Raw genomic sequence first — 144,179 nt, forward strand, 5'->3', positions numbered from 1 at the left:
GGGCTTTAAAAAAGGTATTTTAACTGCGACACAGCTACATACTATCAGCTGGTTGGGGTTACCAGATTACAGTCGGAAGTTTGTTTTGCAAGAAAATAAAACCAAGGAAGATACAGGATAAAAGGATTAATGTCAAAAACTAAGATCACTTGCTATAACATTTCACAATGGGGATGGTCTTGCCAAAGGAAACACAAACGTTTCAAGTTGGCTTTCTGGGGTTCCCCCTTCTCCTGGAAGGGTCCTTAGGGCACTGTCATTGTTAGTCTCCTCCCTGACACTCCCTCATTCCCCAGGATCTGTCCCATTTAGGGGTTCTTCCATCTCTAGTATGTCTGTCCCCAGATTCACAATGTGTTTTATCTCAGAGGCAGCCTCATTTCTGCTTTTCTCACTTCTTGGAAAGCACCAGTGGAGATTGGCAGTAGGCTTGCTAGGGTCCTAAAACTTCACAAATATTTATTGAGCACCTACTATATATATCAGGCACTGTTGTGGGTGCTTAAAATATATCAGGGAAAAAACAAACCAAGGATCCAATCTCCAGGGAGCTGAAGTAAAGGGGATTGTTTCGAGACTTTCCTACCATTTGGTTGTCAGGTACAGTGAATAACTGATTGCAGTGGGAAGAGCTAAACACATGCCCTACTTTTTCTGGTCTGTGGTAGAGCAGAGGATAGAATCCTCTATCTAGTCCATTATATTCCTTTGAATCTAATAGAGCATCCTCATAGTCCCTTTGTGTTAGTGTCTTGAAGGAAGAAGCTTCTGCCAGGAGTGCTATCTTTGAGTCTTTCCATGGTGGTAGTCGTATTAGAAAGGAGAAAATTTAGATGTCGCAGTTGTTAGTAGGGGTGAACAGAGAATTTAGATGTGAAGATAACTAAACCTAAAGGGAAGGGGTTTTATAGTACAAATGGAAAAGAGCCTCAACCAGTTTGTCTAGAAGTCATAATAGTTTTTGGCAGAAAAGTCTGGGCAGTTACACCAAAACCTGCATCTTCAGGGTGTTTAGTGTGTGTACACATACACACCTGGATTTTTCATTCTTATAGTTCTGAAAAATAAGGGGGTAGTGCTGCCTAGCATATTTCCTTGGACTTTAGCCTGGTCAATGTAATAATTTGGGATTTCACTTTCTTCTGCCTTCTCCAATAGAGTTGCTGGAATTGTGGCCGTAAAGCGAGTGAAACCTGCAGCGGCTGTAACACAGCCCGATACTGTGGCTCGTTTTGCCAGCACAAAGACTGGGAGAAGCACCACCACATCTGTGGACAGACCCTGCAAGCCCAGCAGCAGGGGGATACGCCTGCTGTCAGCTCCTCCGTCACGCCTAACAGCGGGGCCGGGAGCCCGATGGACACACCACCAGCAGCCACCCCGAGGTCGACCACCCCGGGGACCCCTTCCACCATAGAGACAACCCCTCGCTAGATGTGCACTCAGAACTGTCAGAGGAAAGACAACACAACCAACGTGAAACCAATTCCTCATCCTCAGATGCTCAAAGTTGTTTTTTGTTTGTTTGTTTGTTTATAGATGGACTATCCTGGTTCAGTACTTCAGCAAGAGAGAACCTAACTGTATCTTGAGGTGTTAGTAAAACAGAGGGCCAGTAACGGGTCGTAATGACTTACTGTGGATAACAAAGATTTCTTTTCCTTAGAGAACTGAAAAGAGAGCAGAAAATATAACATGAAATGATAGATTTGACCTCCTCCTTGTTATTTTCCAGTAGCTGGGATTTTAAACTAGATGACCTCATTAACCGATGCTTTACCAAACAGCAAACCAAGAGATTGCTAATTGCTGTTGAAAGCAAAAATGCTAACATTAAAAGTCACAATGTTCTTTATATACAATAATGGAAAAAAAGAGGAAAACCCTCAAGGGCATGAGCATTGGCTACAGCAGTAGACATTTTAACAAGAAGATGAATGGCGTCCGTGGGTTGCTAACTGAACTTTGAAGACCCGCCACAAAACGCGCAGATGTGTAGCATATTGGAAGGAGACACAGATGTTCGGTTTTTTTCCTGTTTCTGAAAAGAAATAATATCCAGGTCAACAGAAGGAAAAATGAAAGATGATTTGCAGTGGGATATGTGAATACAGCAGCAAGAAAAAAATGCCATAACATAAAAGGCTCCTTTATATATATAAACACATACACAGAAGTAAGAGACTCAGCCTGCAGTTGTTAGCATCCTGGCAGCTTTGACACCAGCCAGCTGCCCTAAACAGCCCTCAACGTTTCTTCACTTTTTCAAGGTTCCACAGAGCAAGACATTGGGTCTATTCCAGCTCATTCATTTTATATTGAAAAATAATTTTTAAAAATGATGGCTCCAGCTCCAGCCCCTTTCTAAATTTTTTCAACCCTACCCTGTTTGGATTTTTAATTAAAAACTAGTAGTTCTCTTGGTGTTAAAACACTTCTGTCCTGTGAGGTTTCCCAATGGTGTTTTTCTTGTAAACGTGCTGGACGACTGTGAAGACGCGTTGTAGTTTAACCACGTGCCCACATTTAGTCTCTTTATTCCTAGTTGGTGAGAAACCTGTATCTTTCTATGCTGCTTTTATATCTGTATGTATTAGTGGTATTTCTCTAGTAGTTCAAAAAAAAAAAAAAGAAAAAAGGAAAAAAAAGACTTTTTTTGGTTGTCCTCAAGAAAAGAAAGAAAAAGGCTATCTTTCGGAGCTGCTATTTCATTCTCTTATAGAATTTTTTTTTTTCCTGAAAACCAGCATGCTTCACGGAATGCTAACATATTGGTGTTTTTGTAAGAGGGATGTACATAAATGTATTTTGCACTGTCACAATGACTCCCTAGGCATGCTTTTTTTTTTTTTTTTGAGCAAACTCTTTTTAAATATGCTAGAGCCATTTCACCAAGTTTAGCTGTAGCATAGAGTAGTAGTGGAATTTTTCTTTTTTCTTTTTTTCATTGAAAAATCATTATTAGGGACTTTAAAAAATAACAAGATATCCTACTTTAAAAAAAAAAGACAGTGCATGCGTATTGCTGTAAGGTTGTTTAAGTATTTCTAATTTTACAAAAAAAAAAAAAAAAAAGATAAATCATTAGAGCTCCAAATGCTGAGGTGTAGACTGACAGCTTTAACACTGCTGAATGCCAGGTTATACAGTATTCTTAAAAAAAGGGAAGTCAGCCAAAGACTGATCTGATGGACCAAAATTGGAATTTTGAAAAGCACCAGTACTACTTTCCAAAATGATCAGCAGGTTAAACATGTTCAGCAAGGTATAGTGTGAATCCATTAACCCTTCGTCGTCCAGGGTCCAGACCAGAACTACTTGTTAGTTTTGAAAACAGTAGCCCAGAATGTGGTTATGTGCTTTAGGGAAAGTCAGCAGTGCTGCAGGCTGTGTAGACAACCAAAGTTTTCAAGGCTGGGAAGACACTTCTCCACATACATACACATACCAGGCATTGATTTAAAAATCTGAAATGGTCCATTAGCTTTGGTTTTGTTTTGTTTTTAAATATAGCCTTGGATACAGTTTTAAATGGCTTTTAAGTATCTGCATATAGGTAATCTTAAATCTCTTAAACCTAACATTTTTTTGCATTTTCCCCTGTATTTTCACATACAAGTTGACTTTAATTTTGTTTGGGTGGTATGTTTATTTTTAAATGGCTTTTTAGTTTAGAAACTTCTGATGAGCAAATACATCTATCTGCATGTTGGAAGTCCATCTGCCAGCACACCTGCTTAAAGTGAGATGAAAGCACATAACCAGGCTCTGAATGGGTTATATTTTATCATGGTGCTCCCAGAATCCTTTGACCTCACTCTGCTTTCTAGTCTGCTTGTGACACTGGACAGTCCTTTCTTACAGAGCTATTATATGTTCTAGGCTACGAAGGGTTAAATAATCCCAAAAATGAGGTATGTCATACCCACACGTCTTTATCTCTAGAAGCTGTGATGTATGTGAAACAGCACTGTTATTCTTAACACTAGTGTGTAAAATAAGGATTAGTACAGTACGTCTCATTACTTTTAATTCAGGGCACCCTGAGTGAAAACAAATACAAAAAATCCCTAACTCTGAGCTCTATCTCTGATTCCTCTTCCTCCTTCCCCTCTTCCTCCTCCTCTTCCTCTCCTCCTGTTTTGCTACATTCTCCTCAGTGGCAAAAAGTTTCACTCTACCTCTGACAGCATGTATATTGCACCAGTAGCTAACAAAAACTGGTCTAGTCAAACCAAATGGGCACAAAAGAACCAGGATACCAAAAGTTAAGCTCATACAGCTGCAAACCATATCACTTCTTGGTAACAATGCAGACCTCATAAACCTAAAGAAGAGAAAGAAAAGAAAACTTTTGTTACTTTCCTTTTTTGCTTGTCACTTATATACAGGCTATGTGAGAGTATAATTTGTAGGTATAACACATTTAAAAAAAAAAGTTATCTTCATTGGATAGAATTGAATGGTGGTCGCTGATAGGAATAGGGCGTCCTCTATCTCTTATCTCTGTCTCTGACTCTTTTTCTCTTTTTCTCTGTCAGGAGACTGTGTGTGACAGGGCCACCTGTCTTTTTTTTTTTTATCCTTAACTTTTTTTTTTTTTTTTTTTAAATGTGTAGGTGCATGTCTTGGGGATTTAAAAATTTCAAGGCTGGTTTACTTATGCAAAGCATGCCTACGTCTGGAATACTTAGGGAAAGAAAGCGACTCCATGTTGTCCGAATTCCTCAAGGGACAGAAAAAAATTGGAGACTGTTGAAATGCAGATTTGAAGTAATTTTTTAAAATATTATTTTGGGTTCTGCGACATTATTGTGAAAAATTAAAGTTGTTGTGCAATACTTAATTCAGACATGTACCACAAGTTAACGGTAGACTAACACTGGGGGGCGGGGTCTAGGCATCATGCTTTTGTCAGCATACTCTTGAGCTTTTAAGTCTACTATGTCTGAACTGTGGTTTCTTGTTTATCTTTTTTTTCCTTAGTTGGACTGTAATGTATGGTCTGTCAACCTGTGAATCTTTAAAGTATGATTCAGGTATTGTTGTATTCTTTACTGTGTAATAAAAAAGTTTAAAAAAAAATCTGTATTCTCCTGCCTCCCTTATCCTCAGCGTGTACCACGGCTGTCCACACAGTGACCCTGGTCTGGGTGTCCATCCTCATCCTCCATGGTGCTGAAGCACGTCTGTAGAGTTTTTAATTAATTAATTAATTTTTTGACTGCGTCATGTCTTAGCTGTGGCATGTGGGATCTTTCGTTGTGGCACTTGGACTTGGTTGCCCTGCGGCATGTGGGATCTTAGTTCTCCGACCAGGGATCGAACCCGCGTCCCGTGCATTGGAAGGCAGATTCTTAACCACTGGACAACCAAGGAAGTCCCATGTCTGTAGAGTTCATTCAACTACAAAGAATGCCTCTGTAACAGGAATTGGCTCATCCATGATTGATGAATAGGGAATGATGTCAGAAGAGTGCCAAAGTCAAGTTAGTTCAGGGGGCTGTTACCCAGGCAAGAGGAGCCAGGAAAAATAGGAAGAGAGCTACAACCTTACAGAGGAAAGGAGGGCTTGGTTTGCTTAGTTTAGCTGCTGCATAGGTGGGGCAGCAGAGGCCTTTTTGGCTGTATTTTGATAAAATTAGAAATGAGTTTCCTGCTTCTGGGTCGACTGTGCCAGAAAGGTTCATCCCAACCTTGAGCACTGGCTCTTCCAGTGCTCAGCTCACCCAGGCACACCTGAATGGCAGACCCACTGCTGCAGGGCTTGCTTCCATTTGCCTTGTCCACCATCCTCTAAAAGTTGCCAGCATCTCCATTCTTCTTTTTGTATATTGTTAGACATCCCCTGTGACAATCTCCGCCTTTGCTGGGAAGTCGGAAGTATTCCCTCTGACATACATTTTTTCATGCTCTAGTTATAAACTTGATTAAGGTTTGAAGCCCCAACCCTTCTCCCTCTGGCCCATGAATCCTACTAATTTTTATGTGTAATTTTCAAAACAGGATTTTGGTTTGGGTTTTGGTTTTGGTTTTTTTGAAGTAATGTATGTACTGTATTATAGCAGAAATCTCTCTTCCCTCTGAGTGTTCTCAACTTTGTGGGTTGAAGGATAGTTGCAAAGAACAGGAGGACAAAGCATGTACAAGGGCCTGTATCTGGAGAGAGTGAGAGCTGGTTAAGTGGAGGATGGCTTGAGACTGGCTATTCAGCTTCCTCCTTGTATCAGCTGGGTCCTTGTCCCATGGCCTGGCTTCTCTAACTTGTCTTCCTGGGAAGTGTGCCTATTTTCACATTTCTTACTCTAGAAATACACAGAAAAAAAAATACAAAACTTTAAAAAATTAATGGTGGACACCTCCTTACCCCTGCAATTGTGATAGGGTTGGATACTTACCTTAGTAGTTAATGATTTATTTTGGCAAAAGACAGGCCAGCCTGACCTAAGGTGCCTACCCTTTAATGTGTTAATGTATCTTTTTTTTTCCTCTTCAAAGTGGAACAGGCCAGAAGACAGCAGACAAGAATAGAAATGATACCCATTGAAGTAGTTCCCTTATAAGTAATTCTTGAAAACATGTCTGTGATGTTTTCATGGAAGTAGATATATTGGACAAATGGGGAATGCTTTGTAGTTTATATGAAAGACATGAGCAAAATCTGGAGACTTCTAGATGGTAGACACCATATATTTTAGAAGTGTTAATGATGTATTTGATAATATTATAAAAGAATGTGTCTGCCATGAAAGAACATTACAGCCATTTTTATGGAATGGGAGGGGATTGAATGAGCAAAGGGTCTTTGTTCTGTATGTGTGTCTATACCCTTGCTCCAAAGCAAAAAAATAAAGTTGTGTTTGCTCAAACCTGTCCCTGGTCAGTCTGTTCTCAGTCATACTGGGGAAACTGAGTCAGACCAATATAGAAACTGTTTCTTCCCATCTCACTTTTCCATCCATAGAAGAACAGATGTAGGACCAAAGTACTGTGGTCTTTTGCTTTTGGAACTTTCAGATTCAGATAACATTTTTGAAAATTCTTCAAGATTATACATGGGCAGTCTATGAGAACTCCTCAAGATCAAGACAATACAATTGCCTATTTTACTATAATAAAAATAATATTTGAATGTGGAGAAAACTTCTGATGAATAAGAGAAGGATTATCTGCTCGTAGTTCTTAATGTTCTTGTGTTGGAGTTCTGTATTCCACTGTCAAGAAAGGGATAAATTGAGATTGGTTCAAGATGGCGGAGCAGAAGGATGTGCTCTCATTCCCTCTTGCAAGAGCACTGGAATCAACAAACTGCTGAACAATCATTGACAGGAAGACACGAACTCACCAAAAAAGATACCCCACATCCAAAGACAAAGGAGAAGCCACAATGAGATGGTAGGAGGGGCGCAATCACAATACAATCAAATCCCATACCTGCTAGGTGGATGATGCACAAACTGGAGAACACTTATAAAACAGAAGTACAGCCACTGCAGTGAAGGTTCTGAGCCACATGTCAGGCTTCCCAACCTGGGGGTCCAGCAATGGGAGGAGGAATTCCTATAGAATCAGACTTTGAAGGCTAGTCTGATGTGATTGCAGGGCTTTGACAGGACTGGGGAAAACAGAGACTCCAAAAGTAGTGTGCATGTCGGGACTCAGGGGAAGGAGCAGTGACCCCATAGGAGACTGAACCAGACCTACCTACTAGTGTTGGAGGGTCTCCTGCAGAGGCAGGGGGTGGCTGTGTCTCACTGTGAGGACAAGGACACTGGCAGCAGAAGTTCTGGGAAGTACTCCTTGGCATGAGCCCTCCCAGAGTCTGCCATTAGCCCCAACAAAGAGCCCAGGTATGCTCCAGTGTTGGGTCGCATCAGGCCAAACAACCAACAGGGAGGGAACCCAGCCCCACCCATTAGCAGACAAGTGGATTAAAGTTTTACTGAGCTCTGCCCACCAGAGCAACAGCCAGCTAAACCCACCACCAGTCCCTCCCATCAGGAAACTTGCACAAGCCTCATAGATAGCCTCATCCACTAGAAGGAAGACAGCAGAAGTGAGAAGAATCATAATCCTGCAGCCTGTGGAACAAAAACCACATTCACAGAAAGATAGACAAGATGAAAAGGCAGAGGGCTGTGTACCAGATGAAGGAACAAGATAAAAACCCCCAAAACAACTAAATGAAGTGGAGATAGGCAAGCTTCCAGAAAAAGAATTCAGAATAATGATACTGAAGATGATCCAAGACCTCGGAAAAAGAATGGAGGCAAAGAAAAAGAAGATGCAAGAAATGTTTAACAAAGACCTAGAAGAATTAAATAACAAACAAACTGAGATGAACAATATAATAACTGAAGTGAAAAACACGCTAGAAAGAATCAATACCAGAATAACTGTGGCAGAAGAATGGATAAGTGACCTGGAAGACAGAATGGTGGAATTCATGGCTGCAGAACAGAATAAAGAAGAAAGAATGAAAAGAAATAACGATAGCCTAAGAGACCTATGGGACAATATTAAAGGCAACAGCATTCGCATTATAGGGGTCCCAGAAGGAGAAGAGAGAGAGAAAGGACCAGAGAAAATATTTGAAGAGATTATAGTCAAAAACTTCCCTAACATGGGAAAGGAAATAGCTACACAACTCCAGGAAGTGCAAAGAGTCCCATATAGGATAAACCCAAGGAGAAACACACTGAGACACATAGTAATCAAATTGGTAAAAATTAAAGACAAAGAAAAATTATTGAAAGCAGCAAGAGGAAAATGACAAATAACACACAAGGGAAGTCCCATAAGGTTAACAGCTGATTTCTCACCAGAAACTCTACAAGCCAGAAGGGAGTGGCATGCTATATTTAAAGTAACAAAAGGGAAGAACCTACAACAAAGATTACTCTACCCGGCAAGGATCTCATTCAGATTCGATGGAGAAATCAAAAGCTTTATGGAGAAGCAAAAGCTAAGAGAATTCAGTACCATCAAACCAACTCTACAGCAAATGCTAAGTGGGAAACACAAAAGAAGAAAAGGACCTACAAAAACAAACCGAAAGCAATTAAGAAAATGGTAGTAGGAACATACATATAGATAATTACCTTAAACGTGAATGGATTAAATGCTCCAAGCAAAAGACACAGGCTTGCTGAATGGATACAAAAACAAGGCCCATCTATATGCTGCCTACAAGAGACCCACTTCAGACCTAGGGACACATACAGACTGAAGGTGAGGAGATGGAAAAAGATATTCCATGCAAATGGAAATCAAAAGAAAACTGGAGTAGCAATACTCATATCAGATAAAATAGACTTTAAAATAATGTTACAACAGACAAGGAAGGACACTACATAATGATCAAGGGATCAATCCAAGAAGAATATATAACAATTATAAATATATATGCACCCAACATAGGAGCACCTCAATACATAAGGCAATTGCTAACAGCTATAAAAGAGGAAATCGACAATAACACAATAATAGTGGGGGACTGTAACACCTCACTTACACCAATGGACAGATCATCCAAACAGAATATTAATAAGGAAACACAAGCTTTAAATGAAACAATAGACCAGATAGATTTAATTGATATTTATAGGACATTCCATCCAAAAACAGCAGATTACACTTCCTTCTCAAGTGTGAATGGAACATTCTCCAGGTTAGATCACATCGTGGGTCACAAATCAAGCCTCAGTAAATTAAGGAAAATTGAAATCGTATCAAGCATCTTTTCTGACCACAACACTATAAGATTAGAAATCAATTACAGGGAAAAAAAAACGTAAAAAACACAAACACATGGAGGCTAAACAATACCTTACTAAATAACCAAGAGATAACTGAAGAAATCAAAGACGAAATCAAAAATACCTAGAGAGGGGCTTCCCTGGTGGCTCAGTGGTTGAGAGTCCGCCTGCCAATGCAGGAGACACAGCTTTGTGCCCCGGTCTGGGATGATCCCACATGCTGCGGAGCGGCTGGGCCCGTGACCCATGGCTGCTAAGCCTGCGCGTCCAGAGCCTGTGCTCCGCAACAGGAAAGGCCACAACAGTGAGAGGCCCACGTACCACAAAAAAACAACAACAAAAAAAAAAACCTAGAGATAAATGACAATGAAAACACGACGATCCAAGACCTATGGGGTGAAGCAAAAGCAGTTCTAAGAGGAAGTTTATAGCAATACAAGCCACATCAAGAAACAAGAAAAATCTCAAATAAAAAATCTAACCTTACACCTTAATGAACTAGAGAAAGAAGAACAAACAAAACCCAATTTTAGCAGAAGGAAAGAAATCATAAAAATCAGAACAGAAATATATGAAATAGAAACAAAGAAAACAATAGCAAAGATCAATAAAACTAAAAGCTGGTGCTTTGAGAAGATAAACAAAATTGATAAACCATTAGCCAGACTCATCAAGAAAAAGAGGGAGAAGACTCAAATCAATAAAATTAGAAATGAAAAAGAAGTTACAACAGACACCACAGAAATACAAAGTATCCTAAAACACTACTACAAGCAACTCTATGCCTATAAAATGGACAACCTGGAAGAAATGGACAAATTCTTAGAAAGGTATAGCCTTCAAAGACTGAGCCAGGAACAAATGGAAAATATGAACAGACAAATTACAAGTAATGACATTGAAACTGTGATTAAAAATCTTCCAACAAACAAAAGTCCAGGACCAGATGGCTTCACAGGTGAATTCTATCAAACATTTAGAGAAGAGCTAACATCCAACCTTCTCAAACTCTTCCAAAAATTTGCATAGGAAGGAACCCTCCCAAAGTGATTCTATGAGGCCACGATCACCCTGATACCAAAGTCAGACAAAGATAATACAAAAAAAGAAAATTACAGACCCATATCACTGAATGTAGATGCAAAAATCCTAAACAAAATACTAGCAAACAGAATCCAACAACACATTAAAAGGATCATACACCATAATCGAGTGGGATTTATCCCAAGGATGCAAGGGTTCTTCAATTATATGCAAATCAATCAATGTGATACACCATATTAACAAATTGAAGAATAAAAACCATATGATCATCTCAATACATGCAGAAAAACCTCTGACAAAATTCAACACCCATTTATGAAAAAAACTCTCCTGAAAGTGGGCATAGTGGGATCCTACCTCAACATAATAAAGGCCATATACGAGAAACCCACAGCAAACCTCATTCTCAATGGTGAAAAACTGACAACCTTTCCTCTAAGATCAGGAACAAGACAAGGATGTCCACTCTCACCACTATTATTCAACATAGTTTTGGAAGTCCTAGCTGTGGCAATCAGAGAATAAAAAGAAGTAAAAGGAAGCCAAATAGGAAAAGAAGAAGTAAAGCTGTCACTCTTTGCAGATGACATGATACTATACATAGAGAATCCTAAAGATGCCAACAGAAATCTACTGGAACTAATCAATGAATTTGGTAACGTTGCAGTATACAAAATTAATGCACAAAAATCTCTCGCATTCCTATATAGGAATATATCCTATATTCCTATATAATGATGAAAAATCTGAAAGAGAAATTAAGGAAGCACTCCCATTTACCATTGCAACAAAAAGAATAAAATGCCTAGGAATAAACTTACCTAGGGAGACGAACTGCATGCAGAACACTATAAGACACTGATGAAAGAAATTAAAGATGATAAAAACAGATGAAGAGATATACCGTGTTCTTGGACTGGAAGAATCAATATTGTGAAAATGACTATATTACCCAAAGCAATCTACAGATTCAATGCAATCCCTATCAAGTTACCAATAGCATTTTTTACAGAACTAGAACAAAATATCTTAAAATTTGTATGGAGATACAAAAGATCCCGAATAGCCAGAACAGTCTTGAGGGAAAAAAATGAAGCTGGAGGAATCAGACTCCCTGACTTCAGACTATACTACAAAGCTACAGTAATCAAGACAATATGGTACTGACACAAAAACAGAAATATAGATCAATGGAACAGGATAGGAAGCCCAGAGATAAACCCACGCACCTATGGTTAACTAATCTATGACAAAGGAGGCAAGGATATACAATGGAGAAAAGACAGTCTCTTCAATAAGTGGTGCTGGGAAAACTGGACAGCTACATGTAAAAGAATGAAATTAGAACACTCCCTAACACCATACACAAAAATAAACTCAAAATTGACTAGAGACCTAAGTGTAAGACCGGACACTATAAAACTCTTAGAGGAAAACATAGGAAGAACACTCTTTGACATAAATCACAGCAAGATCTTTTTTGATCCAACTCCTAGAGGCATGGAAATAAAAAAAATAAATAAACAAGTGGGACCTAATGAAACTTAAAATCTTTTTCAAAACAAAGGAAACTACATACAAGATGAAAAAACAACCCTCAGAATGGGAGAAAATATTTGCAAACGAATCAATGGACAAAGGATTAATTTCCAAAATATATAAACAGCTCATGCATCTCAATATTAAAAAAAAACAAACAACCCAATCCAAAAATGGGCAGAAGACCTAAATAGATATTTCTCCAAAGAAGACATACAGAAGGCCAAGAAGCACATGAAAACCTGCTCAACATCAGTAATTATTAGAGAAATGCAAATCAAAACTACCATGAGATATCACCTCACACCAGTTAGAAGGGGCATCATCAGAAAATCTACAAACAACAAATGCTGAAGAGGGTATGGAGATAAGGGAACCCTCTTGCACTGTTGGTGGGAATGTAAATTGATATAGCCACTATGGAGAACAGTATGGAAGTTCCTTAAAAAACTAAAAATAGAATTACCATATGATCCAGCAATCCCACTACTGGGCATATACCCAGAGAAAACCATATTTCAAAAAGACCCCTGCACCCCATTGTTCATTGCAGCACTATTTACAAATAGCCAGGTCATGGAAGCAACCTAAATGCCCATTGACAGACAAATGGATAAAAATGAAGTGGTACATATATACAATGGAATATTACTCAGCCATAAAAAGGAACGAAATTGGGTCATTTGTAGAGATGTGGATGGATCTAGAGACTCTCATACAGGGTGAAGTAAGTCAGAAGAGGAAAACAAATATCGTATATTAAAGCATGTATGTGGAACCTAGAAAAATGGTACAGATGAACCAGTTTGCAAGGCAGAAATTGAGACACAGATGTAGAGAACAAACGTATGGACATCAAGGAGGGAAAGCAGCTGGGGGTGGTGAGTGGTGGTGTGATGAATTGGGAGATTGGGGTTGACACATACATACTAATATGTATAAAATGGATAACTAATAAGAACCTGCTGTATAAAAATATAAATTAAATTAAAAAAAAAAGAAAGAGATAAATATCACAGTGGGAATTTGAGACTGTGGAGAACATGGCTACTGGAGGCCATGTGGGTCCCCACATAAATCAATGGCAACTGGAGCCCTTTTCAGTTCCTCATGTGGGGCCAAGCACCCAGTTAGCACTCAATAAATATTAATTAAAATACAACTGAGTTTGCAGCTAGAATAATGTGGTGCTAGTTTTCCCAGAAATGAACAAATTGGCCAAAGGAACAGAAAATAAGGGAAATGATTTAACTGGCTGGAGGACTAGTTTGAAGAGGAGAGACTAACCTACATGCAGCTTGATCAGATGGCATTGAAGAGGCAGCATGACCACTGTTGACAAACATCAGAGGGTATAAATGCCAAAGGGGTGAGGAAACTGTTCAGGTCACTATTTGCAGGGTAATTGTTACAGTTCTCTATTAATTTATTCATGTAGAATATCACATGTTTCTAATGTTCTGAAACATTAGAAAATATTTTGGAATTTTAGAGAGCTAACAGCCCACAGTGACAACTGGCATAGCTGGGACCTCATGGTCTCGCTTCTGACCACTTAGGGCTTGTCCAGGTTCTGGATTCCCACATGAGGTCAAGTTAAGCGGGAAGCAGGTTTACAAGGCCTCACGGGCCACAGGAAACATTTTGTTCCTGCACCCCACTGCTGTCTTACAGAATCAGAATCTTATAGCAGGATATGCAGCCGCATTTAGGGGCTACTGATGGTGATAATGAAGCCCTAGTGCTCTTTGTGTTTATCAGAGAACTAAGCCTATCTGACCAAAGGGTTGGGCAGGAAGGTGGTCACCTTGGAGTAAGGGGCAGAGGGAGCAAAGTTCTCCAAACCAGTTCAATTAATAACTCATTTTGGGGGCCCCTGCATTTGCTTCAGGGAATGTTCTCAAGATGAGCTACACAAGAATGAGGACAAAGAGGTGCCACAAAAAAGAGGGTGTGGGGCTTCCCTGATGGCACAGTGGTTGAGAATCCACCTGCCGATGCAGGGGACACGGGTTCGTGCCCGGGTCCGGGAAGATCCCACATGCCGCGGAGCGGCTGGGCCCGTGAGCCATGGCCGCTGAGCCTGCGCGTCCGGAGCCTGTGCTCCGCAACGGGAGAGGCCACAACAGTGAGAGGCCCGCGTACCGCAAAAAAAAAAAAAAAAAAAAAAACGGTGTGATGGTGCTATGATCGGAATGTGTCCCCCCCAAATTCATATGTTGAAACCTAACCTCCAAGGTTAGGAGGTTGGGGAGTGAGTGGGTGAGAGGTGATTAGATCACGAGGGTGAAGCCCTCATGAATGGGTTTAGTGCTCTTATAAAAGAGACCCCACAGAGATCCACCATGTGAGGACACGATGAGAAGTCTGCGCCCCAGAATAGGACCATCCCCCAACCATGGTGGCATCCTGCTCTCAGCCTTCCAGGCTCCAGAGCCATAAGCAATAAATTACTGTTCATAAGCCACCCAGTCTGTGGTGTTTTGTTGCAGCAACCCAAATGAACTAAGACAGAAGGAGAGAACATTCCTGGCAGAGGTGACTCCATGAGTATAAGCACAGATGCCAAAAAAGCAACATCGTGTGCCTGTGAAGAAACAGCCCTGAATTTTGCTGAAACATAAGAAATAAGGCAGTGTTGGGTTTTTGTTTTTGTTTTCAGAGGGAGGGAAAGTTTTATAATGATAGGCTTTCTCAGGAAACTGATGATAGTTTGACTTTCTTGTGTGCAAAAAGTAGATAAATAAATTATCAATTCTTTGCTTACTTGAAAATGAGGTCAATATTTTCTCTGGCCAAGAAAAACATTTTTGTATTCTGAATTAAACTTGTTGCAAACCCTTGTTTTAGATGGTGTATACTGCTATTTAAAACCCATCTTCTAGAAGTGTAATGAAGGTAAACTAGTGGCAGACTTTTACAATTCTGCTTATTACAATTGTGCATTTTGCTGACAAAGTCACAGTAAAATTAAGGCAAGTACAAACCACCCCTTTTGATGGCGAGTAGTACATTGTTTTTGCTCTGTTAGCAAAGACTCTGAAAACTGTTAGCAAGATACTTTTTTCCTACTGTTCTACTATTTAATATGTTCCCCATAAAGTAGGCATAAAGTAATAACTATCACTTTTTGTGGAATTAAATGGATTATAAAGAATACAAACACACATATACACATATACATAAATAAACACACACATGTACACATGTGTACATGCATATACTGTATACATGTGTTCATGTCAGTTGTGATTACTACCTACTTTTATGAAATGTTCTTACAACATTATCATCTAAGTTAATTTCAGTAACCTAGTAATTTATGGTTCTGAAACAAAAATATTAAGTTGAATTCAAATATGCTTATACAAGGTCTGAGATTGATAACCCAAGGCTGGACTAGAAACTACTAATAAAAACGCTGCAGCTTGGTTAACAAATAACTCAGCATTTCTCAAACCACATTCTTTGGAACTGTGGCTCCAGAAGTCAGTAATAGGCGACTCATGGGAAAAATGTAAAATGTGTTCAGTGATCAACACGTGGGTAATGTTATAATTTATATGCCCTAAGGAATCTGAAAAGTCTAGTATTGGAATTATCAGGTAGTTCTGTGTACTCTGATATTTCCCAAATTTACCTGAATGCTTTTATAAGGCACTTACTCATATAAGCTTCTGTAATACATTTTTCCCTCTCATTTATCACATTTATCATAAACAAGACCTCGAATGGATATAAATCTTATCATTCTCTCCCACTGTATTTTGCTTACAAAGGTCAGCTCTTTTTCATCCCTAACTGCACACCTAAATGACCAATCTTTCCCAAACTCAACTTTTAACAGAAACCTTTATTGGCAGTTCAATTGTCTTCAGAATAAAGGCTGAACGCCATGGTCTGGATTCAAGGCCCTTCAATAACTAGTTTTTCTCCCTCCTTCGTACCTCTAGATTGCACTACTATCCTTGACAGATCTCCTTGCCAGCCATATTTATTTATTTATGGATAAATTAGCTATCTTCTTCCTGCCTCTGTGGCTTTGTCCACACCTTCTTACCACGAGAGAGCTGTCAATGGCCCTCTCTAGTGGAAACAGTTCCTGCTGCCTCCCTGATCCCACTTCATTCTCTTCTGTAACACAAACAAAATCACTCCATTTTCATTTGTGGACTCTTCACACTTAGGCCTGTTCTGCTTCTTTCACTACTGTAGTTGGAAATTTAAGAGAGTGGTTAAGAAAAGCATAGGACAGGAACAGATACGTAACCCCAGGTGCACATCTGGCAATGGGGAAGGAGTGTATGGAAAAGAACAGAGTCAGTCCATCCACACATCTGGACCCCCAGCTGGTACCAGTCCCGGTACGGTCACAGAACTCGAAGCTCCAGGATAGACAAGGTAGTGGCTGCACCAGTTTACTTTCCTATAACAGTGCACAAGTGTTCCTTTTTTGCCACAAGTTCCCCAGCACTTGTTATTTCTTGTCTTTTTGATAATAGACATTCTAACAGGTGTGAGGTGATATCTCATCATGGTTTTGACTCGCATTTCCCTGATGGTTAATGATACTGAACATCTTTTCATATGCCTGTTGATAATCTTTGGAAAAAATCTATTCACATCCTCTGCCCATTTTTTAATCATACTGTTTGTTTGTTTGTGTTTTGCTATTGATTTGTATTAGTTCTTTATATATTTTGGATATTAACCCCTTATCAGATATATGATTTGCAAATATTTTCTCCCATTCAGTAGGTTGTCTTTTTATTTTGTTGATGACTTCCGTTGCTGTGCAGAAGGTTTTTAGTTTAATATAGTCCCACTTGCTTATTTTTGCTGTCTGTAGTATTATTAAAATATTTATTTGTACAGTTATCCTTATTCAGAAGAAAATATTGAGGTGCAGGAGGTTTTGTAATTGCCTAAGGTCACACAGCTAATAAATTTAAAGTCAGGGTCTTAATCCAGGTCATCTGACTCCAAAGCCTGTGCTTGTAACTGCTTTTTTTGTGTTGCAAATGTTAAGGATTATTCTAGTTCTAAAATAAGATTCTATGTCATTAACACATTTAAATACTATTCTTTATTTGGGTTTTAAATGTTTAGTGAAAAAAACATGTTATAATTTGGGGGAAACAGCTGTATACTTCATCTTTCTTTTGTAGCATGGATAATGGAGTGCTCTTTATAAGTACAATCATGCTCTTTATTCTCCCCTTGGAAGAACTGAGTAAGTGGCTCTTTGCAAAGCAAAGCAGTAAGAAATGTATTATCCCCCAATTGGGTGAAATGCATGCCATTAGAAGGAATACGATCCATAATCTAAGTCACTCTCTTCATGGTAAAATGTTCTTGGGCCTTAATTAAGGAAGAGAGAACATTAGGGTTCAATAAGAGTCAGCGTCTGTCCTGCTGTTTGGCGTCTGAACTGATCTTCACACCTGATTTCCATCTGCAGATGTAATCAGCAAGAAGGAAGAGGTTTGAGAAGAGAGCTCTTATGGAGTTCAAGGAAGCAGCACTCCAGATATTTTAGCTAGAGCTGAGATTTACAGAGCAAATCAATATTATTTCATCCTTTCTACCAGGAGATTAATCAATATGATCAATCTGACTACTTAAGAAACAATGTTTGGATACAAACATTGGAAAGAGAGAGGGATAGTGAATATTATATGGTAACTAGCTTCTGGACTTAGAGGAAGCAATGTCACAGTCAATGTGATCTATAGCTGCCGTAATCATGATAGGTGTTTTGAGGTCAATCTGTGCATGTGTGGCAATTAAAAATGATATAAAATTGATTCTCTAAAGCAAACCTTCTAGAAATGATACATTCAAGCATGGGTTGTTGAAAATCAAGCTGTCCAATGCATTATTCCCAATTACTAAGTAGTTGCTTGTACATTCTGTTTAATCTAAATAAGTAAAATTCATTTTTTGCTACTACTAGTTGAAAGAATTAGTTCAACAAATATGAGTTTCTAAGCTCTGTGTTAAAGGAGGGGCTATAATTGGCAACAATTTGAATGGGACATGACCCATAATTTCATGGAATTTACAAGATAGTGAGGTGATAAAGCAACCGGTACAGCCAGGATTCCAACCAAGTGTGTGAGCTGTCAAAGCTCAATCGCCTTAAACACCATCTAAGAGTACTTCCTAAATCCCTTAGAAACAGAAGTTTCCCTCTGTTCTTTGAGATTCTAATTTCTTCATGTCAGCATTTTGAAGGCGTACACTGCCTGGCATGTCTGTATCAACTTGCTATTTAAGTGTGCAGAGAGCTTGGTATTATGAAAATACACGGAAACCAATTTGAGCAAGGACAGCCAGGCTTCACCAAAACGTAGACGTCATCCTAGAGCAGCTCTGTCTTTCCTTGGGCTGCTTTTTTTCTGGACCTCTGGTCTGTTCTTTCTGTGAATGAGCTGCTTCTGAAAGGTCTATAGTTTCTATTCCCCTGTAATCTCGGCTTCCATGTGACTTTGGGTTGCCATTTTAGTGGACCTATGGCATGTTTGTGACCACTGAGCACCTTTTGAACAGACTTTTTATGTTTGGGGAATTTGCCACATGATGTGGCCAATCCTACTGACTTAATGTTAAATCAAAACTCATTTTCCAGCCTCCAGCTCAGGAGGAGGCTCTCCCAAATGGAGCCACTCTCCTGAGATAGTCTTATTCAGAAGGGAACATCAGGAAGAAACAGACGGAGCTGTTGCATAGAATCCATATTCTCATGAGAATAGCAGAATGTGGAGGAGAGATATCAGGCATTCCAGAGGCAGTAATGAAGATGTCACAGGGATAGTGGTGATATGCACGACGCAGTGTCCACTGTGTTAACAGCTATGTCTATGCTCAGAAGGGTCTCTACTGGAGAGGCATAGTGTGCAATTTGGAGATTGTTCTTGTACGTGAGTCTTTAAGCCTCCTGAAGCTTTCCATTAGTTTTCTAATAGCTTACAATAAACTATTTTTCTACTTTAACTCAAGGGGGTTATGTTGCTTGTAAGCAAGATCTTTGATGATAGATGTAAACTTCAAAGCGACAGTTTTCGACAGGTTCAGGATTCTGGAATATCAAGTGCAATGAATCATATCAAGCAGTAGGCACGCTCTGAAGTGATAAAATAGACAGGTTAAACTGATTCTATAATTGTCAGGAAAGAGACAGAATGAGTGTGAGAACTGAGTCAGTATATCTTGATGTTTAACAGTGTAGATCTTGCAATCAAAGTTAGATTTGAGTCCTACCTCTATTATTTATTAACTGACTAATCTTGATCCAGTTATTTAATCACCTAGATTTTCATTTTTATGATCTGTACATAGGAACTACAAAATTATATTTTGCTTGGCATATGAAAAGTGCTCAGTCCTTACAATGTCATATGTAGGTATTCACCTTTATTTCTGTGATTTGTTGATAAGGATAATTATTTATTTGTTTATTGTCCAGGAATTTTAATAGAGACAATATGATCAAGACCGTCATTCATACTAGCTGAATTAGTCACAATAGTCTAACTGACACAAGAAACAACCCTATAATTTCAGAGTCTTAACACATTTACAGTTTATTTAATAGTCAATAGTCAACTCATTGTTGGTCACTTCTCATTCAAATGGCAACTCAGGGACCTAGATCATTCTGCCTCTTTTACTTCTTCCCTTCTCTGAGTTCTTGGAGTCCCCCCATTTAGCCAATGGATGGGAAAAGAGAATGGATGGTTGTACACAGGAGAGATCTTTTAAAGGACAGGCGTGGAAATGTCAGGCATCACTGCTGCCCATATTCTATTGAATGGAACTCAGTTTCATATAGCTGTATCTAAGTTCAAGGAAGGCTTGAATATGTCATATAGCTGTATGCCCAGGGAGCAAGAAGATAATAATTTGGTGAACAACTAGCTGGTCTTCACCATGCTATTTCACTCTTTCGGTTTTGACAAATAGAGCAGAGCTCCAAAATTGGGATGGAGCAGCATCCAGCCTTTTGCTTAGAATTTTGCCATCTAAATCTACTGTGATATTCTTTGTGTGTTTCATTTAGAACAATGAGTGTAAATCCCAGCCCAAAGACATATATGAGAAGAGCAACTGGATGATTCATAGTTCCTGCTCATTCTGAAAAATATGATAACTGGATTTGGCTGTTTTCATACACTGAAGATGACCTTGCTTTAAAATAAACTGAAAGGGACCCAGATTCTCTTTATTTATATGTAAAGAATATTAGTTACCAGAAATTTAAATCTGAAAGGTTAAACTTCATTTTTAGATTGGTTGATTGATTAATCTAATAGAAGCAAATGGGTTTAAAAAAGAATCTAACTCAGCTCTCTGAGTTGGGATTATTTTTTGGCTTTGTAATAAATTGTACTTATAAGTGGTTGTAATTTTTATCTCTAACTATACCAACAAGGTCTGAAATGTCAGCATGTAAATCTTTCTTCTAAGGAATAAAAAAAAAATGTTTAAAGAAAATTTTTAATGAGAAGTGAACACCAATACATAGCTACTTAACTTTGAAGGACTAGGTGTGAATTCTCATTAAATCAACATAAATAATACCAGTTATCTCTTGTTACTGAAAGTGCCAAACACGGATAATGTACTCCCCATTCAAAGGTACTCAGATCCAATTTATGATGCCTTGTTGACCACCCATTGCTACTGCTCTGGATTTTGAATTTTGACACATGGGACATCGGTCATTTCCAGGTATAGAAAACACAAAAGGACCAGTTCCAAGATAGCTATGTTGATGATGAAAGTTTATCGTAAGATTGGAAAGGCCTCAGGATGACAAATCTGTGGCATGAAAACTGCCATGCATACATCACTAATGAATGATGGTACTCATTTCTGCTGAATCTATTCTTGACCTCAGAATTCTTATTCCATCTCAAGTAGCATTCTCAGTATATCAGAATTATCACTTGTGATGAAACTCTTTTATGATCCTTGGGCTAAACTTTGGTGGTTTCATAAAAATTATTAAAAGGGATGAGAAGTTAAAAACATTTAAATGTCGAGCTTCATTGTTGAAACTGGGTGGACTTAAGTCTCCAACCCTCAGCAGGGGGTTGACCCCAGGATACTGGATCCTCAGACATTAGGTCAGACTTGGGTGGGGCTGAGCAAACTGAACTGGAGTTCTGAGGCACATGGCAGGTCTGAATCCCTTGCACAGCACAAGTCCCCCTGCACACAAGTATAAATTTAGAGATAGGGAAACAGACCATTAGGGTTTTTAATGTTATTTTTCATGTGGCTAATTTATAATGAATGGAAATCACTATAACACAGTGGTCACTGACAAATGTGATAGGCCCTTTCTGTTGATAACATCAGAGACTGCGGGATAAGGACAGAACCAGAAAGGTTTAGAGAAGGTAAAATACATTGAGATGCTGGTAGCTTTCAAAGCAGGATGGTGAATGACTACTTTATGTTATTAGCATGGTCACCAATCGCCAGGAACTAACATCAACAAAGGGCCCAGATCAGTGTTTGAGTTACAGGTGGGGCAACTCAACTGGAATAGACCACACTATGCACCTGGTAAAGCAAAGAAGCCAAGTTGGCATTGCTTACAGACTGGACGAACCCCAGGATCATTCACTTAACAGGGATTATGTATTTTGTAAGTGTGTTTTGTTTGCTAAGTTACTGAATAACAGTAACTCACACTCTTTACCACGTGAACACAGTAAGTGGAACTTCCTCCTGAACTACATTACATAAGTGGTCTGAGTGATAAATAAATTTTCTCATGTTATGTCACTGATATTTTGGGGTAGTTTGTTACCATGGGGTGACAAAGTTCATCCTAATTACTATGATATTGTGAGTGTTGTTAGGTGTTGGGTGTAAAATGGCACCATGGTCAAATACATTGGGAATATACCAATTTAAAATTTTTTTCTGTAGGACTTTTGGAAGACTTCACTATACTAATATGAACTGTGAATTTTCAAGAATGTAATATAGCAAGTACTGCTTCTCAAACTTATGTGACTCCAGCATTTTTTCGTTTTTCCTACGAAGATTTCCCAATGAAATACTACCTTAGAAAAACTAATATATATGAGATTTAGTTTAAAAAGAATATATAACAAAATCAGCAGATGCACCTTCAAATAAGAAGTGTGTGTGTGCATGTGTGTGTGTGTGTGTGTGTGAGAGAGAGAGAGAGACAGAGAAAGAGAGAGAGGGAGAGAGGAGAACAGAGGAAGTAAGCAAGAGGAAGAAAGAGAGTAAGGAGGAATTCTTTTTGTTTTAGATCTACTTTCTGTTCTGTTTCATTTAAGTGAAGAAGATAGAATTTTAGTTCTAAGTTTAAGAACATTTCTGTTTGCTTTAGTGCAATGAATTGGTTAGTAAGTTTTTACAGTTGTACCTGTTTTATATTATTCATAATAAATAATAGTCATTTTGGACACAATTACACAGCATGACCAAAATTCTATGCTTCTTCTAAGGGTTTATGCTTAGGTTTAGTACAATTAGGTGAAATGTTAGATTCAGAATTTTAAAATGCTTTTTTCTAAATATGAAGATTTATTTTTATCAATAAGATAGAGCATGTTAGAATAAAATTCAAGAGCTCTGTAATGTTGATATTAAAATGTTGATGTTTGGTTACTTCTAAGGTTAACACGGTTTTTTTTTTTTTTTAAGCCTTATGATAAACCAAAGCCCCATGTAGTTTGCAGCTTCTAATGACACTAGACGAATTTGGGAAGACACGTAAGTATCTCAGACTATTTCAGTCTTGTTCAATACATGATTTCCTATATGCATTAGTGAATATGTACAAAAACAAAGATATACTTTGATCAAGTTCTATTGATTCTTCTCTTCATTTTCTCTTGGATTTTTCTCTCTTAATTACACTTCCAAACCAATTACAGTAGGCTATTTACTTCCCAGATCTAAACTAGATGTGATTCTAGAAATTCTTCAATAACATATAGTTACCTAGAATTCTATATCATAGGCTATCTTCAAAGTATCTGTCATACAACTTACAAGATGATCTATAATAAGGTCCACAGGTACTTCTTAAATAATTGGGGGTAATACAAAAGCCAATATAGATATTCCTGAGCAGTTTGAAATATTATTGAGAAGAAAGTACTTTCCTACATAAAACAACTTGATAGTAATAGAAAGCAGTATAGAACCAGGTGCTAAATTTTACTGGGATCTATACAGTAACATAAAAATTCAGAGATGGAAGACAAAATGGGTCACTAGCAAAATGGTCTACTACGTCCTATTTATCAGCAATAATCATTTAGAAAATTTAACAGAAAAAAGAGATTCAATTCATAACAGGAAAAGAAGGAAGGAAGGAAAAAAGAAGTGAGTGAGGGAAGGAAGGAGAGTGGAAGAAATCAGAACACTTATGCCTTGCTAGTGGGAATGTTAAATGGTGCGGTTACTGTGGAAAACAGTTTGGCAGTTCCTCAGTAAGTTAAACATAGAATTACCATATGACCCAGCAATTCCACTACCAAAAGAACTGAAGATAGGTGTTAAAATAAAAACTTGTGTGCAACTGTTAACAGCAGCACTATTCACAGTGGTCAAAAGGTGGAAACAACCTAAATTTTCATCAACTGCTGGATGAATAAACTAAATGTACATCCATATAATGAAACGTTATTCAGCCGTAGGAAGGAATGAGATACTGATATACGACACAACATGGATGAACCTTGAGACCATTATGTTAAGTGAAATAAGCCAGATACAGAGGACAAATATGTGTGATTCCACTTACATGAAATCCATTAGAGACAGAAAGCAGACTTGTGGCTGCCAGGAACTAGGGGGAGGGAGCAAAAAGGAATGACTGCCTAATGGGCACAGGGTTTCCTTCTCAAGTGAGGAAAATGTTTTGGAACTAGATAATGGCGATGGTTGCACAACATTGTGAATGTACTTAATGCCTCTGAATTGCACACTTCAAAATGGTTAAAATGACTAACTTTATATTATGTTTATTTAACCTCAATATTTTAAAAAGCCAAGTAAAAGCTGAGAGGAATAGTAATTATTGGGGAGGGTTTATATCACCAGGTAGCATATTACAAAGTTACAAAAATTAACTGAATATTGTACATGTGCTGGAATAAATGATAGATTAAGGGAGTGGAATATAAATCCTCCAAAATAAGTTCGAAGTGTTTAAATATTTGGAATTTAATAAAGAGTCTTTAAAACTGGAGGAAATTTCGATTATTTTACAAATAATTACATGGTAATTTGTGGATAAAATTAAGTGATTAAAGAATTAAATGTAAAAATAAAATAATGGAACTAGAAAAATATTGATGAATGTATAAATTTGAATAAAGGAAAGCATTTATAAGCTTAACGTTAAAATATAATCATAAATGAAAAAGTTTTGACTATCTAAAATGTTAAAAATGTATGTTTATTTAAAAATTCTATACAATAGAATCAAAAGGTAAAAGACAAATGGGAAAACATTTGCAGCATATGTGACAAGGCTTGTTATCCTCAATAAATGAAGAGATGCTTAAAAAGGGAAAAAAATTAAGCATGTGTGTTACAAAATAAGCCCTTTTTGACATTCCTTTAGAAATTACAACTAAAAAATTGAGTTGGTTTTCAGTTACTCTTAGTTTCCTCTGCACCACACAGTTCTGTCGAAACATTGTCCTTGCTATCTCAACCCCAGAAACCTCTCTCCTCATATGAGAGGTTTGCTTTCATTTTCTGCCTCTTCTCCAGTCTTCCTGGGTATGTCCTTCTTACCTCTCCCTGCTTCCATTTTGCTAGATTTCTCCCTTCCAATATCCTTGGCATGGGTATTGGTCTTTACACAGGAAGAGCAGTCTGCCTTACCAACACTGGGACTAATTCAGGCCACTTTTCCTACAGTGAACACAACCAAGTGGAAACCAAGATAGAGAAAAAAAAATGTAGTAAACATCATGTGGTGACAGCAGCCCAAAGATGACTTTTGAGCACTCTTTTATGATTCCCATAGTTAATTGGAAGGAGGGAGCAAGGGGAGCTTTATTTCCTGAAATGAAGTAGGTAGGCTCAGAGCTATTGCATATATATATATGGTTTTACTAACAATTCCCCCCACCCCACACAAAAAACTGATACACATTTATAAGGTCAACCCACTGATTTCAGACTTGTTCAATGTATTAACAGATTATGAGGAAACAGTGTTTCAACGACTGAAAAAATACTTAACATTGCAAATCAAGAATATAAGTTAAAACTCTAATATTAATTAACTGTAATATAAATTAATATTAATATATTAGAAAAAGTATTTAAATTAATATCAGCTTTAAGCCATACTATTTGGTAAGCTAATGTATGACTAGAGAGCCATCAAATTTGATATTTCTGTTGGTGCGAGTGAATTGAAATTCTATCTTATCACGAACCTTATTATAATCAGTATTTACTTTGTACCTTGTAACTGTACATTTTTGATGAGTAATATATTTTCTTAAATTTAATCTGAGTATGATTATGCTGCCTGTCTAGACTGTGTCTCTAGGGCAAAGAAGTGTTGTAGCATTTTGTTTCTTTTAAAATTAATTAATTAATTAATTAATTTTGGCTGCTCTTTGTCTTCGTTGTGGCGTGCGGGCTTCTCTAGCTGTGGCATGCAGGCTCTAGAGAGTGCAGGCTCAGCTGTTCCAGCATGTGGGCTCTCTAGGTGCAGTGTGCAGGCTCTCTAGTTGCAGCGTGGGGGCTCTAGATTGCACGGGCTCGGTAGTTGCGGTGCACAGGCTTAGTTGCAGTATGTGGGATCTTAGTTCTCCAACCAGGGATCAAACCCTGGCATCCTGCATTGGGAGCACAGAGTCTTAACCACTGGACCACCAGGGAAGTCCCCTGTTGTAGCATTTTGATCAAATCTCTTACAATTAAACCCTCTATTATTCCTTTGGTCTTCAATGTTTCCCTTGGTTGTACCCAACCACATGTAAACAGCTTTGGAAAATTCTACTGGCAAACTAGAGTACTTGTGTTTCTGAAATTCTTGATAAGAAAACTGATCTAGCAGCATGTCAATGACAGGGAAAATCTATTCAGCCTTTGTTTGATTTGTGTGCTATTTGTAGTGATGGTTACTAGATATATCTATGACTCAATCTACAGATTTAATGATTCAATAGGCACATATTAAATGGGTTCCATGAGGCACCATGTTGTTCTAGTAATTTTCCTTTAACAGGGGTGCAAAATATATATATTTCCCCTTCAGGCTTTATATGAATTTAATCTATTCCTTGATGCTCTGTTTTTGTTCTCTTTTATTTTTAAATTTTTTTTCCATCTTATTGACTAGTTTTTTCTGATAGGTGATTTTTCTATGCAGAACGATCTTTAGTTGAATGTGGTTCAAAAGGCACAAAGCCCCTGAAATTACTAACCTCTATTTCCAATTTATCCATGAGATTATCAGCAAGAAAATAATCCATTTAATTCCATTAGGAATTGAGGAAGGAAAATGTGGGGGATCATTTGCAGAAGCTGCAAAAACTATATGCTGTGATCTAAAGAAGAAATTATACTGTTTCACCACTTGTAATAAATGGTTTATGAAAAGGCCAGTTGGTGAAAGATAGAGATATAAGAAACATTGCAGAAGCAAGAGTTATTCCAGGAAGATGGTATTGAATACATCATTTGCCAAAGAGTCCTGAACACGGATTTCAAGTATAAAACAATTCAATGGGAAAATATGACTTAGTTTGCAATTACACTTTCAGGAACAAAACTATTACATAAAGCAACCTGTGGTGAATCTTTATCTTTTCCATTTTTATTGTTGGCAGATTATATCTCTTTTAAATTAAAAATATCCTGAAAGAAACACTTTCACTAGTGAAATGACAAAATTAATTCACCTTCTAAAACTGTCTCATTTTACACCACTTTGTGCTGTAAGCTAACAAACATGGATTAATATGCTTTAAAGCCTCAACTACTCAGAAGACAAAATTAGTGTCTGAAGGTTGAGAATGAATGTGTTGCCTGTTCAATCCTGTGTAGATATGAACTCATCTTCTTTAAGCAAAGTAAAACTTGAACTTGTTAGTTTCAAAAAGTATTTTTTTTTACATATATGCTATATTAAAAAAAAAGACAACACACTTGAATGCAGATCATGATAGACAGTTACATCTGAGATGTAAGAAAAATTCTGGCACTGTGAAGGTGTCAACATAATCAGTAAAAAATTATTTTTGATGACATGAAGAGGAAAAGTGTTAGCAGAATGAGAAGAATTTTTGAACAGCAGACACACAGCAAAGTCCTTTCCCCTTGTCTGCCAAATGCACCCACACTTGTCATCAGTGAATGCAATTAAATTTTTTTTCTTTTACAATACAGAAGAGACTTTTGGCAGTCAATGAAGACTAATTTTTCTTTCATTTGTATACCCCTTTTAGCCTCTGTGAAGATGTGAGCTGAAAGATGTTCATAGGGTTGACTTTGTCCCTCAAGTATGAATTTATGAAGAAATTGAGACAGAAATTAGGAAATTGGAAGACATCAGACACTGTTACATATGAACACAGCCTTGGCCAAAAGGTTAAATCACTTAAGGGCAAAACAGTCCCTTCTGGTATTCTCGTACTTTTTTAAGACAAATAAAATTTTATTTTTCAGACAAAGAAAAAATGACAAAATAACAAAAATCTCTTCATAACCTCCTTAGGCAACAAATAGCATAAAAACTTAATAGTTGCAAGCTATATAGTGTAATCACAGAGAATTACATGGCAAGAATTTATAGCACTTTTCAAAGAATATTCACATTTGTTATCTTCCATGAGCCTCAGATAAACATCCTGATATATTTTAGTTTTGTAAGTGTTAAATGTATCATGGTCTTTGGATTCTATATTCGTCTGTGGTCACTTCAGTGAAGGAAAATGTGTGGCGGAATCAAATTCTCTCAGTCTCATTTGTTCTTAACACTTCACCACACACACACACACACACACACACACACAATATTTCTTCAAGTGATTTGACAGAATGAAAATGAGAATGTTTTCAAACTATAAAGCTCTGAATTAATGAAACTATCTGGTTTTTATAGTCAACTGATTAATCCAGGTAGGAAAAAATTGACATTGGAAGGCTAGGTACAATAGTATATGAGCCTACATTTTTCTGCAACTCTAATAGTTACCAGGTTATACTTTCTAATACTGTTAGTATTGTGGCAAAGTAGAAAATATTTAATTTCTAACTGGAGTTCAAATTTACCATTAAAATTAACCATGCTGTCCCTCCCATCTGCTATCCCTGATTTTTCAAGATAACTTACACAGCAAATATTTTCATCTATTTACCTAAGTTCCTCAAAGTCAATCTTTGTTGAATTAAATTTGTTGAAATCTTAGTTTTGCTAGCATTAGTTAAGTTGCACTCTTGGGACAAAATATACTTCAAAAAAATAATTTGCACCTAACTTCCCATCAACAATTACTACTGCATGTAATCAAGAGAATGGCATTTCTAATTGAAATACTTTATTTAACATCTTCTAATTGGCATAAGGTTATTGCCCACACATCATTAAGATGGGTATGGGTGATCAACAGGCATTTAGAAAGAGAAAGAAAAAACGAGGTCCTCCTCTGTGGATTTCTGATAGTAGAGATGACTTCTTGGCAGGCTAGTCATATTTCATTATTCAAACCCACTTGTTACCTTATGCTCACATTTTCAAAGGCAGCTATGTCCAGATGGGTGAGCATTATAAGACACTATAGAAGTGAAACAAGTCAGACTCATATGGGTAACTGGGCAATATGAGGACTGACTGTACTGAAATTAGGACTTCAATTTCATAAGCACTTTTAGTGGTCTCATCGCTGTGTTGTCCAGACAAGCAAGATTCTATATGAGTGGCCTGATATTGGCAGCCATTTCTTTCCTCCTCATGTTCTTTATGGCACTACTATTTACACTCTCTTTTTTTCTCTTTTGTTACATTTTGTATCAACATTAAGTTATAAGACGGTGGTTTAACGTAAGTTTCCCTCCTCAGCATCTTTAGACAATGGGAAAGGCCTAGTGAAAGCCACAAAATGAGCAGAATATAAAACTAGGAGTCCTTACCAAGTAGGGTCACAAATATCGGTGATTTTTTTCTAACTTCAGTTAGGTTATTTTTTCTTTGTTTTTCCCCCAGCTCTAGCATTAAAACAGAGGCCAAAAATAATTCTGAAGTCTTTATTTTTTTCAATTAAAAAAATTTTATTGGCATATAGTTGATTTACAATATTGTGTTAGTTTCAGGTGTACAGCAAAGTGATTCAGTTATACATATACATGTATCCCTCTTTTTTAGATTCTTTTCCCATATAGGCAATTACAGAGTATTGAGTAGAGTTCCCTGTACTCTACAGTAGATCCTTACTAGTTATTTTATATATAGTAGTGTGTATATGTCAATTCCAATCTCCCAATTTATCCCTCTCCCCACTTTCCCCCATGGTAATCATAAGTTTGTTTTCTACATCTGTGAATTCTGGAGTCTTTAGGAGGTAGAAGAGAAAACTGAAAAAATTCAAAGGGTAGTAGAAAGTAAAGATTGAGGGCCTATGAAAAACAAACATTACCTAGAAAACGGAAGATGTACACCTTGCTGTATTTTGCTAGGTATTAATTACCCTCTACAGTATTGGATCTAATTATCCTGAAATTCCAAGAAAGAACAATTGGAGAAGTGAAAAATACAAATCCCATTGGTTTATTTTGTGTGATGTTTCACTGCACAGTCATTTCTTTAATAGAAACATGATATTTTTAAAGTAAGACAAATAATTGTATCAGAAAGAAAAACACATGGAATTAGGGGGACTCATCTAGATTTTGGTAAAGCTGAGGGAATCTGCTCTTCTTCTTTATCAATGTAGTTGCACCGTATTCTTGAGATAGTATATCTGAAGTTAGGAAACACAACTCTACAGCTAAGTTATTGTAATTTAATTAAAATTACTTGGCAATGTTTTATTTTAATGTTTCACAAGTGTAATTAGCGAATGATGGAGTTAATTATTTAAATTACTTCAGAAAATGTTTGCAAATCTTTAAACCAAGAATTAATATTTTTATTCAGTTAGTGAGTCACATTATTAGATATTGTTTTTTTCTGCCTTATAAATGGAGTAGTTGAGAGTTTCACCATGATTCAATGAATATGTGTACAGTGTTGAGAGACACTTAAACTCCTATAATTATTTCTGCTTTTGAATCAATAATTTCAGGCTCTCACCTGCTGGTTATTATCCCTCACCTCAAATAATTATTTAAAATGTATTAATAGCATATTTTGTATTTGATGCTATACAGGGTATAGGCTTAGATTCGGTCCTTTACTGTATAACTAAAACTCAGCAGATAAATTAGACAAAAATGAGACATACCAGACACTCACAAGTAAGCAGTGATTAGGTTTATGTTAACACTACTTTGCTTTTGCTATTTTATGATGTAATTTTTCCTGATTATAAAAGAATGGCAAAAAAAAGTGGGAATAGAAAGAAATATAAAGAATGGAAGGGCGTATCAAGATGGCAGAGGATTAAGACATGAAGCACACCTTCTCCCACAAAAACGTTAAAAATACATCTACAAGTGGAATGATCCACACAGAACTGCTACTGAATGCTGACAGAAGACCTCAGACTTCTGAAAAGACAAGAAACCTCCATGTAACCAGGTAGGACAAAAGGAAAAAGAAAAAGAACGAATTGGGGTGGGGCCTGTGGCCCAGGGAGGGAGCTGTGAAGGAGGAAAGATTCCTGAACCCAGGGAAGTCTCTCCACTGGTGGGAGATCAGACTGGACAGAGGGGGAGCCTCAAAGCCTAGGAGGAGAGCACAGCAACCAGTTTGTGGAAGACAAATAGAGAGTAACCTGCACAGAAGGTCAGAACTGCCACCCTGCGGTGCCCAGCCTGAGACACTTGTCTGTTGGTGTGGGTGTGGGTTAGGTGCTCAGGCTTCAGAGGTCAGACCCAGGGAGAGGACCAGAGTTGGCTACATGGAAGCAGCCTGAAGAGGCTGAGCTGTGGCAGCTGAGGGTGTACTCAGAAGAAGGCTGGGCCCATCAAAGAGGCAAGGTGCCATTATTTGGGAGCACATGAGGAGAGGGGTGGGACCACCATAAGTGCATCTTTCCCTGTGAGTGCTTCCAGACAACAGGTCATCTCATAGTGGAGGCCTGGGGGCCCAGGAGGGCACGGAGAGCATCAGCCTCTAGGAAATCCACGAGCAGGTGCTGGACCCTGCATCTGCTGTCCTGGGAGGGTGTGGAGAGCACCAGCCCCTAGGAATTCTGCAAGCAGGCACCAGAACCTGCACCTGCTGTCCCAGGAGGGTGCGGATATAATGCCCACCTCTAGGAAATCTGTGAACAGGCATCAGGCCTTGTGACTGCTGTCCCAGGACAGCATGGATAGCACCTGCCTTTGCCATGACCAGGTGCTGGGCCCTGCCCCTACTGTCCCAGGAGGAAGTAGAGAGGAACTGCCCACAGAAGACCCTCAAGTAGGTGCCAGGCCCTGCCCCATTTGCCCCCTGGGAGCGTGCAAGGGCAGCTGTAACTGCACACCTCATATCAGGGGGATAACGGTCAGCACACACTGAGGAAAGAGACAACAAGCATCCAATCTAAAAGTAGCCCTTTGATTCCAGAAAAGAGGGTGGACTAGAAGGACTTGAGCTCACCTCTTCTCACAAAAACACCAAAATCACAACTAACTGCTGAAAATCCATCAATAAAAAAGACTGGAACCCACCAAGAAAGATATTTTGCATTCAAAGACAAAGAAAAAGCCACAATGAGATGGCAGGAGGGGTGCTTTCGTGACATAATCATATCACGTACCTGCTAGGCGGACAACCCAAAACTGGAAAATAATTATATTGCAGAGGTTTTCCCACAAGAGTGAGTCCTGAGCTCATGTCAGTCTCCTCAGCCTGAGGGTCTGGCATCAGGAGGAAGATCCCCAAAGCATTTGGCTTTGAAGGCCAGCAGAACTTGACTGCAGGAGCTCCACAGGACTGGGGGAAACAGAGACTCCATTCCTGGAGGATGCACACAAGATTTCATGTATACTGGGACCCAGCACAAAGCAGTAACTCAATAGGAGCTGGGGCTGAACCTACCTATGAGCTGGAGGGTTTCCTGGGGAGGAGGGCATCACCTGCGGCTCACTGGGGGTGGGCAAGGACACTGGTAGCAGAGGCCCCAGAGAATATTGATCAGCCTGAACTCTCCCAGAGGTCCCCATTTTGGCATCAAGACCTGACCCCACCCAATAACCTACAGGCTCCAGTGCTGGAATGCCTCAGGCCAAACAACCAGCAGGATGGGAACACAGATGCACCCATCAGCAGACAGGGTGCCTAAAGCCATACTAAGCTCACAGCCACCTATAAACACACTCCTAGACACAGCACCACTCACCAGAGGGACAAAACCCAGCTCCACCCACCAGTGGACAGGTACCAGCCCTTCCCACCAGAAAGCCTCCACAAGAAGCCTCAGGACCAACCTCACCCACCAGAGGGCAGACACCAGAAGCAGGAAGAACTATGATCCTCCAGATAGTGGAAAGGAGTCCACAAACACAGAAAGTTAGATAAAATTCGATGGCAGAGAAATATGCATCAGATGAAGGAATAAGATAAAAAACCACAAGAACAACAAAATGAAGAGGAGATAGGCAACCTACATGAAAAAGAATTTAGAGTAATGATAATAAAGATGATCCAAGATCTTGGAAAAAGAATGGAGGCACAGACCAAGATGTTACAATAAATGTTTAACAAAGAGCTAGGAGATTTAAAGAACAAACAAACACAGATGAATAATAAAATAAATGGGGTGAAAAATACACAGAAAGAATCAATACAGAATAGTGAGGCAGAACGATTAAGTGAGCTGGCAGGCAGAATGGTGGAAATCACTGCTATGGAACAGGACAAAGGAAAAGAATATGAAAAGAAATGAGAACAGTCTCTGGGACAACATTAAATTCGCCAATATTCACATTACAGGGGTACCAGAAGGAGAAGAGAGAGAGAAAGGGCCTGAGAGAATATTTGAAGAGATTATATCTGAAAACTTTCCTAACATGAGAAAGGAAACACTCATTCAAGTCCAAGAAGCACAGAGAGTCCGATACAACATAAACCCAAGGAGGAACACACTGAGACACATATTAATCAAGCTGACAAAAATTAAAGGCAAAGAAAAAATGTCAAAAGCAACAAGGGAAAAACAACAAAGAACATACAAGGGAACCCCCCCAATAATGTTATCAGCTGATTTTTCAGCAGAAACTCTGTAGGCCAGAAAGGAGTAGCATGATATATTTAAAATGATGAAAGGGAAAAACCTACAACCAAGAATACTATATCAAGCAAGGCTATCAATCAGATTGGATGGAGAATTCAAAATTTTACAGACAAGCAAAAGCTAAAAGAATTCAGCACCACCAAATCAATGTTACAATAAATCCTATAGGAACTTCTCTAAGCAGAAAAGAAGAGGCCACAACTAAAATCAAGAAAATTACAAACTGGAAAGATCACCGGTAAAGGCAAACATAAAGTAAAAATACAAACTCATCCACACACACAAATATGATATCAAAACCAGAAATCATGAGAAGAGGAGAGTATAAAGGCAGGATATTGGAAATACATTTGAAATTAAGAGATCAACAACTTAAAACAATCTTCTTGGGGCTTCCCTGGTGGCTCAGTGGTTGAGAGTCTGCCTGCTGATGCAGGGGATGCGGGTTCGTGCCCCAGTCAGGGAGGATCCCACATATCGCGGAGCAGCTGGACCTGTGAACCATGGCTGCTGAGCCTGCGCGTCCGGGACCTGTGCTCCGCAACGGGAGAGGCCACAACAGTAAGAGGCCCACGTACCGCAAAAAAAAACACCAAAAATAAACAACAAAAAAACCAATCTTCTTTACCTATAGACTACTATATCAAAACCTCATGGAAACAACAAACCAAAAGTTATAATAGATACACACAAACAAAAGAAAAGCAATCCAAGCACATCACTAAAGACAGACATCAAATCACAAGAGAAGAGAATAAAAGAGGAAAGGAAGAAAAAAGACCTTCAAAAACAAATCCAAAACAATTAACAAAATGGCAATAAGAATATTCATATCAATAATTACCTTAAATGTAAATGGATTAAATGCTCCAACCAAAAGACATAGACTAGCTGAATGTATACAAAAACAAAACCCATATATATATGCTATATACAAGAGACCCACTTCAGACCTAGGGATGCATACAGACTGAAAGTGAAGGGATAGAAAAAGATATTCCATGAAAACGGATATAAAAAGAAAGCTGGAGTAGCAATACTCATATCAGACAAAATAGACTTTAAAATAAGGAATGTTACAAGAGACAAAGAAGGACACTACATAACAATCAAAGGATCAATCCAAGAAGAAAATCAAACAATTGTAAATATATATGTACCCAAAAGAGGAGCACCTCAGTATACAAGCCAAATGCTAACAGCCATAAAAGGAGAAATTGACAGTAATACAGTAACAGTGGGGAACTTTAGTGCCTTACTCTCATCAATGGACAGATCATCCAGACAGAAAATCAGTAAGGAAACACAAGCTTAAATGACACACTAAACCAGACGCACTTAATTAATATTTATAGAACATTACATCTGAAAGCAGTCAAATACACTTTCTTCTCACTCACACACAGATCATTCTCCAGGATAGATCACATCTTTGGCCAAAAATCAAGCCTTGGTAAATTTAAGAAAATTGAAATCATATGAAGCATCTTTTCCAACCACAAAGCTATGGGATTAGAAATAAGTTACAGGAAAAAACCTGTAAAAAACACAAACACATGGAGGCTAAACAATATGTTACTAAACAACAGTGGATCACTGAAGAAATCAAAGAAGATATCAAAAAATATCTAGAGACAAATGACAATGAATAAACGATGGTCCAAAACTTTTGGGACACAGCGAAAGCAGTTCTAAGAGGGAAGTTTATAGCAATACAATCTTGCCTCAGGAAGCAAGAAAAATCTCAAAAAAATAGCCTAACCTTACACTTAAAGCAACTAGAGAAAGAGGAACAAACCAAACCCAAATTTACTAGAGGAAAGAAATCAGAAAGATCACAGAAGAAATAAATGAAATAGAAACAAAGAAAACAATAGCAAAGGTCAATGAAACTAAAAGTTGGTTCTTTGAGAAGATGAACAAAATAGATAAACCTTTAGCCAGACTCAAAAATATGAACAGACAATTCAAAAGTACTGAATTTGAAGCAGTGATTAAAAAGCTTCCAGCTAACAAAAGTCCAGGACCAGATATCTTCACAGGCAAAATCTATCATTTAGAGAAGAGTTAATACCTATCCTTCTAAAACTCTTTCAACAAACTGCAGAAGAAAGATCACTCCCAAGCTCATTCTATGAGGCTACAATCACCCTGATACCAAAACCAGACAAAGATATCACAAAAAAGAAAATTACAGACCAATATCACTGATGAACATACATGCAAAAATACTCAACAAAATACTATCAAACCAAATCCAGCAATAACATTAAAAGGATCATGCACCATAATCAAGTGGGATTTATCCCAGGGATGCAAGGATTCTTCGATATCTACAAATCAATCAGCGTGAGACACCACAATAACAAACTGAAAAATAAAAACCACACAATCATCTCAACAGATGCAGGAAAACCTTTTGCCAAAATCTAACAACATTCATGATGAAAACTCTCCAGAAAGTGGGAATAGAGGGAACTTACATCAACATAATAAAGGCCATATATGAAAAACCCATGGCTAACATCATTCTCAATGGTGAAAAGCTGAAGGATGTCCACTGTCACCACTTTTATTCAACATAGCTTTGGAAGCCCGAGCCATAGCAATCATAGAAGAAAACTAAATAAAAGGAATCCAAATTGGAAACGAAGCAGTAAAATTGTCACTGTTTGCAGATGACATAATACTATACATAGAAAATTCTAAAGATGCTACCAGAAAACTACCAGAGCTCATCAATGAATTTGGAAAGTTTCAGGATAAAAATTTAATACACAGAAATCTCGATGGCAGAGTAGAAGGATGTGCTCTCACCCCCTCTTCTGAGAACACCAGAATCACACATAGTTGCTGGACAATCTTCAGCAGGAAGATGCTGGAACTCACCAAAAAAGATACCCCACATCCAAAGACAAAGGAGAAGCCACAATGAGATGGTAGCAGGGGCACAATCACAGTAAAATCAAATCCCATAACTGCTGGGTGAGTGACTCACAGACAGGAGAACACTTAACCACAGAAGTCCACCCACTGGAGTGAAAGTTCTGAGCCCCATGTCAGGTTCCCAACCTGGGAGTCTGGCAATGAGAGGAGGAATTCCTAGAGAATCAGACTTTGAAGGCTAGTGGAATTTGACTGCAGGACTTTGACAGGACTGGGGGAAACAGAGAATCCACTCCTGGAGGGGACACACAAAGTAGTGTGTGCATCGGGACCCAGGGAAAGGAGCAGTAATGCCAGGGGAGACTGAACCAGACCTACCTGCTAGTGTTGGAGGGTCTCCTGCAGAAGCAGGCGGTGGCTGTGGCCCACCATGGGGACAAGGACACTGGCAGAAGTTCTGGGAAGTACTCCTTGGCATGAGCCCTCCCAGAGTCTGCCATTAGCCCCAGCAAAGAGCCCAGGTAGGCTCCAGTGTTGGGTTGCCTCAGGCCAAACAAACAACAGGGAGGGAGCCCAACCCCACCCATCAGCAGTCAAGCAGATTAAAGTTTTACTGAGCTCTGCCCACGAGAGCAACAGCAAGCTCTACCCACCACCAGTCCCTCCCATCAGGGAACTTGCACAAGCCTCTTAGATAGCCTCATCCACCAGAGGGAAGACAGCAGAAGTGAGAAGAATTATAATCCTGCAGCCTGTGGAACAAAAACCACATTCACAGAAAGATAGACAAGATGAAAAGGCACAGGGCTATGTACTAGATGAAAGGATAAGGTAAAACCCCCCAAAACAACTAAATGAAGTGGAGATAGGCAAGCTTCCAGAAAAAGAATTCAGAATAATGATAGTGAAGGTGATCCAGGACCTCGGAAAAAGAATGGAGGCAAAGATCGAGAAGATGCAAGAAATGATTAACAAAGACCTAGGAGAATTAATAAACGAACAAACAGAGATGAACAATACAATAACTGAAATGAAAACTACACAAGAAGGAATCAATAGCAAAATAACTGAGGGAGAAGAACAGATAAGTCACCTTGAAGACAGAATGGTGGAATTCACTGCTGTGGAACAGAATAAAGAAAAAAGAATGAAAAGAAATGAAGACAGCCTAAGAGACCTCAGGGAGAACATCAAACACAACAACATTCGCATTATAGGGGTCTCAGAAGGAGAAGAGAGAGAGAAAGGACCAGAGAAAATATTTGAAGAGAGTATAGTCGAAAACTTCCCTAACATGGGAAAGGAAATAGCCACCCAACTCCAGGAAGTGCAAAGAGTCCAACTCACGATAAACCCCAGGAGAAACAAGCCGAGACACATAGTATTCAAAATGGCAAAAATTAAAGACAAAGAAAAATTATTGAAAGCAGCAAAAGAAAAATGACAAATAACATACAAGGGAACTACAATAAGGTTAACAGCTGATTTCTGACCAGAAACTCTATAAGCCAAAAGGGAGTGGCATGATATACTCAAAGTGATGAAAGGGAAGAACCTACAACCAAGATTACTCTATCCGGCAGGATATTCAGATTCGATGGAGAAGTCAAAAGCTTTACAGACAAGCAAAAGCTAAGAGAATTCAGCACCACCAAACCAGCACTACAACAAATGCTAAAGGAACTTCTCTAAGTGGGAAACACAAGAAGAAAAGGACCTACAAAAACAAACCCATAACAATTAAAAAAATGGTAGTAGGAACATACATATCGATAATTACCTTAAACATGAATGGATTAAATGCTCCAACCAAAAGACACAGGTTCGCTGAATGGATATAAAAACAAGACCCATCTATAGGCTGTCTACAAGAGAACCACGTCAGACCTAGGGACACATACAGACTGAAAGTGAGGGGATGGAAAAAGATACTCCATGAAAATGGAAATCAAAAGAAAGCTGGAGTAGCAATACTCAAATCAGATAAAATAGACTTTAAAATAAAGAATGTTACAAGAGACATGGAAGGACACTACATAATGATCAAGGGATCAATCCAAGAAGAAGATATAACAAGTATAAATATATATGTACCCATCATAGGAGCTCCTCAATCCATAAGGCAACTGCTAACAGCTCTAAAAGAGGAAATCAACAATAACACAGCAATAGTGGGGGACTTTTACACCTCCCTTACACCAATGTAAGATCATCCAAAATGAAAATAAATAAGGAAAGAGAAGGTTTAAATAACAGAATAGACCAGATATATATAACTGATATTTATAGGACATTCCAGCCAGAAAGAGCAGATTACATTTTCTTCTCAAGTGTGCACGGAATATTCTCGAGGATAGATCACATCTTGGGTCACAAATCAAGCCTCAGTAATATAAAGAAAATTGAAATCATATCGAGCACCCTTTCTGACCACAATGTTATGAGATTAGAAATGAATTACAGGGAAAAAAAGGTAAAAAACACAAACACATGGAGGCTAAACAATACGTTACTAATAACCAAAAGATCCCTGAAGATATCAAAGAGGAAATCAAAAAATACCTAGAGAAAAATGACAATGAAATCACGTCAATCCACAACCTATGGGATGCAGCAAAAGCAGTTGTAAGAGGGAAGTTTATAGCTATACAAGCCTACCTCAAGAAACAAGAGAAATCTCACATAAACAATCTAACCTTACACCTAAAGGAGCTAGAGAAAGAACAAACAAAACCCAAAGTTAGTAGAAGGAAAGAAATAATAAAGATCAGAGCAGAAATAAATGAAATAGAAACAAAGAAAACAATAGCAAGGATCAATAAAACTAAAAGCTGGTTCTTTGAGAAGATAAACAAAATTGATAAACCATTAGCCAAACTCATCAAGAAAAAGAGAGAGAGGACTCAAATCAATAAAATTGGAAATGAAAAAGAAGTTACAACAGACACTGCAGAAATACAAAGCATCCTAAGAGACTACTACAAGCAACTCTATACCAATAAAATGGGCAACTGGGAAGAAATGGACAAATCTTAGAAAGTTAGAAACTTCCAAGACTGAACCATGAAGAAATAGAAAATATGAACAGACCAATCACAAGTAATGAAATGGAAACTGTGATTAAAAATCTTCCAAAAAAGAGAGTCCAGGACCAGATGGCTTCACAGGTGAATTCTATCAAACATTTAGAGAAGAGCTAACACCCATTCTTCTCAAACTCTTCCAAAAATTTGCGGAGGAAGGAACCCTCCCAAAGTGATTCTATGAGGCCACCATCACCCTGATACCAAAAGCTGACAAAGATACTCCAAGGAAAGAAAATTACAGACCAATATCACTGATGAATATAGATGCAAAATCCTCAACAAAATACTGGCAAACAGAATCCAACAACACATTAAAAGGATCACACACCATGATCAAGTGGGATTTATCCCAGAGATGCAAGGATTGTTCAAGATACATAAGCCAATCAATGTGATAAACCATATTAACAAATTGAAGAATAAAAACCATATGATAATCTCAATAGATGCAGAAAAAGCTCTCAACAAAATTCAACATGCATTTATGAAAAAAAACTCTCCAGAAAGTGAACATAGTGGGATCCTACCTCAAAATAATAAAGGCCATATATGAGAAACCCACAGCAAACATCATTCTCAATGGTGAAAAACTGAAAGCATTTCCTCTAAGATCAGGAACAAGACAAGGATGTCCACTCTCACCACTATTATTCAACATAGTTTTGGAAGTTCTAGCCATGCAATCAGAGAAGAAAAAGAAATAAAAGGAATACAAATCAGAAAAGAAGAAATAAAACTGTCACTGTTTGCAGATGACATGATCCTATACATAGAGTATCCTAAAGATGCCACCAGAAAACTAGTAGAGCTAATCAATGAATTTGGAAAAGTTGCAGGATACAAAATTAATGCACAGAAATCTCTTGCATTCCTATACACTAATGATGAAACATCTGAAAGAGAAATTAAGGAAACACTCCCATTTACCACTGCCACAAAAAGAATAAAATACCTAGGAATAAACCTACCTAAGAAGACAAAAGACCTCTATATAGAAAACTATAAGACAGTGATGAAAGAAATTAAAGATGATACCAACAGATGGTGGAGAGATATACCATGTACTTGGATTGGAAGAATCAATATTGTGAAAATGACTATACTACCCAAAGCAACCTACAGATACAATGCAATCCCTATAAAATTACCAATGTCAGGGGCTTCCCTGGTGGCGCTAGTGGTTGAGACTCCGCCTGCCGATTCAGGTGACTCGGGTTCATGCCCCAGTCTGGGAAGATCCCACATGACATGGAGTGGCTGGGCCCGTGAGCCATGGCTGCTGAGCCTGTGCGTCCGGAGCCTGTGCTCCACAATGGGAGAGGCCACAACAGTGAGAGGCCTGTGTACCGCAAAAAAAAAAAAAAAAAAAAAAAAAAAAAAAAAAAAACCAATGGCATATTTTACAGAACTAGAACAAAAAGAATCTTAAAATTTGTACCAAGATACAAAAGACCCTGAATAGCCAAAGCCGTCTTGAGGGAAAAAAACGGAGTTGGAGGAATCAGACTCCCTGACTTCAGACTATACTACAAAGTTACAGTAATCAAGACAATATGGTACTGGCACAAGAACAGAAACATAGATCAATGGAGGAAGATAGGAAGCCCAGAGGTATTTCATGCACCTATGGTCAACTAATCTATGACAAAGGAGGCAAGGATATACAATGGAGAAAAGACAGTCTCTTCAATAAGTGGTGCCTGGACAACTGGACAGCTGCATGTAAAAGAATGAAATTAGAACACTCCCTAACGCCATACACAAAAATAAACTCAAAATGGATTAGAGACCTAAATGTAAGACCAGACACTATAAAACTCTTAGAGGAAAACATAGGAAGAACACTCTTTGACATAAATCACAGCAAGATCTTTTTTGATCCACCTCCTAGAGTAATGGAAATAAAAGCAAAAATAAACAAATGGGACCTAATGAAACTTCAAAGATTTTGCACAACAAAGGAAACCATAAACAAGATGAAAAGACAACCCTCAGAATGAGAGAAAATATTTACAAATGAATCAATGCACAAAGGATTAATCTCCAAAATATCTGAACAGCTCATGTGGCTCAATATTAAAAAAAATGAACAACACAATCTGAAAATGGGCAGAAGACCTAAATAGACATTTCTCCAAAGAAGACATACAGATGGCCAATAAGTATGTGAAAAGCTGTTCAACATCACTAATTATTAGAGACGTGCAAATCAAAACTACAATGAGGTATCACCTCATACCAGTTAGAATGGGCATCATCAGAAATTCTACAAACAACAAATGCTGGAGAGGGTGTGGAGATAAGGGAACCCTCTTGCACTGTTGGTGGGAATGTAAATTGATACAGCCACTATGGAGAACAGTATGGAGGTTCCTTAAAAAACTAAAAATAGAACTACTGTATGACCCAGCAATCTCACTACTGGGCATATATCCAGAGAAAACCATATTTTAAAAAGACACCTGCACCCCAGTGTTCATTGCAGCACTATTTACAGTAGCCAAGTCATGGAAGCAACCTACATGCTCATTGACAGACAAATTGATAAAGAATTATGGTACATATATACAATGGAATATTACTCAGCCATAAAAAGGAAAGAAATTGGGTCATTTGTAGAGACGTGGATGGATCTAGAGACTGTCATGCAGAGTGAAATAAGTTAGAAAGAGATATCTTATATTAACACATATATGTGGAACCTAGGAAAATGGTACAGATGAACCAGTTTGCAGGGCAGAAATTGAGACACAGATGTAGAGAACAAACGTATGAACACCAAGGGGGGAAAGTGGGGTGGGATGGTGTGATGAATTGGGTGATTGGGATTGACATGTATACAGTGACGTGTATAAAATTGATGATTAATAAGGACCTGCTGTATAAAATAATAAATAAAATAAAATTAAAAAAAGAGAAATCCCTTGCATTCCTATACACTAACAACAGAAGATCAGAAAGGAAAATCTGGGAAACAATCCCATTTACCATCACATCAATATTAATAAAATACCTAGGAATAAACCTAACTCAGGAGAAAAAAGAGCCCTACTCTGAAAACTGTAAGACACTGATGAAAGAAATCAAAGACAACACAGACAGGTGGAAAGATATATCATGTTCTTGGATTGGAAGAATCAGTATTGTCAAAATTAATATATTACCCAAGGCAATCTGCGGATTCAGTGCAATCCCTGTAAAGTTACCAATGGCATTTTTCATGAAACTAGAACAAAAAATTCTAAAATTTATATGGAAACACAAAAGACCCTGAATAGCAAAAGCAATCCTCCCTCAATTCAGACCATACTATAAAGCTACAATTATCAAGGCAGTAAGTTACAAAAACAGAAATATAGATCAATGGAACAGAATAGAAAACCCAGAGATAAACCCATGCACCTATGGTAACCTAATCTATGAAAAAGGAGGCAAGACTATACAATGGAGAAAAGACAGTCTCTTCAATAAATGGTGCTAGGAAAACTGGACAGCTACATGTAAAAAGGAATGAAATTAGAACACCCTCTAACACCATACACAAAAATAAAGTCAAAATGAATCAAAGACCTAAATGTAACACCAGGCAGTATAAAACTCTTAGAGGAAAACATAGAACAGTCTTTGACATAAATCACAGCAATATCTTTTATGATGTACCTTCTAGGTTAATGAAAATAAAAACAAAAATAAAAAAATGGGACATAGTTAAACTTAAAAGCCTCTGTACAGCAAATCAAATCATAAATAAAATGAAAAGACAACAGAATGGGAGAAAATATTTGCAAATGATGTGACCAACAAGGAATTAATCTCCAAAATATACAAACAGCTCAAGTAGCTCTATGTCAAAAAAACCCAAACAACTGAATCAAAAATAGGCAAAAGTTCTAAATAGAGGGTTACCAATGGCATTGAGGGTGGGCAGAAAAGGGAACCCTCATATACTGTTGGTGGGAATATAAATTGGTACAACCATTATGGAGAACAATATGGAGGTTCCTTAAAAAACTAAAAATAGAAGTACTGTATGATCCAGCAATTCCACTCCTGGGCATATACCAAGGGAAAAATCTAATTTTAAAAGATACATGCACCCCAATATTCATAGCAGCACTCTTTACAATAGCCAAGACTTGAAAGCAACCTAAATATTCATCAACAGATGAATGGATATAGAAGATGTGATACTTATATTCCGTGGAATATTAGTCATAAACAGAATGAAATAATGCCATTTGCAGCAACATGGATGGACATAGTTATTATTATACTAAGTGAAGCAAGTCAGACAAAGACAAATGTCATATGATATCACTTTTATGTGGAATCTAAAAAAAGTGATAAAAGTGAACTTATTTACAAAACAGAAAAGAGTCACAAATATAGAAAACAAACTTATGGTTACCAGGGAGGGAAGGGGGGGGAGGGATAAATTGGGAGATTGGGATTGACATATATACACTACTATATATAAAATCGATAATTTTTAGTAGATAAATAATAAAGACCTACTTTATAGCACAGGGAACTCTACTGATACTCTGTAATGCCTTATATGGGAAAATAATCTAAACAAGAGTAGATATATATATATATCTATCTATAACTGATTCACTTTGCTGTACACCTGAAACTAACATAACATTATAAATCAACCATACTTCAATAAAAATTAAAAAACAAAACAGTGGAAAAGCAAATTACCCTTAATCACATCACCTAGGAATAACTACTACTGTTAACATTTTGGTGTATTTCTTTGTAGTATTTTTCCTGCATATTTATAAATTTGCAACTATAATATATATACAGGTTTATTATCAGTTATTAATATTTAACTTTTGTATTTTAATTATGTGTGCAATTTTTATGTCCTGATTTAGTATTCACAAATAGAATTTTTTAAATGACCCATAAGTCAAAAGGCTATTTCCATTCTTTTTTTTCTTAATTTTATTTGTTCATTTATTTATTATTTATTATTTATTTTTGGCTGCACTGTGTGTTCACTGCTGCACACAGGCTTTCTCTAGCTGCAATGAGTGGGGCCTATTCCTCATTGTGGTGCCCGGGCTTCTCATTGCGGTGGCTTCTCTTGTTGTGTAGCACAGGCTCTAAGTGTGTGGGCTTCAGTAGTTGTGGTACGCAGGCTCAGTATTTGTGGCTTGCTGGCTCCAGAGTGCAGGCTCAGTTGTCGTGGTGCACAGGCTTAGTTGCTCTGTGGCACGTGAGATCTTCCTGGACCAGCAATCAAACCCATGTCCCCTGCACTGGCAGGCAGATTCTTAACCACTGTGCCACCAGGGAAGTCCCTATTTCCATTTTTAATGCATATTGTCTACCTACCTCCTGGAAAGATTGTATTAATTAGAAATCTTACCACTAACCTGTGAGAGTACTTGCCTTACTACATATTCTTACCAGCAGTTGGTATTATTGGTTTATAAATCTTACCAGTTTGATATGTGGAGAATGGTATTTCAATATTGTTTTAATTTCTTTGATTACTATACTGCTAGATATTTTTAATACTTCCTTAGAGTTGTCTTTTCATTTTCTTTGTCTACTTTCCTATTGGGTATTTTTAATCAATTTTTACAATCTCTTTATATATTAAAGGTGTTAAATCCTAATTAAATTTATTTTTGCAAAATTGTCCAATTTTTACTTTATTTACATATTTTAACACATACAGAAATTTAAACTTTTTATGCAATTAAATTCATTGGTACTTGCCATTTTCATTTTTTTCTTTACTTTTATTCACTGTGCTGAGTTGTCTATTGATTTATATTTACTTCTTTTAAATTATTTTGTTTTGATTTTAAGGGGCGGGATTAAAACAATTGTACATCAAATCTTCTCTGTGCTGTTTCAATTTTAGTATATTTGCTGCTAAAATGAGCACATAATCTTGTTTTCTTATGGTTTAACAATTTTATATTTAACCCTGCTATCCATATGGAATTTATTTTGTTGAGAATCTATATTGAGTTTTTTCCACAAATAGCTGAATTTCCCAACATAATTTGTTAAACAATCCATTTCTTCCTATGGGCTTCTGATCTCTCTTTTATCATATATTAAATTCTTATATACATACATGACATATCTGATTTAGGGCTATCCTATTCTAGTCATCTGTAGATTCTAGTGATAACACAATGTTGTTTTAATCTTCAGAGCTTTTTTTTTTTAAATTTAATTTAATTTATTTTTTTATACAGCAAGTTCTTATTAGTTATCTATTTTATACATACTAGTGTATATATGTCAATCCCAATCTCCCAATTCATCACAGCACCACCACCCCCCTCCACCATTTTCACCCCTTGGTGTCCATACATTTGTTCTTGACATCAGTGACTCAATTTCTGCCCTGCAAACCAGTTCATCTGTACCATTTTTCTAGGTTCCACATATATGTGTTAATATACGATACTTGTTTTTCTCTTTCTGACTTACTTCACTCTGTAAGACAGTCTCTAGATTCATCCACATCTCTACAAATGACCCAGCTTCATTCCTTTTTATGGCTGAGTAATATTCCAGTGTATATATATACCACGTCTTCTTTATCCCTTCATCTGTCAATGGGCATTAAGTTGCTTCCATGACCTAGCAATTGTAAATAGTGCTGCAATGAACATCAGGATGCATGTGTCTGTTTTTTTTTTCTTTTCTTTTTCTTTTCTTTTCTTTTTCTGAATATTATTTTATTTTATATTTTAAATCTTCATTGGAGTATAATTGCTTTGCATGTGTTTTTTTGAATTATGGTTTTCTTTGTGTATATGCCCAGTAGTGGGATTCCTGGGTCATATGGTAATTCTATTATTAGTTTTTTAAGGAACCTCCATACTGTTCTCCATAGTGGCTGTATCAATTTACATTCCCACCAACAGTGCAAGAGGGTTCCCTTTTCTCCACACCCTCTCCAGCATTTGTTTGTAGAATTTCTGATGATGCCCATGCTAACTGGTGTGAGGTGATACCTCATTGTAGTTTTGATTTGCATTTCTCTAATAATTACTGATGTTGAGCAGGTTTTCATGTGCTTCTTGACCACCTGTATGTCTTCTTCGGAGAAATGTCTATTTAGGTGTTCTGCCCATTTTTGGATAGGTTTGTTTGTTTTTTTAACATTGAGCTGCATGAGCTATTTATATATTTTGGAGGTTAATCCTTTGTCCATTGATTCATTTGCAAATATTTTCTCTCATTCTGAGGGTTGTCTTTTCATCTTGTTTGTAGTTTCCTTTGCTTTGCAAAAGCTTTTAAGTTGCATTAGGTCCCATTTGTTTATTTTTGTTTTTATTTCCATTACTCTAGGAAATGGATCAAAAAAGATCTTGCTGTGATATATGTCAAAGAGTGTTCTTCCTATGTTTTCCTCTAAGAGTTTTATAGTGCCTGGTCTTACATTTAGGTCTCTAATCCATTTTGAGTTTATTTTTGTGTATGGCGTTAGGGAGTGTTCTAATTTCATTCTTTTACATGTAGCTGTCCAGTTCTCCCAGCACCACTTATTGAAGAGACTGTCTTTTCTCCGTTGTATATCCTTGCCTCCTTTATCATAGATTAGTTGACCATAGGTGCGTGGGTTTATCTCTGGGCTTTCTATCCTCTTCCATTGATCTATATCTCTGTTTTTGTGCCAGTACCTTATTGTCTTGATTACTGTAGCTTTGTAGTTTAGTCTGAAGTCAAGGAATCTGATTCCCCCAGCTCTGTTTTTTTCCCTCAAGACTGCTTTGGCTATTCGGGGTCTTTTGTTTCTCTCTACAAATTTTAAGATATTTTGTTCTAGTTCTGTAAAAAATGTCATTGGTAATTTAATAAGGATTGCATTGAATCTGTAGATTGCTTTGGGTAATATAGTCATTTTCACAATATCAGTTCTTCCGATCCAAGAATATGGTATATCTCTCCATCTGTTGGTATCATCTTTAATTTCTTTCATCAATGTCTTATGTTGAATAATAGTGGTGAGAGTGGACATCCTTGTCTTGTTCCTGATCTTAGAGGAAATGCTTTCAGTTTTTCACCATTGAGAATGATGTTTTCTGTGGGTTTGTCATACATGGCCTTTATTATGTTGAGGTAGGTTCCCTCTATGCCCACTTTCTGGAGAGTTTTTATCATAAATGGGTGTTGAATTTTGTCAAAAGCTTTTTCTGCATCTATTGAGATGATCATATGGTTTTTATTCTTCAATTTGTTAATATGGTGTATCACATTGATTGATTTGTGTATGTTGAAGAATCCTTGCATCCCTGGGATAAATCCCACTTCATCATGGTGTATGTTCCTTTAAATGTGTCATTGGATTCTGTTTGCTAGTATTTTGTTGAGGATTTTTTGCATCTATATTCATCAGTGATATTGGTCTGTAATTTTCTTTTTTTGTAGTATCTTTGTCTGATTTTGGTATCAGGGTGATGATGGCCTCATAAAATGAGTTTGGGAGTGTTCCTTCCTCTGCAACTTTTTGGAAGAAACTTTAGAGCTTTATAAATATGTTTTAGTATCTGTTAAAAAAAATCTCTTTGATTAATCTCCTTTTTATTGTATATTTTTGATGAATTTTAGAATAATATTATCAAACATAAAGTCATTTTAGATTTTGATTGAAATAATGTTAAACCTATTAAGGTATTTGGTCATCTCACTCAGGATAATTACGTGTCTTTCCTTTTACACATAATTTTTTATATGTCCCTTGGTGGAGTTTAGCAGCTTTCTTCATATGGGTCTCTATAAAGTCCTAGTTCTAAAAACGATAAACAGTTCATTCTTTAATATCTAGTTAAAGCACTTCTTACTCTTCAAACACCTTAAAAATTTCTGTAATTTTGGCCACTGGTATTCTCCATCTTCTACTTACTTAACTCATGGTTACATCCTCATTTATTTTTTTCTGATTATTTCACGTGGCTTAATCTGTTATTCCTTAACAAAATTAATCACTTTTTTTTTTTTTTTTTGCAATACCTGGGCCTCTCACTGTTGTGACCTCTCCCGTTGTGGCCTCTCCTGCTGCGGAGCACAGGCTCCGGATGCTCAGGCACAGCGGCCATGGCTCACGGGCCCAGCCGCTCCGCGGCATGTGGGATCTTCTCGGACCGGGGCACGAACCCGTGTCCCCTGCATTGGCAGGTGGACTCTCAACCACTGTGCCACCAGGGAAGCCCCCTAAATTAATCACTTTTAAAGAATATAGGCAATGCTTTATAGTCTTTTTTGAAGTATATGCAGTAATCGTTCTTTCACTCATTACGTCATCAGCTACTCACTGAGTTCCAACCGTTTGACAGGCCGTGCACTAAGCACGAATATATATCAGCAAACAAGTCCAACACAGAACTTAGCCTTTGCGGAGTTTATATCCTAGTGTGAGAGATAGATTTTAAGGGACTAATTGAAAAACTAAATTTCAAAAGTAATAACTAATAGAATAAAGATTCGCAGGGTGTCATGAGAAAACATAACAGAGACACTTGATTTAAGTCTGGGGTGTCTAAGCAGACTTCCTTTTAGAAGGACCAAAACCTGAGTTTTGGAGGATGACTATGTGTTAATTTGGTGACGAAGGTTTAAGGATGGGACAACAAGAATTCCAGATATAAGGAAAAGAATAACTAAGAGCTTACACTGATTACTTATTACTTATTATGTACCAAAAACTGTGAACTGTGCTAAGCTCCACATATACTATATATATATTTTAACCCTAACAATCTCCAGTTAACTCATGGAGAAACTGAGGCATAGAGACCTTAAGCAACTTACAGCTTGCAGGTAATGTGTACAAATCTAGCGTGACTCCACAGCTCATAGTCTTAACTCCTATGCTATCTGTTCCTTCTATGCAGGCTTTGAAGGGGGAAGAAGCATTTCATGTTTGCATATCTAAAAGAAGGTCCAGAGTATGGAGAGCTGGGAAAAGTGGAGTTACCTGAGACTGTTGGGTCAGGTAAGTGTCAGGTTGAATTTATAGACCATGGTGAGACATTGACTTTTGTCTTAAAAGAACTTAGAGCCCACTGATAGGTATTCATCAGGAAAATGACAAGATCATATTAACACTTAAAAAAAATTTCTCTGGCTATGGTGTGAAGAATAGATTGAAAGAGGTGAAATGAGGGCAGAGAAAACAGTTTGGAAACTATTTCAGTACAGGCACACCTCATTTTATTGTATTCACTTTATTGTGCTTCTCAGATATTGCATTTTTTTTTTTTACAGATTGAGGGTTTGTGGCAATCCTGTGCTGTCAGATGATGGTTAGCATTTTTTAGCAATAAAGTATTTTTGATTAAGTTATGTACATTGTTTTTCTAGACATAATGCTATTTCACACTTAACAGACTATAGTATAGTATAAACATAACTTGAATATGCACTGGGAAACAAGAAAAATTCATGTGACTTACTTTATTGTGATATTCACTTTATTGTGGTGTTCTGGAACTGAACCTGCAATATCTCCAAGGTCTGCTTGTACTACGAGTTAGAGATAATGGTAGCTGAGAGTAGGGTAATAGTGATGAACATAGAAAGAAGAATATATTTGAAATATACAGTGGAGCCATAAAGAAATGGACTTTTGATAAGTTGGGTATAGAAATAAGTGAAAAGGAAATATAAAGCACATTTTAGGCACATGTAACAGAGTGACTAGTGGTGACAATCACTAAAGTGAGAATCACTTATTAGTTCTAGAAAGAAAAAGAACACAGAAAATAATCTGATTTTTCCCCTCTTTAAGAATGCTAAAAAACATTTTTTCTTGTCTTTGATTTTCAGTTTCACTATACTAGCCTTAGGTGAGTTTTTCTCACTGTTTATCAGGCTTCTTAAATCTGTGCCTTGATATCTTTTGTCAAATTTTTGGAAAGTCATTTGTCATTATCCTTCAAATATTGCTTCAGTTTCTCTTCTCTCTCTTCCCTTTCTGGGACTCCAATTATATATATGGTAGAACTCTTAATTTATTCTCTTTTCTGTATTCTCTCCTTTTTCTCTACAGCTTCAATCTAGATATTTTTTTCTGTCCTTTTCCGAATAACAAATGCTCTCTTCACTGAGTTTAATCTGCTGTTAAATCTACTGTGTCAGTAATTACATTATTGCCTCTCAGCTCCAAACCCACCCTTCTGTACTCTGCTTTGGGATGCTGAACTGGGACTCTGCAAACCACATTTCTGCTTTGTCACTAAGATCTACATTAGGTCATCTGGTTCTACCTTAGGATCTGACAAGAGGAAACACTAGAGGGAGAGTGCAAGATTGGAGGAGGAAAAAGGAACATGTTTCTTACTCTGTATCCTGTGAGTTTCCTATGAGATTTCTTTCTCCTACCAGATCCTTTGAGCATTACCTCCATGCTTCTTGAAATGCCTTTCTGTTGCATCAGCTGAATACTGTTTGCAGTTTTTCCATATGAAGCTAGCAGAGATAGCTTCATTGTTCTTCCCTCTGAGGCCACAGAATTTCAGAGATTTAAGTCCCAGACTCAGAAACACCAACACCAGCTGGCTAGGACCTCCTCCTCAGAAGCCCAAGTTTCAGCTTCACAGGACTCTTCCTCTAAGTTTCTAAGTTTTAATAATGTCAATGTCTTCCCTTCGTTTCCCTATTTCTGTTGTAGGTGCGGTATTAACTCCTTGAAGTTGCTACTTTCATGATATATTAGAGTTATTATCCTACTCTTTTAGTTACTTAGTTAATAAATTTATGCCTAGCTAACCATTCTCTATATTAAACTCCTCTGTTCAAATTACTGATAGTGGTTTTCTCTCCTGGGTCCTGTTACTTCCACTTATCGTGTTCTTATTTTCAGTTGTATTTTTCAATTCTGAAATTAGCATTTGTTTTTTTTTTAAGAATTTTTACTTTTCTGATGAAAATTTTCATTTTGTCATCAATATATTGTGCATAAAATCATACATCTTAAGAGTTTGTGTCTGGTACTTCTAATATCTCAATATCTAAATCACCTGTTAGTCTATTTCTACTATCTATTTTGTTTGTATGATTTTTATTGCTTGTTTGTGTTTGATCATTAGGTCTTGTCTCCTGGTATCCCTTGTAACTTAATGATGAACCTTGTATATGAATATTTGTAAAGGCAATTTGAGTCTTTGGATGTATTAGCATCCTCCAGAAGATTTATGCTACTTGTGTCAGGCAATTAAGAGTCAAGAAGATCATCTCAATCAAACAAGGAACTGAGCTGACTTGAAGACAGTTTTCAATATTTCTGGGGCCCAGCTTCTTTTAGTTTGTCTCTATTTCTAGGGTATGACCTTCAGGGGTCTCAGCTAAAAGCTAGGGTATTTACATTGGTGACCCTCTTCCTTAATGCGCCCTGAACTCCATTTTTATGTCTTAGCCTTATAAGACATCCAGAAATTATTTTCAGCTTCTCATTTTCTACTTGAGAATCAGCAGATCCCTTGAGGGGTGCTGATTATTGGACTCCCTTCTCTGTTCTTTTCTCCCCTCTGAGATGTCAAGTTGTCACTGCCTTGTTAGCCCTCCTATGCCTTTATGTATATTTTTGAAAAATATATACATTTTATCTAGCTTTAGGAACATTCTTACTCTATTTAGTAATTGTGTTTTTTTTTTTTTACCTGTTCAAAAGATCCCCATCATACTAACCAGGTCAAAGATATTCTCTCTTTGAACAAAGAGTAAATAAAACATTGCAATATTACTTTACTAAAAGAAAATGTCATTTCTCTTTCTTGCCGTATTCTGATAGACTCATGACTCACAGAAAGGAAAGGCTTCTTTTGTCTTCTTACCATCCTCTCCTAATCTCAACTTTACCACTCAAAGTGCATCCTCAACATATTATTACTTCCAAACAAAGATAAATTTTTTAGGAACTGTGATGTCATTTGTTGGAATAATATTTTTTTTCTTGCCCCCACTGTAAAGTCAATGATAATTACATTTACTGTTTTAAAAATTTAATTTCTTGAGGTTTTAAAATAACATTATATGTCTCATGAGGACGACATTCTATATCTACTTCTGTATACCCTATGATGTGTTCACCACCAAAAATTTAGTTTCCATTCGTCACCATACAGTTGACCCCCTTTACCAGTTTTTGCCCTCTCCCCTGCCCTTTCCCCTCTGGTAACCACTGGTCTATTCTCTGTATCTACGTGTTTGTTTTTATTTGGTTTGGTTTGTTCATTTATTTTGTTTTTGTTTGTTTATTATTTTTTTTTATATTCCACATATGAGTGAAATAATATGATATTTGTTTTTCTTCTTCTGAGTTATTTCAGTTTGTATAATACCCTCCAAGTTCATCCATGTTGCTGCAAATGGCAAAATTTCATTCTTCTTTATGGCTGAGTAGTACTCCACCACATCTTCTTTATCCACTTATCTGTTGATGAACAATTAGAGTTGTTTCCATTTCTTGGCTATTGTAAATGATGCTGCAATGAACATGTGGGTGCAATGAACACGGGGTGCAGATTAGGTTTTGTATTCTTTGGATAAATACCAAGAAGTGTGATAGTTGGATCATATAGTAGTTCTATTCTTAATTTTATGAAGAATGTCCGTACTGTCTTCCCCAGGGGCTGCACCAATTTACATTCCCACCAACATACTGTGAGACTTCCCTTTTATCCACATCCTTGCCAACACTTGTTATTCCTTGTTTTTTTGATAACAGCCATTCTGACAGGTGTGAGGTGATATCTCATCATGGTTTTATAACTGGTGATGTTGAACATCTTTTCATGTACAATATGTACATCTACTTTGGAAAAATATCAGCTCCTTTGTCCATTTTTAAATTAGGTTTGTTGGGGCTTCCCTGGTGGTGCAGTGGTTGAGAGTCCGCCTGCCGATGCAGGGGACACGGGTTCGTGCCCCGGTCCAGGAAGATCCCACATGCCACGGAGCGGCTAGACCCCTGAGCCATGGCCGCTGAGCCTGCGCGTCCAGAGCCTGTGCTCTGCAACAGGAGAGGCCACAACAGTGAGAGCACCGCATACCGCAAAAAAAAAAAAAAAAAAAAAAAAAAAAAAAAAAAATTAGGTTTGTTGTTGAATAGTATAAGTTCTTTATATATTTTGGATGTTAACCCCTTATCAGATATATAATTTGCAAATATCTTCTCCCATTTGATAGGTTGTCTTTTCGCATTATTGATTGTTTCCTTTGCTGCACAGTTTTTTAGTTTGATGTAATCCCATTTGTTTATTTTTGTTTTTGTTTCCCTCACCTGAGGAGACATATCTAGAAAGATACTTCTAAGACTGATGTCGAAGAGTGTACTGCCTATGTTTTCTTCTAGTTTTATTGTCTTAGTTCTTACATTCATGTCTTGAATCCCTTTTGTTATCACATTTACTCTTTTTATAATAACTTTTTATTGGAGTATAGTTGATTTACAACGTTGTGTTACTTTCTGCTGGACAGCAAAGATAATCAGTTATACATATACATATATCCACTCTTTTCTAGATTCTTTTCCCATATGGATCATTACAGAGTACTGAGTAGTTATTAGTTACAGGTTATAGTAGGTCCTTATTAGTTACCTATTTTATATATAATACTGTGTGTATGTCAACCCCAATCCCACAGTTTATCCCTCCCTCCCTCTCCCACCTGGTAACCATAATATTTACTCTTGATCCTGGCTTTGAGTCAGAGGAAAGACCTATAAGAAGTTATTTGCACATGTAAAAGATGATGATTCTCAACCTTTATTTACAATTCATCAATTACTTAGTTCAGCTTTCCCCAGATTTGCCTAAAGGTAAGAAGCATCCTCTCAGTTTCTTGTTAGAAATTCAGACCTCACTTCTGGAAAGCCTGAATTAGTAGGTCTGGACTGTGGTCTAGTGATTCTTCTGACAAGACAAGTTTGGGAAATAGTGATCTGGTTATTACTACATCACAGGAGAGCCAATTAACAATTAAAACAGCCTTACAAATCACTAAATATAGTAGAAAAATGATACTGACCTTGCATATTATTTAAATATTAGACAAATTTTCAGCTCGAATGAAGCTGTGTTGCACATACATATCCAATTGAAGAATTAGGGCAATTATTTTTATAATTTAGGCCACCATCACTCCCTGCCACCCCCCCCCCAATCCATTAACACATAAATATATCCTTAAATGATTTGTTGGTTTTGGAAGATGAAAAGATAGTAGAAAGATGACTGGTGAATAATGAAGAGAACTTCTTTAAATAATTTAACTGAATAATTTTATGTCATCTATGTGCACATGGAGTTTTGGGTTTCTCTGGTTGAACATATATACATTTGAGATATTTGCAGTCAATATTGTTGCATGTTAACTTAAATGAGTTTGCATGTATTTCTAAAGTTCTATGAAATAACTAATATACATCCAACTTTTAGCTACAGTAATAACTAATAAATTACATCTATTTTAAGATGTGAGTCTATTTTAAAGTCTGTTATAGTACTGATAGACATGCTTCCCCAAAATTTTAGAAATGTAAGTTTCAGTATCCATTGCAGGTGGGGTATTATTGTTTTACCTATATGTCAGACATTTTCACTAATATGCAAAATAAGCCATAAATTCAACCAATGTAGTTTTTTCCCCCTCCTTATTTACTAAGTTGTATGCAATGCTACTTAACTATCTGGGTAATACAGGTTTATTTCAACTATTGTCAGAAAGAAGTTAGAGAGTCCCTTTCTCTTATTCAAGTTCGATTTCCTATAGTACTGCAAGTATGTTTATGTAACTTGAACATGGCTAGAAATATTCCTTAGAGAAATTATACTGTTTTTACAGCTTATGGTGTTTCAGTATAGACATTTTAAAAAGCAAGAGAGTTAATTTAGATACTTTGAAATGACTATGTTAATATGAGCTTGAGATTTGTTTTCAAAAACAAATTTATGTCAATAGAAAAACCTTGGATGTTGTAACCAATTGGTCGAAGGAGTGAGAAATGTTAGTCTATGATATCATTTTACTAACATTGAAGCCATACAGGCTTATGATATAGGCAGTATTGAAAAAGATGCAGGAGTTGGTCAAGTTTAAGTTATTTAAAGTTAGATGGAGTGAACTCTTACTAATTTTAGTGACCAAATAAATGAAATACTAAGTCAAGTAACCTAGCAGATATGGGTCAGTGTTCAGGCTTTTTTGAACAGATAAAAGAAGTTGGTGACATAAAAGGGTTGCAGGTCACATGAACACTTCTTTTAAGTCACGGAGTCACTGCCATAGCAATTTTAAATAGAGTTCGGTGTGTTCCTGCAAGGTCATGGCTGAAATTCAATTGGTGCTTGAGTTGAAATGTCTGCTCGTTATGCCACTTTAAGCATCTGAGGTGGTCTCCCCTTCAACTGCTTAGGGTGACAAAGTTGCTTTCCTAGTTTATTATCAACTTCAATCCTGGAAAATTTTAGAATTAAGTGTAGAAGTGTTACAGAGACCTAAACACATTGTTTATTTCTTTGCTTCATTCAGGTTTTTCCTGAAATATTGTCTCATAACAGATTCAGGTTTCCTAAAACAGGAAATCCCATCCATTTCCTTATTGTGCTTTATTTTTTCTATAGCATCTATTACTACCTATTATATATTATACTTTATATAATATATTTATTTAAGTTATTTGGCTCTTTTTTCCATTGGGATGTAAATTCCTCTACGGTGTGGACTTTTATTTTTTTCATTGCTATATCCCCAACACATAGAGTAGTGTACCCTGCTGTTACACAATAAACTGTTGTTAAATGAATGAAAATGACTACTGGAGTCACTGTAAAAAGGAGGTCTTACTTTTCAGGCTTCTAAAGCAATCCAAGGAAGCTAAAAATGAAGAAATAATTCCTTAGCATTACTTTGTCTTTAAAATTACAGAACAGCATTTTTATTTTGAGTAGTATTTCTTCCAGTGACTACCCGTTCTTTTCTTATAGTTCTCCAGTTCTAAAAGGTATGGTAGAGGTGGTAATTATGTATTTTTGTATTTTAGTCATCCATAAAACAAGTTAAGCAAACAAACATATTAAAAGCCTTATAATGTTCCAGGCACCCTACTAGATGCTCTAGATTTGAAGGTAAAGGACATGTCCTTGTCCTTTAAGAGTTTTTCTAGTCTTGTAGAGGAGGCAGCAAGAAAACAAACACTTAGAACATGATGCAATAAGACATCTGCACAGAGTGTGAAGAGAGTCCAGAAGTAAGGCATGTAATCTAGAACAAGAGTGTCAGCAAAGATTTGCTAGAATAGATGCTACTTTAACTCAGCTTTGACTGATAAACATAATGAAAATATTAACAATCATCATTCATTGAGCGCTTATTATATGTCAGGCAATTTACAACCCTGATGTCATTATATCCTTTCAAGAATCTTCATGTGGTAAATATTATTATTCTTATATTACAGAAGAGGAAATTATGTTTAGAAATACTGAATTAGTAATTTGCCCAAGATTACATAGGCAGTTCAGTGTCAAAACAGAAAGCTGGGATGAGATGATGACACCAGCACAAAGGAAACATTTACAAAATACAAAGGTGTAACAGAACATGACAAGGCAGGAACTAACGGGACTGAATCAGGTATTCTTTGGAAGCTGAGGGAAGTAGCAATAATTTGATATAATGTTGCAGATGAAAACAGAGCCAGATCATAATGGACAAGGATCACTCCAAGAATTTTGAAGTTTATACTGGTTTTGACTCAATATTCCGAAGAATTGTTTATTAGGTCTGCACAGAAATTGGTGGAAAAGTTTGAGATATTAAACGTCCCTTATTTAGTAATTTCTTATTCTTTAGACTAGTGAATTTATTGATTTATTGATTTATATTTTTTGAAAAGCACTTGTTAACATTTAATGAATCTTCCACCATGTGGCTTCAAGCTACCAGGACACAAGCCCCACCCACATCCTTAATCTTCTCTTCAGCTCTTCTGCTGAAGAATTTGACCTTCACGATGACAGGTTGCTTTGGAAGCTTCCCCTTCCCCAGAACTTTGTAGTAGCCCAATAGCACCATATAAATGATAGGAGCATCTCCAGTCTTGTTCTTCGCAGCATTTACCCAAGTCTGCTCACTGACCAAGGTCCATAATTTATCAAGGTTGACAGTTGGGCAGAAGTTCTGGTTCCTCTTTAAGTGGTAATGCCTCATACCAATTTTCTCAAGGTAGCCTGGTAGCAGGTGATCCTGTGGCAATGCATGCCACCAGCATTACCCTGGACTTCTGGTTGCTTCCGGTGTTTGCCGATGTGGCCGTGGCCGTGGCTGTGGCTCACTTGGCCCCTAACAGACTAGAGAATTTAAACAAGTGTTTTGTCTATGAGTTTGTGAAAAAGACTGAGAAGGAAGGAGAGGGAGAAGGTTTAAAAGGGTTTGAAAAGCAGTGTTTCTACAGAGAGCTTGCTGCCTCTTAAGCTTTTTGAGATTTAAGGGATGATCCATGAACTAATATTTATTTTCATTCTACCATATATCAGAGAATGGGCTTGGATTTTCACATGTCAACTCAATGATCCTCACAATCATCCTGCAAAGTAGGAATATTACTTCCATTCTGTGGTTGAGGAAACTGAGCATATGAGCTAAGGATCTTGCCAAAGGTCACATGGCCGTCAATAGCAAAGTCAGATTTTAAACCTATTTCAAGACTCAAGCTCTTTCTAGCTTAAGCTGCTTTCATCTCTTGAGACAGTGTTTTCCAACCCTTTAGGTCAAGACTTGAAGGATCATGGAATCAACTTAGTGGTTCTTAAATAGCATTTGAAAGAAATACAAAGATTAGAATAAAATAAAATAAAGGGTATCAGAGTGCACTACACATAGTAAGGGTCAACACTGGTTGAAATTCTTGCTTCAGTCGGACATACACATGTATAAACATAAATATTGGTGTGTCCTGAGTTGTGATGGGAAATATACTCTTACTGAGTTTTCAAAAGTTTGAAAAACTCATCTAGTGAAATAAAGATCAGATCACAGCTACTACGTTAACTCATTTCTTATTTCATCCTATGAAGTTGAATGTTCATAGGTAACCGACAGGACACCACACCTCACAGCAAGGGTAGAATAGAAAAGAGAAGCAGAAAACTTCATGAGGGCTGAAGGAGGACAGCGGACCTTCATTTCAGTCATGGCAAACTACAAGACTTCTTTAGTTTAACCCTTCACCTGCCATGTCAAGGGAAGATAGTAGTAATTACATTTTCAAGGAAAATGTATGTGTGGGTCATTTATTGAGGTGATAAATTGAGGGGGGTTCCCCACCTCCTCCTTCCCACCTCCCTCTGGATTTTTGACCTGTAATGAAAGAGAAAGAGGTATAACATTTGAAATTGAAGTGTATGTGTATGCTAATATTCATACTTATAGAACACATGTGCTTTTGCAGATTTATTATTTATACTGTATAGAATTATATATAAAATCCAACTAAACTCCGTGTGTGGTGTTAAGTTACAATCTGTTTCTCTTTGGAATCCCATTCTCTGTACAAACATTTTTACAAAACATGTGGATTAGTAGTAGGAGTAGATGGTTTAAAAACGTTATGTTAAAGCAACACCTTAAGTCAACATGTTGAAAGAATGAGAAAATCAAAATAGTACTGTAGTTCCCTTACTGGTGGAAATAAGAGGGGAATCCTAGGATGCGGGGAATATATAGATTTCTCTGTAAGTTTACGAATGTCCCAGCAGTTGTTAATTTCTCCTGGAAGAACCTTAGATACACTAAATTTCTCAATAAATATTATTTTACATTTTAGCAAAGAAACTTAACTACTTACCTAGTAAACAAGGTTTTAAATTTGCCATTTTCCTCTTTTCCCTTTTTATATTCAAATATTAGTGCTAGTGTTGTTTTGAAGAGCCTAGATTTTACTCTGTACCATATTTAAATTTTATAAGTCTGAATAAATTATTGTAACCAGCTAGTTGTGTTAATTATATTTGCGTTTCTAAGTAGTCAGATTTTAGAGGATTAAAACACAGAAAATTTAATTGCATAGTGTCAACCATTTCCAAATGCATGATGATACCAAGCAGAGTGGACTTAGGTATAATGAAATAAACAATTCTATGTGTGTGTCACTGACACCATAAGATATTTAAATTTATCTAAACCAACTCTTTCCGTAGTGTTGCCTACTATAAATTAATATAGAAAGCCCTTAGGATGCTTGGCCAGTGATATGGAAATTGACACAGTAAATATTTGTTTCATGTTCTGGGAATTGTGTACACTGCAGATCAGTTGTGTTTAATCATTACCATTTGGCCAATTTTGCTTTTTTCAGAAGAAAGATAATTATGTATTGGATATGGCAGTCTTGGTGCTTGTTAAACACATAGCTCTTTTAGGCTTATACTGCCCACCTCGAGTCCCTTGCTCAGGAGGTGAAAGCTATAATTTGTGCAGAGAAAGGGAATTTGTTGTCTCAAATAACTGAGAAGTAAAAAATAGGGTAAATTCAAGCATGGTTGGATTCAGAAACCTACTTTTTGGATTTAGTAGCCGGTTTCTATCTGTTGCCCAGATTGGCCATGTTTTGGCTCCATTTTCAGGATCAGTGTGGTCACAAGATGGTAGCAGCTGCACCAGCCTCACATCTCCTCAAGTCAAAGCCAAACCGAAGGGGGAAATGTCCTTTCTGTTGAAATATCTCTTTCTGGTTATTCAAGTAAAAGTCCTGAGATTAGCTCTGATTTATTCTGACTAACTTGGCTTGAGTTAAGTGCCTATTCTTGGATCAATCTTTGTAGCCAGGGGAATTCGAAGTTCTGATTAGCTGAACTTGGGCCTTATGTTCCATCCCTGGACCCAGGAATTGAGGTTGGATTCAAAGCACATGGATTGAAAGTTGGGAAGGGGTATTGTTTTTAGAATAAAGAGGAGTGGGCTGCTGGAGAACAAAAAATATTCACAATTCTCAGATCATTTTTATTTTCTTTAAGCTAATTCAATATTTTTAAAATAAGAATGGGAAATATATGTATATTTATCAGTTTCAATCTAGGGAGAATATATATGGAATGGGCCAGTCACTTACTGACTTTATGATCTTGTGCGGATCAAAATATCTTTGATCCTTGTTCTCCTCAGTGGCAAATGGGGATAATATTGTCTTTCTACTACCTCACAGGTGGTTGTGAAGACCTAAACAGATAATGCTTCTAATAAAAATCATAATATCTAATATTTAATGAGCAGTTTGTCCAGAAATTACATTGTTACGTCCCTATAATCATTCTGTACAGTAGATACTACTATAATACTTATTTTTAAATGACCTAAGGCTTACAGAGGTTAAGTAACTTGCCCAGTATCAATCACACAGCAGTTAAATGACTGAGTCAGTACTCATGTCTATCTGGCTACCAAGTTCATCCTAATAGCCACCATGATACAGATATAGGGGACTGTCATTGGATTCTTCAATTCTAAGAGTCACATGTTTTCACATTTCAGCATTTTAAAAAACCAGTATGTGCCTTACAGCTGATGGTAAGAGGACAATCATGATGTAGTAGTTGTTGTCTGCTTATGTGTAAATTGGTTACCGTTAGTCTTATTGTTATTTCAATTGAGTCGGCTACATGTGTTGAGTTTAAATGCTATACAAATATTAAAATATTACATTATCATTTGGCATTGAAATAGAAATTTATCTAATAGAAAGACACAGAAACAGAGTAATAAAGCATAAATGTGATACAGTGAAGTAATATCCATCGCCAGAGGAATAGCCAGTTTCACACTTTCTTATAAGGCAATGACCACATGCTTTATGGGATCTTAGAAAGGAAGATCCCCAAAAGTAGAAGCTACCTTATGTTTTCTCCTGATATATGTGTTAAAGGACTGCCTGTCAAATGACATTTACCAAAGCAATAATGAATTTATTTTGCTTATATTTTGCTTTCTATGTAGGAATATGGTGATAAATATCTATGTCCAAGTAAGTCACAAAAATCTCTTTTTTAAAATATAGAACACAATATTAAGTGACAAGAAGCTTTGTGCCATAGTTTAATTGGCATTGGTCTTCCATTTTAGTGTGTATAAAACATTTGTGTTTCTTACAGTTTATGGAGTCTTAAATTCTATAAAATATGACATTATTGTATTGTAGAAATAAGAGAAAGGTTTTTTTTAAACATCTTTATTGGAGTATAATTGTTTGACAATGTTGTGTTAGTTTCTGCTGTATAACAAAGTGAATCAGCTATACGTATACATATATCCTCATATGCCCTCCCGTTTGAGCCTCCCTCCCAACCTCCCTATCCCATCCAACTAAGTGGTCACAAAGCACCGAGCTGATCTCCCTGCGCTATGCAGCTGCTTCCCACTAGCTATCTATTTTACATTTGGTAGTATATATATGTCAATGCTACTCTCTCACTTCCTCCCAGCTTACCCTTCTCCCTCCCTGTGTCCTCAAGTCCATTCTCTACATCTACATCTTTATTCCTGCCCTGCCCCTAGGTTCATAAGAATCCTTTTTTTTTTTTAGATTCCATACATATATGTTAGCATATGGTATTTGTTTTTCTCTTTGTGACTTACTTCACTCTGTATCAGAGACTCTAGGTCCATCCACCTCACTACAAATAACTCAATTTCATTTCTTTTTATGGCTGAGTAATATTCCATTGTATATATGTGCCACATCTTCTTTATCCATTCATCTGTTGATGGACACTTAGGTTGCTTCCATGTCCTGGCTATTGTAAATAGTGATGCAATGAACATTGTGATACATGTCTCTTTTTGAATTATGGTTCTCTCAGGGTATATGCCCAGTAATGGTATTGCTGGGTTATATGTAGTTCTATTATTAGTTTTTTAAGGAACCTCCATACTGTTCTCCATAGTGGCTATATCAATTTACATTCCCAGCAACAGTGCAAGAGTGTTCCCTTGTCTCCACACTCTCTCCAGCATTTACTGTTTGTAGATTTTTTGATTATGGCCATTCTGACTGGTCTGAGGTGATACTTCACTGTAGTTCTGATTTGCATTTCTCTAATGATTAGTGATGTTGAGCATCCTTTCATGTGTTTGTTGGCAATCTGTATATCTTCTTTGGAGAAATGTCTGTTTAGGTCTCCTGTCCATTTTTGTATTGGGTTTTTTGTTTTCTTGTTATTGAGCTGTATGAACTGCTTGTGTATTTTGGAGATTAATCCTTTGTCAGTTGCTTCATTTGCAAATATTTTCTCTCATTCTGAGGGTTGTCTTTTGGTCTTATTTATGGTTTACTTTGCTGTGCAAAAGCTTTTAAGTTTCATTAGGTTCCATTTGTTTATTTTTGTTTTTATTTCCATTCCTCTAGGAGGTGGATCAAAAGGGATCTTGGTGTGGCTTCCCTGGTGGTACAGTGGTTGAGAGTCTGCCTGCTGATGCAGGGGATGCGGGTTCATGCCCCAGTCCGGGAGGATCCCACATGCCATGGAGCAGCTGGTCCCGTGAGCCATGGCCGCTGAGCCTGCACGTCTGGAGCCTGTGCTCCGCAATGGGAGAGGCCACAACACTGAGAGGCCCGCGTACTGCAAAAAAAAAAAAAAAAAAGGGATCTTGCTGTGATGTATGTCATAGAGTGTTCTGCCTATGTTTTCCTCTAAGAGTTTAATAGTGTCTGGCCTTACAAGTAGTTCTTTAATCCATTTTGTGTTTATTTTTGTATACTGTGTTTGGGAGTGTTCTAATTTCATTCCTTTACATGTAGCTGTCCAGTTTCCCCAGCACCATTTAATAAAGCGCCTGTCTTATCTCCATTGTATATTCTTTCCTCTTTATCAAAGATAAGGTAACCATATACGTGTGGGTTTATCTATGGGCTTTCTATCCTGTTCCATTCACTCTACTTCTATTTTTGTGCCAGTAGCATACTGTCTTGAATACTGCAGCTTTATAGTATAGTCTGAAGTTAGGGAGCCTGATTCTTCCAGCTCCAATTTCCTTTCTCAAGATTGCTTTGACTTTTCAGGGTCTTTTGTGTTTCCATACAAATTGTGACATTTTTTGTTCTATTTCTGTGAAAATGCCATTGGTAGTTTGATAGGGATTACAATGAATCTGTAAATTGCTTTGGGTAGTATAGTCATTTTCACAGTGTTGATTCATGCTATCCAAGAACATGGTATATCTCTCCATCTATTAGTATCATCTTTGATTTCTTTCAACAGTGTCTTATACTTTTCTGCATACAGGTCTTTTGTCTCCTTAGGTAGGTTTATTCCTAGGTATTTTATTCTTTTTATTGTAATGGTAAATGGGAGTGTTTCCTTAAGTTCTCTTACAGAGTTTTCATCATTAGTGTATTGGAATGTAAGAGATTTCTGTGCATTAATTTTGTATCCTGCTACTTTACCAAATTCATTGATTAGCTCTAGTAGTTTTCTGGTAGCATCTTTAGGATTCTCTATGTATAGTATCATGTCATCTGCAAACAGTGACAGTTTTACTTCTTCTTTTCCTATTTGGATTCCTTTTATTTATTTTTCTTCTCTGATTGTTGTGGCTAAACTTCCAAAACTATGTTGCATAATAGTGGTGAGTGTGGGCAACCTTGTCTTGTTCCTGATCTTAGAGGAAATGGTTTCAGTTTTTCACCATTGAGGATGACGTTGGCTGTGGGTTGGTCATATATGGCCTTTATTATGTTGAGGTAGGTTCCCTCTATGACTACGTTCTGGAGAGTTTTTATCATAAATCAGTGTTGAATTTTGTTAAAAGCCTTTTCTGCATCTATTGACATTATCACATTGTTTTTATTCTTCAATTTGTTAATATGGTGTAACACATTGATTGATTTGCATATATCAAAGAATCCTTGCATTCCTGGGTTAAACCCCACTTTATCATGGTGTTTTATCCTTTTAATGTGCTGTTGGATTCTGTTTGCTAGTATTTTGTTGAGGATTTTTGCATCTATGTTCATCAGTGATATTGGCCTATAGTTTTCTTTTTTTGTGACCTCTTTGGCTTTGTATCAGGGGGATGGTGGCCTCATAGAATGAGTTTTGGAGTGTTCCTCCCTCTGTTATATTTTGGAAGAGTTTGCAAAGGATAGGTGTTAGCTCTTCTCTAAATGTTTGATAGAATTCGCCTGTGAAGCCATGTGGTCCTGGGCTTTTGTTTGCTGGAAGATTTTTAATCACAGTTTCAACTTCAGTGCTTGTGGTTCCTCTGCTTATATTTTCTATTTCTTCCTGGTTCAGTCTAAGAAGGTTGTGCTTTTCTAAGAATTTGTCTATTTTTTACAGGTTGTCCAATTTATTGGCATATAGTTGCTTGTAGTAATTTCTCATGATTCATTGTATTTCTGCAGTGTCAGTTGTTACTTCTCGGTTTTCATTTTTAATTCTGTTCATTTCAGTCTTCTCCCTTTTTTTCTTGGTGAGTCTGGGTAATGGTTTATCAATTTTGTTTATCTTCTCAAAGAACTAGCTTTTAGTTTTATTGATATTTACTATTGTTTCCTTCATTTCTCTTTCACTTATTTCTGATCTGATCTTTATGATATCTTTCCTTCTGCTAACTTTGGGGGTTTTTTTGTTCTTCTTTCTCTAGTTGCTTTAGGTGTAAGATTAGGTTGTTTATTTGAGATTTTTCTTGTTTCTTGAGGTAGGATTGTATTGCTATAAACTTCTCTCTTAGAATTGCTTTTGATGCATCAAATAGGTTTTGGGTCATCGTGTTTTCATTGTCATTTGTTGCTAGGTATTTTTTGATTTCCTCTTTGATTTCTTAGTGCTCTCTTGGTTATTTAGTAGTGTACTGATTAGCCTCCATGTGTTTGTATATTTTACAGTTTTTTTTTTCCTGCAATTGATATCTAGTCTCATAGCATTGTGGTTGGAAAAAATGCTTGATATGATTTCAATTTTCTTAAATTTCCCAAGGCTTGATTTGTGACCCAAGGTATGATCTGTCCTGGAGAATGTTCCATGAGCACTTGAGAAGAAAGTGCATTCTGTTGTTTTTGGATGAAATGTCCTATAAATATCAATTAAGTCCATGTTGTTTAATGTGTCATTTAAAGCTTGTGTTTCCTTATTTATTTTCATTTTGGATGATCTTTCTATTGGTGAAAGTGGAGTGTTAAAGTTCCCTACTATTATTGTGTTCCTGTCAATTTCCCCTTTTATGGCTGTTAGTATTTTCCTTATGTATTGAGGTGTTCCTATATTGGGTGCATGAATATTTATAATTGTTATATTTTCTTCTTGGATCGATCCCTTGATCATGAAATAGTGCGTGTCTTTGTCTCTTGTAATAGTCTTTATTTTAAAGTCTATTTTATCTGATATGAGTATTGCTACTCCAGCTTTCTTTTGATTTCCATTTTCATGGAATATCTTTCTCCATCTCCTCACTTTCAATCTGTATGTGTCCCTAGGTCTGAAATTGGTCTCTTGTAGACAGCCTATATAGAGGTCTTGTATTTGTATCCATCCAGCCAGTCAATGTCTTTTCGTTGGAGCATTTAATCCATTTACATTTAATGTAATTATCGATATATATGTTCCTATTACAATTTTCTTCATTGTTTTGGCGGGCTTTTCCTTCTCTTGTGTTTCCTGCCTAAAGAAATTCCTTTAGCATTTGTTGTAAAGCTGGTTTGGTGGTGCTGAATTCTCTTAGCTTTTGCTTGTCTGTAAAGGTTTTCATTTCTCCATGAATCTGAATGAGATCCTTGCTGGGTAAAGTAATCTTGGTTGTAGGTTTTTCCCTTTCATCTCTTTAAATATGTCCTGCAACTCCATTCTGGCTTGCAGAGTTTCTGCTGAAAGATCAGCTGTTAACCTTACGGGGATTCCCTTCTATGTTATTTGTTGCTTTTCCCTTGCTGCTTTTAATATTTTTTGTTTGTTATTTATTTTTGATTGTTTGATTGATATGTGTCTTTGCATATTCCTCCTTGTATTTATCCTGTATAGGACTGTCTGTGCTTCCTGGACTTGATTTACTATTTCCTTTCCCATGTTAGGGAAGTTTTCAACTATAATCTCTTCAAATATTTTCTCAGACCCTCTCTTTTTCTGTTTTTCTTCTGGGACCCCTTTAATTTGAATATTGGTGTGTTTGATGTTGTCCCAGAAGTCTCTGAGACTGTCCTCAAGTCTTTTCATTCGTTTTTCTTTACTCTGATCTGCAGTCATTGTGTCCACTATTTTATCTTTCAGGTCACTTATCCATTCTTCTGCCTCAGTTATTCTGCTATTGATTCCTTCTAGAGAATTTTTAATTTCATTTATTGTGTTGTTCATCATTGTTTGTTTGCTCTTTTGCTCTTCTAGGTCCTTGTTAAACCAATTTTTGTATTTTCTCCATTCTATTTCTATGATTTTGGTCACCTTTACTATCATTATTCTGAATTCTTTTTCCGATGGACTGCTTATTTCAACTTCATTTGTTTAGTCTGGTGAGTTTTTACCATGCTCCTTCATCTACTGCATATTTCTGTCTTGTCACCATGTTTAACTTGCTGTGTTTGGGGTCTCCTTTTTACAATCTGCTGGTTCATGTTTCCTGTTGTTTTTTGTTTCTGCCCCCAGTGGGTGAGGTTGATTCAGTGGCTTATGTAGGCTTCCTGGTGGAGGGGCTCCTGCCTGTGTTCTGGTGGGTGGGACTGGATATTTTCTTTCTAGTGTGCATGACTGTGTCCAGTGGTGTGTTTTGAGGTGTCTGTGAACTTGTTATAATTTTAGGCAGCCTCTCTGCTAATGGGTAGGGTTGTATTCCTGTCTTGCTAGTTGCTTGGCATGGGATGTCCAACACTGGAGCTTGTGGGCCATTGGAGCTGGATCTTAGCATTGAGATGGAGATGTCTGGCAGAATTCTCACTAACTGATATTACTTTGGGCCAGGAGGTCTCTGGTGGTTCAATGCTCTGAACTCGGCTCTCCCACCTCAGAGGCTCAGGCCTGACACCAGGCTGGAACACCAAGACCCTGTCAGCCACACGGCTCAGAATAAAAGGGAAAAATGAAAGAAAAAAAATATTAAAATAAAAACATTAAAAAAAACCAGTAATAATAATATAAAAAGAGAGCAACAAAACGAATAAACAAATCCACCTAAGATAACAAGCGCTAAAAAGTATACTAAGAGAAATATAAAAATCTGAAACAAATCAGTCACAGACAGCAAATCCCAAGTGTACAGTTGCTTGTAAAGCCCACCACCTCTGTTTTGGGATGATTTGTTGTCTATTCAGATATTCCACAGATGCAGGGTACATCACGTTGATTGTAGGAATTTAATCTGCTCCTTCTGAGGCTGCATGGAGAAATTTCCCTTTCTCTTCTTTGTTCGCACAGCTCCTGGGGTTCAGCTTTGGTTTTGGCCTCGCCTCTGCATGTAGGTCACCCTCAGGCATCTGTTTCTGCCCAGACAGGATGGGGCTAAAGCAGGGCTGATTAGGAGGCTCTTGCTCATTCATGCCAGGGTGAGGGAGGGGTATAGTAGTTATAATTGAAATATGGAGTGAGCCTGCTGTGGCAAAGGCCAACATGATGTTGCAACAGCCTGAGGAGCACCGTGTGTTCTCCCAGGGAACTTGTCCCTGGATCACAGGACCCTGGCAGTGTAATTCTGCGCAGGCTCCTGGTGTGTGTGTGTGTGTGTGTGTGTGTGTGTGTGTGTGCGCGCGCATGGATAGTGACCTGTGTTTGCATACAGGATTCTTGGTGTCTGCAGCAGCAGCATTAGCATTTCATGCCCATCTCTGAGGTCTGTGCTGATAGCTGTGGCTCATGCCCATCTCTGGAGCTCATTTAGGCTGCGCTCTGACTTCTGTGGGCAGACAGGGAAGGAATCCCCTCTCCTTGTGCACCCCGAAACAATGGTCTCTTGCCTCTTAGGCAGGTCCAGACTTTTTCCTGGACTCCCTCCCGGCTAGCTGTGGTGCACTGACCCCCTTCAGGCTGTGTTCACGCAGTCAACCCCAGTCTTCTCCCTGGGGTCTGACTTTCAAAGCCCAAGTCTCAGCTCCCAGCCCCCACCCACCCTGGTGGGTGAGCAGACAAGCGTCTCAGGCTGGTGAATGCTGGTTGGCACTGATCCTCTGTGTGGGAATCTCTCTGCTTTGCCCTTTGCAACCCTGTTGCTGCTTTCTCCTCTGTGGTTCTGAAGTTTCACCCTGCCCACTGCCTGTCTCCACCAGTGAAGGGACTTCCTAGTGTGTGGAAACTTTTCCTCCTTCACAGCTCCCTCCCAGAGGTGCAGGTCCCATGCCTATTCTTTTGTCTCTGTTTTTTCCTTTTTCTTTTGCTCTACCCAGTTACATTGGGGGCGGGGGTTATTGCCTTTTGGGAAGTCTGAGGTCTTCTGCCTGCATTCAGTAGGTGTTCTATAAGAGTTGTTCCACATGTAGATGTATTTTTGGTGTATCTGTGGGGAGGAAGGTGATCTCCATGTCTTACTCCTCCACCATCTTGAAGGTCCCCAAGAGAAAGTTTTATATTTTGAGTTTTTCTTACAGATCTGTAGTGGATCAAGCATTTTCAGGATCTTTAATATAAAAATTAAACCATTAATTCTAAAAGCTAAAGCATTGGAGATTCATTAAAAAATTCAGAAAAATTATAAGTACTTAAATTTTCATTTAACAAATTATAAAATTGGCTAAAAAAATAGAAACAGGAACAGATTTCTGGCCAGGTAATTACTCAACCTACTCTTTCTTTAGCACATACTAGACAAATATGGGTATATGGGCCTCAAAGTATTTTGAAACTAATTCTTAGTTTGGGGCTCAAGATTGCTGCTAATCAGCTCTACTTTTATTTTATAAAATAAGGAGTTTAAAAAATATTCTCTGTCATCCATAACTATGATTTCATAGGGAAGAAAGAGGGATCAGTTGAAATCCAGGGGGGCTTATTTCTTACCATTAATGATTCTCCTTCCTCCAAAGAATTGAATCTTAAGGTACTAAACCTTTTCCCACAAAACAATTATTACAGAGAAAGGGTATCCATTCTCAATTTGCTTGAAGCATTTACTTAAAAACCCCATTTTGATCAACTTTTATTAAACTGCAGAACTTCTGCAGTTATTAAACTGCAGAAGTTCACAGGAAGCTCTTATTCAGAGGCTGTGAAGTCACTGAATGAAATAAAATCAAATTTGGCCTGGTATTGCATGGAAATCTCATTAGCAGAGGCTGGGATGTTTTCCTTGGGATTGAACCTACTTAGCACTGTTTATTGATGATCTCCTAGGTCTCAATAGATTCAATAATAACAGAACCTTTTTACACCAAATTATGCTGAAAAATACAATATATTTTCTTTTCTAGGAAAATGTCAATATGAGTAAATTTGATTTGATTTTTATCCCTGGAACTTTACAGATTGCCATTTTAGTTTTGAGTTCCTCAAACCATGCAGTTTTGCAAATAAGTAACAATGAACATGTTCTTAGAAATGATTACTGTTACTACTACCAGTACTACCTAAACTTCGTCTAATACTTTGTAATTTATAGTATCACTTCACATGTATTATCTCACTAAATTCTTACATGTTTATTGTAGAATACCTATAGAATTCAATATGTAAAATATCATATTTTGTCTCATGTACTGGTTTCCATATACTGACCTCAATATTTCCTATTACAAAGGGAGGTGTGTGCTTTACTTGGTAGAAACCTCCAAAGATTATGCAGTGTGTCTATCAGAACAATTTTCCAGTTAGTCATGATGGGTAATCTCCCTAGTATTACTATAGTTTTGATACAATGTTTGAGAGTAAGGGTTGGGGATTTGTGGCACACTGAAAAATGGTGTGAAGTATAAAGTATTGAAAAGGAAGTAGATTAATGCATTGAACGATTAAAAGGAAAACAAGGGGGCTTCCCTGGTGGCGCAGTGGTTGGGAGTCTGCCTACCAATGCAGGGGACGCGGGTTCTCGCCCTGGTCTGGGAGGATCCCACATGCCGCGGAGCAACTGGGGCCGTGAGCCACAATTACTGAGCCTGCGCGTCTGGAGCCTGTGCTCCGCAACAAGAGAGGCCGCGATAGTGAGAGGCCCGCGCACCACAATGAAGAGTGGCCCCCGCTTGCCACAACTAGAGAAAGCCCTCGCACAGAAACGAAGACCCAACACAGCCATAAATAAATAATAATAATAATAATTAATAATAATAATATCATAATAATAATACCACCCTTGATTTAAAAAAAAAAAGAAAAAGGAAAACAAAAAGGAGAAAACGTGCTCTCACAACACTTCAGAAAGTGTCAATTTTGTTAGTTGAAATTATTAGTTATCTAGCTTTTTTTTAAATTTAAATGTTCTGTCATGGAAACACAATCTCACCTTAGTCCATGACTTTCGTGTTGGGACGTTGATTTGGGATTCTGGGATTTTGCTTGTATTTATCAAATAAAAAAGGATTCTCTTAAAAATGCAGTCTTTCAGGAGCTGAGCTTTTTATTTTAAATGGAATTTTCCTTATTTATTTTATTACATGTATATGTTTATGATTTTTATCAAGATGATGAAAAGAAGTATTTAAATTTTAATTCTTAGGATAGACTAGATACAGTACTTCCAATTAAGGCCATGTTCATACAAATAAGTGTCCCTGGCAAGCTTCAGTGAGCCAAGGTCCCTCAGAGTGAGCCAGCAGGAGGAAAAGATAGGTTGAGAGGCAGTGAGAAGAAGCTCATAATTGCACATGTTTAATTTCAATAATTAGGCATAGTGTTAATAGAAACATTCATTTGAAGCAAAGGCTGGTTATTTGCACAAACAGAGGAAATATGTGGTGCTGTAGTTTTGCTATGAAGACTGCAAAATTAAGCAAGAAATACTCAGCTCAATATAAATTTAAAAACATGTTTTCAAAGAGAATTAGAAATAGAATTTGGGAACTAAATCTCAAAATGCCTAATAGATTTTATTTCAGAACAGTGTCCTTAACATAGTTCTATTTTCTTTTAAAAGCTTCATTGAAATATAATTAGTATACTATACAATTCATTCTTTGAGTGTAAAATTCAGCACCTTTCAGTATATTCACAGTTGTGCATCCATCACCACAATCAATTTTAGAACATATTCATTGCCTAAAAAGAAACCCTGGACCCCTTAGCTACCACTCTTTAATCCTCCCATACTCCTAAGAACCGTAGGCAACCTCTGATTGATTTTCTGCTTCTATAGATTTTCCAATTCTGTACATTATATGTAAATGGAATTGTACAATATGTGGTCCTTTAACACTGATTATTTAACTTAGTCTAATGTTTTCAAAGTTCAACCATGTTGTAGCATATATAAATAATTTATTTTTATTGATGAATAATGTTCTGTTGTAGAGATATACTGCATTCATTAGTTGATAGACATTTGGGTTGTTTCCACCTTTTCACTATTACGAAGAATGCTGCTAAGAACACTTGAGTACAAGTTTTTGTGTGCACATATATTTTAATTTATCTTGGGTGTATATATAGGAGTGGAATTGCTGGATCATATAGTAACTCTATGTTTAATCTTTTTAAGGAACAACCAGACTGTTTCCCAAAGTGGCTGCAACATTTTACATTCCCATCAGCAATGCATAAGTGTTCCAATTTCTCTATATCCTCTCTGGTACTTATTATTTTCTCTCTGTTTGTTGTGTGTGTGTATGTGTGTGTGTGTAATGATAGTCGTCCTAGTGGCTGTGAGGTGGTATCTCCTTGTGGTTTTCATCTTTATTTCCATGTTGGTTAATTACACTATCTTAGACATTTGTATATCTTCTTCGGAGAGCTATCTATTCAGATCCTTTGCCTATTTTTAATTGGGTTTACTTTTTATTATTGAGTTTTATAGCTCTTTATGTAGTCTAGATACAAATCCCTTATCAGATTTATGATTTGCAAAAAGTTTCTCCTGTGAGTTGTCTTTTCACTGTTTTTTATTTTATTGCAGTATAATTGCTTTACAATGTTGTGTTAGTTTCTGCTATACAATGAAGTGAATCAGCTATATGTATACATATATCTCCTTCCTCTTAGACCTCCCTCTCCCATCATCCCACCCATCTAGGTCATCAGAGAGCACTGAACTGAGCTCTCTGTGCTATACAGCAGGTTCCCACTAGCTATCTATTTTACACATGGTATTATATTTTTGTCAAACCTAATCTCTCAATTCATCCCATACTCCCCTTTCCCCACTGTGTCCACACGTCCGTTTTCTATGTCTGCATTTCTATTCCTGCCCTAAAAATAGTTTCATCTGTACCATTTTTCTAGATTCCACATATATGCGTTAATATATGATATTTAGACTCTAGGTCCATCTCTACAAATGACCCAATTTCATTTCCTTTTATGATCTCCCTGTGTTACACAACTGCTTCCCACTGGCTATCTATTTTACATTTAGTAGTGTATATATGTCAGTGTTATTCTTTCACTTCGTCCCAGCTTACCCTTCCCTCTCCCTGTGTCCTCAAGTCCATTCTCCACATCTGTTTCTTTATTCCTGTCCTGCCCCTAGGTTCATCAGAAATTTTTTTTTTTTTAGATTCCATATATATTGGTTTGCATACAGTATTTGATTTTCTCTTTGTGACTTACTTCACTCTGTATGACAGACTCTAGGTCTCTCCTCCTCATTACAAATAACTCAATTTCATTTCTTTTTATGGCTGAGTAATATTCCATTGTATATATGTGCCACATCTTCTTTATCCATTCATCCGTCGATGGACACTTAGGTTGCTTCCATGTCCTGGCTATTGTAAGTAGTGCTGCAATGAACATTGTGATATGTGACTCTTTTTGAATTATGGTTTTCTCAGGGTATATGCCCAGTAGTGGTATTGTTGGGTCATATGGTAGTTCTATTTTTAGTATTTTAAGGAACCTTCATACTGTTCGCCATAGTGGCTGTATCAATTTACATTCCCACCAACAGTGCAGGAGGGTTCCCTTTTCTCCACACCCTCTCCAACATTTATTGTTTGTAGATTTTTTGATGAAGGACATTCTGACTGGTGTGAGGTGGTACCTCATTGTAGTTTTGATTTGCATTTCTCTAATGATTAGTGATGTTGAGCATCCTTTCATGTGTTTGTTGGCTACTTGTATGTCTTCTATGGAGAATGTCTGTTTAGCTCTTCCGCACATTTTTGTATTGGGTTGTTTGTTTTTTTTTTTTGTTATTGAGCTGCATGAGCTGCTTGTGTATTTTGGAGATTAATCCTTTGTCAGTTGCTTCATTTGTAAATATTTTCTCCCATTCTGAGGGTTGTCTTTTCATCCTGTTCATGGTTTCCTAGGCTGTGCAAATGCTTTTAAGTTTCATTAGGCCCCATTTGTTTACTTTTATTTTCATTACTTTAGAAGGTGAATTATAAAAGATCTTGCTGTGATTTATGTCAAAGTGTTTTTCCTATGTTTTCCTGTAAGAGTTTTATGGCATCCAGTCTTACATTTAGGTCTTTAATCCATTTTGTGTTTATTTTTGTGTATGGTGTGAGGGAGTGTTCTACTTTCATTCTTTTACATGTAGTTGTCCAGTTTCCCCAGCACCATTTAATAAAGAGTCTGTCTTATCTCCATTGTATATTCTTGCCTCTTTATCAAAGATAAGGTAACCACATGTTCATGGGTTTATCTCTGGGCTTTCTATCCTGTACCATTGATCTATATTTCTGTTTTTGTGCCAGTACCATACTGTCTTGATTTCTGTAGCTTTATATTATTGTTTGAAGTTGGGGAGTCCTGATTCCTACAGATGCATTCTTCTTTCTCAAGATGGCTTTGGCTATTCGGGGTCTTTTGTGTTTCCATAAAAATGGTAAAATTTTTTGTTCTAATTCTGTGAAAAATGCCATTGGTAATTTGATAGGGATTGCACTGAATCTGTAGATTGCTTTGGGTAGTACAGTCATTTTCACAATATTGATTCTTCCAATCCAGCAGCATTGTATATCTTTCCAACTGTTTGTGTCATCTTTGGTTTCTTTCATCAGTGTTTTATAGTTTTCTGAGTACAGGTCTTTTGCCTCCTAAGGTAGGTTTATTCCTAGGTATTTTATTCTTTTTGTTGCAATGGTAAATGAGATTGTTACCTTAATTTCTTTTTCTGATTTTTTGTTGTTAGTGTATAGCAATGCAAGAGATTTCTGTGCATTAATTTTGTAACCTGCAACCTTACCAAATTCATTGATTAATTCTAGTAGTTTTCTGGTAGCATCTTTAGGGTTTTCTATGTATGGTATCATGTCATCTGCAAACAGTGACAGTTTTAATTCTTCTTTTCCAATTGGATTCTTTTTATTTCTTTTTATTTTCTGATTGCCATGGCTAGGACTTCCAATACTATGTTAAATAATAGTGGTGAGAATGGACATCCTTGTTTTGTTCCTGATCTAGAGGAAATGCTTTCAGTTTTTCACCATTGAGAATGATGTTGGCTGTGGGTTTGTCATTACTGGCCTTTATTATGTTGAGGTAGGTTCCCTCTATGCCCACTTCTGGAGAGTTTTTATCATAAATGGTTGTTGAATTTTGTCAAAAGCTTTTTTTGCCTCTATTGAGATGATCATATAGTTTTTATTCTTTAATTTGTTAATATGGTGTAGCACATTGATTGATTTCCATATATTGAAGAATCCTTGCATAACTGGGATAAATCCTACTTGATAATGGTGTATGATCTTTTTAATGTGTTGTTGGATTCTGTTTGCTAGTATTTTGTTGAGAATTTTATGTCTATGTTCATCAGTGATATTGGTCCATAATTTTCTTTTCTTGTGATATCTTTGTCAGGTTTTGGTATTAGGGTGATGGTGGCCTCACAGAATGAGTTTGAGAGTATTCCTCCATCTGCAATTTTTTGGAAGATTTTGAGAAGGAGAGGTGTTAGCTCTTCTTTAAATGTTTGTCAGAATTTGCTGGTGAAGCCAACTGGTCCTGGACTTTTGTTTGTTTGAAGAATTTAAATACACTGTAAATTTCATTACTTGTGATCTGTTTATATTTTCTAATTCTTCCTGGTTCAGTCTTGGAAAGTTGTTCCTTTCCAAGAATTTGTCCATTTCTTTCAGACTGTCCATATTTTTGGCATATAGTTGCTTGTAGTAGTCTCTTATGAGCCTTTGTATTTCCTCAGCGGTCATGGCTCACGGGCCTAGCTGGTCCACGGCATGTGGGATCTTCCCAGGCCGGGGCATGAACCCGTGTCCCCTGCATCAGCAGGTGGACTCTCAACCACTGTGCCACCAGGGAAACCCCAACTTTTAGTTTTATTGATCTTTCCTATTGTTTTCTACATTTCTAATTCATTTATTTCTGCTCTGATCTTTATGATTTATTTCCATATACTAACTTTGGCATTTCTTTGTTCTTCTTTTTGTAGGTGAGTTAGGTGTAAAGTTAGGTTGTTTATTTGAGATTTTTCTTGTTTTTTGAGGTGATATTGAATTGTTATGAACTTCCCTCTTAGAACTGCTTTTGCTGCATCCCATAGACTTTGGATTGTTTTGTTGTCATTTGTTTCTAGGTGTTTTTTTATTTCTTTGATTTCTTCAGTGACCTCTTGGTTATTTAGCAGCACACTGTTTAGCTTTCATGTGTTTGTGTTTTTCACATATTTCCCCTGTAATTTATTTCTAATCTCATAGCCTTGTGGTTGGAAAAGATGCTTGATATGATTTCAATTTTCTTAAATTTTCCAAGTCTTGTTTTGTGACCCAAAATGAGATCTATTGTGGAGAATGTTCCATGTGCACTTGAGAATAAAGTGTATTCTTTTTCCTTCCAGTGGAATATCCTACAAATATCAATTAAGTCAATCTGGTCTACTGTGTCATTTAAAGCTTGTGTTTCCTTATTTATTTTCTATCTGGATGATCTATCCATTGGTGTAAGTTGGGTGTTAAAGTCCCCCACTATTATTGTGTTACTGTTGATTTCCCCTTTTATGGCTGTTAGCATTTGCCTTATGTATTGAGGTGTTCCTATGTTGGGTGCATAATTATTTATAACTGTTATGCTTTCTTCTTGGATTATTCCCATGATCATTATGTAGAGTCATTCCTTATATCTCTCCTTTTTAAATAAATTTATTTTATTTTATTTATTTTAATTTTTGTCTGAGTTGGTCTTTGTTGCTGTGCGCAGGCTTTCTCTAGTTGCGGCGAGTGGGGGTTACTCTTCGTTGCTGTGCGGGGGCTTCTTTTGTTGTGGAGCATGGGCTGTAGGCACGTGCTCTAGAGCACAGGCTCAGTAGTTGTGGCACACAGGCTTAGTTGCTCCATGGCGTGTGAGATCTTCCCAGACCAGGGATTGAACACGTGTTCCCTGCATTAGCAGGCGGATTCCTAACCACTGCACCACCAAGGAAGTCCCTTTCCTTATCTCTTGTAACAGTCTTTATTTTAAAGTGTATTTTATCTGATATGAATATTGCTACTCCAGCTTTCTTTTGATTTCCATTTGCATGGAATATCTTTTTCCAGCCCTTCACTTTCAGCCTGTATGTGTCCCTAGGTCTGATGTGGGTCTCTTGTAGACAACATATGTATGGGTCTTGTTTTTGTATCCATTGAGCCAGTCTGTGTATTTTTGTTGGAGCATTTAATCCATTTACATTCAAGATAATTATTGATATGTATGTTCCTATTACCATTTTCTTAATTGATTTGTGTTTGTTTTTGTGGGTCCTTTTCTTCTCTTGTGTTTCCTGCCTTGAGAATTTCCTGTAACATTTGTTGTAAAGCTGGTTTTGTTGTGCTGAATTCTCTTAGCTTTTGCTTGACTGTAAAGCTTTTGATTTTTCCATTGAATCTGAATGAGATCCTCACTGGGTAGAGTAAGCTTGGTTGTAGGTTTTTCCCTTTCATCACTTTAAATATATCCTGCTACTCCCTTCTGGCCTGCAGAATTTCTGCTGAAAAATCAGCTGATAACCTTATGGGAATTCCACTGTATGTTATTTGTTGCTTTTCCCTTGCTGCTTTTAATATTTTTTCATTGAACTAAATTTTGTTAGTTTGATTAATATGTGTCTTGGTGTATTTTTCCTAGGTTTATCCTGTATGGGACTCTCTGCACTTCCTGTACGTGGGTGGTTATTTCTTTTCCCATGTTAGGGAAGTTTTTGAATATAATATTTAAAATTTTTTTTCAAATATTTTCTCAGGCCCTTTTTTTTTCTCTTCTTCTTCTGGGACCCCTATAATTCAAATGTTGGTGCATTTAATGTCTCAGAGGTCTCCAAGACTGTCCTCAATTCTTTGCATTCTTTTTTATTTATTCTCCTCCTCAGCAATTATTTCCACCATTCTATCTTCCAGCTCACTTATTTGCTGTTCTGCCTCAGTTATTCTACTATTGATTCCTTCTAGTGTATTCTTCATTTCAGTTATTGTGTTGTTCATCACCGTTTGTTTGTTCTTTAGTTCTTGTAGGTGTTTGTTAAACTTCTCTTGTATTTTCTCAATCCGTGCCTCCATTTTATTGCCAAGATTTTGGATCATGTTTACTATCTTTACTCTGAATTCTTTTTCTGCTAGGTTGCCTATTTTCTCTTTGTTTATTTGGTCTTGTAGGTTTTACTTTGCTCCTTTGTCTGTAACATATTTATTTTTACTTGGGTGGTGCTGTGTTCCTGTCTTACTGGTTGTTTGGCCTGAGTTGTCCAACACTGGAGTTTGCAGGCAGTTGGGTAGAGCTGGGCCTTGGTGCTGAGTTGAGAAACTCCAGAAGACCTCACTCTGTTTAATATTCCCTGGGGTCTGAGTTTCTCTGTTAGTGCAGTGGTTTGGACTTGGCACTCCCACCACAGGAGCTCAGGCCTGACCCCTGGCCTGGGAAATAAGATTCCACAAGCCATGCAGTGTGACAAAAGAAAAAAAAAAGGAGAGTACAATAACAAAGAATAAAACATGAAATAAAAATAGAAAATATCTTAGGAAAAATAAAAATATAGGTGAAACAACTACAACAAGGTAAAATAGAACCACAACAGAAAAAGAAAAAAAAGAAAAAAAAAAAAGGGGAGAACAAGCCAAAAGGAGGAGAACAATAATAAAATATAAATAAAATAAAGTTAGAAAAATATGAATTTATTAGAAAAAATAAAGATGTAAATGAGTCAACAACAACAAAGTAAAACAGAACCAAATAGGGAGGGTGGGAGGGAGGGAGACGCAAGAGGGAAGAGATATGGGAACATATGTATATATATAACTGATTCATTTTGTTGTAAAACAGAAACTAACACACCATTGTAAAGCAATTATACTCCAATAAAGATATTAAAAAAAAAAAAAAACCTAAAAAAACCCAGAAAGATCAGAAATGCTTTGGCTGTGGGGCCAGGACTTAGGCGGTGGCAGGGCTTAGGTGGGATGGGGTTTAAGGTGGAGGCGGGGCCTAGGCTCAGGACCCACGTGGCCAGAAAAGGCCTTGGGAGCAGGGCCTAAGCAGGGGCAACATTAAACATGGTGCAGCTGGGAAAGGCAGTAAGGCTGGAGGGGGACCTGGAGTGTGGAGTTTGGAGGTAAGCACCTGGGTTGGGCTGTGGAGGCAGGGCTTCGGCTCAGCGCATCAGGAGGGAGCATTGGAGGGCAGAGGATTAGGCCTGGGATCTCAGTAGGCTCCCTGGGCCCCAAGTGGGTAGGGGAAAAGATCGCTTCATTCCCTTCCAATTCTCCCCTCTCCCAAGGGCCTACCCCATCCCTGTTGATCCCCTAACTGTGGGTGGGCCCCTCAGGGCATGGGAACCCCTTACCTCCCTCAGCTGCCCCTCAGAGGCACCAGTCCCATCTTGCCAGCCTTTACTTTTCCTCCCCCACTACTCCCTCAGGACTCACGTGGCTGGAGGGGGCCTCAATGGGCAGAGAATCAGGTCCAGGACCTCAGCAGGCTCCCTTGGGCCCAAGTGGGCAGGGGCACCCTGGCCTCATTCCCTTCTGATCCTCCACCCTCCCAAGGGACCCTCCGTCCCCATTGACACGTTGATCCCCTAACCGTGGGTGGGTCCCTCCAGGTGTGGGAACCCCTCTCTTCCCCCAGCAACCCCTCAGCAGTGCTGGTCCTGTCCTGCCTCTACTTCTCATCCCCTATCTCCAGCCACATCCTACCCAGTTGTTTGGGGGTGTCTTCCATCCCCTCAGGTGTCCATGGTCCCCCACTAGTGCCTGGTAGGTGCCCTAGTTGTGCGGAGAAGGGAACTCTGCCTCCTCCTAGTCCACCATCTTGACTCTGCCTCCTTTTTTCACTTTCTTAATAGTGTCCTTTGAAGCACAGAAGTTTTTAATTATGATGATTTCCAGTTTATTTTTTTCTTGTTGTTTGTGCTCTTGGCGTGACATCTAAGAAACCATTGCTTAATCCAAGTTTACAAAGATTTATACCTAAGTTTCATTCTAATATTTTTATAACTTTTACCTCTTAGGCTTAGTTCTTCAATCCAGATTGAGTTAATTTTTATATATGGTATAAGGTAAGGGTTCAACTTCATTGTTCTTCATGTGAATATCTAGCAGTCCTAGCACCATTTGTTGAAAAAACTATTGTCATATTTGTCAGAAAGCAGTTGGCTGTAAATGTGAAGGTGTACTTCTGGACTCTCAATTATATTCCATTGTTCTATATGTCTATTCTTAAGCTAGTACTTTTTTTTTTTTTTTTTTTTTTTTGCTTACCATAGCTTTCTAGTAAGTTTTGAAATCGGGAAACATAAACCCTCTAACACTGTTCTTCCTTTTCAAGATTTTTTGTCTATTCTGCTTCCTTTGCATTTACACATAAATTTTAGGATAAATTTGCTAGTTTATCAATTTGTGGAGTATTGCCATCTTAACAATATTAAGCTTTCTAATCCATGAACATAGTATGTCTTTCTATTGATTTAAATCTTTAATTTCTTTCCATATTTGTAGTTTTCAGTGTATAACTTCTTCACTTCTTTGGTTGAATTTATTCCTAAGTATTTCATTAGTTTGCTGAATTGGTTTATTAGTAGTTAGTTCTATTTTTACAATAAGCTTTCAATGGCATATTTAAGACTTAAGGTTGGATCACATTCTCAATACTTTTTGACAAGATTAGAGACTTTCTGAGTTACAGCAAAGCATGGTCTGAAACACAAAAACTTTATCATTTCTTTTTTAGGTAAATTAATACTATGGTGGAATAGCAAGCAATACAATTCATTTTGTGGCATTAGATTTCCATTATTTTGTATACTAGGTTTAAAATCTAGATCTGAACTTAAGAAAATCATAAGTTAGCTGCATGAAAAATTTTAAATCATTCTTTGTCAAAATGAAGTCTCCAGACCAGCAGAATGTACTAGCATCACTTGGAAAATTGTTAGACACTCTTGAGTCCCATTCAGACTTACTGAATCAAAATCTCTGGAGTTAGGGCCCAGCAATCTGTGTTTCAACAGGCCCTGATGCATATTAAAGTTTGCAAACCACTGCACAAGTCACCCGTTCTCTAGTCTGTACATAAAAATCATCTATAAAACTTAAAAAAAAATTCCTTGTTTCCATTTCAGATATAATGAATCATAATTTTTGGGGCTGGGGCCTAAGAATCTGTATTTTTAAAATGCACCCTAAGTAAATCTGATGTGCATGTTTGTGATCCACTGCTTCAAATAATGGTATACCCTCATATTTAGAGGGGTTTCCTGGAAGTTCCGAAGCTGGTAAAAAAAAATAGTGAACTTGTTATAGCTTTAGGTATCATATTTTAATCTTGGTAACTGAAAAAAAACCAAATGTATTTATACCGTGTTAATTTTGTAACTTCTTTTAATGAAAAACTATTTCAAATAATTTTGTTGACAATTTAATTAATTGTTGAGAAACGTTTTCCTTCTTACCTGAAATCAGGGGTTGGTAAACATTTTCTATAAAGGTCCAAATAGTAAATATTTTAGTCTTTAAATTTATACATAGAGATAAAATACATGGCACCCAGTTAAATTTGAATTTCAAATGAACCACAAATAAATTTTTAGTATAAATATATCCACATTACTGCACAGATCATACTTATAATAAAATTTTTTTGTAGTTTATCTGAAATTCAAATTTGACTGAGATTCTTGTATTTTTATTTACTAAAATACAAATCTGGCAACCTTATCCATTTGGTCTCTGACTCTGTTGCAACTACTCAACTTTGACACTATGGTGTGAAAACAGCCATAGACAGTATGTAAGCAAATGGACATACATTGTCGGATTCCAATAGAACTTTGTTTACAAAAATATGTACAGTGCATGGGTGGAGTCCCTGCCCATATTAATGAGCACATGTGGTATGGCCTTCTTTAATCCATCTCTTCCTGCTCCCACCTAACCCTGAAAGTTAAATGTGTCTTGTCACACTGCACTGGTTACTGAAGCTTTATAGTTAAGTCTTGGAATCCGGTAGTGTGAATCATTAAACTTTGGGGTTTTAAAAATTATTTTGGTTATTCTATGCCCTCTGCTTTTTTCATATAAATAGTAGGATCATTTTTTCAGTTTCTACAAAAGCCTTCTGGGTTTTTGATTGGAATTTTATTGACTCTATCAATCAGTTTGGGGAGAATTGGCATCTTTATAAACATTGACCCTTCTAAACCATGGACACCATATATTTTTTAATTACTCTCACCAATGTTTTGTAGTCTTAACATACAAATCTTGTTAGATTTAACATACAAATTTGTTAGATTTATTTCTAGTTTATTTTTGGATGCTTTTTTAAATAGTACTTTAAACATTTTAACATGCAATTTTTCAGTGCTTGAATATAAAAATACAACTGATATTTGAACATTGACCTTATATCTTGAGAGCTTGCTAAACTTACTTACTAGATCCAGTAGTCTTTCTTTCTTTCTTTTTTTGTAAATCTTCAGTATTTTCTACATAGACAATCATTCATCTTAAAATTTTTTTTAAAAGTTTTATTTCTCTTTCCCAATTTTTAAAATTATTTTTCTTCCCTTGTTGCACTGGTTATGATTTCCCATATAATATTAAATAGGAGTGATCAGAGCATAAAGCATTTCAAAATGTTTTATCTACCATTACATGTTATGTGGAAATGTGGGAGAAAGGCTTTAAGATATAAAATTATGATAATCTTATTTTGTAATCATCAGAAAAAAAATCAATTAACAGTTTTAAAGAGAAAAGAATAGATTGTACAAAGTTTTAAACCAGCATTTGACAACAGAAATAGGAGGAATGGGAGGATATTGGAGATCACTCTATCCAACTCTCTTATTATACAGACTGTGATACTGAGGTTCTCAGTTGAAGTGACTGGCAAATTTTAGTATAATAATCAGATCTTGAGACTCTTAGCCACATGTTCTTTCCCTTGAAAGACAATTTCTTAAGAAATGATGACATCTCCATAGCCATTGATTTAAGTTTTAATTTTGGGTGTCCAGAGCTCAGTCTCCACACCCTCAACTCACCACATATAAAAACACTGCTGCTTTGCACTTTGAGAAGTGGTCCTTTCTGTCTGCATCCTGCCTTCTGCAAGGGCAGTTTAGAGATAGGTATTGATGCTTGGAGTCACCACCAAAGATTCTGACTTAATTGGTCTGGGGTATAGTCTAGACATTGGGACTTTTAACAACTCCACATGTGATTTTATTGTGGTAATATTGTCCTTCCTAAGTGCTCAGAAGCTTTAGGTGGAAACTTGTTACAATCTTAGAATCAGATGTGATTCAGGTGTTTGGGATTTTAATATACACCAGGCCCTTGTTTGGACAGCTTAAGTGTTTGGTGTATATCACCCTTGGCCTACTGCCTATGTAGACCTGAAGAGCTCTTAGAGGGTAATTTCTGCTGCTGGAGAAACAGCCTCTCTGTGAAATCGACTTTCAGTGACCATCCAACATTGATTCTCTTCTGGCCTCCACCTGCAGATGTCTGCCTGCCTGTTCTCACTGGCTGGCTTGGCAGAACCGCTCATGCCATCTGTCCTGGGCTGTCTGCACCAAGAGGGTGTGAACAGAGGGCAGACTTTCCTGGGAGATAAAAGTCAGCCATGTACACTAGTCCCCTCCACCAGGAAACCTACAAAATCCACTGAACCAACCTTAGACACTGGGGACAGACACCAAAAACAATGGGAACTATGAACCTGCAGCCTACGAAAAGGAGACCCCAGACACAGTAAGTTAAGCAAAACGAGAAGACAGAGAAACTCACAGCAGATGAAGGAGCAAGGCAAAAACCCACAAGACCTAACAAATGAAGAGGAAATAGGTAGTCTACCTGAAAAAGAATTCAGAATAATGATAGTAAAGATGATCCAAAATCTTAGAAATACAATGGAGAAAATACAAGAAACGTTTAACAAAGACCTAGAAGAACTAAAGAGCAAACAAACAGTGGTGAACAACACAATAAATGCAATTAAAAATTCTCTAGAAAGGATCAATAACAGAATAACTGAGGCAGAAGAACGGATAAGTGACCTGGAAGATAAAATGGTGGAAATAATGACTGCAGAGCAGAATAAAGAGAAAAGAATGAAAAGAATTGAGGACAGTCTCAGTGACCTCTGGGACAACACTAAACGCACCAACATTCGAATTATAGGGATCCCAGAAGAAGAAGAGAAAAAGAAAGGGACTGAGAAAATATTTGAAGAGACTAGAGTGGAAAACTTCCCTAATATGGGAAAAGAAATAGTTAATCAAGTCCAGGAAGCACAGAGAGTCCCATACAGGATAAATCAGAGGAGAAAAACGTCAAGACACATATTAATCAAACTATCAAAACTTAAATACAAAGAAAAAATATTAAAAGCAGCAAGGGAAAAACAACAAATAACACACAATGGAATCCCAATAAGGTAAACAGCTGATCTTTCAGCAGAAACCCTGCAAGCCAAAAGGGAGTGGAAGGACTTATTTAAAGTGATGAAGGAGAAAAACCTGCAACCAAGATTACTCTACCCAGCAAGGATTTCATTCAGATTTGACAGAGAAATTAAAACCTTTACAGACAAGCAAAACCTAAGAGAATTCAACACCATCAAATGAGTTTTACAACAAATGGTAAAGGAACTTCTCTAGGTAGGAAACACAAGTGAAGGAAAAGGCCTACAATAACAAAGCCAAAACAATTAAAGAAAATGGTAATAGGAACATACATATCAATAATTACCTTAAATGTAAATGCATTAAATGCTCCAACCAAAAGACATAGCCTGCCTGAATGGATACAAAAGCAAGACGCCTATATATGCTGTCTAAAGAGACCCACTGCACACCTAGGGACACATACAGACTGAAAGTGAGGACATGGAAAAAGATATTCCATGCAAAATGAAATCAAAAGAAATCTGGAGTAGCAATTCTCATATCAGACAAAATTGACTTTAAAACAAAGACCATTACAAGAGACAAAGAAGGACACTACATAATGATCAAGGGATCAATCCAAGAGGAAGATATAAAAACTGTAAATATTTATGCATCCAACATAGAAGCACCTGAATACATAAGGCAAATACTAACAGCCATAAAAGGGGAAATCGACAGTACAAAATCATAGTACTGGATTTTAACAGCCCACTTTCACCAATGGACAGATCATCCAAAATGAAAATAAATAAGGAAACACAGCTTTAAATGATACATTAAACAAGATGGACTTAATTGATATTTATAGGACATTCCATCAAAAAACAACAGAATACACATTCTTCTCAGGTGCTCATGGATCATTCTCTAGGATAGATCATACTTTGGGTCACAAATCAAGTTTTGGTAAATTTAAGAAAATTGAAAGCATATCAAGTATCTTTTCCAACCACAGTGATATGAGACTTAATATCAATTACAGGAAAAAATCTGTAAAAAATACAAACACATGGAGGCTAAACAATATACTATTTAATAACCAAGATATCACTGAAGAAATCAAAGAGGAAATCAAAGAATACCTAGAAACAAATGACAATGAAAACACAATGACCCAAAACCTATGGGATGCAGAAAACGCAGTTCTGAGAGGGAAGTTTATAGCAATACAATCCTACCTTAAGAAACAAGAAACATCTCAAATAAACAACCTAACATTACACCTAAAACAATTAGAGAAAGAAGAATCAAAAAACCCCAAAGTTAGCAGAAGGGAAGAAATCATAAAGATCAGAGCAGAAATGAATGAAAAAGAAATGAAGGAAATGATAGCAAATATCAATAAAACTAAAAGGTGGTTCTTTGAGAAGATAAACAAAATTGATAAAGCATTAGCCAGATTCATCATGAAAAAAAGGGAGAAGACTCAAATCAATAGATTTAGAAATGGAAAAGGAGAAATCTTGCAACAAACAAAAGTCTGGGACCCGATGGCTTCAAAGGTGTGTTCGATCAAACATTTAGAGAAGAGCTAACACCTATCCTTCTCAAACTCTTCCGAAATATAGCAGAGGGAGGAACACTCCCAAACTCATTGTACGAGGCTACCATCACTCTGAAACCAAAACCACACAGAGATGTCACAAAGAAAGAAAACTACAGGCCAATATCACTGATGAACATAGATGCAAAAATCCTCAAGAAAATACTAGCAAACAGAATCCACCAGCATATTAAAAGGATCATACACTATGATCAAGTGGGGTTTAACCCAGGAATGTAAGGATTCTTCAATATATGCAAATCAATCAATGTGATACACCATATTAACAAATTGAAGGAGAAAAAACATATGATCATCTCAATAGATGCAGAGAAAGCTTTCAACAAAATTCAACACCAATTTATGATAAAAACCCTGCAGAAAGTAGGCATAGAGGGAACTTTTCTCAACATAATAAAGGCCATATATGACAAACCCACAGCCAACATCATACTCAATGGTGAAAAACTGAAACCATTTCCACTATGATCAGGAAGAAGGCAAGGTTGCCCACTCTCACCACTATTATTAAACATAGTTTTGGATGTTTGAGCCACAGCAATCGCAGAAGAAAATTAAATAAAAGGAATCCAAATAGGAAAAGAAGAAGTAAAGCTGTCACTTTTTGCAGATGATGTGACACTGTACATAGAGAATCCTAAAGATGCTACCAGAAAAATACTAGAGCTAATCAATGAATTTGGTAAAGTAGCAGGATACAAAATTAATGCACAGAAATCTCTGGCATTCTTATTCGCTAATGATGAAAAATCTGAAAGAGAAATTAAGGAAACAGTCCCATTTACCACTGCCACAAAAAGAGTAAAATATCTAGGAATATATCTACCTAAAGAGACAAAAGACCTGTATGCAGAAAAGTAAGAAACTGTTGAAAGAAACTAATGATGATACAAATAGATGGAGAGATATACCATGTTCTTTGATTGGAAGAATCAACATTGTGAAAATGACTCTACTACCCAAAGCAATCTACAGATTCAATGCAATCCGTATCAAACTACCACTGGCATTTTTCACAGAACTAGAACAAAAAATTTCACAATTTGTATGGAAACACAAAAGATCCCGAATAGCCAAAGCAATGTTAAGAATGAAAAATGGAGATGGAGGAATCAGACTCTGTGACTTCACACTATATTACAAAGCTACAGTAATCAAGACAGTATAATACTGGCACAAAAACAGAAATATAGATCAATGGAAGAGGTTAGAAAGCCCAGAGATAAACCCATGCACATATGGTCACCTTATCTTTGATAAAGTAGTCAAGAACGTACAGTGGAGAAAAGACAGCCTCTTCAATAAGTGATGCTGGGGAAACTGGACAGCTACATATAAAAGAATGAAGTTAGAACACTCCTTAACACCATACACAAAAATAAGCTCAAAATGGATTAAAGACGTAAATGTAAGGCCAGACACTATCAAACTCTTAGAGGAAAACATAGGCAGAACACTCTATGACATAAATCACAGCAAGGTCCTTTTTGACCCACCTCCTAGAGTAATGGAAATAAAAACAAAAATAACCAAGTGGGACCTAATGAAACTTCAAAGTTTTGCACAGCAAAGGAAACCATAAATAAGATGAAAAGAGAACCCTCAGAATGGGAGAAAATATTTGCAAATGAAGCAACAGACAAAGGAATAATCTCCAAAATTTACAAGCAGCTCATGCAGTTCAATATCAAAAAAAAACAACCCAATCCAAAAATGGGCAGAGGACCTAAATAGACATTTCTCCAAAGAAGATATACAGATTGCCAACAAAAACATGAAAGCATGCTTAACATCATTAATCATTAGAGAAATGCAAATCAAAACTACAATGAGATATCATCTCACACCAGTCAGAATGGCCGTCATCAAAAAATCTACAAACAATAAATGCTGGAGAGGGTGTGGAGAAAAGGAAACTCTCTTGCACTGTTGGTGGGAATGTAAATTGATAAAGCCACTATGGAGAACAGTATGGTCGTTCCTTAAAAAATGAAAAATAGAACTACCATACAACCCAGCGATCCCACTACTGGGCATATACTCTGAGAAAATCATAATTCAAAAATGCCATGTACCAATATGTTCATTGCAGCTCTATTTACAGTAGCCATAACATGGAAGCCACCTAAGTGTCCATCAACAGATGAATGGATGAAGAAGATGTGGCACATATATACAATGGAATATTACTCAGCCATAAAAAGAAACAAAATTGAGTTATTTGTAGTGAGGTGGATAGACCTAGAGTCTGTCATACAGAGTGAAGTAAGTCAGAAAGAGAGAAACAAATTCCATATGCTAACACATATATATGGAATCTGAAAAAAAAAAGTTCATGAAGAACCTAGGTGCAAGACAGGAATAAAGACACAAACCTACTAGAGAATGGACTTGAGGATACGGGGAGGGGGAAGAGTAAACTGGGACAAAGTGAGAGAGTGGCATGGACATATATACACTACCCAACGTAAAATAGATAGCTAGTGGGAAGCAGTCACATAGCACAGGGAGATCAGCTTGGTTCTTTGTGACCACCTAGACGGATGGGATAGGGATGGTGGAGGGAGGGAGACGCAAGAGGGAAGAGATATGGGGACATATATATATGTATAACTGTTTCTCTTTTTAAAAAGCAGAAACTAACACACCAGTGTAAAGCAATTATACTCCAATAAAGATGTTAAAAAAAAAAAGCCATGTTGCTGTGGCTCAGAGTAAATATTTTCTAGCTGGCTCTATTTCACAACTTCTCACATCACATTGTGTCTTAAAAGAGATGTGGAATATATATATGGAGAATATATATATGGAGGATATTTATGTACTTATGAAATAAAAAACAATTATATGCAATTATTTGAATTATTTTCCATAGCCAAGCAATTGTTTTATGCAATTATTACATGTAAAAAATTATTTGCCTCTAATGGGGACATACAAATCTTATTTAATGAAATAATTATAATATTTTACCTTCATTTCACTAACCAGTTTATTGACTGTAGTAAGAACTACTCCAAGACCAAAAATTTAAAAAGCTTACAAATTAAAACCACTCCTGATGTGGAAAAATCCCTTCTAATCTGAAACATTCCTCCTGATTCTGTTTTTAAGATCTGTAAACACCATATGTTGAGGGGACAGTATTATCGTGTTTTGACTTAAACTGTGGTCTGTTTCTCTTTCTTTCTTTTTCTTTTTTTATTATCCTGCGACTGACCTAATTGATTCAAAAGACAAAAGACCAAGGACATTACAAGAGAAATAGGAATTGAATACTAACAATTCATCTACATATGGAATTACTTATTTTATCATCAAAAAATGTTCACACAGAGAATGGCCAAAGTGATTCTTTTACCATCTGATTTCTCAGTTAATGTAGAGTCCTGTGCTGCATTCCTACCCTGGAAAGACATGCAGTAAAGTAGATACATGGAAAGTTCTCTTACCGTGGCAAAATAGCAGTTACAATTGGCCAAAGAACAAGTTTTGCTGCTGAGAAGCTTGGGAAAAAATTTACGGACACTCAAATTCACAAGATCATGGATCTTTTTTCTCTGGAAATAAGGTCAAATTTTATGGATTACGAACCTCAATAAGAGTAAAAGTTTTTTTAGGAAATTATTTTCTACCTAAATCTAGCTCCACGCCACTTTCTGCACCCCTCCCTCTCTCCTGATTTGATCCACCTCAGTCCCTCCTTACACATATTCAGACTTGCTGTTTCAGGATGTGCTTGGGTGATGAGTGAGAAAGGCTAACATTCGTGTAAGATGATCATCATGTTGATAAAACTGAATCTGTGAGTTCAAGGGCTTAATATGCCACAACTCAAAGAACCGTATTGTCAAACATATGTATTTTTTTAAAGAATGAACTTTTTTTTTTTTTTGCGGTACGTGGGCCTCTCACTGTTGTGGCCTCTCCCGCTGCGGAGCACAGGCTCTGGATGCGCAGGCTGAGCGGCCATGGCTCACAGGCCCAGCCGCTCCGTGGCATGTCGGATCTTCCTGGACCGGGGCAGAAACCCATGTCCCCTGCATCGGCAGGCGGACTCTCAACCACTGCGCCACCAGGGAAGCCCAAGAATAAACATTATTGACAGCAAGCATATGCTTTATGAAACTGATAACATACAATCCAGCATTGTTTCATCTCAGGACTGGTACACCTGGCTGTATCTCAAACCCTCTCCACTGACAGACAATAGAGTTCTTAGCTGTAACATTCAATAAGATTCATCATACAGTAAAATCACCTTTGTCAAGTGCCGAGCCACAGATGACTGCTCACTAGCAGTGGAGGCCACACCTGTTGAGTCCATGAATAAAGATGAAACTCTAAGACCTCTTAAATTCAGACCAGGCAAAGGAGAGTCCTTCATGATTCCACTCAGGAAAAAGCATGTGCCTGAAGCCATCTGATTTCACAGCTTGCAGGGCAATGCACACCCCATCCTGGAGGTATTGATAGACATATGGGGCAGGATGAGTCAGGATGCAAACCTAATGTGCACCCTTCCCCATTTTCCACAGCCAAACAAGTACACCTCCTTTCTTCTGGGAGAAAAACAAATGGGTTTAGAACAGAAGAGAAATAAGGGGAGAATATTTCTCTCTCCTTTTGCTGTGGGAACTAGATAAGCAAACAATTGAAAGTAAACACTGTTTATTTGGCCCTGGATGCTTTCCAAGTAACATTTTTAGGAACTCTAATAATAACAGCTAATATTTTTGAGCATTTATCATGCATTAGGCACTTCTATAAGCATATGAATTAACTAATGTAATCCGCACAACAATGCTCCTAGTATTTATTACCTCCATATTCCCAAAGAGGAAACTGAGACTAAAAGAGAATTACACAGAAAGTATGTGATGTGTTTATGTTTAAACCTTACACTGAGGTTAGAGTCTGCATTATTAACCATTATTTTATAAGGATGTCTTTGAATAAGCACTTTATGTACATCATCTTATTAAATCTCAACAATGCTATGAAGTGACAACTGTTGTTTTCCTACTTTACAGATTAAGCTACTGACGCCTGGAGAGGTTAAAGAACTTGCTTAAGAAAACACATCTGTACACTTCTGGAGCTGGGGTCCAAACCCACACAGGTTGACCAGAGACAGCTCTCTTAACATCCTTGCAATATGCCCAATGCTTCTGATCAACCACCGTCAGCAGGGACTGCATCTCTGTGGTCTTCTGCTTACCTCCTCCCCTTGCCTTCAGCATTGCCATCTCCACCCCTGTCCTAGGATGAGGTCATGTGAGCACAATTGACTACACCAGCTCCAGGGTCACTCATTTCACCATTCCTAAGCTCCAGGTCATGGCAGGCTGCATTTTCAAATCGCATAATAATTATACTTTAGGACTGATATTAAAACTGTGGATGGTATTTCTATCTATGTTTGCCCTTGTGACAGAAAAGACCTATGCAAAAAGAATGCATTTTCAAACATCAAAATATACTTCAAAAAGAGCTTAGATACTTAGACTTTCAGTCTGACTAGGTGCCTTTAGAAGGCAAACTATCTTTTGTTCAATATACATTTGATATGAAGAAGCAAGAGTTAGAATATATTTCCCCTGGAGTCTATAAAAATCACATAGCTTGCAATAGAACATCATAAATTTACTTGAGCCCTTTCAGATATTGAAACTAAATATATCAAATGTAAAATATGTTCACATATCCTTAACCTGCACATGTTTATGGTAGTTGGTCTCTGTGGAATTTCTCTTCTCGTTGTATAATGACTGTAAATGCTTTGAGAGGCAGGGAGAGAAGGAACATTCCTTTCAATATCTCCAAATGACAAAAGATAGACATCTTTTGTTTGATGAGAACTATGGTCTAAATAACCATTTAAAGGATATATAAAAAGAGAGCACAGAGCAAAGTACAATTGAACAAAACCAGACCCTGAGTCTCTTTGGCAGAGAGAGTCCAGATATAGCACAGATGGATCCAGAAAAAGGCCAGCGTCATTAGACTTTTAAAATGAGGGATGCAATCTTTGATAGGAGGTGGGGGAAAAAAAAAGCTTTCTTGGCTGTTGTCCACTTTGGAAGTCTTTATCAAAGAATAAGAGGAGTTTCCTTTTGATAATGGCCTCTTAGATAGAGTTAATCCTTCAATTTTGGATTCCCCCTGTTGTCTCTTGCCAGCTACAAATACTTAAAACAACTCCGAGATTCCTAATGTCTATGTAAGTGCAGCTGCAAACACTGAATAAGGTGTGAACATTTCACTGCATTATAAAATATTTTTACCAATATTGTCTTGAAAATCCAAATGTGGACTTTAGCGTTTATCTGAATAATGTCAAACAGGAATTTTTGTTTAGAAAATTTTCAGGTTTGTGAAAGTTTCAGGGAGAGAGAAAGGGAATCCCTACTTTCATGGTTTCCAGTGATATTCTGGCAGAGGATAGAAGGGTTCTAGCTTTTGAGATGATAGCAGGAACCATTGCCCTGAAAAATCAGAGATACCTGGGTTAATGGAGAGAGTATTAAACAGAGAATCAAACAGAGAATCAAAATTATAGATTTTCACCTGAGCCTGCCACAAAGTTAAGTTGCCTATCCTGGATCTCAGCTATTAAACTGGGTAAGCTCTGGGGGCCTCTTCCAAAAGTCTAAGCTATAAATTTATTGTTGTTGTTAGTAGCTCTTATTATTATTATCATTTTTATTATTACCCACTTTGTACAAAAAGTGTTTGAGGTCATGGCTTGAAAAAACTGACAACTTGCAACTACATACAATAAGTAGATAAATGGGTCAAAGGAAGGGTAGAATAGTTAAAATAAAGATTAGTGCCATGCCCCTAATATTGATATTAAGGTGGTCTGAAGTACTGGCTACAGGTTTTATGCAGAAAAAGTTCTTGGTCCACTTGAACTTTTATGCCCATGGGTGACTGAGTTCCCAAAGTCCAATTCTATAGAGCACAACTATACCCTTTTATTTTGAACTATTTTCAAATGAACCATTGCCAACTGTCTGTGGTAGCTAAAAAGTTTCAGTAAAATACACACAGGTTAACTAATTTAAAACAATTCAGCTTCTTATAAAAATCAGATAAAGATTAGTGAGAAAAACGTAACCCAGGAACATGGAATGATTTGATTCCATGTGGAGAACTGACAGATACTTGCTAATTAAATATTAGAGTCCACCTGTCAAAAATGATTATTTTGGTCTTAGAATAATTGATTTTGTCTCACTCTTTTTTTATGAAAATCACATGGAAACCCAACTACTGTTTGTAAATTGGGCTTTGTACTTGTACACAGAGGGCAGGAGACTTTAAAGAAAGATGCAGACCACTCCAGGTTGGTAGGTAGCAGGTTTAACAACCAAGGGAACTTACTTAGGAAGGTGTCTTGGGCAGCTGAGTAGATTCCCGCACATGTGCACCAGAATCTTAAAGTTTGTATAGAAGCCTTAGCTAGGTTCAGTCACCTATACTGTTCAGATAGCCTCAACAACACTTTACTCTCTGAACTGTGTCCTTGGGGCAGCTTCTAGTGTGGGGAAGGCAAGTGGAACACACATCCCAAGGGCGGAAAGGGAGTGAGGAGACTCATTGCCTGGATCCAGTTTGCTGGTCAACCTGATGATCATGTCCTGTCGATGACCTCCTCCAACAACTACTCTTTTTATCACTATTCTTAGCTACCTAGGATGGTCATTGTCTTTGAACCAGCATATAACTACAGGTACAATGAAGGAGACATTTGTCTAGTTGATCAGAACAAACCTGATGAGAATTGAAATGACAGATTGTGGTACAAGATCACTTGATTTTCCATCTGAAAACAGTGAAATAGAGAAGAATGTTTAGCTCTTTATATTTGATAGTACATGGCCATAGTTCCTACTTCTTAAGTATTGCCTTCAAATCATTAAGGTACAAGGCAAAGAGAAGGAGGTCAAAACCCATCACCATTTTACATATCTCAATCTAAAAAAATGATACAAATGAACTTATTTACAAAACAGAAATAGACTCACAGACTTTGAAAACAAACTTATGGTTACCAAAGGGGAAAGGTTGGGGGAGGGATAAAGTAGGAGTTTGGGGTTAACATATACACACTACTATATATAAAATAATCAACAAGGACCTACTGTATAGCACTGGGAAATCTACTCAATATTTTGTAATAACCTATATGGGAAAAGAATCTAAAAAAGAATGGTTATATGTATATGTATAACTGAATCACTTTACAAACTAAACGACATTGTAAATAAACTATAATTTAATATAAAATAAAAATTAAATTAAAAAATTTTGATATTCTGTCTGTACATTAATAACAATGAATCTAGGTAAATTCATACATGATCAGTTTCTGTCCACAGTCAAAGGCTAAGTAGATACCAGCTGAAGAATTGTCAATCTTCTGCTACCTCTGAATTTCTCAAAATATAATGGAGTGTGTCACAATCATCAATTGTTGGAAGAGCCCACCTGCTCCTTGTGTGGAATATTGGCCAAAACTTAACAATTTGTGAAAAAAAAAAACTGGCATGAAGTTAGAAAAAAGTGTTTAACTAACCAATGTGTTCATAATTTGCTGAGGCTATAGGGTTTTCTTTTCGTTTTCTTTAGTTGTATTGAGATATTATTACATATAGCACAGTAAAAGTTTAAGGTGTACAACATAATGACCTGAATTACAAATATTGCAAAATGATTATCACAGTATGTTTAGTAAACATCCATCTCCTTATATAGTTACAAATTTTTTCCCCTTGTGTTAAGAACTTTTAGGGTTTACTCTTAGCAACTTTCAAATATACCATACAGCAGCGTTAACTATAGTCATCATGTTGTACTTTACATCCCTAATTTTAATTTATCTTACAACTGGAAGTTTGTACCTCTCAACTACCTTCATTCAATTACCCCAGCCTTTGGTAAGAACAAATATCTCTCTTTTCCTATGAGTTTTTTTTGGTTTGTTTTTTTAGATTTTATGTATAAGTGAGGTGAAACAGTATTTGTCTATCTGTCTGGCTTATTTCATTTAGCACAGTGTGCTCAAGATCCATCCATGTTGTTGCAAATGGCAGGATTTCCTTCTTTTCTTATATTATCCATATATCCATATCCATATATATACTTATACATATATATACATACAGTAAGTCCCCTACATATGAATGAGTTCCGAGAGCATGTTCGTAAGTCCAATTTGTTCGTAAGTCCAACAAAGTTAGTGTAGGTACCCAACCAACACAATCGGCTGTATAGTACTGTACTGTAATAGGTTTATAATACTTTTCTCACAAATAATACATAAAAAACAAATACCAAAAAATAAAGAAAACATTTTTAATCTTACAGTACAATATCTTGAGAAGTACGGTAGTACAGTACAAGAGCTGACATACAGGGGTGGCATCAAGTGAACAAGAAAGAAGAGCTACTGACTGGAGGAGAGAGAGGAGGTGGGAAATGGTAGAGCTGAAGGATTATTAACAATAGGAGATGGAGGGCAAGGTGCAATTTCACCATGCCTGACATTGAAGACACAGGTTCTAGTTCCTTACTGGATTCAATTCTATCTACCCTCTTGAAAAAATGATCCAGTGATATCTGGGTAGTAGCTCTGTAAGCTTCGTATACTGTTCTACATTTGGGTCCTGTGCCTCAAAAACTTACAGTGCCTCCTCAAATAAAGAAAATCCCCTTGCCATTTCCTGCATCATGAATCTCTTCATTTCTTCTGTTACTTCTTCCTCTTGTCTCTCTTTGTCCTTTCTCTGGGCCTCCAATTCCATCAGGTCTTCATTAGTAAGCTCCTTGTGTTACGCGTCAGGGAGTTCAATGAAGTCGTCCTCTTGCAGATCTAGCTCCATCTTCTCGCTGAGGATCACTACGTTGCAGAAGACCTCTTTGGACTCCTCATCCACCTTCTAAAATCCACAAAAGTCATGAACAAACTGCAGGCAAAGGTTCTTCCAAGCCGAATTCATGGTGACAGCCGTAACCTCATACCAAGCAAAGTCAATGTTTTTTATGGCCTCATAGATGTTACAGTCCTTACAAAATTTTTGCAATGTTGCTCCTCATTTGTCACTCACCTTTACTGCTTGACAAAAAGTGTGACATAAATAATACTTCTTGAAAGTAGCTATAATAACTCCCTGGCCCATAAGTTGGATGAGCGACATAGTATTTGGTGACAGATGCACTACTTTGATATTGGGATGAAAGTTGTCCATGAATGGAGGGTGACCCAGAGCACGGTTAAGCAGCAAAAGAATGTTGAATGGGACTTCCTCCTCCAAGCAATATTTCTCTACCTCCAGGATAAAGTGGTGGAAAAACCATCCCTGGAAAAGGGTCTGTGTAACACAGGCTTTGGGGTTACTCTTACAATGTACCAAGAACTAGTTTCTTTTTGTTAATTAACTTTTATTGGAATATAGTTCCTTTACAATGTTGTGTTACTTTCTACTGTACAGCAAAGTGAATCAGCTATATGTACACATATATCCCCTCTTTTTGGATTTCCTTCCCATTTACGTCACCACAGAGCATTGAGTAGATTTCCCTGAGCTATACATATGTTCTCATTTGTTATCTATTTCATACATGGTATCTGTAGTGTATATATGTCAATCGCAATTTCCCAATTCATCCCACTCACCCCCTTTTCCGCCTTGGTATCCATATGTGTGATTTCTACATCTGTGTCTCTACTTCTGCTTTGCAAAAAGATCATCTATACAATTTTTCTAGATTCCACATATATGCATTAATATACGATATTTTTTTTCTCTTTCTGACTTACTTCACCCTGTACGACACTCTCTACGTCCATCCACATGACACAATTTTGTTCCTTTTTATGGCTGAGTATATTCCACTGTATATATGTATCATATCTTCTTTATCCATTCATCTGTCAATGGACATTTAGGTTGCTTCCATGTCCTGGCTATTGTAAATAGTGCTGCTATATACTTCCAAATGCAACTGTTTTTTTGAATTATTTTTTTCTCTGGGTATATGCCCAGTAGCAGGATTGCTGGGTTATATGGTAGTTGTATTTTTAGTTTTTTAAGGAAATTCCATACAGTTTTCCATAGTGGCTATATCAATTTACATTCCCACCAACAGTGCAAGAGGGGTCCCTTTTCTCCACACCCTCTCCATCATTTATTTGTAGATTTTTTTTTTGATGATGGACATTCTGACCAGTGTGTGGTGATACCTCATTGTAGTTTTGATTAGCATTTCTCTAGTAATTAGTGATGTTGAGAATCTTTTAATGTGTTTGTTGGCAATCTGTATGTCTTCTTTGGAGAAATGTCTGTTTAGATCTTCTGCCCAGTTTTTGACTGTGTTGTTTGTTTTTTTGATATTGAGTTGCATGAGCTATTTGTATATTTTGGAGATTAAGCCTTTGTCAGTTGCTTCATTTGCAAATATTTTCTCCCATTCTGAGGATTGCTTTTCGTCTTGTTTATGGTTTCCTTTGTTGTGCAAAAGCTTTGAAGTTTCATTAGGTCCCATTTCTTTATTTATTTTTATTTTTATTTCCATTACTCTAGAAGGTGGGTCAAAAAAGATGTTGCTGTGATATATGTCAAAGGGTGTTCTGCCTATGTTTTCCTCTAAGAATTTTACACTGTCTGGCCTTACATTTAGGTCTTTAATCATTTTGAATTTATTTTTGTGTATGGTGTTAGGGAGTATCCTAATTTAATTCTTTTACATGTAGCTGTCCAGTTTTCCCAGCACCACTTATTGAAGAGACTGTCTTTTCTCCATTGTATATCCTTGCCTCCTTTGTCATAGATTAGTTGACCACAGGTGCATGGGTTTATCTCTGGGCTTCCTATCCTGTTCCATTGATCTATATTTCTGTTTTTGTGCCAGTACCATATTGTCTTGATTACTGTAGCTTTGTAGTACAGTCTGAAGTCAGGGAGTCTGATTCCTCCAGCTCCATTTTTGTCCCTCAAGACCTCTTTGGCTATTCAGTGTCTTTTTTGTCTCCATACAAATTTTTAAGATTTTTTGTTCTAGTTCTGTAAAAAATGCCATTGGTAATTTCATAGGGATTGCATTAAGTAGTAGATTGTAGATTGCTTTACGTAGTATAGTCATTTCAAAATATTGATTCTTCCAATCCAAGAATGCAGTATATCTCTCCATCTGTTTGTGTTGTCTTTGATTTCTTTCATCAGTATCTTATAGTTTTCTACACACAGGTCTTTTGCCTCCTTAGGTAGGTTTTATTCCTAGGTATTTTATTTTTTTTGTTGCAACCAAGAACTGGTTTCATATTTCCTATGATACAGCTTGGTCTCTTATTTCATAATCAGTATTTTATTTGAACTTACTCCCAATGCAATTATTACATGAGTTTCCAATGAGTTGATTTTCACCCAAATCTGGTGTCTCAGAGAAAATTGCTTTGTATTAAAAATGTTGGTGTAGGGCTTACCTGGTGGCACAGTGATTAAGAGTCTGCCTGCCAATGCAGGGGACACAGGTTCAAGCCCTGGGCCAGGAAGATCCAACATGCCATGGAGCAACTAAGCCTGTGTGCCACAACTAGTGAGCCTACGCTCTAGAGCCCACAAGCCACAACTACTGAAGTCCACGTGCCTAGAGCCTGTGCTCTGCAACAAGAGAAGCCACCACAATGAGAGGTCTGTGCACTGCAACAGAGAGTAGTCCCCGCTCACTGCAACTAGAGGAAGCCTGCGTGCAGCAACGAAGACTCAATGCAGCTGGAGGGAGAGAAAGAAAGAAAGAAAGAAAGATAGAAAGAAAGAAAGAAAGAAAGAAAGAAAGAAAGAAAGAAAGAAAGAAAGAAAGAAAGAAAGAAAGAAAGAAAGAAAGAAAGGGAAAGAAAGAAAGAAAGAAAGAAAGAAAGAAAGAAAGAAAGAAAGAAAGAAAGAAAGAAAGGAAAAAGGAAAATTAACAACAACAACAAAAGAAAAATGTTGTTGTAGATCAACTGTTTGCCTTTCAGCAACTGTTTGGCAAAGCTCTCACATTCTGATTATCCTCAGAGCAGTCTCAAGAGGGGACTATGTCTTGCACAAGCTTTGTCCTTACAGATATTAGGGCCTGACTCAACAGGCCAAAACCTGAGAGATGATGTCTTTAAAGTATGTGTCAGAATACTCTTCAAGAAAAGAAAAATAAAACAAATAAAAATATCTAATACATCTGAAAATGATATACTCTACTGTACTTTCCATCTGGTGAGTGAAAGAACAAATTACGTTATTGATTAACATATTTCATAGATGGATTTTTATCTGTTCAGTACTTCTAGCGAAGGTTACTAATATACAGTTCTGTATCAAAAAGCTGGAATCAGCAGAAATTGCACTTGTCAATTGATCACAGATGCCACTTTTTAGGATATCCTTGTAGGAAACATGGATTTCATGTACCTTTCTCTGAAGAGCACTCAGCCTTTTGCCAACTAACAGAATGAACCAAGAGAAGTATATTTGGTAATGTCATAATCTTTCTCCACTAGAAAAGTTGCCATCACTTCTACAGTTCTAGAAATCTAAAATCACAAAGTACCAATCTACAAACAAAGTCTTTTCAAGACTTCTCAGTGCTTTACTCACAAGTACAAGTACACTTGTTTTGTTTTGTTTTGTTTCTAGAGACATCCGGTCCCTCAGGCCCTCTCCTTTCTCCCTTTCTGCCCACTTCACTCTCTAGTGGCCTTGATGGTTCAGTCATTCTACCACTTTTCTCATTTCATGACCAGCACACTAGATCTCCTACATTTTTCCCTCAGATGCCCTGCAAACTCTCAATTATGGATCAGTCCATACATATGCCAAATTTTTAAATTCTGGAGCTGCTTTTTCATAAATTTCTCCTGTGCTTGGATAGCCTTTATAAAGTATTTTCATCCATAAAACTATGGTATTTCATACTCAGCTCAGATGATCCCTTATCCTGAATCCTGACTTCTTCTTCACTTACTCTGCAGTTCATAAATCTCCTGTGTGCTTCCTTAGCACCAAAGCACAATTTCACCCTGTATCAACAGTATTTGTCTGTCTTATCTGCCTGTGGATTATGTGATTTTTTTAAGGCAAAGGTCAATGTCCAATCCATTTTATATCCTCAGAATCTACCCAGGAGTATGCCACATTCTCAGAAGTGTTTATTGAACAAATAAATGAAGAACTTATTAAGAGTCTGAGAACATGATGAGATAAATGCTCTCAAAGCACTCATGTATGTCTTTCTCTGGGGAAAAGGCAAAGATTGCAAATAAGAACAGAATATGAAGATCTAGTTAAGAGTAGTAGCTAACTACTAGGAATGCAAAAACACTGTAATGTAACATTCAAGAATATGGATTTTGGAGCCAGGGTTCAAATCCTCGCTCTCTCTGGTCTTTGAAGAGGTTTATTTTCTCCTCCTTCAGCAAAAGAAAAGCTATTTTAAAATACTTATATGAAAAAGTGCCTAGCAAAATTCAAACCTGTTAATGTATCTTGATTAGTTTATTCATATATCAAAGTTATGACTTTTTTGAGACATATAATGAGTACATAAAACCTCTAGTCTCTAAAGGAATGCACCCTCAGGTATTTGGGACACAGGTATTATAAGTTAAATGATCTTCATTGCTGCTAATCAGAATCAATACAAATCTGATGAGTTAACCACCTGCACCAGTCAGTTGTGGCTACATCAACTTGTAAACCTGAATCAGGGAAGGACATTTCACAAGTGGCTTAGCAAAAGGCCTGGTGCTCTCAAATCAAGCAAGATGGCTAGTGTCTTCCTGAAAAATATTACTGTATTGCAACTGATAGAAAGATTGTCTTCACAATCTGAGGCAAATTGCAAAATAACTAAAATATAGTTTTCATGAAATACAGAAAATAATAAACAGAAGATTTTGTGTGCCTTTTGAGAACTGCCCAAGATAGAAGCATCCTGAGGCTAATAAACACTGTGTGTGATAGTAACATGGTTACTATTGTAGGCATTATTAAATGGGAAGTAGAGTGTACAGCTAGCTAATGTGAATATATTCTTGCTTGCTCCTGTGCATATTTTTCACTGCAAATTTAAAAATATACTACAGTCTTTGTATAGTATTGCTTTGAGGTTTTATAGATCTATTTTCATATCCTGACTTTCTGGGTAACTTTGGACCGGATTATTGAATCTCCCAGATACTCAGTTTCTTCATCTGGAAAGCAGAGATAAAACACCTTCCTCAGCGTAGTTATGGAAAGTTAATTAGCAATACATCAAAAGCACTTTCTGCAGTGACTGGCATTTGGGTAATTCCCAGAAATGTCTTCAGCCATGGGTGACCCTTTTCTTGGTCTGACATCAGGCACATAAACAAACGTATGTGTGTTCATGTGACATAATGCAAATAAACAATTGTGTCTATGTGACATCATACCAATAAATAAGCCTTTGTTTAGAAATGGCACCATTGACAATTATTCTTGATTGATTTGTATAAACAAAATTGTTCGCTGAAATAAATCATTTAACTATGGGTCCATGCTATTCTTTAGGCACCAGGACCCCCAGTATTATAGACATGATGGGAACTCAATAAAATATAAACTCTCCTTGATTTATTGCTCAGTCAGCCTCTGGATCACTAGTCAAGAAAATAAAAATATTAGTTTATACCTTCATGCTCAGAATTTCCACCCTGTGTCTTAAATGGAAAACCAGACTTTTATGAATGTTGAAAAAAATTTGTTTAAATGAGGCAAGGTACAATTTATCCTTCATTGGAAATATATTGATTGCCACTAAGCCTGGGCCTTTTACATCCTAGCCAGGTGGGTAATGAATTAAATATAGAAAATAGTCATTAAGAGACTTCATAGAACACTAAGAGAACAAGTTCTGGAGTAAGTTTGTAAGGAGTCAGCTTCTCTATTTCCTTCTCTTAGTTAGTTCCATGATGTTGAGCAAGATATTTCATCTTACTGTGAAATGGGGATGGTAAGAGCTATAGCCTTATCAGAGAAGAAGAATGGTGCCAAGAAGAGGGATGAGAGTGTCAGATGGTGAGGGGTAGTAAGAGAATTTTAAATAATGTGGTCAAGGAAGGCCTTACCGAGGAAGTGATTAAGATCTGAAAGGGGATGGAGGGTGGAGAGGTGGTGTCTCAGGAAAGAGGGTACCAGGCAAAAGGATCATAGAAGGTTAAAGGGCCCTGAGGAGGGAGCATGCCCTGTAAGACAGGGAAGCATAGTGAGCAGTGTGAGATGAATTCACATAGAGTGTGGAAGAAAAGTGTGTGAGGCCATTATAGTGACTTTGAGCAAGGAAGGCATTGGACAGTGCTATGGGTTGAATTGTGTCCCCCAAAAGATAAGTTGAAGTCCTATCCACTAGTAGGAATGTGAATATGATCTTATTTGAAAATAGGGTCCTTGCAGTTGTAATCAAGCTAAAATGAGGTCACACTGGATTAAGGTGTGTCCTAATTCAATGACTGATGTCCTTATAAGAAGAGGGAAATTTGGACACAAATACATAGAGAGGGAAACAACATGTGAAGATAGGAGCAGAGATTGGAGCAATGTATCAACAAGTCAAGGAATGCCAAGGATTGCCAGCAACCACCAGAAACTAGGAAGAGGTAAGGAAGGATCCTCTCTTAGAGCTTTCAGAGAGAGCCTGACCCTGCTGACACATTGATTTTGGACTTCTAGCTTCCAGAACTGTGGGGCAATAAATTTCTGTGGTTTTAATTTCTTTTTTTGTTCTGATGATCAGTGCTCATTTGGAATTTCACCATCTGTTTGCAGTCAGATGGTGGCTGGGCTGGAGTCATATGAAAGCTCGACTGGGCTGGATATCCCAGATGGCTTCTTCACTTGCACGTTTGGCATTTGGTCTGGGATGGCTGGAACAGCTCAGGCTGTTCAGCCTCTCTCCCACCATGTGGCCTCTCACATGGCCATCTTAGCTTCCTCAGAGCATGGAAATCTTAGGGTAGTCACTCTTCTCACATGGCAAGTGTCTTCCATTAAAACAAATGTTCCAAAGAGACCCTAGTAGAAGCTGCAAGACATTTTAGGTACTGGCCTCAGATGTCATGCAGCGTCACTTTTACTGTGTTCTATTGGTCAGTCATAGGGTGAGCCTGATGAGTCATAGGATCAGTCTAGACTCAAGGGGAGGGGATCATGCATAGATTTGCATACCAGGAGGTGTGGTTCATCAGTGTGACCATCATCAGAGACTAGCTATCACAGTGGTATTCTCACTAAGAGTTACTGAAACAGTCAACTTCTCGTTTCCTCCTCAGTTTTATCCAAGTAAAATACATACATATTTCAGATTAGATATGATTAAGTTCTTGTGCTTTCATAAATCTAGGAATACCTCTAGATAATGAAAATGTGGAATCCTAGAGCTAGAATCTTAAAAGCCTATAGAATTAGAATCCTAGAACTCACATAGATCAATCCTATACCTTTTAGGCAATTTAGAAGAAACCTTTCATGGAAGGTGTGGAGATAAGGGAACCCTCCTACACAGTTGGTGGGAATGTAAATTGGTACTGCTACTGTGGATAACAGTATGGAGGTTCCTTATAAAGCTAAACATAGAGCTACCATATGATCCAGCAATCCCACTCCTGGGCACATATCCAGAGAAAACCATAATTTGAACAGACAAATGCACCTCAATAGTCATTGCAGCACTATTTACAATAGCTAGGACACAGAAGCAACCTAAATGTCTATCAACAGATAAATGGGTAAAGAAGATGTGGTACATATGTACAATGGAATATTTCTCAAGTATCAAAAAGAATAAAATAATGTCATTTTCAGCAACATGGATGGACCTAGAGATTGTCATACTGAGTGAAGTAAGTCAGATAGAGAAAGACAAATACCATATTGCTTATATATGTAATCTAAAAAAAAAATCGTACAAATGAACTTATTTACAAAACAGAAATAGAGTCACAGATGTAGAAAACAAACTTATGGCTAGCAAGGGGAGAAGAGAGGAAGGATAAATTGGGAGATTGGGATTGACACATACACACTACTATATATAAAATGGATAACTAATAAGGACCTGCTGTATAGCACAGGGCATTCAACTCAATACTCTGCAATGACCTATATGGGAAAAGAATCTAAAAAAGAGTGTATATATGTATATGTGTAACTGATTCACTTTGCTGTACACCTGAAACTAACACAACATTGTAAATCAACTACACTCTAACAAAGATTAAAAAAAAAAAAGAAGAAACCTTTTATGGAATAATGACATTGCAGTTAATTGAGTGCTTTTTTCCTACTGACTTTATTGTAAAACTGGAGAGTCATTTAATTGGAAAATACCTGCCATAAAAATGAAGAAATCATAATAGAGAATATGGAATCATAAAATACATATACATATCATATTATATATATATATATAATAACTTCTTACAGAACACTTAACAATAACATCAAATTGTAACACTTAAGAACTAATCTAGACCTCCAAATAAACCTCACTCATTTTGCTTATTGTAGCAATCTTTTAGACTTAGAAAAGTGACTGTTTTTCAACAATTCTAAACAAACTTAAACCTAACTTTACATTTTAGTTTGTCATTTTAACTTTTGTAAAACTTTCTTATAATTTGAGCCTACTAGTATCTTTCTGGATGGCTTTACTTAGTATAACCTTGTTGTTAATAATAGAATTCTAGGATAGAAAGAAATATTACTACCAAAAGCGAGGATCCAAAATGTCTACATCTGGGTTAGTGATGGTGATCCCATTTGCCAGTTGACTAAAGAGCACAACATAATGGATGCTGAGATACTACACTGCGTGGGAAGAGTAAAGTACACCTCAAATACAAAATCAGTAGTTTATTATTTTGAAGATTCTTTTCTCAAATTAAATATATATATTACAGATTATTACTGTAATGATTCACTAAGTACATCATTTTACAGATGATGACATGTCTTCACTGTCAGGATTTTAAAGTGCTATCGGCCAAGGTGTTAATTGTTTTCATATTGTAGCTGATTGCCATGTTTTAGGTAAGCATATAGGGTAGAGAGTACCACTAGTAGATCAGCAGACCCTGCTTGCCCCTATCTTTAGTGACTACTCCTTTTTTTTTCTTTTGAATTTTATTTTTTCATACAGCAGGTTTTTATTAATTATCCATTTTATACATATTAGTATATACATGTCAGTCCCAATCTTCCAATTCATCACACCACCTCCATCCTCCACCACTTTTCCCCCTTGGTGTCCATATGTTTGTCCTCTATATCTGTGTCTCAATTTCTGCCCTGCAAACCAGTTCTTCTGTACCATTTTTCAAGGTTCCACATATATGCGTTAATATACGATATTTGTTTTTCTCTTTGTGACTTACTTCATTCTGTATGACAGTCTCTAGATCCATCCACGTCCCTACAAAAGATCCAATTTCATTCCTTTTTATGACTGAGTAATATTCCATTGTATATATATACCACATCTTCTTTTTTGATTCATCTGTCGATGGGCATTTAGGTTGCTTCCATGTCCTGGCTATTGTAAATAGTGCTGCAATGAATATTGGTGTGCATGTGTCTTTTTGAATTATGGTTTTCTCTAGATATATGCCCAGTAGTGAGATGGCTGGGTAATATAGTAATTCTGTTTTTAGTTTTTTAAAGAAACTCCATACTGTTCTCCAGAGGGAGAACTTACATTCCCACCAATAGTGCAAGAGTGTTCCCTTTTCTCCACACATTTTCCAACATTGGTTGTTTGTAAATTTTCTGATGAAGCCCATTCTAACTGGTGTGAGGTGATACCTCATTGTAGTTTTGATTTGCAGTTCTCTAATAATTACTGATGTTGAGCAGTTTTCATGTGATTCTTGGCCATCTGTATGTCTTCTTTGGAGAAATGTCTATTTAGGTCTTCTGCCCACTTTTGGATTGGGTTGTTTGTTTTTTTAATATTGAGCTTCATGAGCTATTTATATATTTTGGAGGTTAATCCTTTGTCCATTGATTCATTTGCTAATATTTTCTCCCATTCTGAGGGTTGTCTTTTCATCTTGTTTGTAGTTTCCTTTGCTTTGCAAAAGCTTTTAAGTTGCATTAGGTCCCATTTGTTTATTTTTGTTTTTATTTCCATTACTCTAGGAAGTGGATCAAAAAAGATCTTGCTGTGATATATGTCAAAGAGTGTTCTTCCTGTGTTTTCCTCTAAGAGTTTTATAGTGCCTGGTCTTACATTTAGGTCTCTAATCCGTTTTGAGTTTATTTTTGTATATGGTGTTAGGGAGTATTCTAATTTCATTCTTTTACATGTAGCTGTCCAGTTTTCTCAGCACCACTTATTGAAGAGACTGTCTTTTCTCCATTGTATATCCTTGCCTCCTTTATCATAGATTAGTTGACCATAGGTGCGTGGGTTTATCTCTGGGCTTCCTATGCTATTCCACTGACCTATATTTCTGTTTTTGTGCCAGTACCATATTGTCTTGATTACTGTAGCTTTGCAGTATAGTCTGAAGTCAGGGAGTCTGATTCCTCCAGCTCCATTTTTGTCCCTCAAGACCTCTTTGGCTATTCGGGATCTTTTTTTGTCGCTCTACAAATTTTAAGATTTTTTGTTCTAGTTCTGTAAAAGATTCCACTGGTAATTTCATAGGGATTACACTGAATCTGTAGATTGATTTAGGTAGTATAATCATTTCACAATATTGATTCTTCCAATCCAAGAGCATGGTATATCTCTCCATCTGTTTGTATCATCTTTGATTTCTTCCATCAGTGTCTTATAGTTTTCAGTATACAGGTCTTTTTTCTCCCTAGATAGGTATATTCCTAAATATTTTATCCTTCTTGTTGCAATGGTAAATGGGAGTGTTTTCTTAATTTCTCTTTCAGATTTTTCATCATTAGTGTATAGGAATGCAAGAAATTTCTGTGCATTAATTTTGTGTCCTGCAACTTTACCAAATTCATTGATTAGCTCTAGAGTTTTCTGGTTACATCTTTAGGATTCTCCATGTATAGTATCATGTCATTTGCACAGTGACATTTTCACTTCTCCTGTTCCAATTTTTTTCCCTTTTATTTCTTTTTCTTCTCCAATTGCTGTGGCTAGGACTTCCAAAACTGGGTTGAATGATAGTGATGAGAGTGGATATCCTTGCCTTTTTCCTGATCATAGGGGAAATACTTTCAGTTTTTCACCATTGAGAATGATGTTTGCTGTGAGTTTCTCATATATGGCCTTTATTATGTTGAGGTAGGTTCCCCCTATGCCCACTTTCTGGAGAGTTTTTATCATAAATGTGTGTTGAAGTTGGTCGAAAGCTTTTTCTGCTTCTATTGAGATGATCATATGGTTTTTATTCTTCAGTTTGTTAATATGGTGTATCACATTGCTTTGCGTATATTGAAGAATCCTTGCACCCCTGGGATAAATCCCACTTGATCATGGTGTATGATCCTTTTAATGTGTTGTTGGATCTGTTTGCTAGTATTTTGTTGAGGATTTTGCATCTATATTCATCAGTGATATTGGTCTCTAATTTTCTTTTTTTTTTAGAATCTTTGTCTGCTTTTTGTATCAGGTTGATGGTGGCCTCATAAAATGAGTTTGTGAGTGTTCTTTCCTCTGCAATTTTTTGGAAGAGTTTGAGAAGTATGGGTGTTAGCTCTTCTCTAAATGTTTGATAGAATTCACCTGTGAAACCATCTGGTCCTGGACTTTTGTTTGTTGGAAGATTTTTAATCACAGTTTCAATTTCATTACTTGTGATTGGTCTGCTCACATTTTCTATTTCTTCCTGGTTCAGTCTTGGAAGGTTATACCTTTCTAAGAATTTGTCCATTTCTTCTAGGTTGTCCATTTTATTGGCATAGAGTTGCTTTTAGTCATCTTTTAGGATTCTTTGCATATCTGCAGTGTCTTTTATAACTTCTCCTTTTTCATTTCTAATTTTTGTTTGAGTCCTCTCCCTCTTTTTCTTCATGAGTCCAGCTAATGGTTTATCAATTTTGTTTTTCTTCTTAAAGAACCAGCTTTAGTTTTGTTGATATTTGCTATGGTTTCTTTGTTTCTATTTCATTTATTTCTGCTCTGATCATTATGATTTCTTTTCTTCTGCTAAATTTGTGTTTTGTTTGTTCTGCTTTCTTTAGTTCCTTTAGATGTATTGTTAGATTGTTTATTTGAGATTTTTCTTGTTTCTTGAGATAGGATAGTATTGCTATAAACTTCCCTCTTAGAACTGCTTTTGCTGCATCCCATAGGTTTTGGATCATCATGTTTTCATTGTCATTTGTCTCTAGGTATTTTTTGATTTTTCTTTGATTTCTTTAGTGATCTCTTGGTTATTTAGTAACGTATTGTTTAGCCTCCATGTGTTTGTGTTTTTTACGTTTCTTTCCTGTAATTGATTTCTACTCTCATAGCATTGTGGTCAGAAAAGATGCTTGGTATGATTACAATTTTCTTCAATTTACTGAGGCTTGATTTGTGACCCAAGATGTGATCAGTCCTGGAGAATGTTCCATGCGCACTTGAGAAGAAATTGTAATCTGCTGTGTTTGGATGGAATGTCCTATAAATATCAATTAAATCTATGTAGTCTATTGTGTCATTTAAAGCTTGTGTTTCCTTATTTATTTTCATTTTGGATGATCTGTCCATTGGTGTAAGTGAGGTGTTAAAGTCTCCCACTATTATTGTGTTACTGTCGATTTCCTCTTTTAGAGCTGTTAGCAGTTGCCTCATGTATTGAGGTGCTCCTATATTGAGTGCACATATATTTATAATTGTTATATGTCTTCTTGGATTGATCCCTTGATCATTATGTAATGTCCTTCCTTATCTCTTGTAAAATTCTTTATTTTAAAGTCTATTTTACCTGATGTGAGTATTACTACTCCAGCTTTCTTTTGATTTCCATTTGCATGGAATAACTTTTTCCATCCCCTCACTTTCAGTCTGTATGTGTCCCTAGGTCTGATGTGAGTCTCTAGTAGACAGCATATATATGGGTCTTGTTTTTGTATCCATTCAGTGAGCCTGTGTCTTTTGGTTGGAGATTTTAATCCATTCACATTTAATGTCATTATTGATATGTATGTTCCTATTACCGTTTTCTTAATTTTTGAGGGTTTGTTTTTGTAGGTCCTTTTCTTCTCTTGTGTTTCCCACTTAGAGAAATTCCTTAGCATTTGTTGTAGAGCTGGTTTAGTGGTAGTGAATTTTCTTAGTTTTCGATCTCCTTCGAATCTGAATGAGATTCTTGCCAGGTAGAGTAATTTTGGTTGTAATTTCTTCCCTTTCATCACTTTAAATATGTCATGCCACTCCCTTCTGGCTTGTAGAGTTTCTGCTGAGAAATCAGCTGTTAACCTTATGGGAGTTCCCTTTTATGTTATTTGTCATTTTTCTCTTGCTGCTTTCAATAATTTTTCTTTGTCTTTAATTTTTGCCAATTTGATTACTATGTGTGTCATCGTGTTTCTCCTTGAGTTTATCCTGTATGGGACTCTTTGCGCTTCCTGGACTTGGGTGGTTATTTCTTTACCCCTGTTAGGGAAGTTTTTGACTATAATCTCTTCAAATTTTTTCTTGGGTCCTTTCTCTCTCTCTTCTCCTTCTGGGACCCCTATAATGTGAACGTTGTTGCTTTTAATGTTGCCCCAGAGTTCTCTTAGGCTGTCTTCATTTCTTTTCTTTTTTTTTTCTTTATTCTGGTCCCCAGCCATGAATTCCACCATTTTGTCTTACAGGTCACTTATCCGTTCTTCTGCCTCGGTTATTCTAGTATTGATTCCTTCTAGTGTATTTTTCATTTCAGTTATTGTACTGTTCAGCTGTGTTTTTTTGTTTGTTCTTTAATCCTTCTAGGTCTTTGTTAAACATTTCTTGCATCTTCTTGATCTTTGCCTCCATTCTTTTTCTGAGGTCCTAGATCATCTTCACTATCATTATTCTGAATTCCTTTTCTGGAGGTCACCTATCTCCACTTCATTTAGTTGTTTTTCTGGGGTTTTACCTTATTCTTTCATCTAGTACATAGCCCTCTGCCTTTTCATCTTGTCTATCTTTCTGTGAATGTGGTGTTTTTCCCTGCAGGCTGCAGGATTGTAGTTCTTCTTGCTTTTGTTGTCTGCCCTCTTGTGGATGAGGCTATCTGAGAGGCTTGTGTAAGTTTCCTGATGGGAGGGACTGGTGGTGGGTAAATGTGACTGTTGCTCTGGTGCACAGAGCTCATTAAAACTTTAATCCCTGGTCCACTGATGGGTGGAGCTGGGTTCCCTCCCTGTTGGTTGTTTGGCCTGAGGTGACCCAACACTGGAGCCTCGTGGGCTTTTTGGTGGGGCTAATGGTGGACTCTGGGAGAGCTCATGCCAAGGAGTACTTCCCAGAACTTCTGCTGCCACTGTCCTTGTCCTTACAGTGAGACACAGCCACACCCCGCCCCTGCAGGAGACCCTCCAACACTAGCAGGTAGGTCTGCTTTAGTTTCCTATGGGGTCACTGCTCCTTCACCTGGGTCCCAATGCGCACACTACTTTCTGTGTGCCCTCCAAGGGTGGAGTCTCTGTTACCCCCAGTCCTGTCAAAGTTGTGCAATCAAATCCCACTAGCCTTCAAAGTCTGATTCTGTAGGATTTCTTCCTCCTGTTGCCAGACACCCAGGTTGGGAAGCCTGACGTGGGGCTTAGAACCTTCAGTCCAGTGCGTGGACTTCTGTGGTATAAGTGTTCTCCAGTTTGTGAGTCACCCACCCAGCAGTTATGGGATTTGATTTTCTTATGATTGTGTCCCTCCTACCATTTCATTGTGGCTTCTCCTTTGTATTTGGATGTGGGGTATATTTTTTGGTAAGTTCCAGTGTCTTCCTGTAAATGATTTTTCAGCAGTTAGATGTGATTCGGTGCTCTTGCAAGAGGGAGTGAGAGCACCGCTTTCTAGTCCACTATCTTGAACCAATCTCCCCACTATTCCTTTTTTTGCACTAAGAGATTTCTGCTTTTGCTCAGGATGGCAAAGTGTCTGAATAAAAATATTTGATCTCTCAGCCTTCCTTATAGTTAGGGTTGGTCATGTGACAGTTCTGGCAAATGATTATTTTGAGAAATGCTTTCCTGACCTTTCTGCATTAAAGGTAAAACCCTCGTTAGGAGAAAGTCCTTCTCTTTCCTCTCTGTCCTTACTCCTGACTGGAATGTGATTGAGAGAACTGGAAGTACAGCATACATCGAGCAATCGTGAGGTACACATGGACTTTTTGCAATATAAGGCAAATAAACTTCCTTTTCTTTAAGCTACTCAACAATTGTATTATATATATACTGTATACATATCTCTCAAAAGCAACAGATATAAATGCATTTGTAACTTGATTCACTAATTCCAGACAAATGAAATTCCTTTAAGCAAAATGTTAAGCAAAGTAGCAGACAGGTTTCAATGTAGTCCACCGTCATGATCAGTCTAGCTACTCTCAGCTTCCAATCTTTGCTCCATAAAATCCATTCTCCACACAGTAAACAGAACAGTGTTTTTAAAGAATATTAGCTAGGTTAAGTTACTCCTCTACTTAAAATTTGAGTGGTTTTTCTATAGCAATTAGAAAAAAAATCACGGAAGCCCTACAAGGCCTACAGGTCTGGCTCCGGGATGCTTTTCTTTTCCTACATCTGGCTTCTCTCTGCCTCTCTGACCTCATCTCATATTCCAAGGCTGCTGCAAAAGACCAAGCAGGCTGTTTGTGGTATATCACTAGGGGATCCCACCCACATTAGTTCAGGGAAATAGGAACAACTATTGCTAGTTGACTGCTAATCTTTCTAAGGCTAAGATTTATCATTTCTATTTGGGGTTGGGGCACAAAAATATGGTAAATGACCATTGCCTATATCTATATAGTGGTTTCTATCAATGTAGTCATTTTTTAGATCTATTACTTTATTCGTATTTCATGCTAGACCAAATGCTGGGTTAAAATCCTAAAATTAGGAACAGCCAGTGTCTAAATTATCTAGTTGAAGAAGACTTACAGAGCAGTAGACAGTTTTATCCTTTGTACCTCCTTTATACTCTTCCCAATGGCAGGGAACATATATTCTTTGTGAGGAGGTTGCCTTTCCATTCAAAAATCTAATATAATTACATCTTTAAGCTATTTTAATCCCTGAGTAAAGTAGTTTGAAATTGTTATAGCCTTTATGTTTCTGTAGTTAATAAAGCAAGCATCTATTGAAACAGCTCTGTCTTTGGCAGCCCAGTGAGAGTTGAAGCACACATCTGTTTCCCACCCAATTGACTCTTTACAGAAAACAGGTAGTGTCTAGTTTTCAAAAGTAAGGCATCCTAATTCAAATTTGTTGAAACCATTTGCATTTCATAACTGTTTTTCCTTACCAAGATTTTTCATGGCAAAAATAAATCCATATCGAACATTGAAATGGTTATTTCTCAGTTTTATCTCAGACTGAAAAACAAATCTTTTGAAATGTGGACTCCCAGGTCCAGAAACAGTGTTTCTTATAGTCATACATACCAAGTTGGGAAAGATGAGGAGAGCAAGAAAGCTCTGTAATGTGACCTGTTTCAAACTATCCAGAGGAAAGACAACAAAAACTGATCAAAATCTTTTACTCCCTGCTTTTCTTCTCTAGTTTGTTTGAAGAATCTTTTTAATGGTCCCTGTGAAGAGAGAATGCCTGGTCTCCCTCCTAAGTTTTGATTTCCAGATGTACTCAATGTTGGTTTAACAAAAAGAGCATATATTTCAACATGATTTCAGTTTGTAAGGTCTTGCTACTCTGAAATGCAAAGTTGCAGGGTGATTATCTCTGACCAGCAGACATTAAAAAGATGCTCCAGATATTATCCTGCCCCATTTTCATCTTTCTCAATATCCTCCTTTAATCAAGCACCCTTCATTTAAAGAGACTACAGTAGATGCATTATGCACTTGTACGACTTTGTGTTATGATTTGCACTTGTCCGTGTGAGTCTTCCAATCAAGGGAAAAATGTAGAGATTGGATATAAGTGATTTTGAAAGAAGGGCAATTCATTTTATCTACTCAGAACAGGGGACTGCCTATTTGATTACATAATTTTAGGACTAAATTTTTAGTAAATAACATTCACATAAGTTGAAATTGGAAAGAGAGGACATTTAGTAATGAGGAATCATGGTTCATCTCCAAGGACCAGACCACTTAGCTTGCTCTTCAGTGCCACTAAAAATGCTCCCTGCCCCCAGCCATGGAAGAATAACCTAGGTGTCTTCTTTTCTTCCCTCTGCATAGCCAGATCCAGTCTTATGGTGTGATGTTGCTTACTCAGTACTCACTACAGGTCAAGTAATAAGATGTTGAGCATGCTGTGTACAGTATAAGCCACTTTGGATCCTCTCAGCCTCATTTCTTCCTCCTGTCACTACCTCAGTGACAGTTTTGTGGCATCCACCTTCCTTACCAGATGCAACAAGATATCACCTCCCCTCAGGCCTGCAGGGCCTGACCTGGGGTTTCTCTGATGTGGGATTTTCACTACAAGGTGAAAGAGAAGTTAATACCTGTGGGGCCACTCTTGACCAACAGAAGGTGAAAGATGATGTGTTACCTTTGTATCTATTGGTAAGATACCTTTGAGAACACTTTATAAGATTCTTCAGATTTGTCCATGGTGGTGGCCAACTCAATAACTCATTCTAGTGTTGGCTCTCCCTATTTCCCTGTTTCCCTGAGATCACTTCCAGAATATTCTACTTGTTCATTCGTCTTTGTTCAGGCTCTGTCTTCTGGAGAATCTAGGCTAAGACACAGGAATGACATAAAACAAGATTCACAATAGTACTAAGAAGAATTTTCTATTATCTCTAGCCTTCCTGTTATTCCATGACCTACCTGACATAATTTTAAAAATCTATTATCTGTCTCAATTAATTGGAATTACTTTTTGTTGCTTACAAACTAAAGAAATCTCCTGGATAGGACTAACCAAAGCAAATATATATTTTTCCAAGGTAATAATTTGTAATTCTCTGATTATTGATTTAAACACCATACTTCATTGTAAGTTCTGTGTAAAAATAATGCTCTTGTCAGATTCCACATGGCTTCTCAGACTCTTAGAACCCAGTGCCTGTGAGGTCAGACAGGACAAGGCAATGCTGCCTAATGGTTAAGCACATGGGCTCCTAAATTTGAATCCTGACTCTGCTACTTACAAACTTGGACAAGTTACTTAATATCTCTATGCCTCATTTTTCCCATCTGTAAAGTGGAGGAAGTTCATTGTCAAGATTAGATGAATTAACATATAACTTACTTTTTAAAAATTTAGTAAAATCTTACTCTTATTCTAGAAGGAGTCTGCCTGATCATGAATTGTGCACCAAACATCTCTTCTAACTGAGGTTTCTTGCTTGACTCTCAATACTATCTTTATACTTTCTAGCTCTTTATTTCTCTCCCTTGTAGTCTGCACCCTCAGCTTTTAGATGATCATGCTAGAGGCTGCCATGTGTTCACCAAAACCCCATTGTCGTCTTCCTGCTGGCCACATATCTAGCTCATTTTAGACATTGCTAGGGTGGGCAGTTTCTAAGCTGCAGCCAACAATATGTGGACAGAAGGGATGCATCCTGCTTCCAGGCAGGGCCTGTGGACACCTCCTATGAGATCCTCTGAACTCTGTTCTTCCACAATCAGCCATATGCAGAGGATAAAGAGAGGACTCTTGTACCCCAGGAGGACAGAGTCACAGATGGAGCCTGGGTTCCTGAATGATCCTATGGAGCTCCACTTGCCAAACAAGGATATCCTTGTTGATTTTTATTGAGAAATAAACTTCAACGGGATTAAGCCTGTGGGACCTCAGAGTTTATGTCACATCATAGCCTTAGATGACATACTCCATAGGGTAGAGACCATGTGTATCTTGTTCTTCAGTACCAGAGCAGTGTCTGCATGTGGGAGACACCAAACACACACTTGTTGTATCAATAAATGAATATATATGTACAATTTCTCTCACTTATTTCTCTCTAGTATTAAAGGAAGAGGTCCCCTTCTCCTGTATAAAATAAATCCCCCCTTAATGGACAGATTATATTCCTCAAGTATCTATCTTCAAAAACCAAGGCTTCTCAAACTTTAACATGCCTATGAATCACTTGGGGTTTGTGAAAATGCAGATTCAAATTCGGTGGGTCTGGGGTGGTGCCTGAGATTCTGCATTTCTAACAAGCTTCCAGGGGACTCTGGTGCCACACCTTGGGCTGCACTTTGAGCATCAGAGTTCTAGACAAGTAGTTCTTAAACTACATCAGAACCAGCTGGGAATGTTTAAAATGCAACTCTGGATTCCTCAGTCCCTCTTTTAAAGTCTAATCAATGGTTTTGGTACAGGGCTGAGAAATTTACTAAGCCTGTAGAGATTCTGTTACAGATTGTTTGGGAATCACACTATAAAAAGACACTGTTCTAGATCATTGCTTTATCACTTATCACCTCTTTTGTCTGTATTTTGACTTTTCCTTTTCCTAAGGATTTTCTGTAAGACACATGTTCTTTATTTGTTTATAATCACTTATATATAGCATTTACATTGTGCCTGGCACTATCCTATGGGCTTTACATATATCAACTCATTTAGTCTTCACACAAAGCCCATCCTTAACTTGCACATGATGTATAAAGAGGTCCAGTTACTTTCCCAAGGGCCCTGAGGCAGTAATTAGTAGAATCATAATCAGACACATGCAGTGTGGTTCCAGAATTCTTACACCCAACTACTAGTCTACGTAGCCTCCCATCCCTGATGTCTTCATGCCTCCTTAGAAAACAAGGCAGCTCAAAGAGCTCAGTTTGTGCAAATTCTTTCAGGACGCTCTTTATCTTTCTTTTGACATCTGGCTCTATTACATTAGCTGCTTTGCAAGTGGGCAAACCATTTGAGTTCTGTTAACTTTGAGTGTAATCACTTGGGAGCCCATGTTAATATCTCTCATCATAACCAGTTGAAAAATAGAAACCCGTATTTCACTTATGCTGTGTCTACTTAATGTCAAGTAAGTAATTTCAATTCTGCAAGCTCCTAGAATGCATTCATTATGAGTGAGGTCATCTGCTAAGACCTAGGAAGAATACAAAGAGAAGTAAGACACCATCTTTGCCTTCAGTAAACCTATACTACTCTTAGGAAGATAGATATTTATACAGAAAATTTTTGGTATTAGGTAGAATCATTTTAGCTTTATAAGAAGTAAAAAAAATGTTGTGGAAGGTGAGGGGAAAAGAGTGAGCATAAACACAGATGGGGGAAAGTGGGGCTGTGTTTGGGGAATGGTGCAGATATCCAGTACTCCTGGTGCAGAGGGCAGGTATCTGAGGAGGAGAAGGCTGTGGCAGTTATGGCTGGGAAAGCTTGTAGTTTGGGACCAGATGTGGGAAGGTCTACCTACTAACCAGTGTGGAATTCATTATGTAGGTAATGGGTTAGCAAGCCATGTTATTTTTTATTTTTATTTTTTCTTAATCAGTGGTTGACATAGTAAGAACTGTGCTTAAGGAGCTTGTTCTATTTTTTTTTAGCAAGAGAAAAGAGACTTTTTGTTCATATGTGTCTATGGGTGTTCACAGAAAAATGTGACTCAAGGAGCCAGTTAGAATTTGGGGCTCATATATCATCTTAATAGAAAGGGAGGAGAGAAGAGCCCTTACGGGAAAACCAATAACTTTTAGTAATGATAAATGGCCCCTTCGAGGAATAGAAGGGAGGTAGGAGAGTTTTGTAATAAGGTTTGTTAGGCAGTTTCTTATCCTGGTGCCAATTTCTTGTCTCCAGTGCTAGGAGTCAATCTTCGCTGGTTTTGGAGCTCCCAGGGAGGAGATTTATGACAGATGAATTAGTTTTAATTAATTTGGCTGCGTTGGGTCTTTGTTGTTATTCATGGGCTTTCTGTAGTTGCGGCGAGTGGGGGTTACTCTTCTTTGTGGTGAGCGAGCTTCTCATTGCGGTGGCTTCTCTCATCGTGGAGCACAGGCTCTAGGCACGTGGGTTTCAGTAGTTGTGGCACACAGGCTCAGTAGTTGTGGCTTGCGGGCTCCAGAGCGCAGGCTCAGTAGTCCTGGCCACGGGCTTAGTTGTTCCGCGGCACGTGGGATCTTCCTGGACCAGGGCTCGAACCTGTGTCCCCTGCATTGACAGGTGGATTCTTAACCACTGAGCCACCAGGGAAGTCCCCAGATGAATTATTTTCATGGCTTTGATTTTAGGCAGATAAGGGGAGCTCAGAAAAAACAAAAACAAAACAAAAAACTCTATAGTGGTATATTTTGGATCCCTTCACTTCCAAGAACACTGCTCTCAGGAAGGGACATTAATGTGGGAAGATCATCTGACATTGCAAAGTTTGTTTTGTGGGTAAGAATGGAAGAAAAATATTCTTGAAGGGAACATCTATATTTATGGAGCATCTGTATTGCTTCAAATGTTTTCACATGATATGCAATTAAATTAATTATACAATTAAATAAATGTGATATACAATTAATTAAATTAAGTAGTTAATTCTCACAACATCCCTATGTGATAAGTCCTAGTATCTCTATTAATGGGTTTATAAACTGAAGATGACACTGCTTATTTATATAACATGTCCAAGATGACACAGCTTGTAGGTAGTAGAGGCTGGATTTGAACTGGATCTGTTCGTGTTTTTTCTAAAACACCCTTTTGAGAGTATGTTAGGTAAACAAAGGAGGAAAAAAATTTTGTATGTGCCTTGATCCTCTTGATGGAAAACAAAGAACATGTGCAGGAAAAGATTTTAAAATATTTACTATTTTATGTGAGATAGTTAAGACATGGGTAACTTTTTTTCCCTTCAGTAATTTAGACAGTTATCTGGGTATAAGTCATACTGAATACCTATTCATTTCAGACGAAAAGTGTTTTGGAGGTGAAGATTTAGACATTTAAAAATCTTCACTTTGAATACATAGACTGTCTATAAACTCAAAGAAATTCTTCCTGTGAAACCACTGTAAAAGTTTTATTTGTCTTATTCTTGTCTTATCCTTCAGAGAATGTTAATAAAAACTGATTTTTTTTCAGATGAAATGAAGCTGATAAATGCTCTCAAAAACCATTATTTATTCACAGGTTTGATTTAGCAGTTATTTGCATCTTACTAAGCTTCTGATTTTGCCAATTCTAGCACCTTATACTATTATTTAAAGGGAAAAAAAGAGATAAGTAGTAAGGGTATGACAATGGGAACTCTTGAAATAATAAGATCTTATTGTCTTACTATAATTGCTATTATTTAATGACTATTGAAACAATTCTCAGCCCAGGAAAGGAAGAGAGGAGGGAAATCATCTTTCTTTTCCATGATGCTGGTAGCAGCTCCAGAGAGGGGCTTGTGTCTTATTCATCTCCATAGTACCAGAACACAGTGAGTGAGCAAAATCTTTGCCTAAGGGCTACAGATGGAGGAATCAAATCCTCAAATACCTAGGGACCTTTTTATGTTGATAAGCTAATGAATGACAGAGGTGCAATTCAAACCGTAGTTTTTGGTTTTCATTTTCACTGTCCTTTCCAACACCACTATGCTACTTGTTTAGGTTCATCTCTACACTTATACACTCAACAAATTCTGATTGGTTGTTTTCAGTGAACAAAACTCTGCATTAGACACTAGGAAAGAAAGACGAAAACCATGATTCCATCTGCCTGGAGTTTGTAAAGCTAATGAGGAAAACAGTAAATAAATAGCAGTTAAGTAAATATGACCCAATGAGATTTGTGATATAAGTGAGTTACATAATAAATAAATAGATAGATAGATAAATAAATAAATAATGGTGGAACTTTATAAAACACTGTTCCAAGTGCTTTTAAAGTCAGATTTTATTTAAACTTCCTAACATTCTCAATAGATACATATTACTCCCATTTTACAGATAAGAAATCTTGCAGCAGCCTATAAATCTAGCAAGTGCAGACTGCCTGACGATGGAGGCTGTGTATTTTGTTTGGCTAATTCTAACATAATATGGAGTAGTATCTGCTTGCATTCACATCTCTGAGTCATTGGAGTCGAGACGATATAAACTGCTGGCTCCCAAATTTCTACATTGTAAAATCACCTGGGAAGCTTTTAAAAATCCCAGTGTTCAGGTGACAATGAAATCACAATTCTGCAAGTGGGAGCCAGGCATCAGTATTTTAAAGAATATGCCCAAATGATTCCAATGCACAGTAAAGTTGGGGACCACAGTTACAAATTATAAAGTCTATACCAATGTAAGATTTCTTTTCCCTTATCCCAATCTTTTTAAATAGCTCAGTTTCTAAAAGCTCAAAGTTGGAAGACTTGTGGATACCTAATTTCAGTTAGCTTAACAGTCTTGTTTGTATCATATATGGGCTTAGTACAGTGTTTGTTGAGCCAATCTCTGATTGATTAAGCAGCTATCATTGCTAGTCACAGGGCAGATACTTCAAACTTAGCTCAGGGGTTGGTTATTAGAAAAAGTAGTCGGGTTTTGTCAGAATGCCAAAGGCACAAGGGAAAGGTAAATTCATTCCTGCGTACAGACCCTGGGAGTTGAGTCAGTGGGTCCTGCTTTGGTGAATGAACTGTTTATGAGGACTTCTGTCACCAGCAGCTGGTGGCAACAAAGCTTGAAGAAGTGGGTTTGATTTTTTTTTTTTTTTTTTTTTTGCGGTACGCGGGCCTCTCTCTGCCGTGGCCGCTCCCGTTGTGGAGCACAGGCTCCGGACACGCAAGCTCTGGACGCGCAGGCTTAGCGGCCATGGCTCATGGGCCATGGCTCACGGGCCCAGCCGCTCCACAGCATGTGAAATCCTCCCGGACCGGGGCACGAACCCGCGTCCCCTGCATCGACAGGCGGACTCTCAACCACTGCGCCACCAGGGAAGCCCTGATCATTTTTAAAAGAGGAAGTGAGGTAAAAGAAAACAGTTATGTGTAGGGCAAAAAAGCAAGGAATTTGGAACTAGACCATGTTTAGTAGTCCAGGATTGTCACACTGTAGCTTTGTGACATTAAGTATTTTTACCTCTCTTATTTTACAATAAGATTAGTATGGAAAGAATACTTTCCTAATTGAACGTAAGTGAAAACTAAATGATCTGTCAAGTGGCTTATGCATACTAACACTTAAAAATAATTAAAAATGGTTGCTGCTGTCGCTGTTGAAGTTTCTGCAGTAAAAATATTTTGTTTTTTTCTGATCTTTACTCACATATCCAGGCTGTGGACTCCATGCCTAGCACAAAGAGGCAGGAGATAATAATCTTTTATCCCAAATTCTAATTTTTAAACAGGTGTAGCTATGTTTCCTTTTATGCAATATCTGAAAAAGTTACTTCCAGGAAAATCCTGAGTAGATACTTAGTTCTTATGACCATTTCCTCTCCTTTTCCAGTTTTTTTGAAAAGGACGTTTGCATGGAAAGAGCAGGTATGACAGATCCAGAAAGGCCAGTGTGCTCAGGCTTGGTTGAAAAGGGATTATGAACATAAAAGAAAAGCCAGAGATTCTGTGTTTGGCAGTAACCTCAGAAGAAGATGAGCCCACAAGGGGTCCCAAAGAGAAAAATATGGGAGATGAGACAATGTAAAGAAACAAAATGTGAGACCACTAGCTAAATATCCAAACTGGGTTTAAGATTCCAGGACACCATCCAAAATCTGCCTGTTCTGGTTAGCCTGGTTCAATGTTTTATATAGAAGAAACCCCTCCTGCAACCAAGACTGATATAACAATAGAAGATGGAACATTATCCAATTGCTTATAAGGAATGTTATAAAAACTCAACCACAGTTTTGTCACCTAACGAGTTTCCATTATGAGATACATAGTCACCAAAAGACCCATTTAGGCACATGGTTTTGAGTGGTGAAGTGATTCCATCCCCCCTCCAAGAAAACTCAATTAAAGGGTGTTATTGTTGGGATCTACATGGAGTGAAAAGAAAAATCTTGAGAAGAGCCAAGAACATAAGACTCAGAAGATTGAGTCATGAAGATGAAACCAAGGCATCATTCTGAATATCTAGGTAGGTTAGAGGCATGGACCACCCCTAGCGCATTGTCACTAACATAATACAATTACCCTTTGTTTGTCTCCTTCGTTCTGTCCTGCTATCAGGTGCTTCCTTTTAAAATCATGATTTCATATATTTAAAGCCATCATGCTCTTTTTAGCTCCAGCTATACATCGTAATTTCTAGTAATGGCTCCTAGCACTGAGTGGCTGATTTTGAAGACAATGAGAGAGAAAGACAATGAGAGAGAGAGAGAGAGAGAGAGAGTTTAATTACTGCCCATCATTTCTTTGAGGCAGGCTCGCAGGTCACTGGATTTCTTAGTGATTCATTGCCCTGGAATCGGGTGCAGACTTCTGGTCCAATCATCTGCATTCAGGGAGAGGAATTTTACAAAGTCCAGTATCGCTGCTTAGCTACCAGATTTTTGGTGAAGGGCAGCTTTCCTTTGAGGAAAATGTGAGTGGGGTAGGAATTATGATTGACACATCCAGCACTTTCCCAAGACCTCATAGTTAGATAGAAATGGAATTTGAATTCTAACCCCCTGGGTTTAAACATAGGGCTCTTCACTACATCACAGCTTCCTCTGAGGTAAAAAAAAATTAGTTATCCCTTGGTCATGTAAGACACTTCTCTCTCCTCCCACCCATATATGCATGCATATATTCACATACACTCACACAAGCACTGTCTCTCCATCTCATTCCCTCCCTCTTTCTCCTTTGTTCTCTTTCTCTCTCTCATTCCCTCCCTCTTTCTCCTTTGTTCTCTTTCTCTCTCTCTCACTCTCTCATACACTCACACACACACACACACATGCACACACATACACACACTCTAGGCCACAGCTTAAAATAGTTCATGCCTAGAGTCCTACATTCTCTGGCATGGTGGAAACATGTAGATTTGTAACTTTAAGATTATATAACTTTCCTCTCAGGGCCAAGGGGTCAAGCAGTAGGTTTGATAAATGAATCCACTCTGATAAGTAATTGAGAAGATGAGGGCCCATTAACAGTTATCATAAGAGCAAATTCTCTAGAGAAAATCTCCTTTGAATCATTACTCATCATGTTAGTTGTTCTGATATGAATTTCAAATCATATAGGAAACAATGGAAAACCATTGTGGGGACCACTGTAGAACTCTCTGACAGCAATCTGGTCTGTCACTAACCCTTGATTATATAAATTATAAAGTTGGTCCCCTGCTTTTCCTATTTGAGCTCTAACATTCAAGCCAAATTCCTTAGGGACATGAACATTTTTTTTTTCTTAAAAATGAAAAGATAGGAAAGTAAATGTTTTCCCTTCCTTCCCCAAAGCCATGATCATGAATATTTTATTTTTGACTCAAGAAACTTACAAATGTGAAAAAAGACAGCAATGGTCAAAAGCAATGGAAGCTAGGATTTTGAGTTGGTAAATGAGCCAGTTGTTCCCTGTTATTCCTCAAAAGAAAGACGTCTTTTAGGGGTATGAGAAATCCAGTGGTTTTTGGAAAATACTTGGCAAATGTCTAAAAATATGTTTCAAATGTTTTAAACTCAAACAAATTAAAAACATATTTTTTTCCTGGCACTTTCTTCCTTCATTTTAAAGGATATGTGTATTTTTCAGGGAAAATTTTAGGCATGTGGCTCTAATTTTCACTTAACTCATCATGATACTGTTTCATAAGAGCTATTCAATGACTAAAAATCCTTATGTCTCTTTTTATAAACCTTTAAAAAAACTTTATTTCTTAGAAATAGGAAGTCAGAGAAACCAGACCGGAAAAGGACAAGTAAGTCCTGCAAGTTTTTCCCTGACAAGACAGGATCAACCCTGATCTATTTTCTTCAGGTGAGACTTAACTCCCTGAAGTCAAGTACTTTTCTGGAAAGACTGTCTCATTTGAAGGGGACTTCTTTCATTATGTGTCATGATGGAAAGTAGCAAAAACCATTCCAGACCTTCTGATAGTACCCACATATCATTCTAGTGACCAGAAGTTGTTCTGTCCTGTAGAAAGTTATTGGGCCTTAAATTGTTCCCATTATCTTTGAAAAGGTCTTAATGCCCTCCTGTTTCTCAGGCAGTATTATGACTTTTTCTGAACTTCAGTTAGTCTGTGTATATTCCTGTTTGTGGTTGTGGTTAATGTTGGTAATAATAATATGCTAAGCTTTTCAGATAGTCTTCTAAAATGGGCAGTTTCCTGTGGCTGATCACTCCACATATGTTTTTCAATATTCACTTTTTCCCAATGTTCCAATATTTTTCTCCTGTTTTTTTTTTCTTGAATACTTCTGAAAGAGGAGGTTTATCTGTTCAACAAGAAAATATATACTTCTCAACAAGGAAATATACAAAAATATATATTTATGTATGTATGTATGTATGTGTGTGAGTATAGGCCAGGAACTATCCTAATAGTTAATTATATAGTTAATTTTCTAATTCTAATTTTCTCACTCATTCAGTCTTTCAGCAGATGTTCATTACATTATAACTTACAATAGCACAGGAACTGTCCAAGATATCAGGGGTGCAAATTTGAAAAAGACAAAAATTCTGATTTCAAAAAGTTCAAAGAACAGTAGTTGAGAAAATAAGTTAATAAAAAGTATAATAAAGCATAACAATAAGAGTATACTAAAGACTGAAAGTTGGTGTTTTCAGCTCTCTAGGGACAACAAGGAAAGAGTCGTAAGAGTAGCTGTCAGGCCAGGGTCTTATAAAACGAATAGCTCTTCACCATGTAGACAGGAGCAGGTAAGTCTAGGCTGAGGGAGTCATAGTAATGAAGGCATGAAAATGAAAATTCCTGACTCATTTGGATAAAGGCCAAGCATTTGGCATGACTGGTGCTGTAAGTGAGAGATGAATCTAGAGTGGCCCAATGAAGGGCATTGTAGGCCGTGTTAAGGGCTTAGAACTTTATTCCAGAGACAGTGGAGATGATTACATGATGTTTGCCTTTTAGAAAAACTATTCTTGTGGCTTTATGGAAGATTGATTGGGAGGTAGGTGGAGAACAAGGATAGAGGAAAGTTTATCTACCTAAAATACTTACCTAAAAATGTGGGTGAGAAGTGATTGGTATCTGAATTAAAGACAGCATCCACAAAGATAGAGAGAAAGGGAATAGGGAGGAAAAACATTAAGGAAACAGAATTGACAAAATTGGTTTTCTATTGAAGGAAACGGCAAGATGAAAGGAAGTGAGTGTTGTAGGATTACCACCCTCCAAGGAGGAGAAAATATGGAAGTATGGGAAGTGTGGAAAAAGGATGATGAATTCTATTTATAATATGATGAATTTGAGGTGCCTGTGAGACATCCATGCACACAAAGTGTTCCCTTTTCTCCACATCCTCATCAACACTTCTATTTCTTACCTTTTTAAGATAGCCATTCTGACATGTGTGAGGTGGCATCTCATTGTAGGTTTGATTTGCATTTCCCTGATGATTAGTGATGTTGGGCATCATTTCATGTGTCTGTTGGCAATCCGTATGCTTTCTTTGGAAAAATGCCTATTCAGATTCTCTACCCAGTTTTTAATTAGGTTGTTTGTTTATTGATATTGAGTTGTCTGAGTTCTTTATAAATTTTAGATATTAACCCCTTATCAGACATGTAATTTGCAACTATATTCTCCCATTCAGTTGGTTGCCTTTTGCTTTGTTGATAGTTTCCTTCACTGTGCAAAAGCTTTTTAGATTTTATAGTTTTTTAGTTGATGTTGTCCTATTTATTTTTGCTTTTGTTTCCTTTGCCTGAGGAGACAAATCCAAAAAAATATTGCTAAGAATGTATGTCAAAGAATTTATGGCTTATATTTTCTTCTAGGAATTTTATGGTTTCAGATCTTATGTTCAGGTTTAAACTATTTTGAGTCTAATTTTGCATGTGGTGTGAGAAAAAGTTCCAGTTTCATTCTTTTACATGTAGCTGTCCAGTTTTCCCAAACCATTTATTGAAGAGACTATCTTTTCCCCACTGTATATTCTTGCCTCTTTTGTCAGAGATTAGTTGACCAAATGTGTGTGGGTTTATTTCTGTGCTATTTTGCTCCATTGATCTATGTCTGTTTTTGTGCCAGTACCATACTATTTTGATTACTGTATCTTTGTAGTACAGTCTGAAGTCAGGGGGAATGACACCTCCAGCTTTTTTTTTTTTCCCTCAAGATTGCTTTGGCTATTTAGGATCTTTTATGGTTCCATGTGAATTTTAGAATTATTTGTTCTAGTTCTGTGAAAAATGTCATATGAGTATTTTGATAAGGATTGCATTAAATCTATAAATTGCTTTGGGTAGTATGGTTGTTTTAACAATATTAATTCTTACAATCTATGAACACAGAATATTTTTCCATTTATTTGTATCATCTTCAATTTCCTTCATCAATGCCTTACAGTTTTTAGATTATACATTTTTCACCTCTTTGGTTAAATTTATTCCTAGGTGTTTTATTCTTTTTGATGAAATTGTAAATAGGATTATTTTCTTGAATTCTCTTTCTGATAGCTTGTTGTTAGTGTATATAAATGCAACAGATTTCTGTATATGAATCTTATATCCTGCAACTTTACTAAATTATTTATTAGTTCTTTTTTTTGTGTGTGGTATGTAGGCCTCTCACTGTTGTAGACTCTCCTGTTGTGGAGCACAGGCTCTGGATGCACAGGCTCAGCGGCCATGGCTCACGGGCCCAGCCACTCCACGGCATGTGGGATTCTCCCAGATTGGGGCACAAACCCACGTCCCCTGCATCGGCAGGCAGACTCTCAACAACTGCACCACCAGGGAAGCCCTACTTATTAGTTCTAATAGTTTTTTGGTGAAGTCTTTAGGGTTTCCTATATATTATTGTCATCTGTAGATAATGACAGTTTTATTTCTTCCTTTCCAATTTGGATACCATTTATCTTTTTTTCTTGTCTTATTGCTGTGGCTATGACCTCCAATACTATGTTAAGTAGAAATGACATAAGTGGACATCCTTGTCTTATTCCTGATCTTAGAGGAAAAGCTTTCAGCTTTTCACCATTGAGTACAATATTAGCTGTGGGTTTGTCATAAATAAGATGTGTTCCCTCTATACCAACTTTGTTGAGAGTTTTTATCATGAACCGATGTTGGATTTTGTCAAGTGCTTTTTCTACATTTATTGAGAAGATCATGTGATTTTATCCTTTGTTTTGTTAATGTGGTCATCATGATGTTTTTATATGTTGACCTATATCTACTTATTTTAAATGATACTCATTTAACTTCAAACACATTCTAAAAGATCTACAGTTTTTTATACCCTCCCACCACATCTTGTGTTTTTGAAGTCATACTTTACATCTTCATGTCTGTTCCTTAATGGTTTGTTGTAGTTATAGTTGATTTTACAATTTTTGTCTTTTAAACTTTGTACTAGCATATTTAAGTGTTTTATCTACTTCCTTAACTATATGTTTGCCTTTACCAGTGGAATTTTCCCCTTCCTATATTTTCTTATTTCTCATTATAGCCTTTTCTTTTTCACTTAAAGAAGACCCTTTAACATTCCTTATAAGGTTGGTTTAGTGATGATGAACTCTTAGTTTTTGCTTGGCTGGGAAATGCTTCATCTCTCCCTCAATTATGAATGACAACTTTGCTGGGTAGAATGTCCTAGGTTGTAGGTTTTTTTGTTTCAGTACTTTAAAAATATTATGCCACTCCCTTCTGTCCTGCTGTAAAATCAGCTGATATCCTTATGGAAGTTTCCTTGTATATGACTCATTGTTTTCCTCTTTTTGCCTTTAAAATTCTCTCTTTATCCTTAACTTTTGCCATCTTAATTAGGTCTTGGTGTGGATCTCTTTCGATTCATCTTGTTTGGGATTCTCTATCCATTCAACTTGTTTGGGATTCTCTATCCTTCTTTGACCTGTATATCTGTTTCCTTCTTCAAGTTAAGGAAGTTTTCAACCATAATTTTGTGAAATACTTGTTCTGCCCTTTTCTCTCTCTCTTCTTCTGGGACCCCTATAATGCAAATGTTAGTATGCTTGATGTCATCCAGAGGTTTCTTAAACTATCCTGATTTAAAAAGTTTTTTCTTTTGCTGTTCTGACTGGGTAATTTCCACTATGCTATCTTCCAGGTCACTTACACATTCTTCTGTAACACCTAGTATACTGTTAATTCCTTCTAGTGTGTTTTTCATTTCAGCTATTTTAATCTTCAGCTCCAACTCATTCTTTTTTATATTTTCTAGTTCTTTGTTGAAGTTCTCACTGTGTCTGTCTATTCTTTTCCTGGGTTCAGTTAACATTTTTGTTACTATTGTTTCAAACGTTTTATCAGGTAAATTGTTTATCTCTGTTGCATTAGGTTTTTTTCTGGCGTTTCATTTTGTTCTTTCATTTGGACCATATTCATTTATCTTCTTATTTTGTTTTACTTTCTCTGTTCCTCTCTATGAAATTAAGTGAAATAGTTGCCTATCCAGGTTTTGAGGACGTGTTCTTTAGTGGGGACATCCTTATGCTGGCTGTGTGTGCCCAGTGGCTTTGGTGGCAGAGCTGAATCTGAAGTGAGCATCTACTTCCCGTGTGTGCCAGGAGCCATTGCCACTTTGGGAGGTAGGCCTGGAGTTGGAGGGGCTAGAACCAGAGCCAGGCTTCTCCTTAAGTTCAATGGCATTTGCTGCTCTATTAAGGGTAGGCTGGGGCTAGGGGAGCTGAAGCAGGAGCTCTGAGGGAATTGGGCTTCTCCCTGGGGTGATGGCAATCTCCACCTTTGTTGGGGGTGGGGCCAGGGCCTGAGAGGTTGAAGTGGCCACTGAGCTGGCTTTGCTCCTTTCCTGTTGCTTGTACAGGGCAGTGCAATGCAATTGCAATGGCAGGCTCTGTCTTAGAGATGGGGTCAGGGCCCAAGGGGTTGGAGCTGCAACTCTGAGCTGGCTGTTTTTTCCCAGGTGTGCATGATTCTTGGGAGCACACATGATAATGGTGGTCTCCACCCAGGCTAGAGGCAGTGCTGGGCCTGAGCTGGCTCTGCCTTTCCCTGCTGCATGCAACAGTGGTGGTACTCTTTGCCTCAGTGGAAATCAATGTCAACGCAGGAGAGGCTGAAGCAAGAGCCTAGTGTGGGCAGGGCATGTTGGGGCATCTTAGCAGGCTGGCCAGATCACCAGCTGGTTTTTTCTCTGCTGTCTCTGTGCTGACACTGGGAGCAAGAAAGTCTGTGTATGCACTCTTCAAGAGCCTTCTGATGAACCGATAAGCCCCACTGGTTTTAACCATCTTCTCTTCCTGGTGTCATACTCTAGGGCTGGGGTGCCTAATATGTGGCTTTAACCCCTCACTCCTTAAAGAGGATTCCCAAGCCTGTGATATCCCCCTCCTCTTCTGAGTCACCCACTAGTGGTATGAGTCTCTATTAGATTGATTCTTGCCCCCTTCCTACCAAACTTCGTGTGGTTCTTTCTTTACAGCCTTGGTTGCAGAAGAGCAGTCTGCTAGTCTTCAGGTTGTTCTCAGCAAGAGTTGCTCTATATGTAGTTGTAGTTTTGATGTGTTTGTTGGAGGTCATGAGCTCAGAGTCTTCCCACTCTGCAATTTTGTTCCCAGTCCTTTCAAAACTTTATGTGTATTAACTCATTTGATCCTCATTAAAATCTTTTGTCAGATATTATCATTATCTTCATTTTTCAGACAAATAAAGTTACAGAGCAAGTAAGTGACCTGATCAAAGTTACTTCACAGATTTAATGCAAGGATTTAATAAGGCACTAAAGGTAAAATGCCCAGCATAGGGCCTGGCACACTTTTAAAAAGTTGTCAATATATGTTAGTTTCTTTCCTTCATCTTGCCCATCTAATTCATTTGTAAAGCTCAGAAGACTTGTTGAAGAGATCAAATAAAACAATTGAGGAGACAGAGTTTTGAAATTGAAAAACATTTTGTATTTAAATTAATTAAAATTATTGTTACTATTACTCATTAATCAGCCATCAGACCTAAGACCTATGACTGAGAACTCTAGTTTTATAACAGCAGAATGAAGAATACAAAATACATTTTGAAAATAAGATTCAAATTTAAAAAGTCATGATTTCTACTTATAATGTTTGAGCCATTTTAAAAATAAAAATCACTTATTTAGTGCCCTCTGAATCACTTATTTAGTGCCTTTATTTTATTTTTAAAATAAAAATCACTTATTTAGTGGAATCCATACTGTGGAATTTAAAACAGATAAATTTTTCTTGCCCTGGTAGCACTGGGGGCAAGAAAATCCGAAGGGAAAAACCTAACAAAAGTTCCGTAGGTTGACCGTGAATCAACATATGCAATCTTTCTTTTCAAAGTGTTTGTACTTGAAGTCTGAAGGAGACAGATCCAAGAGATGGGGAGATAAAGGTGTTTACATAAGGCTAATCTTAGCAGTGTTTTCAGCATATTTTTGTCTTATGAGCAAATTCATAATTACTTTGTGTTTCAGCTATTTTTAAGTCAATTCATCTGTATGTTGTAAAGTAACTTTGAACTAAATTCACATTTTATCTCTCTCTGTCTTTCCATGTGTATTTCATTTCCTTTAACCACTGGTTTTGAAATCCCTTTGCCTAAAGCTTTCACGTCTGTTTGGAGGAGCTTCCTACACATACCCTCTAAATTGTCTTTTAGCCAGAGATATGTACACAGTGTCTTGAACATTGACTGGTAATTAATGCAAGTTAAAAGATTCATCTCAGAAGTATTCAGTTCTTTGCCACAATGCATCCACTGTCTTTCTCATGGTATAGGCCTTGTAAGCCTGTGCATCTTACTCTATGACTCTTTACTACTCCATTTTTCTCCCTCTTTTTCCACAGAGGTGAGTTTAATGGCTCCAGGAAAGGACAGAGAGAAAGGCAATAAGAGAGCAGGAAATAGACAGAAAGATAGGAGTGCGGAAATATGCACAGAGGGCCCTGCCTCCAGTTCTCAGGATGCTCCAAACCTTTGGTCTGTTACCAAGTTATCTGGGGAGCTATTGATAAATAAACAACAGCCAGAAAAATTACCTCTAAAAAAAAGACAAATTCTGACCAACATACAGATCAAGCAATTTGGGAGATTTTTGGAAACTCTTAAACCTTCAAAACTTTTGAGCTGTTCAGTGGCACCTGGGATTGATAAATTATTAATAAGTATTAATTGATGATTGATAATTAGCTTTCATTGTTTATTTTTATTAAAACAACCTTTCTTTAGGAACAGAAATCATGGCTTATATTTCTTTCTTTGTAATTGGTGCCTGGCACATAGTAGGCTTTCAGTAAATTCTTGCTTGCTAAATGAATGAACGAACTTTCTTTTTCCATATCAAAAGATATTGAAAATTATCATAGAAAGAACTAAACCTAGTATCTAGAAAGCAAACTTTCTTTCCAAGTGCTATAAACATAGAAACCTTATACTATTTCCAAGATGCTGAAGGACTTGTGTAAATAGTCAGATATTGACATTTCTTTTAATTATGTCAAGACCAAGAATGAATCTTGGGTAACTTAAATAAATTTGAAAATAAAGAAACTTCTCAAAATCAAGGTGAAGAGAAAAGGGAAATGAAATAAGTGGAAAGCCCAGGAGAAAAAGCTCTTGTGTCTAGAGAAATAGTAGCCTTATTCTACACATCTTTCATATGAATTATTTGGCAAGTACATGTAAACCACCTTATGATACTTTTTTTTTTTTTTTTGCGGTACGCGGGCCTCTCATTGTTGTGGCCTCTCCCGTTGCAGAGCACAGGTCCGGACACGCAGGCTCAGCGGCCATGGCTCACGGGTCCAGCCGCTTCACGGCATGTGGGATCCTCCCGGACCGGGGCACGAACCCGCGTCCCCTGCATCGGCAGGCGGACTCTCAACCACTGCGCCACCAGGGAAGCCCGATACTTTTTTATTTGGTGTCTTCTATTCCTATTTAACTTTTCATACATTTATTTTTCTCTTTCTGACTGTAGTGTAAGTTCATTAAAACAGAGACTACTCTATGTTTATCACATACGTAGCACTTTTTTACATAGCATGTGTGTGTCTGTGTATGTTTCTGTGTGTGTGTATACAGAGATTCTCATATTTTTCTAATCATATTTTAGGAAAGGTGAACACCAAGAGGAAGAGCCAAGAACTAATTCTGCAAGTAAATTCTTCAGCTGGCATAATCACTTATACAAATCAATGGTATTTACTTGCATGTTCACACATATTTATAGTGCTTTGTGTCTTAACTAGTTGTACATAACTGGCCACATATGGAAACCTGTCCACTTGCAGATGGGCACATCTACCTACAAGTGATTGTCTGTGTCCAACTTTAGAGAGTTATTTAGTGACATTCAAAATCAACCATAGTATTAACATACTTTGAAAGACAGTTCCATTGCCTTTCTAAGGAGCTTATGAACTGGGTCTTTACAACTAACAACAGTATGTACTTATATTATTTTTTGCATTTGGACACCAGCTTTTGATTTTAAGAGCTGAGGCTACTGAAATTAAAGTTTGCTGAGCACCTAGTGTTTACTCTGAAATTCATTATTATTGTGTCGTACATCAGCCAAGGTAATCATTGGTAATAATTTAGTTTCTAATATTTCTTAGCTATATAAATTGACCCCTTTTTGTCCATTTAATGTTGGGAAGATGGGAAGACATAGTCCGTCATAGAAAAAAAATCTTACTATAGAAGATCAAGTATATACCAAGAAACCAGAGAATGAATTTAAAACATTTTGCATTTCCCCAAAATCACCTGTAAGTTTGTATAAGTCCTCCTTGGATTGGCATGTGGGAGTATCTACTGTGTGTGGTGTTGTCACAATTTGCCCTCTCCTATTGCCCAGACTAGTAGGGTTCCATTTCTTTTTTCTCTGAACCTCAAGCCATCGCATCAATCCTTTGGTTTCATCTGGTTTCCCTCAGGAAACTACTCTGAGAATAGAGGATAAACGACAGCAGGCTTTCAGGATCCAGTCTCAAATTGAAACCTCTAAAAGATCATCTTTTTATTGCCAAACTGTCCTCTGAACACAACTTTGGGGGTTATTTTGCTTTAAATAATCTCTGCTTCGTTTTTTGTTCTGCAAAAACTTCCTCCTATTATCCTAGCTTGGTATTTGTTATACCTCAGAAAGTAGCTGATGGTGGAAGGAAACCAAATTTTTCTATAGAACATTAGATGATACCATCACGTTTTTCTGCCTCTTGTGCCTTTATCTTCCACCTTTTATTTCACTTTATTTGTATTAAGATTTTTCATCTCAATGTTACTTTTCCTGTGATAGCTCAAATTAGTAAATCATTGGTTGGACTTTGTAATTTACTCAGCGTATTACATCAACTCATGTTCTGAATGGAAAGCAAAAATGAGTAATTGCTGCAACAACTGTTTATAGAAAGGCTAAGAGCCTTAAAAGATAAAATAGTTACAATAATGTTATTGGTAATAATAACAACCTTGAGGATAAACACCTCAAGCACCATTCTAAGTGCTTTATATACTATAACTCATTTAATTCTCACAACAATTGCAAGATGTGGACACTATCCTCATTTTACAGATGAAGACAATGAGGAAAAAGAGATCAAATAATTTGCCTAATAGCTAGCAAGAAGGAGAGTTGAGATTCAAACAGTCTGTCTCTAGAGTCTAAGTTTATACCTGTCACACTATTAAAAAAATATTGTGGGCATTGCATCTATCACACATATTAGCATATAATCAATTGGTTTATAAAAGGCATGATTTAATAGAGCAAAGAATTACTGCATGCTGGAGAGAGAACTGGCTTGCTGATCCCATAGATCTAATCTCATCTCTCTTGCTTACTAATATAGAGTCTATAATTGGGAATGCCCTTGGAAACCTCCTTGGTTTCTGGCATAACTCAGTGAGGTAAAAGACCAGTCTGTTTTGCAAAGTTTTTAAGGTTTATTGATTTTATCATGGTCATTGGCATCAAGAAATCAGGCAGCATATGGACACTGGAAAGTGTATTTTCTGCTTCTGTTATGTCCTATAGTGACCCATTTTAAATACTTTTTAGCTCAATGTACTGGAAGCCATTTACCATCCCAAACTTTAATTATTAATGTATAAGTGTTTAAAATATATGCATTAAGGCTGATAAAGCAGTGTCTGATTAATGCACTTTGCATAAATGCACTGACACAACCTTTTCAAAAAAATTAATTCAGCCTGCAAATGAACATCATCCATTTTGCTATCATATTTTATCAGTCTGTAAAGTGCATTCTCACTTCAGTTTTCAGCTCTGGATGCAGAACACTGTGAAAAATGACAGAATTTTAATGAGAAAGTGAACAACATGCCATCAACACCCTTTTGCCAGTAAAAATGGCACAACATCAAAGCTTTAAATCATGTTCTCTCCATACCTTTTGGACATCTGTGATTCTGTCTGAGTCCTCAAAATCTGCTACATCCATCACCAGGTGCAGCCTTTAAACATGGAGGCACTGTCTACTTCACTGGTTGGCATGGCAACAGTTGTCAAATCATCCCTTGATAATGCTCTTTAATTGATTGTATATATTATTCTGAGATACGTGATTACAAAATGATGTACTGAGGCTCTTAAGTGTGCAGAGCAGCCTAGTTGCATTTAAAGATGCATTGATCCCCTGCCTTTACCCAGAAAACTGACCCTCAGAGTGCTGGAACACTCAGGAAGAAGCATAAATATTAAGTGTTAAGGAAAAGTGGTAAAGCAATGGCACAGTTCATTGCTAATCCAAGTGCATGTTAACTTACTAAACACCAACAGGCTGCATGCTGCATGCAGATATAAAGATATTTCTTAAAATCATATGTAGAAATCAGTCTATTCAAAGATAGCATTATTACCGGAATAGAATTTTTTTATTGCATTGGTGGAGAAGTTATAGGCTATTTGGAGACACATGGCATAATCTCTCTTCATTAGCATGCCTTGGGTTTTTTCTTCTCATGACTCTTTATATACAATTAGTACAGAATGTGTTGCCAATGTATTGGCTCTCCCGTTGTCTCCATCTCTCAGCTGAATGGCATTCTGTGATTTCTGGCATCTCTATTCAATTGTGAGCAACATGGAAGTGATTAACTTGGAAACTATGCCTAAAGCATCCTGTTGTTTTCATTTCAAGTCTTTTTGTTTCCCTCTATAAAATATCCCTTCTAGCATTCCCTCTGCTCTCAAACTTAAGTCCAATGCAATCTACATGAAAGTATAAGTGTGGTTCCCAGCCTAGCAGCATCAGCATCACCTGGGAACTCATTAGAAATGCAGACTCACAAGAAGCCTTGGGAGAAACAAAAATCTATGTTTTAATAAGCTCTTAAGGATTCCTATGCAGTTCACATTTGAGAACCATGGGAATAGGCTAGTCTTAGTTGCACATTAGAATTACCTGGAGAACTTTAAAAACTACCAAAACATGAGCTGCATCTCCCAGAGATTTAATTGCTTTGAGATGCACCTGGTACTTTACCATGTGATTCTAATGAGCTGAGAAGACTGAGGCACCCTGGTATAGGACAACATTGAATGTAAGATACTGAAGTGCTTAGGAGATGGTTACTAACAGACATTCTTATAGCATTCTTTTTGTTTTTATTTTTTAGATCCTATTTCACATTTGTTCATTTAGTTGTACTTTCAGCATTCATTTAGTACGCATTATATGCCATGTGCTATACTCAGCTTTGGAGATATAATGAAAAACACAGTCATTAAGTTGGGGGGAGGGGCAGACAATAAAATAGTGAACAGAAGAAAGCAAATGCATATGTAATTATAAATGATAAAAATGCTCTAAAGGAAACAAATCAAATACTGTGATGAAGAATCCAGTGGACCTACTTTATTTAGGGAGAGTCTAAAAGGGTGGTATTTAAGCTGAAAACTAAAGAATGATTGTAAAAAATTCTATGATTAGGTGGACTCTGGTTGCGGGGTGCAGTTGTGTGTTTGGGGATAGATGGGGGGGTGTTCTAAGAAGAGGAAAGAGCATGTATACAACCTGTACTGAAGGAAAGCACTTGATGTGTTCAAGGAATTGAAAGAAGGCCACAATAGCTGACACTGAAGGGCTGGAAAGAAAGACCCAGATGAGTTTAGAGAGGAAGGTATGAGGTCTGGTTCTGATATGAGACGAAATAAAGAACCATGTAGGTGCCACAGTGTGGTCTGAAGAAGAGGAAGCAGTACAAATAGGTGTCCTCAGGTGATTTCAAGTCAGTAAAGTCAAGGAATCTTTTAAACTAACCACTTTTCAGCAGGTTTCTAACTGCTTAAACAGATTGCTGCCACTTCAGTTCAATGTTTTGACTCCTACTCTTTTGGAAACCTTGGCCTTCTTGGCTGGAGCAGCTTTGGATGGTATGTTGCCTGAGTTGACGTAATCTAGTACTGACTTTTAGATCTAGAGTCATAATGAAAATCTTAAGATATAGGTAAATTTTCCTGGAGTGACTTAGGATTTTAGCTTCATCTTTAATTACTAGCAGCAGTAGAAATGGAATTTTTCTTTACTGTCTATATAGTGGATATAACTGTATATCTAAATAAGTTGAATATGTAAGGAGGAAACAGAGATTTCCCCTTCTGAACATGTTTGGATTTGTTTTGCCAAATTTCTTTGTGCCTCTTGTGTTCTTCTTTACATTCATGTGCTAAATGTTTAGTGCCTTTTACAGTCTTTCTGGAATTTAATTTTCTAAAGTATATACATATAATATATATATACTGGTTTATTATTGCCACAAGTTATTTCTGTCTTTGAATTTTAGTGTCTTATAAGCATCAAAACTTCCTTTGGAACCAGTCCCAGTAGAGATGAGAGAGTTACAGCCAAATTACCTACCAAAAGTATGACAAACAACCCAGTAATTAAGTATCCTTTTGCCATACAAGAGGTACAAAAGTTTGAAATAATTAAATCAGGTTATATCAAGCCTAAGGTTTATACTAACTTTGTAAATAAGGACAGCATGACAGAAACAATGCAATTTTAAAGGAGACCTTACAAATACTACCTATTAAAATTGCTAAAAAGGAATACTATGATGATTAGCAGGAATAGGTATTTTTTTTGAACTTGACAGATGATTTTCTTTTTCTTTTCTTTTTTTTCACAACTCACACACACATACACAGTGTATTTTATTTTTACAAGAGATAAATAAACTGACACCAAACGTTGTAAATGGATGACCACAACAAAAACAACAATGATTGCAATTACCAAACACGAAACACACTCATACTATGTCATAATATTGACATTCAGTCCTGTAGTCCTCCACTGTAACAGCTCCTTTACTTTGCAATGAAAATTGATTTGTATATTTTTTGCCTCTGAGTCCTTGTGGGATTTTTTTTTATTCAAACAGAAAGTCACAAAAATTATAATCATCCTCATCAGTTCACTCAGTCCCATATAATTAATTTCTTTTTTCATCTTGATCTTTTGTTAGCAGTTTTATGAATTCATCAGTTTTCCATTAGAGTTCTGAAAATGCTTATTCATTCAGTTCAGTAGTGTAGTCAGTTACCAGAAACCTGTACTTGTCAGTCTTTTCCATGAATTCCTTGAAGATGAAATATTTTATAGGAACATTTTTGTGAAAGCATCAGAGTACACCCAGAACTGTCTGTAAATGAAAAAAGACTTAAAAACGACCACGGTTAAAGATTTGATGAAAGTTCATAATAATGCAATTGACAAGGAAATTTAGTTATTTCTGAGATATACATTTTAAAGTAATAACTAGAATTATGACTTATAACATTTACCAGAACATATAAGATTTTTAGGAATTTCATGTAATGTCTGAAACATTTATATTAACATTTCCATACAAATAATCCAAAGAAAGTTTAGTATTAGTTGTTTTTTGTTTGTTTATTTTTTATACTGCAGGTTCTTATTAGTCATCAATTTTATACACATCAGTGTATAAATGTTTCTTAAAAAATTATTTTTCACCATAAAGCTAAGGATACACATAGATAGAAACAATAAATCTAGTGAGCAAATTGGAATGTAGACTGGAAGCTTTACTGCTTTCTCCAGGTGAAGTCACTGGTAGGTTAATTATCTGTGCTCTAGCAAACACCTTGTCCTTCAATGCTTGTTTGAGATCCAGAATGAGAGCAGGTCAATCAGCACATGAGTAGAGTTTAAGAGGATTGTGTTTTTCATTCTTTAGAGGTCATCAGAGGCCAAGGAGAGGTGAGTAACTGAACCATGGCAAAAGACATTGAGTCAATCGAGAGAAATGAAACGGTGAGTGGCTAAAAGAACTCTTTTTTAGATCTTCTTGTCCCACTTGGTTTAAAACTAGCCTAAGATACTACATTATGATGGTGACTTTAACTGTTCTCAACTTGTTATAAAAAGCTCTAGACCTAGTAGCTCACATGATTTTCCCTGGGGGCAATATCACTTCTCTTTGAAAAACAACTTTGAAAACATTTAAATATATATGCAGTGAAAAATAGCATTTTCTCCCTAAAATTACATTTATTGACAAGCAGATCATGAAAAAAAAAGAAAGAACTTCACTTTGTGTAGACATCTGGAATGGAGTGCAGGAATTATCTTTTATATTCCACAAAATAATATACCAAATTATCTGTATTCACTCTCCATTTTCAGACTGTACTCAACAGGCACATTGTGCAGGAAACATCAGCAGTTAGAGAGAAATTGTGGAGAAAGCAAGTCTGGAGTTCACAAAAGTGCAGACACAGCATGGTATGTGATCGGTCATGGCACAATGCATACTGGGGACATCTTTGTGTTGATGTTTCCACTGGGATAATTAAGAGTGGCATTGTGAGCCCAGAGGGAGACATGAACTTCTAAAAGAAGGAAGTTCTCAGAAAGAGGAATGAGGATATCATTTAATGAACATTTTCTGAATGTTTACTCTGTGTCAAACACTGAGGCTATAAGAAGTTTCTTGTATATTGGGGGGATATAGACAGTAAAGATGTAATTATGAAATATGTGATAGCAATAATAAAAATGTTAATATTTATTGATCATTTATTTACTAGCATGTTAAATGCATTTCTATCTTATTTAATTTAAACTTCATAAAAACCTAGGGCATTTTTTGTAAAGTTTACTATTTCTATTACTATAACTATTAAAATTACTATTGTTGCCCCATTTTGCAGATGAAGAAACTGAGGCCCAAGCAGTCTATATATGTCCCTCAGTTTAATCATCTGGTAAGTGGAAGAGTGGAGATGCAAACTCAGCTTTGTGTGGCTCCAGAGACTGTGATTTAAGCTCTCTGTTACACTGTCTGGGAGAGAGGAGGGCAGTTAAGGAACACAGAGATGGGGCCCAGGTCTGGCCTTGCTGAGGAAAAGGGGAAATTCTTCCGTGAGAAAATGGCTAGCTAGGGACTGCCTGTTCTTTTCTCTCCCACTGGGATAAATCTCATATTTCCACCGAGGGAAGTCCAGATGAAAATTGTTGCTGGGCTTCCTGTGAGAGGCTGCACAGCCTTGTGGTAAAGAGCATTGACATGGAGCTTGCTGGGGTGAAACCTTCGTTCACAGCTTTGGAGCTATGCAACCTTAGGCAAGATTATGTAAAATGGAGATAAAGATTTCTACCTCATAGGCTCATTATGGGAACTGAATTAAATGAGCTTATCTCTGTAAAACATTTACACTTAGCACACACTACACAAGTATTAAATAAATAAATTTGAAAAAGTTATAATACCAAAAATATCAGCAGAAATTCTTCTTTGGGAGAGTTAATCACAAATGGCTTTGCTTAAGAATGCCTCCTAGGGGCTTCCCTGGTGGCTCAGTGGTTGAAAGTCCGCCTGCCGATGCAGGGGATACGGGTTTGTGCCCCGGTCCGGGAAGATCCCACATACTGCGGAGCGGCTGGGCCCGTGAGACATGGCCACTGAGCCTGCGCGTCCGGAGCCTGTGCCCCGCAACGCGAGAGGCCACAACAGTGAGAGGCCCGCGTATCGCAAAAAAAAAAAAAAAAAAAAAAAGAATGCCTCCTAGTTCTAAAACATGTTTCATCTCAGGTGGAATATTGAGGTTCTTGGTGGCGACAAGGGAGGAGGGCCTTGGGATGAGAAGGGCTGGGGTGTCTGTCTTGGGTTTTATAAAAAAGAGCTTGATTTTGGTGTTCAAACATTCCTGGATTCAAATCCTGCCTCCGTCTTTTAGATCTTGAACATACCATTTAATAACTTTATTCTCAATTCTTATTGGAGAAATGAGAAAAATAACTCCTATAATTAAATGAATTATTTTTTATGACAAAACTTGTCATAGACTAGGGACTACAATGGTGGCTGTTAAAAATATTACCACTTATTAGTGCAGTAAGTTAGGAAAACCCAATTTATCTCTGAGTTTCAATTTTCTGCTATATATATCAAGACTTATGGAAATTATAGTATTTATATACATAGTATTAAAGTAGCTAAGAGAGTTATTTCAATTCAGGAAAGACAAAGAAATGAGTAGAACAGAAATTATTTGATTCTTTATCAGGTAAAGTACTTGACTTATATTTAGGGGTCATGGGTATTGATGAGAGACAAATTTAAATGACTCTGACAGTTTCTCCCTCCTTCTGGTGGTTTAGCAGACAGCTGGCTCAGCTGGACTGACCCAGGTAGTCAGTATTACTGCCAGTTAAGGATCTTCCTAGGGCCTTCATGTATAGACTTTGCCCTTAAGTATGTGAAACCAACAGCATTGTTCTTGGGCCTGAAGATCTATCAAAATATTTTTTGGTACTCAGAGAAACTAGGTGTTCCCTAGCCCCTCTTAGGCTTAACCCATAATTATGTACTGAGATGTGTGGCAGGGCCCATGCTCTCTTGGCCTGCTCACTGTCACATGTGTAGTCCACTGGCCTGTGCAGGCCCCTCTCTCCTGGAATCTTGGCCATAGTGTGTTATGACCACCTATGCCTGGCCCATGCTGTGAATAATGTCAGTGCAATACATATGTTCTTTTGCTTTTCTCTTTCTAAGTTTTGTCCCCAATAAACCCTATATTATGCTTGTATTACGTGGCACTATTGATGTGTATCCATGATCTGCTTGCATAACATATACCAAAAATGTCTGTCTTTAAATTATACTTTGAGCTGCAAAATCTTCTCACAATAGGTGGCATAAGGGCCTGAGATCAACCTTTGGTGAATAGTTGCACTGAAAAAAACTGTGGGCAGAATGCCTCACACTTCATTATTTCAATTATCTCTCTCTCTCCCTCTACCCACTCTCTCCCTCTTTTCTTGTTGCTGGGTGATAGCATGTGATTCATAATTCATGAAAGTTAACTGCACATATGATACTACTGTCCAATTTATTTTATGAGGGGTTTTGATGATTTCACGGGAAGGACCCATCCCATACTTGGGAAGAAGTTGACTAGAGGTGAGTAGTGTCTTCTCCCTGGAGGCTAGGAGGATGGCAGTGGTGATGGTGGCCACAGATGGAAGACAGCTTTAGACAGTGTAGTGACAGGTTTATAAGTCTTCAAGCCAAAGACTACTTTCAGAGGAGGCCTGCACTGGGCAGGAATGGGCCTGTACTGGTACCCCTGCTGTGCTCAGACACTGACTGGGGCCAGCCTAGGGGAAGAATGGTCTTGGCACAAATGTAGAGGTGAATCCAGAGGGACAGCAGCTGGATCTGCCAGGCAGCCATGCTCCAGGCAGCAGGAGATCTAAGCAGTGTCTTTCCATGACTGCTGCAGCCATAAGACCGTATAAGATCTAGTCTCTGGCTACTTCTTTGCCGTATCATCAACCACAGTCCTGCTAGCTTATCTGCTCCTGTCCTGCTGACCTCCTTGCCACTTCCTGAACACAATGAATATTCTCCTGCCTCATGGCCATTGCAATAATTACTTCATCTACCTGGAAAATTTTCACTATATATTTATTTGTATGGTTTGCTACCTCAATTTGGTTTTCCTTCAAGAGTTCCATGTCAGAGTTGCCACTCTGACCACTCTATCCAAAATAGCACATTCCCTGCTCCATCATACTCCATTGTACTCTCCTTTTTTTTTTTTCTGCATTGTGTTTATTTTCTGTTTATTTCCATAAGAAGGTAAGCTGTATGAGAGCAGACCTCACTTTTATTCTCTAATAAATGACATGCATCTAGGATAAGTGTCTATCACATACTCATAACTGGAAATATGAGATTTATCCCAGTGCTCAGTAAATGTTTTTGGAATGAATAAATATTTACTTGCATTTCATTCATTCCACACAATCTCACTTATTGTAAACAGTACCCTCATATGCCAGGAGGGAGATCTATTACTTTAAGACATATGTCAGTAAGAATTACTTCTATAATCTGCTGAAGAATCTCTACCGGGGAGATGATAAATGTTCTTAGCGATTTTAAATTTCATGACACAAATCAGTGGGGGTGGGGGGGAAGAACTTCCTTATTTTTAATTGACTTCATTTATTTACAAAGTCTTGGACTCAAATGAGCTTTTCTACAATAGAGCAAACTCCAATCTCTAAATCAATATGACGTCTTTTGTTAGGTTTTATCACCATTGTGTTATGTTTTACTCATAATTGTGTAGTTAGTCTCTAGATATTCTAACCCCTCCTACCATCATCCCTACTGCTCAGCACTCCATCTTTCATTCCTTTCATAGCAAAATTCATTTTACATTTTGCTTACATTTTTGTGCTCTGGTGGCCCCACTGGATTGCTAGTCTCCACAGGGTTCAAGGACTCCACTAATCGGTATCCTCTACTATTTTAATGACCACATGGAATGCAATCCATTTTTTTTTTTTTGCGGTACGCGGGCCTCTCACTGTTGTGGCCTCTCCCGTTGTGGAGCACAGGCTCCGGACGCGCAGGCTCAGCGGCCATGGCTCACGGGCCCAGCCGCTCCGCGGCATGTGGTATCTTCCCGAACCGGGGCACGAACCCGTGTCCCCTGCATCGGCAGGCGGACTCTCAACCACTGCGCCACCAGGGAAGCCCTGCAATCCATTTTTGACTCACCACTGGATACCTCTTTCACACACTCAGTCTGTTGCTGTTTATCGTTATTCCTTGTTCATATTCCTCATTCATTTTCCACTTATGTGAATATGGCTGTGTGCAGGTCAATTTTACTTCAGTTTTAAAGTAGAATTTCTTGAGATCCAATTAAGCATTTTTCTCATGCTCAAATACACAGTGTCTACTACAGGATTCCCGTTGTGCTCTAATTTTATAATGAAATTGAAAGGAAATCAATCAAGTTCCTTTGGCATGGGTTGGTTGTTATAAACTCATGCTGTTTATTGCTTATTTTATGTTCCTCTGCATTTTACAGAAATACTTTTCAGTATGTTTCCACTATTTCAGTAGATTATTACTAAACCTTGATCACAGTTTGTTTTTCAAGAAGTTAATACTATTTTTGTATTTCTTGGTTCTATCTCAGTTCTTACTGATTTAAAAAAGACATTTAATAAGAAATGATTAAGCAGTTCCTCTGACAAATGTATGTGTATCTACATTATTAGTTACTTATAATAATGAAGTTTTCCAAATAAATTTATTCATAAAAATATAATATCACAGAAACACTCCCCTAGAAGACAATGCTTTGTTTTATGAAGTGCAAGCAAGAGAATGGCTATGAATTTACTAGCTTCATCATGAAGAAAAGACATAGAGAGATGGTCAGTGTATTAGTTTCCTAGGCTACCATAACAAAGTATGACAAATTAGGTGTCTTAAAACACCATAAATTTATTCTTTCATAGTTTTGGATGCCCGAAGCTCAAAATCAAGGTGTTCACAGGCTAGCCTCCTTCTGAAGGCTCTACGAAAGAATCCTTTCTTGCCTCATCCTAGTTTGTGGTGGTTACTGACAATCCTTGTCTTATAGCTGCCTCACTCTATTCTCTGTCTGTATTGTTCTGTGACCTTCCCTGTGTCTCCTCTGGGTCTCTCTATTCAAATATCCCTCTCCCTTCTCTTATAAATAAATCAGTCATTGGATTTCAGTCCTACCTTAATCCAGTATGACCTCATCTGAACTTGATGACATCTGCAAAGACCTTATGATAGTAATAATAAAGGCATATTCACAGGTACTAGGGGTTAGGACTTAAACATATCTTTCTGGAGAACACAATTCCATTCATGACATCCAAGTTCCCAAACCTCTGAATCTTTGGCCAGTTACTGTGCTGAAAATACCAGAAAGGTTGTCTTAGTCCATTTGGCCTGCTATAATAGAATACCACAGACTGGGTGGCTCAAACAACAAACATCTCTTTCTCACAGTTCTGGAGGCTGGTAAGACGAATATCGAGGCACTGGAAGATTCAGTGTCTGCTGAGAGCCCACTTCCTGGTTCTTAGATGACCGTCTTCACTCTGTGTCCTCACATAGCAAAAAGAGGACTAGAAAGTTCTCTGGTGTCTCTTTTATAATGGCACTCATCCCATTCATGAGGGGTTCATACACTGGGGTTTAGGATTTCAACATATGAATTTTGGAAGACACATTACATGATAAGTATAATCTGGGCAGTGGGATTCAATATCTGATTGCTCTCCCATTCTGGTGACCTGGTTGGGGGCTTGAGTGATCCTTTGGCTTAGATTAGGGGCAGACTCAGTGTCTTGTCCATTATACATTTTTTTTTTTTTGGGCATTGAGTCCCATTCTGGTTCTAAAAGACACTGAGAGACAAAATCAAAAGAGGCAACATATACATAAATGGCAATGATGGGGGGGAGAGAGAGACAGACAGAGACAG

At 37.3% G+C, this 144,179-nt stretch overlaps 1 protein-coding gene and 1 pseudogene across 1 annotated transcript in view; one reads left to right on the plus strand and one right to left on the minus strand.

Moving 5' to 3' along the window:
* RUNX1T1 (RUNX1 partner transcriptional co-repressor 1) overlaps positions 1 to 3,082 on the plus strand; it is a 128,082-nt gene extending 125,000 nt beyond the window's left edge. Inside the window, 1 exon segment of the mRNA XM_067711798.1 lies at positions 1,159 to 3,082. Within this exon segment, the coding sequence (XP_067567899.1) occupies positions 1,159 to 1,434 (276 nt within the window). The 3' untranslated portion in view covers positions 1,435 to 3,082.
* Positions 3,083 to 57,622: 54,540 nt separating this feature from the next.
* LOC137210071 (large ribosomal subunit protein uL15-like) lies at positions 57,623 to 96,417 on the minus strand (annotated as a pseudogene).
* Between the last annotated feature and the right edge of the window lie 47,762 nt (positions 96,418 to 144,179).

This window comes from Pseudorca crassidens, chromosome 17 (genome assembly GCF_039906515.1).
Source record: "Pseudorca crassidens isolate mPseCra1 chromosome 17, mPseCra1.hap1, whole genome shotgun sequence".
Classification (NCBI taxonomy): Eukaryota; Metazoa; Chordata; class Mammalia; order Artiodactyla; family Delphinidae; genus Pseudorca; species Pseudorca crassidens.